Genomic DNA, 121,896 nt, shown 5'->3' with positions numbered 1-121,896 from the left:
GAAATGATGTACAAAACATAGCATCCAAAACTGAGAGAAACTTTCTGAAATGTTCTTTTGTTCAGAATAATCACCTCAAACAGTAGAAAAAAAAAAAAAAAAGTTTTAGTTTTGAACTTTGGAGTAGGAGTTTAAATTTTGGTCTCTGGTACCTAGGATAATATCCTGGTACCGAGCTGTAGGTATGAAGAGTCTTTTCTCATTATGAATATTATTTATATCAAGCAGAGGAGTTTCCATAGGAAAGAAACCCCTCCCATTACCCATATTTTGGTGGAGCAGGGCATTTCATGGATCGCCTCAATGGCTGGAATACTCATTCAAGGCTGCTCCAGGGCATTACTTTTTTGTCGCTGCCTGGAGGAATAGGGCTTTTTAATATAAATATGTGGTGCGCTTTTGCAGCTGGAAAAATGGAGCTTAGCCCTGCACTCAGTAGGTGATCAGTGGTAACTAATTATCTGCTGACCAAATCAGGTGCTTGGTCACCTGTGCCTGCCCTTTCCCCAGTGTCCCACCTGTGCTGCGTTGCACTGAGCGGCCAGTGCCTGGCAGTGGGGCAGCCCTGGGTTCGATATGCCTGCTGTGCTTCTGGATCAAGCTCTTTATTCCCTGGCATCTCTCCATTTGAAAAATCACAGGATCACCATCACCACGTGAGTGTTGTGCAGAAAAGATTAGGAGGTGTTCAGATGCTGGATTGTTTTGGTAGGGACCAAGCAGGCATTTCAGCCAAGTGTGAAATGGATTCCTTAAGCCAGCTGCAGAAGGGCACTAAACTGGTGCATTTCCACAGAAGTTAGTTTTGGTTTTATCTACGGTTTCTGTTTGGATCTTTATTCAAAATCCATTTCTGCTTGCTGAATGCCTAGTTTTCCCAAAAGGCCTGTGTTTCATGTGAAAGACCTCCTCTGTTCAACATACACCATCAGATTATTTCTGTCTCAGTACATAGTTGCTTGGGAAAGATGTTCTTAAATTAATATTTTTTACCCAGGTAATTATCACGTTAATTACACAGATATTTTTCTCTTATTTTTAGAAGATATTCCCCTCATTTTGATATACATTTTATGAAATGACTTATGTAATGTATGTGATCTTACCTTTGTGATTAAGGGTTTCAGCTTTGGAAAAAATCAGGACCTGATTTTTCTAAGTTCTGTGTCCTAATATATATGTGTATACTTCTTACTTTTAAGTGAAATTGACACCAAATTACATTAGTTTGCAAGCATGGAAGAGAGAGTTAGTCTAAATGAGTATTATTTATGCTTTTTGTGGACTGTTTGCTACATTGTTGAAGCTGTGCACTCAGAAAATAAAATACAGTCCCCTGATTCTCAAATCCTATTTCCTCACTTCCAGATGTTAGCACATGCAGTATTTTACAACACAGCTAAGCCTTCTGTTTCATTGCTTGGTACAGTGAAGGGGCCTTCTAGAGAAAGGCATAAAACAAAGATTTCTAGAACAGAAGAAAATTGAAGGACGTGAAGATGGCTAGGCAGTGTCTTCAGAAAACTTATTATCCTGTTTCTGTGAAAATGGGGCAAAAAATGCCCTATGCCTACCTGACCTTTCAGGAAAATTATAGGCAAGATGTACATAGGCTGCTTTTCTGCCTTTATTCCACTGAATATATAACCACTTCTTATTTTTAAGAACCTTCACAGGTTTACTGCTATTTATTAGTAACAGGGTTACAATTGCTCAGAAACTATTGAAATGTGCCATGGCCCATACGCCTATGATTAGATTTACTGTTATCTTTCTAAATCCAAAATTTAGATGCTTGGAAATCGTGCTGGCTGGCTATAAAATTTATAAAAAATTTAGATGCTTGGAAATCAGCTGGCTGGCTATAAGATGTTATGGGAGAGCATAGATACAATTTCTTATGTTGAAACTCTGTCTTTTAACAAGTGGAAGAATTGTTCCTAGGGCCAAAAAGGAAGACTTGATCGTGGCTGTTGGAGCAGCTATCTAGAAGAGGAAGAGCTATGTTCCTGTTCTAATAGTTAATTGAAAGAGATATTTTACATAGAACATTTAATTTTTTTTAATATTAAATTATGTTCCTAATCACGAGCTGTGGATTCCTGCAGGTACCTGCAATTAGATGGCCTGATGGTAGGAACGTGGTGCAGCAGGAGGTGGCTGCCCGCAGAGGAAGGAAGGTGCCACAGCCAGGCACATCCTTCTGAACTGGCAGCTCTGCAGAGCTCTGCCCATGCCACCGCCAGCACTGAAGGTTCAGCAGGCCAAATTGTGATATTGCTTGCTTCTATGAAGAGCCCTTGGGCTTGTGCAGGTGTAATGGGCTGGAAATTAGTGAAATGAGTCAATAATTCTGCTGGTAGCTGAGAAGAAGGAATAAAATCCACAGTTGTGTGTAGCTGGCTGAGGTGATTACCTGCACAGGGGTAACAGGGATAAGGGTAGGAAAAACTTACATCCCAACAGACTCTTTTGAAAATGAAGATGTTGGTTAAAGCTGAGACAACTGAGATATTGGTTAAAACAAGACAATTTATTGTGAAATATTAATCAGGAAAACCAGAAATACTAGGTTTTGTTTTGCTATGTGACTCTTCCTTGTTACCTAATTGTCATGTAATTAGCATGCTGTTTATTGGGAAGGCATACTGTGTGACAGCTGTCTATTTCTTTAAAAAATAAAAACCCACCACATCCTATGTTGAATGCAGGATTTACACTATGATGCTTTAGGGAGGGGCTGTTTGAAGATGCATTGTAGCTTGAAATCAGAAGGGATAAGAAGTGTTTGAAGCCGGGTAGTATGGAAACTTCTATACCACAGAGGAGTTGCAGAGGCTCTTGACTTTGTGGAGAGGGGCTTTGTATTGCTGTCGTTCTGCTTGGTGACTGCAGCATGTTCAGAGAGACCTGGAGCAGTGGGCACTGCTATTTTGGCTGCTGTTGTACAACGGCAGGATAGCTGAGGTGGGCTGGGACCTCTGGAGATGCTCTAGGCCACCCGAGAGGATTCTCAAAGCAGGGTCAGCTGGAACAGTCTGCTCACAGCAGTGCCCAGCTGAGTTTTGAACATCTCCAGGGATGAGATGAGGAACACAAATTTAGTAATGAAACCCAATATCAACAAACATGTACTGAGCAAACCTGCCTCCTGCTGCAGCTCTTTGGAGGAGGTCTCCTGTGCGGCGAGCTTCTGAGGGAATGCAGCTTTCTAGCCAGGCAGAGTTGAAGCTCAAGGCCTCCATTAATTTAACTGCAGAAGGATAAAGTGGCTCTAGTTCCCATTTTGGGATGTGTAATGTGATGGATGTAAATCACTTCAGCACATGAACTCTGTTGAAATGAATGGAGTAGTTGTGATTTGTAATATTGGGTGGTTTCCTCTCCTGTTATTAGCAGCCTTGTTCTCAAATTTCAGATTGCAGTAGAGCTGCTAATGTTGGAAGTTCAAATGCTGTTATTTTCTGAAGGTAACTCTGGATGTCTCCACATATATTTTCCACAATTTCAACTGGCATACAGTTGCAACTGCTCCTTAATGGTTTATTCTAGGGGTCATTGTTGTTTTTTATTTCTGAAGCAGTGCTCTGACTGTGCTCCTTCTCTCACAGTTCACGTGGAGAGAACTTGTTGCAGTATCAGGATCTTATCTGGAACCAGTGGTCTGTGCTTATTAGCAAATTTGCTTAGCAAGTGCAGATAGGTTAATTGAAGTTAGTTGTGTGTGACCAGGTTGGTTTGTCTTTAATCTCTTATGTTTAAATTTTATGTGCGTGAAAACAATTAATCCTCTTAACTGCTGTAGACTTTGAATGCTTAGTAAATAAGTGGCCTCTTTAATTGACGTTATGGTGTTTGCCTGTATAAGCCAAAATAAAAGTAAAGCGCTACACACTGGGCCTTGAGGGAATCTTCATCAGTGCAGTGAGAGGTTCTATTATGTAAAAGGCTTAAGAGTCTTCCCAGCTCATTATTTTTATAGTACTGTCTGCCTTGCTCTTTTAAGACAATGCTCCTTTTTTAGCATCAACAATTTTGAGATCAGAGATCACTTCCTGAGTCAAGGCAAATTGAGCAAGATATTTCAGCACTTGACAATCAAAGATGCACTTCTCCTGCATGCAGGTTAACACTGCTTTCATTTTTATTTTTTTTTTTTTACTGAAACCCAAAAAGGTGTTCCTCTTCAAGTGAAGGGCTTGTTATCTTCACACTGCATGCAGTAAAAGAATAGTCCTGAGCTTATTTCTTCACAGAGAAACATAAGTGCTTTGCACAGTTAATCTAGGGATTACTCACTAGCCAACCATCCAAAATACTCGTATTCCCTACCAGTAAATCTGTATAACAGTTTGCATGAGATGAAATACCTTCTTTGCTTTTAATTAGGAATCAAATTTTATGCTGGCAAAATGCAATTTTTTTTTTTCCCCATTTAAACTCCTAACTCTACTGGGTGCCATGTTAGTGTCAGTTAGTACATCCTTGTGCATACCAGGTTTCAGATCATACCTGTGTTTCTTAAGTCACTGCTCAAGTGATATTTTGGCCTACACAGTGAATTGATTAGGAGTAGTAAGGGGGAGGGGAAAGAATGTGACAGTCTGGTGTAATTTGTCATATGTGAAGTATAATGGAGAAAGGGATTATCGTCTCATTTATACTGAAGTCTACACTGAGACAAGTTTGACAATAAATATTTTGCCAGGCTGCAAATGTCCTCAGTATTATGCCAGACATCAGCCGAGCACAGATTAGAGTTGTTAGTGCCTCAGCCAGGCTTCTTCTGTAGGTGTCACACTTGCTCGCTGCCTCAGCTTGATGCTGCATAGCTCTGCTCTGAAGTTCTCAGATCTTATCGCATTTACTTACACATGTAATTGTGTTCATACATAATTTGTTATTAAATTCAGTCATATGTAATGATTTTGGGAACTAATAACCTATTTTAAGTACAGTCTGTATTTTTGAATAACTTTTCTTTGAGGTTCTTAATTTTTTAACACAACTTTTAAGGTCAGTGGTCCGACTGTGTAAATTATTAAATACTTCTAAATTTTTTATAACTTTCCCCAGCAATGCAGACTGGATTTTCCCTTCTCTTTGCTGTTCCTGGATGTGCAGCATGGAGGGTGCTACTGCACATCTTTTTTTTTTTGTTTGTTTCAGATCATAGTCATTAATGTGAAATCTAAGCTCTCATTTTACTAATTGTAATGGTAACATAGAGAATATTTTGCTCCCTCACAGTGAAAATTGACCTGCTTCTTTAATCTGTATGAGGTTGCACAGTGAGTATCATGTTCATCCCTTGATTTGGATCAGTTCTCAAGACAAGGGCCAACACTACCCCAGCACAGCACTGCAGCAGCAGCAGAATTTGACAGTATGCATTTCTGCCACCTCTGACCCTGAAGATCCTGTCTGTCCTAGGACAGATTTTTGTCCTCTGAAACTGCGGAGTAAATTGATACTGCTCATTTTAGCTGAGTAACAGTACAGACGAAAATTTTGCAAGGCAAGAAGAATTCAAATTGAGATCCATTTGCACTAGCTGGTGAATTACTCCAAAGAATTACCCACATGGAGATTTTTCTGCTAGCAAGTAGAGAAAGAAGCTTCTAGTAAATGTCTGGGACAGTTCAAAAAATTCTCAGTTGGAGACCACTGTTGGAGGATTTGGTGTTTCTTTTCCCACTCAGGGGTTCAATTTTAACGTTGTACCTGCATCACTGTAGACAAAAAGTAAAAATGGAGTTGATTAATTGCAAACACTTACATTGAGTCATGAATTCAAATCTTTGCAACCATCACATCTTTTCGTTTGGATCAGCTGTCTGGTGCTGATAAAAATCAGTGCAACATCTTCCTATCAGTGGCAATCACATCAGCTGCATAACCAGTAGCTATAAAAGAAGCTGCAAAGCAAAAATACCATTTGCTGGACTTTCAAAAGCAAATTAAATAAATAAAAAATCCCTCCCACCAGGAAAAAGTCCCTGCAATGTCCTAAGCACATTGTCCTTTGACTTGTCTAGGTCTAGAAATTTTGGTGACGCAAATATTCTATCTATACTGTAGAACTCTATAAGTAAAGAAAATGTGGCCAGTTATGTCCTCTGATCCATCCGAGTCTTCTTAACACCTTGTTTGCTCTTTTCCTGGTGAAAAAAAGAAAGATAAAACATCTGTTTCTTTTACTTCATAAATTACTTCTACTTCATCCCTGCTTTCAAGTAGTTCCTGAATGTGCTTATGATTGCAAAATGACAATTCTATACATAAGAAATTTTAGGGAAAGAAATAGACATCAAGAACAATTTACAGTGAAGAGAATATACATCTAGATAAATGAGTTTGTGTATGGGGTGGTACTCCCGCTGAACTCTGCAACAAATATGTACCAGTAGATACTGCGATCTTCCAAAAAAGCCATTCAAATACAAAACAGGGATTTTCTTGATGTTTTGCTTGTCTGTAAACAAGCAGCTTAATTTTATGCTGATGGAATCAGGTAATATGTAATGTTTTCTGATGATACTGGGCATGTGTACAAACTGAAGTGACCACCCATTACGTGCCTTGTAGTGCCTGGTCTCGTGAAACATCTCTGGCTTTTCAGGCTGAGCTACCTTCTGCAGTTGCTGGTATCAGTGGGAGCTATGAATGTTCAGCATTTCTGGAAATCAGACACAGATTGTCTCAAGTTGGGTGCCCCAAATCTTCAGAAAATACTGCTAATTAGGCATTTTGCTGGAGGGTGCTCTCTGAAACCACTATGAGATAGGGTTACTGTGATTGAAGTCTCTTCTATTTTGGAATCTAATTTCAAAATGACTGACAATAAACACAGTGCCTGATCAAAAGACATGCAAAGCATGGGGTCCCCTCCTGCTGCATATTTATACGCTGCAATGTGTTATAAATACATTAAACTCAGTAGAAACCATTGTAGTTTATATAAATCAACTGTTATTGAAGAGCTAGCCAGTTCATTAGTGTGTGTGCTCCTGCGTATGTACGTGGTTTGCTGGGCTGCTGGAGGGAGACAGTTCCTGGGGTGTCAGACCTGTGGTGGTCCTCTGGCATCCTTCTCCACTTGAAGGCATCAGCAATTAATTGTGGGGAGTTGTGCAATAGATTTTGCAAATTAAATACCTGAACCTCTGTCTTCTTAAAGTACTTTTAAGTTAGTTACAGTAGCTACAGTTAAGTGATGAAACAGATATTAAACACAAGTGACCTGGGGAAAACAACTCCACATTTCAGAAATAGGTTGTTTTCCCCTTTGATGATGGAACACTTTGTGTCAATGCTGAAGAAGGAAGCTTTGTCTCTGTGGCATTATCTAAATCAACATTCCTATGTCAGGAGAAAATAGAACCCAGTGATTCATATGTATTTTGACCTCGTAGATAAATATTACTGCATTGTGAGAGGAAAGAGAGAAGGACCATGACGTTTATTTGTACTCCTTGGCATTAAGATCATTGTGGAACAGAGGAGGTTTTCTGTGGACCAAGTTAAATCCATATATGCACAGCTTTACTGGAGATGTGTGTAAGAGTCAGAGTGGTACTGTTGGAACTAGGTATGAATTCTACTTCCTTCATGTTCTTGCACGTCTGTGTTTGAGAACAAAAATGGGAAAGTCTGGAATGTACGAGTACCAAATACATATAAAATACAATTTAATCTGTCATCTAATGTACAGTAACGAGTGCATTATAGTCCAGTGCAAACATGGACCAGACGTGTCTCTACCATTAGCAGGCTTCCCAGAGGACAAAAAATACACAAAGCCAGAAGGCAGCAAGGATACATACGTAACTTCCAAATCCAGAATTTTCTCTTTTCTTAAGGTGTTAATTTCTCCTGTGTATACATATTTATTTGTCCAACACACACCAAGACTTATTTTCATTTTATGAAGTTAAATGATAATGGTGGGAAAACATTTGTCAAAGTGGAGAAGCCACTTCTTTGGGAGGGGTGACGGTAAGGGGAAGGAATGTTCTTTCTCACCATCTGTTTTCCCTAGAAGGTGGCCCATGTGGAAAATTGCATGTGTAACTGCAAAGTCAACTGCTAATGAGCCACTGGGGGTGATCTTGGAGTAGGAACAGTAAGTCTTATCAGTCTCTTGCTCATTGTGCTTTATGACATTAACATTTGCAATATTCTGCAAGTTAGTGAATGTTGTGCAAGTATCAGTTTCTTTTATGTACAGGCAATAGAGCCTAGAAACAAAGTGATTTCCTCACAGTCATGGAGAAAATCACTGCTGAGCCTGCAGTAATTCTTAGGGGATCCTGTTTCAGAAATGTATCAGGAGGATCCTTCTGAGTTCTTTGTCGATGTGCAGCACGTGTGTGTAGCAGTGCAGCACAACACCAATGTGCTGTACATGCAGCATTCTGAGCCTCTGCTGTAAGCTGTCTCTGTTCTCAGCCATGCCACCGGTCTGGAGAACTACAAAAAGAAGCAACTATTGAGCAGGGTTCTCAAACACATATTTAGCTTCAAGTCCCCAACCTTTGTTTTTGATGGGGACTGTTGCCCTTTATAAAATAGCTTATGGATCTCAGCACTTTGTTGAAGCAAGGTACGGTCATAGGCAAGAAACTCTAAAGATCCAGCTTTAACAAAGCTGCCACAAAGAGGCTTGCACCTCTGCAGAAGTACAGAGCCAGAGGGCAGCTGCTGCCTCTGTGCCTCATTATCAAGAGTTGTGTGTTGGCTCAGGAGGTAGTACGGATTCGCTAAACCAGAGAATCTGTGGACTTACGTAATTATCAGCTTCCACTGAGCCCTGATTCGGCCACCTGGTTCCCTTTCTAGCTGGAGAGTTAGCATGTCAATAATAGCTGCTAGTGTTACAGAAGAGAGGTGAAGCCTGGAGGAGAAGATAGAGTTCATACTGGCAGTGTTTGTGAAAGCCTGGTGGAATGGGGCTGATAGTTGTCTCAGCCACAGACAACATGGTGGGATGTTATTTGTGGGAAAATGTAAGCAGCTCTTTTTTCCTTTCTCTTTTTTCCTGTTTACTGACTCATATTGGTCTGATGGATTTGATAAACTAGTGCAGCTCAAAGTATTTAAGTTTAGGAAAGTATTTACTCTCTGCTCATTTTGTTTAGTTACGCTCATTAGAAGATAACCAGATTGACCCAAACCGCAGTGTAGTTAGTGACTTTCAACTGTTTTGGTCCTTGGGCCTTGTTTATTTAATGGCCTCACTACACTGTTCTTAATAATTTTAAGTATGTTGTGATCTCAAAAAAAGATTAGTCAACTCTTTGTTGATTATGATAAAGAGAATATTTTTGTCCAGACGTGTGTGACAAGCATTGCGTGGGGAATATTTTCTCATGTCGGGCAGATGTTTAGTGAACTGAATGCTGTTGCAGAGCCTTGATCAGAAGTTTGTGGTGTCGTGCTGAAGGGTTGGTGACATTGCTGCTCAGGAAGTAAGTAAATCCTCACGTGTTAATGCCACCCTAAAATAACAGTTTGGGACAGTGATAGTTTAAGTGTAGGTAGAGCGGGGAAAAAGACCCTGAACAGGAAGGATTTTTGACAGCAAAGACCTTGCCAAGGAGCACCGTGCTTTGTTTATATATTCCCTTTCTGTTGTAGATTTCTCTTCCCCGGCAGATGAAAGGAGGATGTGTTTTCTCTCTGTTTTAAACCTAGTGATACTATATGAAGAAACTTCTTACCCACACACTGATTTAATGAATCTGTAATTTTAGGCTTGTCTTTTTGGAGAGAAGGGATTTTCCAACATTTCCTAAGGAGAGTTTCTGAAAAGCAATAACTATAATATTAAAAACCTCCAAGTCACCTTTTCTCCTCACAGGAAATAACACAGCTTTCCTCGCATCTCTAGCAGTATTTAATTATACCCAAATTCTTACAGAATGACAAATGGCAGGTTGTCTCAGTGGTAGAAGATTTGAATTTTTAGATGTGAAATGCAGATTACGTGGGTCCTGGATTATCTGGGCTTTGCCTATGTATTGGATCTCTGTCAGATTTTTCACTCTCCTTTGTACTTTAGAAGACACTGAAAGAAAAGCTGCAAAGAGATGTGAAGTTAGCAGCATGTCTGTAGCATTTGTTACATGCTCCTGAAACGTCGGCCTGATTTATTGTCTGGTGCTGGGCAATGCGTGTGCCCCACGGGGGGAGCGTGCTGCGTGGAAGGCAGTGGTGGGCACATGTTTATTTGCAGAGAGCCTCCTCATTCCTTCTCTTCTTTTTGCTGCCTTGGTGAATGAATGCAGAACCTTCCTCATGAAGGAGAGATCTGTGCATCTTGTTGGGCTGCCCTTCTTTTGGACGTCCTGCAGCTGAGGGTCCTTTTTCAGATAGCTGCTGAAGGAGGGAGGATTTGCTGCCCAGAGTGTTCTTCAGCAGCTGTGTCAGAGGCAGGTTTTTGCCATGGCAGAAAGTTCCTTGTAACCTGAAGCCCCAGTTCTGACCTTTGCTGATACAGTCTCAGCACGGCACCAAAAAAAAATTGTGAGGTGAATGTTTACATCATCAGTTGGGCGAGTTAATGGTTTGGATCCAACAACCTATTTTTTCCCCCACAACAAGCCATTGTGAGCAGCACTGGAGTTCCAGCTTGGATGTGATGTGCTGCATTCCACAGAGGTTGTGGTGGCTCAAAGCAGATACACACATGGCTCTGCACCCTATGGGCTTTGCCATGTAGGATGTCTCATCATAGTACTGACCTCATCCTATATAGCAAAGCAAAATAAATTTTGGTGGCCGTTCTGCTGTAGAGAATTTTGTTGGCATTAGCTCCCTATTTGAGATATTTCACTAGCTTGTGCTGCACGTGTTGGGACGAAGCCTGTACATGAAACAGGGTCAAAATGTCAGCTTTTTGTTTCTGCCCCTCTTGTTCCAGCTGTGGAAAGAAGGGGCTGTGCAGCCCAAGTCTGCTGTCCAGCCGTGCCTCCCATGCATCCCATCCCTAGAGCAGCAGCCCCTTGCAGTAGTGCTGCTAGCCAGTGGCCACCCCTGAGCCCCAGCCGTGGCTTTTCCAACTGTTCTTGGCAAACACAGATCTCACGACTGCCAGAGCATCCATCATTTCAGGTCCATGCCAATGTTCTTTGCCCCTGGGGGCTGCACCCCCGCCAGCAGGGAGCTGGGGAACCCTAGGGGGGCTGCAAGTCACAGCAGGTGGCGCTCCAAAACTGCCAGAATTTCTCACTTCTCTTCCTGTTTTTTTTTTTTTTTTTTTTTTTTTTTTTTTTTTTTTTTCCGTTTTGATTATCGGTTTCACATAGCGAATTTAGGCACCCTGTTTCGAAACAGAAGAATTTCAAGACTGCCTAACCTCTCCTCAGCTGAAATTCACTGTGCACTTACCACTTGGCAGACGCCAGAAACAGCTCAGTGGGTGCTTTTTATAGTCATCATTGAAAAAAAAAAAAAATCACCACCCCATTAATACACTTCTTTTTGTTGTAACTGCTGGTAAATGCGAGTGTCTGCGCAGATCGGGGCTGGCTGGAACTCCAATCATTATACTGCAAGAATATTTTTGATAGATTTTCAGCAGCTCCAGAGTTTCTGTCAACATCACTTTGGCTTTTTAATAGGTCCCAGGACCCATGAAAACATTCAGGTCAGTTTAGTACCTGAATCTTCCCAAGTAATTAGCAGGTAGAATTACCCGGTAGCAGTCAGTGTTTTTCCCTGTAATCCGTCCACAGAAGCTGCAGCACAGTAATTGCTATCTCTGGCAGCCCTGCAAACATGTCTAATTTAATGTGTCAATAGGGATTTTTCTTTCTGTTTTTTCATTCCTGATGCCAGGCAGTGAATTTTCCTTTCAGAAGGCCAGACTCAAAGTGAGATGGATATATTGAACATGTGAATTTCAAGGAAATGTATTTCCCAGCAACTGTAAATGTGTAAAAGCATTCAGAGCTCATTCTCCTTTCCACATGACTTTTCAACAGGTTAAATAAATGTATGTAACAGAAGGATACTCAGCTGTATGGTCCACATTTCCTGGAGCAGAGAAATGCTAAGCTGCCCGTGGTGTTTCCTAGCTGGCCGCGCAGCATTTCAGCGCTTCTGGCTTCTTTGGGGATGCTCTGGTGTTTTCTGAAGTTGACTTGATGATGTCAACTACTGGTGAGACACATGTAGCTTTTTAGTTTCCCCTCAGTCAACGTTTGCCAGTAGTGAATGAACAGATGGGCTCAGATCTGCTTTGAGACCAGATGTGGAATGTGCATATTTCCAGGATACTGCACAGGCAGGTTTTCTGTCAGCAAGCTCTGCATCGTGGCTGGCTTTGTGGTACTTGTGCGGCTGCGCTGGGACAAGTGGTGGGCCAGAGGGCTGCACTTTCCTTAACTGCTTCATTTGCCTAAATACCCCTTTCTTACGGGTTAGATTGTGGGGCACTGTGAGTTTTTGTTCTGTATTAAAAAACAAGATTCTATTCTGTGTGAGGGAAAGAATATATTATAATGATAAAAGTGGTTATTCCCAAAAGAAAGAGAGATATGCATTATATATTCTCTACAGATCTATAAGCAGTCCTTTGAGTCTGTTCACATCACACTGTGAGTCACTGATATTTCCTGTTTAGTTTTCAGTGAAGTCTCTAGCATCTCTGTTGTGAAGAAAAAGTAAAAATAAAATAATCCATCATGAACAAACCCATTGGGCATGTTTCTGAGCAGTCCTGGATACACAAAAAACAATATTCTTCTTTATTAAAGGAGAGCATCCCAGAGAATCACAGTTGTGTTGTGTCAGGGATTGCGGGCATACAGAATAAAACTGTCCTTCCTGAGAGCATGAGCAAGGCTGGATCCTCAGGTGACCTAATTGGCATTGCTAAACTGGAGGCAGCAGACCCATAGTACGTTAGCCACTTGATAGTGGCTTGATCTTTTAGTCCTTTCAGTTTAAAAAATTCCCTTTTGAAAGAGTAAGCAGGATAGACTTGTAGCAGTAAAGGACTGTGGTGTGCTACTCAAGTTCTTGTTCTGTTCCTTTTCTTAATTTAAATTTCCCAGCTTAAAAATTGAACCTTTGAAATTCGAAATACTGGTTTCGCTGGCTAGCATTCAGGTATGTAAGTACTGCAATTATTGAGCAAATGGATATCAAGATTAAGTAACTGTGGCAAAATCCATAGTGAACGTGAACAGCAAAATTTTATTAATGAATTAAGACCATAATTTCATACAAAACAAAACAAGTTATGTAAATTGAAGGATTCTGCTCCTTTAAATACAGGCAAAATTATATGTCATCACAGAATACATTTTTAGTATAAAAAATTACTTGTATTTTGTATTTTTTTTTGGTCCTGAAATTATGCAATATCTATAGTATAGTTATGCTTCAATGTGGGCCTTTTTAGGAGGAAGCCCTAGAAGTTTCATAGAGAACTCACTCACTCCAAACTGCTTCTCTATTCAGCAGATTAAAAATTGAGGCCCTTCTCTGGTTTAAATGGCAGTCAGTAAATCCACAGGTAATCCCTGTAACTTTTCATATAAATTTGATAACGAAAGAAAGTATGCTACTAGCATCTCTATAACATAACTAAGCTTCATTGCATAACTCAAACCATGATGGAGATTTTGACATGCTCAGTGGCAATCTGACAGATGTGTCATAGTGTCTAATCCCCAAAAGCCCCAAAGCTCTCTGAAAATGGGTGTTTCTGAAAGACCAGATTGGCAAACATGCTGCATTTTTATTAAGCTTTTTCTCTCAGTGCCTGTATTACTTCCAGCGTCGTCTTGTTGCCAGCTTGACTGTACAGCTATGCACTAACTAGTCTGGCAGTTCTGCTTTGTTAGCAAAGAGACTATATATATATATACACACACATACATGCATGTATATATATAATGTATACTTAAATTATGTATGTAAATTTTATGTAATTGTAATTGTCTTTATTTATGGTTTTAAAACACTAGAATAGTGAATTTAGGACTTTTATTCCACATTTTCCTGTTCTGCAAGGTGCAACTGTAGCATATTGGTGTGTGTCCCAGCTTAAATATTTCTGGCATTATAAACAAACAAACAAACAAACAAAAAAAGTAGTAGTAACATAAATATCTGTTTATGATAAGTTCAGAATGTATAGTGAAGCAATATTTGAAATGCCAGTTGTAGGGGGGAAAGTAAACGATGTGCTTGGAAGGGATTTTGATAAAATGACCCCCGAGTTTAAATGCAGACAATGTTCCTAGTCCTGGAATTTGCCAGCAAATCTCTAGGCCAGACTCATGGGAGACTGAAAGGAGTCTCAGTGAAACATCTCTGTGTCCTATACATCATGCTCAGCAGCATCTCTGGTGTTTGGATGACATCCACCTTTGGTAACGAGAAAATTGGGCCAGTTTACGTTCTGTTACAGAGCAGCTTCCTGGATGACAGAATAATTTCCAATCTAAGTGCCCTGGATTACTCCCTGCTGTGAGCTAATAGGGTGCTAATTAGCATATTTCATTTATTTACTTAACTGGGATAAAAACAATTGGGCACAGGTCCCATTTACAATGGTTTCCCAGGGAAGCTGCAAACTACTGTAAGTGTAACGGTGTCACATTAAAAAGGTATAAGCTCACATAAACACAATGTGCAGGCTGAGCACACACCGCCAGGCCGTCCAATCTCCTCGTACAGTGAGAGTGGTTTGGAACATTCAATGAAGCCATATCTCCATTTCCTTTAAGTCTTACATGGGATAAATTAAATTAGAGCAGTATTTTTCTGATCTTTGCAGGTCCACTGGTGACAGTATTGAAGAAGCACTGTGCTGGGGACAGCATCTTGCTTTGCCTTGTGTTCTCTTGTGATGGCTGCTACCTTAATTTCTCATGACCATAACCCGCACTAAAGCTTGTGCAAGCATTTGTTTACCCCTGAAACATGAGTTGGAAATTGCTGTCCTACAACTTTTTCCTCAGTTGCAGTGAAAGCAGTAGCAAAGAGTATTTTGGTTAAAATAAGTAGTTCCAGCAACGGGGCTGCTTTGAGGTTCCTTGAGGCTCCTGTGGTCCCTGAGGTTCTTTAAGGCAGCCTGGAGCTGCTTGGAGCTGGAGCTCATTCCTAGTGTGGGACACACCTGCCCAGTGGTTCGTGCTGTTCTGGAAGATCTAGAGAACAAGTCTTACAAGGAGCGGCTGGGGGGCCCGGGGTTGTTTAGCTTGGAGGAAAGAAGGCTCAGGGAGATCTTATTGTACTTTACTATGATCTCAAAAGAGGTTGTAGTGAGGTGGGGATCAGGTTCTTCTCCCAAGCACCAAGCGATAAGGGAAAATGGTCTGAAGTTGTACCAGGGGAGGTTTAGGTTGGAAATTAGGAGAAATTTATTTACTGAAAGGTTTGTGTGGTATTAGAATAAGCTACTCAGGGAAGTGGTTGAGTCACCATGGAGGTCTTCAATAAATGTGTATGTGTAGAACTTTAAAGCATGGTTTAATGGTGGGCTTGTCAGTACTAGGTTGGGCTGGATGATCTTAGAGGTCTTTTCCAACCTGAATGATGATTTGATGATATTTCTAGTTGAATAAATGTTGAAAATGCCCTTTTATTTATTGGCTTGTTTGTTCCTCATCCTCAGCTTCCCCACGATCCTGGTGTCCTGCATATCGTAAGGGGTATAAAACTGCAAGCACCCTACTTAGTAGCTGATCTGGGGAAATTTCGAATATTTGTTCTGTGAGTTTGTAGAGGGTGAGGCAGGAAGTAAAAACTCATCCTCTGCTTTGTTGAACACAAGTCTCTTTCCAAACTGTTTGACATTTTAAAACACACCTTTGCATTTTTATATCTTAAGCAAGACTTTTACTTAGGATGAAATTCCTTATCCATTTTAATTCACATTCTGCTTAGTTATGAAAATCTGGATTTGCCCTGAGGCACTATAATATCTCTCTGCATCTGTGAGGCAAGTTCATTAAATGGTATGGAGAGATTTTGAGATCAGGAGACCTGGGGTCTGTTCCTGCCCTTCTTCACATCTCATTGCGTGACACTGAGTAATCTGCTTTTCCAATCTTCAGTTCCCTTTTCCATAAACTGGAGAGGATAACACTTAATCTTGCCCTTTTAAGCACCTGTTAATATTGGAAGATGCTTTGTGACAAAGATCCATTAGCCCCCAGACCTCTTCCCTCCTGTCCCAAACCTAGCTCACCATTTCAGTACACAGTGACCTACCTACTTGGGTATTTGTATCATGATCTGCTTTTTACCACTTGTCTTGCTTCCAAAGTGAGCTGTTGCTGCAGTTACCAGTGTCTATTTACAGTTGTCATTCTGGTTTGTAGGATCAGCCATCCCTCCTCTCCAGCTAACCTGGGATGTATCTGTGGGAGAACCATAATTGTATCTGTGGGAGAATCTTGCTCTTGTTTTTCCTGGCCCAGAAAGCTCTTGAGCTGGAAAAGAGCAAACATGGAGTGTATGTTTCCTGTGCTGTACTGAGTAAATACCACTGAAAGAATATTGCTCTTTTGCATTTTCCAAGGTTGTAAAACAGATTTAGAGCATCCAAGTATAAAAATTTATAAACTAATTAGAATAACTAGAGCTCTGAGACTCAGCACCTTATATTCAGACTAGCAAGACTTGTTCCAAGGAGGTGTGTTTACTGTGTTGTTCATGTTGAAGTTGTCATATATCCCAAAAAAGCGTCATCACCATTCAGTACCTTTCCTCTACTTGGTTATAGAAATCTCATTCCTCTTTTCTGCTGCAATGAAATATCTTGCAGAAATGAAGACATTTCTGCTTTGGGGTTTTAAGAGTAAGCCTAATTATTATGAACGATATACCTAATAGAATTTAAATATGAAATATATTATTTGTTTTATTTTTCCCAGACCCACCTGAACATAGTGAAGGAGTGAATGGAGTGAATGGAGTGAATGAATGGAGCCCATAGAGCGTTAGCCCCCAGATTTGACAGCATTGACTAGTCAATCTCATAGCTACAATGCATTGACACAATTTAGAAAAAAAGTAAAAAATAAAAATGCATTTCCTGAAGGCTCATGAATTCATGACTGTGGACCCAGAAATTCTACTGTTGACCTGTGTGCAGAAGAAACTTCTGGTTGTGTTTCCAGGGCCATTTGGATTCCATCAGGGGCCAAAAATCTGGATGATAGTTCTGTACAATTTTAGTGTGTTCCATGTTGGAGACCTCATCATTGGTGAGTGAACCAATTTTTCAGTAATCTTTGTCACAGCAGGCAAGATAGAAATTGGTCTGTAATTTGTAATCATTACTTCTTTTGCCTGAGATTAATCGTGGATCACCCACAGTGAAAAAAGATGCCTCCTAACCTCGGGAAGGACCATTCTCCATTCAGAAGGCCACTGAGGCTTTCTGTTCACAAAGCACACTTTGTCTTGACCATCCTTCTTTTTGTATGTCAGATGAACTTTTATCTATGTTCTGCTTTTCTCTACAAGAATGAATACTCCAGACTTTTTACATAAAGCGATTTTCTCAATTCTTAGTACTGTGAAAGAGATGGGAGAGTAGGGGGGGAGAGCTTTGGAGTTTTCCTATTGATATTTTTTTTCAGAAGGGACAAAAAAGTGTTACAGTGCATGCAAGTAGATGTGGGCAATGAACAGAAATAACCTTTACGTAAAAACATAGAAAGGCTCTAGTTACTACCAGGAAGTTAATATGAGGAATTTGGGCTAAAGGATACTGTGATCCTAAAGATCTGAGTTGGTCTATGAAAGCAAAGCATTCACAAAGCAACCCAGCTAGTCCAGCACTGTGCTATATATAGTGAGGAAGCTTCAGATATTCAAAATGATGCCTTAACTGACCTCTTTAAGGTATTACCAAACTTTCTTATATAATGCCCCCCCCCCCCTCCATTTTATTTATTTATTTATCCCTAGTTAAAAGCCAGCTTGATTTGTCCCTGATTTTACCCCTTCCACTCCTAGTTTTCCTTACATGGTCTAAAGGAAGCCTTGGCCTAGAGTTTGTCATTCTCATATGAAATGCTTTCCAGTTGAAATTGGATTGTTTGCTTTAATATTGATGGGTTTCAAAATAGGAAATATCAGAAAAAAAATCTGAATAAGGTGCGGGGATGACTATAGGATATCAATATTGAGAACAGTAAATGTGGTCATAGTATTCATCAGGCATTATGTTTCCAATAAGGCAGGGAGATGCTAAAACCACTGTACGTTTTTGATCACCCCTGTTCAAGAATCATAATTTCAGGCAAGGATGGGTGAGAAAAGCCTTCTGGAGTGCTTAGGGCAGTGGAGAGCCTATTGTACCACAACCACCACAAATAAAAAAGTTATGGAAGTTGAAGGATGATGTTAGAATATAAATAAATAGATATGAATAGCCTGAAATTAAATTGGAAATGAAAAGGTTTCTAAACATCATATACCATCATTGGTTAATGCATATAGCCATATGGTGGTATAAACCATATGGTGGTGTAACCATCACTGAAGAATCTAGGAGGTCCTTTCAGGAATATTTCCTACAGTGATGTGTTCCTACATATGTATTCATGTAATTTTCTTGGATGGGTATAAAATGTCAGAATAATGTTTTGAGATCTCAGTTTTCAAATAGTGAGCATGTGAATTGAGATACATAACTTAAAACAAGCTGTAGAACTATGATTTTTTTGAATACCTTGTTTTGGTTAGCTTTCCTCTTAATCTGTAAACACCAAAGTTACTGAGTCTACTTTATAGAGAACAGCGTGAAGTACTGGAAAAAATGTCACACAGAAATTACCGGTTGTGTCTTAATGACTACTTGTATTTAATTGAGAAGTCAGATTCATCTGTGTTGTACTTCAGATTCAAGATAATTCCAGGAAAGAAACGTTGGCAAATTATGAATTTTCTAATATATCCAGTGAGCCCATTAATTTTAAATGAAGATTGTTGGAGCTTCCCTGGGGGGCTGTAGCTTGCTTTTAATTTTCATTGGTGTTTGTGTTTCATGTGGGACATGTATATTAAGTGAACTGAGCTCCATGCAGAAGTTGGGGGAAACTTTGCTTGCTTTACGTATTTTAGAGGCATTCTTCTTTGTCTAACTGGGAAGTCTCTGGTTCGGAGACTTTCCAAGGTGACCTTTATTTACCAGTGTGATATGATATTATGTTAGGGGTTTCTCATAGTCCCTCCTGACAGATCTGTTTTATTTGGTTGTGCACCAAGACAATGAAGAAGAAGGAAAGTGCTTCTCCAGCTGGGTGGTTCAGGGTGTTCCTTCTCTGCTGATTGTTATTCTTGGTACAAATCATTTAAGCATGTCAATAAAAAGAGTGAAACTGTGTGCATGTTTGTTTGGGATATCCTATTGCATACTCTATTTGGAATATGTCCTGTGTGGACTCATATTCTCTTGTCCACAGGAGGGAGCTGAAATTGGTGTTTCCTCTGCTGGGTGAGTTCTATAGGCGATGGTCACTGAATGAAAGAAGGATGTTTGTATCTAGAGCGCTTCCCAAATTTTAAGCCAAAATTTTTTAGTAAATCTTAGATTGGGATAAACGTTTGCTCAGGACTGAAATAGGATTTTTCTGTTGGGAGTCTATCTTGCTATCTCATTTCTCCAAATATTTCTGAAGTGCATTGGTTTTGCATGCCACAGGCCTTGCTGCCCATTTTGTCTGCACATTGTTACTCCGGGATGCATAGTTGAGAGAAACTGAACAGCTCCTCCCGGCTCTAGGTGATTTGTAAATTGAACATTTATACACAAAAATGTGGGGTGGGTTTATTGTGCCAGTAGGATAACTGCTCGAAGGAGACAACTGGACATTTGTGAACTAATGAAGTTTGTCTGTTTCTGCTTCTATGCACACAAGGGATGTACTCAGATATATTTACTTAATTAATTTTTTTGCTATTGTCTCATTTTCTGTGCTCCTTTGTTGCCTGATCCATCTTCTTGTTATTTGAAATTGCTCCTTTTCTTCTGCTGAAACTGATACATGCACAAACTGTAGCAAAGCGCTGAATGTTCAAGATTTTGAATCTGTGATTCATTCTACTGTGAACCAAATATATTATTTTCTCAGCATCTTCACCCTTTCAGAAAGTATTGTGATACATATTTACATTCCCTTGAATGAACAAACCCCACCTCTTTTTAAGATATGTTTAAAAATTTTCATGGGTTATTTTTTATATTTCGAAATTTGGTCATTTGAGTGCATTAGTAGTAGGCTTTTTTTTTTTTTTCTCCTGCATACATCCTCTTAAAAATCCAGCTGAGAACCCCAACTGGTCTACTCTGTAGCAACAACAAAAGAAAGAAACTTTAATAAATATAGTATAAATATAGTATAAATAGTATAGTACAAATACTATACTATTAATAATAATAGTATAAATATAAAATAAGCATGCCAAATTTAAGTTTTGGATTTGAAAAAGTATTCTCAATCTGCATAGGTTTGTACTTTGCAGTGCCTGTGGGGCTACATTTTCTTTCTGTCCGTCAGAGATGCCTCATGTTATCTCTGTGGACTCGAGGAGAGGCTGTGTGTCATGCTGGGCTGGGCTCCCCCTTGTCAACCCCAAGCAAATCCCCATGCTCTGCTCATGGGGTGGCGAGGTGCTGGAAGCAGCGACTGGCCCCTGACGGTTCTCTGTAGAGGGCCTCCCTCGGTGGGGGCCTGTTCTCTGTCACAGCTCCAGGTCACCGCTGTCCAGCCTGTAACTGTTGTTCTGCTTATGGATGTTAGTAAGTGGGAGTGCTTCCATAATAACATGTGAGGGGCTGACAATATATATATTGTCGTAGTTACGACTTTAAGTAGTTAATGCAAGAAACTCACTCGGCTTTCTGGAAAGTAAAGGCTGGTGCCTTTACTTTTGCACTGTTTGTTGAAGAGCTAAATGCTTCCTTTCTTAACGCAAAATAAGTTTTGTGTGTTTGCCTTAGTGAAGTAAATGACCCTTGCCTATAAAATGCTAGTAGCTGACATTGTCATGACTTTGATATGTAGAGAGATTTTTGTAATTCATACCTTTTATTTACACTGTTTTCTTCATAAGATGATGATTCACAATTGTATACAAAGATGTATAGTAATTGTCATTTTCTTGATACCATATCAGAAGTCTTCATGCATCTATCCTTTTGTAAATATATGAAGCTGTAGAGAGAAAAGCAAAGCCACAAAGAGAATTGTTAAATCAGACTTGATGTGCTTTGCCAAACAAAGGAAAAGTTCAAACTGCATTGTAGATATAGTGCAAATGAATTTCTTTGCAGCCATAGACACTCATCCGTGGTCTAATAAAGACTATTCTAATTCTTTCCTTTCTTCAAGACTTTACAGCCCTATCTGTCTGTATGGGAATCCTTATCAGAATCGAAGCAGATGGGTGAGAACACAGATCGCCCTGGGAATTTGATCAGGATCTGAACAGAGCCCAGAAAGAGTGCTAATCACAGGCTATTTCAAATAGCCTACCAAAAATGTGCTGGATTAAAGAATAATATTTTAAATAAGGATTCAAATGTTCCTCTTTATGTGAACTCTTCTTTTGAAAATCATCAAACAATTTAGACAGTTACAATATATTTGAAAGTGGTGGGGGAAGAAAAAAAGATAGTGTTCACAAAGACTAATTGAAGCATAGAGATAGGTATCTTTCTTTATGTTCCCTTTATTATTTTTCACCACTTGTTTTATTAACATGCATCTACAGTTACATGTTGCTTTAATCTCCTTGATTAAGACTCGCTGAAAGGTTCTGTCACTATTTATTGTCTGAGTGCCTCAGGTCCCACTTTTTGTTTTACATTAACTGTGCTGCTACCTCTGCTGACTTGAAAACAAAATGTTGTTTTAGTTAAGTTCAGTAGGACTGATGCTCTTTTTGAAAAGTAACAACCACAAAAAAAACAAACAAACAACAACAACAACAAAAAAAAAAACACTGAAAATCAGTTGCATAGGTAAATGCTATGTTCAGAGAGAAAAACACCATTTTACTACAACAGACTGTAAATATTATTTTGAGCAGCTTTTCAGGACCCTTTTCCACCTTCTTTCCTTACCATAGGTTTGCTATGAATATCCTTTTGCTGTGAAATGTCCGGTTTTCTTTCCTCTAATGTGCTGATGCATTGTCTCTTCAGCCAGAAAGAGTTAACTCTGCTTGCCAGCGCTTTGCTGCTGAGCCACATTTAAGTAGTTCATTGGGGCATTGTGACTGTAAATGAGATATAGCGTCCTGACAACTGTTCATGATTTTTTTCATAAATAAATAAAACTGCATCAGAAGACATCCTACTTCTAAGGAATAGATGGTTAAAGATAGTGCCTCTCCCCACTAGTCCCTAGAAGCAAATTCACTAGAGTTTACTATTATTTCAGCCCAAGAGGAGAAAATATGTTTTTAATCTACATTTTTTTTTCCCTGTCAGTGAGTTCAGGAAGATACTTAACAGTAGAATGAAATAAAGGTCCATTGTAAAGGTAACTAGCTCATCATTACCACATGCATGCTGTTCACAAAACACATGCTACTATTTCTGCTGTACTGTTGTCTTTGATATTATAAACTTGATTTTTTTTTTTTTTTTTCCTAAACTGACTTTTAGATTCAAGGGTATATCTGGAACTGTATAATCTAAAAAATATTTCTAACATATGGTAAAAGTATTTGCATGCATGTAGATACCACCCCTCGATCTGAAATCTAGCCATTAGATACTGTATTTTGTTTTTTCTTTGTTTGTATGTGTGTGTGTATAGGAAAGAGAGAGACTCCAGTTATGAAAGAACCCAGTCATAATACTTTCTGGTTAGAGAACATAAGATCTGCTTGGAGAATTGGTAGCTAAAAACACCATTTAAATATTCTGCTCTGTTAATGCTTCAGGTTAATAAAAACTGCTGTAAGAAAATATTTTAGGATATAGATATTTAGAGCAGTTGGATTACTTTTGACAACAGTGCAAGGAATCCATTCAAAGCTGATTTCCCCCTTTTGTTCACTGAGGACCTGCAGAATCTAAGATAAAAATGGCAGTTGTCCTCAGGGCACCCTGAGGCATGTCATTAAAATTGGAATTTGATCCTCTTTTCATGGTTACTTGGGACAATCAACCACAGCAAACCTGAAAACTCATCAGTTTTCAAAAATATGACATGCCCTTGACTTTGTCAGTTTGGATTCAGTGTGCAAGATTTGAGTGTTTCAAAATCCCTTTAGATGTCACTCTGTCTTCAAGAATGCAAACATTGTGTCTTGTGCTATATAAAAGATACGGTGCTTCTAAATATTTCCAAGTGCTTACCCTATGTATTACAAGGGAAAAACTAAATTATAGTCATATAAAAATGCTTTTATTTTTATTAAGAGAAAAATGCTTTATTAATTGAGAATTTTGAACACTGCTAATTGTAATAAATAACGTACAAAGTCCAGTTCTTTTTAACCATTAAAACATTTTTAAACAGAAAAATAGACTGTCGGAAGTAATTTGGAGCTTTCCAAAGCTGTAGGAAACTATCCATTCTATCAGTTTATTTTATTTCTATTTGGTAACTGCAACTTTAAAAACTACCTGGAAAAGAGATGCAGCACCGCGTTTTGCCATTCCTTCCTCTGTACCTGGCCTCTTACTTCTTTGAAGAACACTTCCCGCCACCCTTCCTAGCTCCCAAATTTTAAGAATTTGCACATGCTTTCGTGTGTATTTTTTTTATAAATAGCAGGATTATCACGTTTCTGTTTTCTGCAAGTGGGCTGACAGAAAATTGTATTTTGTCTACATGGCAGAGAAACCACAAGCTGGCCATTTTGCTGTCACCTCAGCTTTCCATCAGGATCTCACTGGTGGTTGATGTGCTCGAAAGCATTTGGCCTCCCTTCTCTGCTCTTCTTTGTCCTGAAAGTGGAGGAGGAGCAGCTGCACCAAAATATTTTCTTCAAGAGAGGAACAGTGACTGCAAGACACCTCTGGGTGTACCTTGACTTCTCCCCAAGGCATTTTCCTCCCAGCTATCTCCTATCCTTAGGCTTTCTGTGATATGCACGTGCTAGTTCCTTCTGTTTTTCACACGTTTCTTTTTACTTAGTCTGTAAACTGAAGTTCCTAGTTAATATGCAGATTAAATGAACTGGTTTGCAGTTACAAATAATAATTGGCATAAAAGCGTTACACATGGAGCAGCACAAAACTTGGCAGCACCAGGCAGGAGGAGGTTTCTGTTCCTAATCCTCACAAGGCACACTGGTTAAGGTGTTTACTTGCACCATTTGTGTGGGAAGGAGAAACCTTGTCTGTTCATGTGGAAATTCCTAATTGCTTTCTTCATTTTGACAGATTTATGGGTTACAGTGAAACGTAATTGCAAGTAACATAACAAAGCAACACTCTCATGAGCACCTGTAGCGTTGCTATTATAAACAGTACAACTAACATCCAGTATTGATTATTGTATGAGTATGTTCTTCTAAAGGTCTCAATTTTTCTTGCTGTGTGGGTTGCTGCTTTTTCTTTCCTGCTTCTGTTTGCAGGAGAGTTCCTTCACTCTTCAGCCCAGAAGGGCAATAGCTGTTACCTCATTTTTCAGATCTGTTGCTCAACACTGAAATAGTTAATAGGATGTGCTAAGGGCACCCAAAAGCTGAGACTTGTCCTGAATTTTCACTTTCACAATTTAAATCCCTGTGTTTTTATAGAATGCTCAGCTTTGTAAAGTCATCATCTATAGAAAAGTGCTGAACTTCCTAAGAAGGAATAAAATATGTAAAATGGAGTTGTGTGTTTGATAGCTGAGGAAGTCACACGCTTACCCACTCTGCAACATGCTGGTAAAAAAAAGAGATCCTCAGAGTACCTTCATGCTCGACTGTGATGTCTGCCTCATTGATGTGACTGTTGAGGGGCTTAAGGTGGATAAATGAGGGAAGGAACCACAGCCTAAGGTTAGAATAGGTCGTGAAGGCTGGTATTTAGGACACCTCTGTCATCTGCCTAATTCCTGTACTGTCTTTTCTTTTGCAACAGCTGACAAACTATCCTATATCTTTGGGCCTTGGTATCTCCTCTCTAAATTAAAAACATTTCTGCATTAAGAAAATAAAAATGACTGGCAAAGTGTAGTAGGAACAGAAAGGTTTTGCAGACACTGAAAATCTCCTCAGATTAGTTATTATGATGACTTTCAATGAATATATATTGCATCTGTAATAAAAGAATATGGCCCATCAAGTAACTGATGAATAGCGTCTTTAATACAGAGAAAGAAAGAGGACCTTCTCATGAAAGCGAAGCAGTTCTCCAATTTAGACCTCTCCTGTTTCCCAGCTCCAGGAAATCACATCACTGTAGGCTGCAGTGGGAAGCATCCCACAGCTGGCTGAGCCCTTCCTTGCTCCAGAGACACTGCGCACTTCGTGGATCGCAGCCAGCTCTCATGCCATCTTAGCTGTTACAGTAGCCTCTGTTTCTTTGTTGTCGGTTCAAAGACCTGTAGAGGGCATGTGAAGTCCTTATTCAAGCTTTGAGACAGAGCAGTATGCTACAGGACTTTTTTTCCAGGGTTTTGAAGTCAAGCCTGTTGTATATACAGGGAAGAAGAGTAAAAGTCTGAGTCTGAGCATATTGGTCTAATACAAGCAAAAGGAAAAGTAACAGTGTGCCTTGTGTTGGCACAAGTCAGAAATTATTTTGTTGGAGCCAGTTCTGGTGAGAGGAATGTCAGAACTTTGAAATTCAGTTTTCCAAATCCTTCCAAAAATTCTGCTAGCAGACTGGCCACTGGCATGTTCATTGTCTGCCTGTGTTGAATTTTAAAATCTGTTGACATGAGGGGTTTGTAAGGAATGTAGCTGCAATGACGCAATTGGATGCAGTAAGATTTTTAGGAATTAGAAAGATACCTACAGGTTCATAACTGGTTTTGTTTCCATTGCAACATGAGTTCATGTTGGATTGAAGAGTTCTGCCGAAATGTAATTTTATGTTGACTTCTTAAAATTCATGATCAAGTACTCCTTATTACATTTGATGGGAAAAAGAATATTCTTAGGGATTGTTTGAGAACTGTTTCCTGATTTTTAAAATTGAGTATTGTGACTGTGGATAAAATTAGAGAGACAGGTCAGAGGAATGGAGATTAATTAAACTTGCATTTTTGCACAAATTCAAGATTTCGATCACCAAAGATTATTTACATGTGTACCTTTTAAATATTCTCTAAATTTACTTACAAAACTACGAGAGAGAGTGTCATAAACTGCCACCAAAAGATCCGACTTAAATAAGAAAAAAACATACAACTTGTAAAGGATTTAAACATTCTGTTTTCTCAGACAGCAGCTGAGTGGCAGCTCTGGAGAATCAAAAAGCAAATTGGCTGTCAAAGACAACTGGGGAAAAATAAGTGAGTGTTGGAAGTTATCGGCAGTGATCACCTTTTTAATTAAAGGCTGACTTTTCAACAGAAAATGCACTTCCACTGCCTGATTGCTTGCCTCATTCTATCTTTTTTGTTTTCTAAAATCTCACCTCTTGAGCTCGTGGTATTATTAGAGAAATTAAAATTGCATTATGTGCAAAGAAAATTTCTCGTTTATGAAGGAAAACTTGAAAAATAATGCTTAAAAGTTAAAAATGAACATGGAAAAAAGTTCAGAACTGGGAGACATTTAAAAGAAGCTATACATAAGTTATGTTTAAGTACAAATTTTTAAAGCCAGCTCATCATTAATTTTTCAACTTTTTAATTTATAAATCTTTTACTGAGTAGCGCTAGTATTAAACATTAATTTTCAAAGGATTTGAATTAATTTGTTGTCAGAATTTGTTAGATTTGTTTTCATTACACTAAAGTAAATCTGCAATAAGTCCATCAACCTGGAATTAAGGGATAGCAAGTAGATTCTACCTCATTCTGTTTTGTTGTGCCTTTTCCCATTTTCCCACTTAAATTCTTTTAAAGGAATGTCTTGGTTTTTTTTTTTTTTTTTTTTTTGAACATGTAGAATTTTTCATTCTAATAGTTTTGTATCATTATCCTAAATTCCTAAATTCCTTATGAGAGTTAGCAAAGGTACAAGCATGATAGTATACTGAGTTTGTATACTTTATACTATATATTGAAAAATGAATCATACTAGTATTGAAAATTGTATGTTGAAAATATAATACAAAATTCTGCTGCTACATATCATGTATTTGGATTGCAGTTGCCGTGAGACTGAGCCCTTACAGATTCTTAAACTTTCCTTGGGATAATTTTAAAGCTTCACTCAGCCTAGGATTTTAGCTTAAATCTGTTAAACAGAAAGGTCTTAAGACTGTCTGTCAGAATTTTCTGTAGATAGTAACATAAGTACTGGGCTTACTCAAATGCTGGCCTCACTGGAATCTGAGTACCTTGAGCAAGGTGCTTCATAGCAAGAGCTGAATCTAATATTAAGCATAAAATATTGATTGTTTAGATTTCTTGCTGAGAAAACTCATTAACATTTTAATATCAGCGCATGTGTATTTTCATATGACATTCTATTAATTTATGTTTGGTCAATATGAAAAACCCCTTCTCCTGAGCCTCAGACATTCCTATCCTTAAAGAGACATAGTTTTAGTTCCGTGACCTTTTTCATAGAAACAGTGAAGAGTAAATCTCATTCAAAACATTTAAATGAGATCAAACATAACCTGCAGAGTGGATAGAATGGAGACTCTGCTCTTTTTGTAATGCTTCTGATAGAAAAAAATTGCCTTTATCCCTTTGTTGTTAAAGTACAACTTAAATGTGATCGCGTACTAGACTAAATCAGGATTAATGCAAGTGGCTGTACTCTGAAATCATTGCAAATGAAATCCAAATCAGACGCATAAAAATTACTGCTCCATTTAAGTTTTAGTGGAAGCATTTTCTTCATATCCTAATGGCGGAAGCATTTTACTGTTGGAGTACCAGTTCTCTGCTGCAAAGAAAGTGTTGGTAATACACGTTAATACTGGTTACATATAGAAGTTTTAAAGTCACGCTGTCTTTCTGTGATACACCTCAGCAAATAGCACCAATTAATCATCACTGCTATGCCTTAGTGTTTTGGTCCATTTAGTTTTCTGATACGAAAAACGTAGACTTAAAGATGTTTAATTATAAATATGTACTTAGGGATATTTTACTAATAATATTGAAAAACTTTTTTTTTTTTTTTTTTTTTTTTTTTTCCAGTAGAACATTTGTGAATTCGGAAGTTTTAGAAAATGTTTGTTTTATCTTCTGTATTGTACTTCTCTCTTAGTTAAGGATTTCAGGATGGAAGGAAATAGCCTGGTATCTCAGCTAAAAATTGTGTTGTAGAGCACATGATGTGAATATGGCAATTGGGTAATGAGGGGTTTGTAAACTTAGTAAAGTATATAATTCTCTTCCTAGGTTCTTATCTATCTGGATTTTTATGTCTTTAAGTACTTCATGATCAGTAAATAATAAATTCAATTTACTGAATAGAAGTTTTGTCACTTAGAAATACTCACTTGGAATATATATTTTTAATTGGCATCAATGGCACATTTCCCAGGGAGCATAACAAAATGGATCATTTAATAGATGCCCAATCTCTCCATCCATCTATCTATCAGCACAGCACATGATGTTTTGACTTTAATATGGTAATTATCTCAGGCTGACTTCAGAGGAGGAAGCTGCCACCCACACAGCAGTGCTTAATTACTTTAGACTTCAGTTTGCCAAGAGAAAAATTGACTTTTTTTTGCACATTGCATGGAATTGAAATGATTTCATTGTCATTTTATTTGAAATGCAGCCTGACATCACCATGGCATCATGGGAAAGAAAATGCAAAATTTCTCTGAAATTCTTAAAATAGGCTGAAAGCTGCCTTATATTTTAATGGTTTTCTATGAAGCCTGTGTTCACATTCCTTGAATGTTAATGATGAGCTGCTTCTGCTTATGGGAGGAATTTTTTTCTGTGAATACATTTCATTTGCAAGCCAATGAATGCAGTTTTTTTTAAAGTTGCCAAAACCTGATACAAACTCTGGCATTTTAAGGGCAGGTGACTGTTCAAATTAATGTTTGCACAGTGTATAGTTTAAGCACATAACTAATAAGATGAAAGAGATAATGAATTAATGGTAGTGTGCAGGCAGCTTAGGAATCAAAGAAGTAATTTTTTGTCATTGACAATCACAGTTATTATCACAAAATGAGATAAAAAAGTTGCGTATGTGTGTTTTCAGCAACTGAAAGCTAAATTTAATATCTATGAAAATTAGCACAAGGTTTTATATGTATGTTGTTAAACATGCTGCTAATTGATTTGCCATACAAATACAGGGTGTAACCTGCTTGAATTAAATGCTGTAGACAGATTTTTGTGCTCAGAAGAGGAAAACTTGATTCCTAGATGTCTTACCCTGAAGTCTGCTGAAGACAAAGGGCCATTTTGGGATTGATTTCAAAGGCTTTATTGGGTCTCTTGCAACTGCTAATGCTGGCAGTGTTAAAATCATCCAAGCCTAGAGGAAAGGAGGAGATTGAGCAGACCAGTAGCAGGAAGGCTCCCATGGGGAAAAAGCTCTTTGCTATCAAGGCGGAAAACGCAGGCCTGAGTCTTAGCTCCGGTGCCTTCCAGTGGGTGGACGGCTGTTGGTGGGAGCGTGAGTAATGCAGATGACTCCTGGAAAGTATTTAGTGCAGTCTCTCTAGCCGCAGCTACGCAGTGCACTGCTGCCTGGGAGCAGTGGTTGGTGTCTGGGCGTTTTCCTCCGGCTCCGTGTGCAAGACTGAGGGAGGGAGAAGCACGTGCGTTTCTCTGTGGCACAGTCTGTAATAAATCTTCACACGGTGAATGCTGCCAGTCTTGCTGTTATAATTTTACCCTCAACAAGAAAATTCAATACACTGTCCTCCCAAATGGCAAATAAATAATATCAATACTTTCCTTTTTAAGGTTAGATATATCTTCTTCTCTTGGTTTAGACAGCTATATAGCAAAGACCCACTAAAATTATTATTTCGTTGTCACATAAACTTTTCACAAAAGAAGAATACAGAGAAGCCTTTTGAAATAAATCTGGTGACACTAGAGAGTTTACAAATACTAGCATATTAATATACAACTAAAATAATAATAAAAAACACCATGCTGCTAAAGATGTTTAGTATTATCTGCTCGCTGCGGGAGTTTATTAGAAACTCCAGCTTTCTTTTATTAAAATTTCAATTGGCTTGGTGAATGAGATCCTATGTTAGTGTCATAAAGTGAGAAGCCAGAAGGAGAGGATATTGGCATTTAAGTTCAGATTTCATTTTGAAATAGTGTATAGTATAGCAGAGTATTACATATCACAAATAATACATATTAGTGGTGTTAGAAATAGTTGCACTGATTCCTATATTCATCAAATTGTCATTGGTTTCTGTGCCATCTGTTAGTTTATATGTGTCATTTTTAAATATATTCTAAGAGTTTTTTAATATAACTGTAAATGAGAAGCAAATCCTGCATAGTTCTGGTAGCCCAGATGATATCCCAGAAGTGGCTTCAGTGTCAGGGAGTGAACTTTGAACCAAAACCCTTTGTGAACCAGTATAGGGAGGTCCATGGATTTAGATTTGAGAACTGTATCTTTTTAGGTTCATGCTTTAATAGCCATTTTGATTTGAGCCTGCTTAGGTTTTTTTCACCTCCATTCACACTTGTGTAAAATGGCAGTGTGAATAGGATTGTTTACCTCAATTGGGAACTGAGTTTTTTTTTTTTTTTTTTTTTTGGCCCTTTTGAAAAATGATCACAGGGTTCTCCACTTAACTATTTCTACTGCACTGAGCTGTGGTGGATAGTTTTGTATAATTATGCTAAAAACATTGGCAAAGATTTTTGCTGCATATCAGTCCCCATATTTCCTGGCGTCTTCAAAAAGGTTGAGCTCGTAAAGAATAGATGACCAGGTGGCATGCAGGAACATGGGGAGGTAGGATGTACTTAACGCTCCTCTTTGGCCTTTCCAGTATTATCCTCCTTGTAGGCTTACAGTGGTAATACTTTCTGCACTGGTCTTTTCAAACATGGTGGGTAGAGCTGAATAGGGGTACAGTGTCTAACACCCAAGAATGTAGGGTTAGAAGGGAGGGACATGACTCTCCCATTTCTCTGCAATGACTTGGCTGAAGTGGTGGTCAAAGCTTTATTCCACCTAAGATTGCACAGGAGGAGTCTAAGGTGTGTGTATGCATACGTGTGTGTGTGTAGATACACATACATGCAGAATATAAATACATGTATTTCAAAACTCAGTTTCATGCATTTGCTTTTCAAGAGCATCTCTGGACTGCTGTTAAATTCTGAATAGATGTTTTTACTTTTTTTTTTTTTTTCTCCTCATAACTTTGGTGGTCTCAGCACAGTGACATCTGGACATGTTGCAAAATGGTCATAAATTAGCTCACAGCCGGTTTGAAAGACTGCTGTAATTAACTTAAGATTTTTTAAATTTCATTTTTGAAGAGATTCCTCTGTTCTGCTGTTTGTGGTTGGATAATCAGTGTTTCATTACTGGGTGAAGTGTTGCTTTAGAAGTTGATGGCACCACCAACTCAGTCCAGCTGGAACCCTCCACGATGGGAAAAAAATCTCACATCCCCCCATCTGGGTTCTTCAAGACGTAGCAAGAAGTTTGCACTTCTGCAGCTGCAGTTCTTTCATGACAGGTTCTGTAAATTTTACACGTGGCTGTCTGCTTGGAAAATATTTTCCAGATTTACATGTTTACAGCATTGACATGTGAAGCTGAAGAGCCTTCCTTCTCGATTATGGCACAAGTATTCACAGATTGCACACTAACTTTATAAAATCTGGAAATGGATCATTTACAACTTTCAAACAAATCAAAGTGCCCTTTGATCTTGACTCCAAGTTTCCTTAAGAGCAACAAATAAAAATAACTCTTTTTTTTTTTTTTTGTGTGTTTTTCCCTAAATATGGTCACTATTAATATAGCTGTTATATCTCTCTGGAAACTTGAGCAACACATTTAATCCATTTTTGTTTCAAAGTGTTTGTCCTCAGTGGAGAAATATTAATTCAGCATAAGTAGGCACCAAAGAGAATGCTGTATGGCTGTGAAGTGTGTCTGTAGAGGCTGTACAAACTCAGCAAGAGATATCCTGGTCATTCCTTTACTCTCTCCTACTTCTGTGGTTTTGTATTCATGAATGTTATCGCAAAATGGGAATAGCTTTGTTGGGGGAGGGGGGGGGGGGGTGTGTGTGCAGCAAATGCCATGGAAATCTGTAGTTACTTTGATGCAAATTAATTTATCCCATAAACTTCCATTACGTTTCTGATTCCTACATAACCACTAAACACTTTTAGTGGTTATAAACATTTTTTCAACGTAGCATTAAAAATGTATGCTGTTGGAAGTGTGAAAAATCTGTAACAATTAAAGAACTCTTGGGTTTTAAAATATTGCATTTGGGCAGTAATCATCCCTGATGAGCTTCAGGTCACCAGATTGTCTATATTTGTTATTTTCCTTTGACCATTATTTATAGTACCTTGAGTTATGTTTTAAGGTATCTTTTGGATGCTATAACACTTTAAGAGGAAACAATACAGCTTGCTGACAGAAGAAATACATGTCATTTATGAATTCTGGTGTCAAAGATCCTTTATATTTGTTAGACCTTGCCATTTTCACAAGCGTGTATTTCTGCTGCTTGAAACTAATCTGACAGCCATCCATGGTCCACTATCCTAAGTATTTTCTTAATGTTAGTCACAGCATTGTCTGAAATATTTTACCTTTATAACAGATAAACTGTGGCACAAAAGACATTAAAAGCCCATTTTCTGTATTAAGGGTAGACTTTAGGAGGAAAAGGCTGGGCATTTCGAAAACAAAAACTGTTCTGGAGAACAGTGAAGTTGCATGGGTTAGCCGAGCAGGTGTTAGGTAGCTCATTTACAAGGGAGGAATGAAACATGTGTGGGCAGTTTGAACATTTATGACCTGCTTTCAAAGACCTGAGCTCAGACACAATTTTAGCAGAGCCCCACGTGGTCTAAGGCAGCTTTTCATTCTGTGATGTGTACTGAGATGGGTAAGGGCTTCGAAAGTCTTTGTTGTGTGTGTGGTGTGGGAAGTCCATGAGGTAAGATTGTGATCCTGGCAGCCCAGGCCTGAGGCAGGCCTGCGTGGCCCAGCCCCAGCCCTGCGGGCCTTGTGGCAATGGGCCACAGAAATGTTTCATAGGTGGAAATCCAACATCTGCTGTTTTAGACTGTCTTCTTTTCATAATTCTGTCATATATGTACACAACTCTTGCAAATGAGCAAAAACCTTAAAATATTTGATGCTTCCCATTCAGGTGAAGGATAACAAAGGATTTGAATAAAAACAGAAGTAAGCCTATGTCCTTCTAGACCCTTAACAGTTAAAAAAAAGTCCTCTCATGCTTTGTGGTGGGAGCTGGGCAAATATGAGAGAGAAGGCAGCAAGTCAGATGAATTTGGGATTCATTTTTGCATGTAATTCCAGGTGGTGAATAGCTAGGATAACCTAAAGGAACAAGATGAGCTAAAGACAAGTTGACGTAAAATGTGAGTCAACCCTTTTTCAGTAAGTTGCACCATCACTGTAAACAAATGAAAACTATTGCTTTGTATCTAGTTATACAGTACCCTCCATAGGCCACAATGCTGCTTAAAAAATGAACAAAGCAACAGGTGCAGAAGGAAAATGAGTGTCTGCTTTTCTTCAAGAAAAAAAATCAACTTTTTAACAGCATTGGAGTGCTCATAAAACACTTAATGATGGTCTGTAAATACAAAAAGCCACACTGTATACATGCACTGTACTAAACTGTACACAAACAAGGCAATGTTTCTGTAACTTGCTTCTACTATGAATTTCTTCCCAATATTTTTTCATCTCTACATAGCTTTCTGATAGTTGGATAATTTTGTTTGAAAATGAGCTTTACTGTCTTCTGTGTATCTGAAACAAACAGCCCTCACTGTAATACTGTAATCCAAAATTCAACAGTATAGAGTTCATAAAGATTTGTGTTACTTTATCAAGCTAAAGCCAAAAATCTGTAGTAGAGTTGCAAATGATTGTTATTTGAAACAGCTGCCATACAGCTTCTAAATCCTTTCCCCTGCTGCTTTAATACAGAATTTCTTTACAATTTTTCCACAAAATAACTTTTTCTTTTTTTTTTTTTTTTTTTTTTTTTTTCCTATGTAGTTCATTACTCCTGTAGCAAAAAATCTATAGTGTTGTACTCTTGCTATGCTAATGCCTGGAAGAGTAGCTGTTAATAAAACTCATAGTTGGTTGGCTAATTGATTTTTGGAAGAAAGAAAATGGACTTTAACAGGCCTTAATAGCTAATAGGCATTAATATGTTAAAGTTGCTTTTTGAGATTATAAGTGCTTGTTTGCTCATAATTAGGATTAAACCTAAATGTAGTGAGTGGTGATTATGTAAATGACAATGCTGAGTGGAGAGAAAAGAACATTTTAAAACTGTTTTATAATCTTTGTATTCCATACCCCAACAATCACGGAGCGGGAATTGGTGAGGTTCACATGCTCATGGTTATTCCCAGTTGGGATACTGTGGGGGTAGTGATGTTTGCAGCACTGCGTCTGCAGACTTCTCCTGCTCCTCCTCTTGGAGTGAGGTCTGAGATCAAAAAAGGAAGCTATTTTCTAAAAGCTGAAAATTAAAATCTATGCTGTACTTCTGCACCATTTAAAAAACACCTACAGTGTTCCTGACCTCTGCAGTTGGGCTCTACTGGAGGCAAGTGAGGAAAAGAGGTATTTCATTATGTATTTCATTACATATTTCATTATGAATAGTTTCCACTGAAAATTATCTTGGTGCCATGGTGGCTGCTGGTGACCTTGCCTTCTCCTCCTTTCCCAGCTGAAGGCCTTGAGAACCAGTCCTCCAGCAATGGCGGGGATGGTGGCAAGCCAACATCGGCTTTAGAATTTGGCATTCCCATGTGGCCATCAGGGCCAACAGCTTCTATTTGGTATTTTGTTCTTCTACTTACTGAAGCAATAGTATTTGGTCTACTAAATGGTTGTTAACAGTACATACATGCTTTTTGAAATTTTCCTGCCCATTGTGAAAACATTTTAGATCTATTTCATTTAATAATTAACCATGTGATGCATTTTATCAGGAAGGGGTCATAATTCTTTGTGTAATATCTCTTTAAAATTTTACATAGGCAGAACTTGTCCAAGGATTTTGTTTGTGCTCCCCGAGAGCTAAATCTTCAGACAGAAGGAACAGTCTCAAAGTTTTTTGGTGGTTAACTATCATAATGGCAAAGTAAGAAAATGTATTTCTTTACGTAGAGCTTACACCGTTGCTTGGTGTTATGCACCTAAGTGGCTTCTTTTGCATAATGGAAGTATCAGTGTGTGCCATTATGCACAGGTGATTGCAAGCCCGCAGGTATAATAGTTTTCTTTGCTAGTACTTTTAAAAGCTTTGCATTTAAGTGTTGTAATTTGGGAAGTGTCTTCCTAGTGGAAAGAATTTCTGGTATAAATGTTTTCATTAAGATATTTAATGCAATTTAATGCAATTAGTTGTTTTTGTTGATTCATCACTCACAAAACTTTTGGGTTTCCTTGCTAAAATGTCTTGCTTCAGAATGGTGAAGAATGTAAGCTGAGTAATTGGACAACAAACTATTTGCATTTTCAGTAAACTGTTTATGAGATATAGACAGTGTCCAAGGTAGTTGGTAGTGAGAAATTAAATGAGAAGATGGTTTAAAATTCCTTCCACATAGCATAGGATGTGGAATGTTATTAATTTAACCGTAATATGAGTTAAAGTGCTTTAGCTTTGTTGTGAGGAACATGTTTACCTCACTCACTGCAAGCCTTTCAACAGTAACTTCTGACTGCCTGCTTGCTCTTTGAGTGGAACTAACTACAGCAAGTGCAGTGCTCTAACTCTGGCCATGTCAGCCATGGAAAGTGAGTGACTGTACTGAGCACCAGGTGATGTTCTCACAGGAAAGTGTTATCACAGACACATGATGTGCTTCCATTTTGCTGCAGCTGTTGTAAGTTTCTGCAGAGGAGCCTTATTTGTCATGTAGATGTTAAAATTTCAACTGGAGCCCTTCCACTTTTAGTTTCTGGTCCTCCGTTTGCATGTCTTCATGGATGGTGGATCCTGGCATCCTGAATTAACTTCCACCAAAGTGTGGGTTAGAGGCAGTGAATCCAGACAAGTTTGATTTTCAGTTCTTCTGGATTTCCACCTTTCACTTGCGTTTTCCAAATATTATGACATAAACATTTTCAAAAATATTGTTATACATGTAAATGAGACTAGAGGAGGAGGAGGAGGATGATTATTATTATTTTCCTGGTGAATAAGGTTCTCCATGTTGTATAACAGCAAGAGATTGTTTCAAAACACATTTTGGGAGAAATTTCAGTTGATTCCATTCTGTTGGGGATGACTTCTTCATGTGCTTTTTAGTGCATGGGGAACAGAGCACAGAAATCCCAGTGAGCAGTCATTTCATAGAAAGGAGTCACGAATCAAGGCTTTTGAAGGTTAAATCTTATGGAGTGTGGTATCTGTTTTTAATACCTTTCTTACCAATTAAGAAAGTAGCTGCTAGGAATTCTCTCTCACTTCTCCAGTTTTTTTCCAAACAGGAAAATCTTGAGCATAGTGTGCCCCAACCAGGAAGTGCTCTGGGAATTTTCACAGATAATACTAAGTAAGGAGTTAACTTGCAGATTCAACTTCTGCTGACTGAAGTAAGAGATGACCCAGCTTGACTCTCAGATTTGAAACTGTACTTGCATGTTGGCTGGCAGAAAAGTAAACAACATTTAACTTGTAAACTTAAAACTTAATTAATGTTATTAAAATAATTGAGATAACATGAATATAAAATGACAAGATGCTGTTTTTATAGTACAAATATACAAAGCAGAACTGTAGTAAAAGTAAGTCATTCCACAGCGTATAAGAGCATGCATTATTAGTACATTAATATTTGTGTTTATGGGAGTTTTTAATAGTTTATAGGGCAATTGAAAAACTAAAATAATAATCCTGGAGGCTGCAAAGAATCACAAAGGACAACAAATATGTTAGTGCATAATCTATAATCTAGAGTATTTGTAGAATATCCCAAAGTACATACAAAGCCATACTGGCATGGATGTGACACTGCCAATTGCCTGTGCAAAGCCCAGGCTTTCTTAAAATAATGGCAAAGCAGACTCAGGCACAACGCTATTTGTGTAAACTTGTACTGGGTAGAGCTGGCAGGAGATCTTAAGAGTGGATGCCGAACACGTTGTCCTCTGGCAGCCATCTAGAGCAGTTCTCAAGGTCACTGCTGCCCGAGGAGCTGCTTTGGTGGAGATGAGGCACTCAGACCTCCATGTAACACATGGTGGTAACACCACTAACTGTATCTGAGCTGGTGTTTCTGGGAGAAATCAGGATTAGTTTGGTTCAAGGAGGTGTAATTTCAATTACACAGCATTGGTGTTAGTAATCAAGAGCCAGGGAAAAGAGAGAATTAAATCTCTTATGTTTATTTCTGTAAGAATGGGGGCATGCAGGAATATAATTTTGATGGGAATTAATGGTTAATACAGTGTAATTAAATAACCTCTAATATTTTCCAATGTAACATTTCTGACAGTAGTAATATAATGGCAGCGCTATTAATTAAGTGCGTCTGTAGAAAAGTATGGATAGATTATCCTGGAGGGTAATTGAGTCAAGTAAAGACGCAATGAGAAATTTGAGTGTAAAAGTGAAGGAGAGGGAGAGGAAGGAGCAAAACAAATCTGCATTAAAGACATAGTCACATAGTTGGAATGATGTTCATTAGAGAGTATTGAATTTGTGTACAACTATTATGTGTTCCAGGTTACGTTATGTTAGCAAACCAACTCTTAAAATGAACAAACAAGAACCCCCTTCATTGATTAATTCATCTATTCACTGGAAAAAAATGCCATGCTTGGTACTGAATTCTATCAGCAGTTTAATAATGATACAGAAAACAGATTTGAATTTACATTATAGACTGTAGAATGTTTTAAAATTCCTATTAATTTTCTTAGGCTTTTTTCCAGGAGATCTATATTTTTCTTAGAAAAGAAAAGACTTTTTTTTTTTTTAGTCGTATACAACACATCTGACCCTGGTTTTAGTATCTGAAAGAGAGAAAATGTATTTGCTAGTTTTGTACCCTATAACTAAATTAATAGACTCAGAGACCGATTCATTAAAATTTTATATCTGATTTGTTTGGGTCATAGCTCTGTTATAACTTATTATAAATATCTTATATTCCTTAATATTGCATACTCTGTGAACTTAACAGACATTAACAACAATAGCCCATTTGGAGTTAGAGGGGAAAAAGCAATCCTTTAACTCACCAGCTGAAAAATGACACAAAACACTTACGTGCTACAAAAGTGATTTGACCCCTCTTGCTTGTAATCAAGGAAATTATAAATAATTGTGACCTTGGGAGGATCAATAGGAACTGTCCACCTTCCTCCCCTAATGATCTGATCCTTTTATTTACCTATTCAGGAATTCACTGAATGGTATGCTGGGCTAAGGCTCTTTTATTTTCATGATCTTTCATATAAGATATTGAACAGTTCTTGCTGCTTTATGACAAGATTAAGGAAACACTGAGTCTCCAGCTTTTCTATTGAAATTATTTCATGTATGGTTCTTTAAAAGTATTGACTGACTCAGAACCTCAGAAAAGGTTTCATTACACAAGTTAAACTGGAGGAGTGTTTTACTCCCTCCATTTCACTGGTCAGGGTGGAGGAGCAGGGAGGGGAACCGAACACCTAACCATCACTTAATTCCTCTGTGGTTGATTACGGTACATCTTGTTCTTTTTGATTTTTTTTTTTTTTTTTTTTCAGTTGTTCCATGGCAATATCTTTGTTAAAGAGAGGAGAAGCAGTCATGCTGGCAATAGAAAGGTAAGGTTTACAGAAAGAAAAAAAAGGAAGTCCTTGTGGAAAAAAGGATCAGAGATGAACTGACATTATTAGAAAAGCTATCAAACACTGATCATGAAGACAAGTCTGTATGGACTCTGATGGACATATTAAGGGAGAACTACAGATGGTTTCCTGAACCAGAGGGGACCATTCATAAGAAAGATTCATGAAAACACAGGAAACCAAGGAGAGAAATCTTGTCCTCATGGTAGAGTAGCTCCTTGTGACAGAGTCTGAAATGCTGCATTTTAAGTATGTGTACTCAGTGACATTAGAGGAGGACACTGGATATCTCTTTCTCTCTACTCAAGTAGAATTCCCCTGTTAGTGCCCAGTGCAGTCTTTCTCTGCATGACTGATGGATCCAGCTACACCTGTCACTATGTGCTTGAGCAGTCCATGGGAACTGTTCTATACCTGGAGTAGTATTTACATAAAGAGCAAAGTAAAGCAAACAAAGAAACAAAAACGACACTTGTTGGCTTCCTTAATTGATCATCTGATGTGAGACTTGGACACTGCTAAGTAAAAGCTGGTGTGAAGTACTACCAGTAGTGCTAGTACTGCCAGTGTGATGCCAGTATCAGCAAAATCTCTGAAAGCTTTACTTGTATGAACTTAGTAATTGACAGCCTTAGTAATTAACAGTCTAATGTAGTCCTAACAGCAAAGAGGTTGCTGTGAGCTTTCTGCTTTTCTGCTGGCATCACAGGTGAGTATTTCTAGATGTGAGTAATGTAGGTTGGGGTTTATGGTTATTCCTTCAGAGTGTTTTTTTTTTTTTTTTGTTTTTTTTTTTGTGGTGTGATTGTTTAGCACTCAGCACTACTCCTTGGGGAAGAGATGTACTGCTGTTACCATGGTCTTGCTTCTTTTTATTGCATCAGGTACAGAGCCCTCCTTCCTGCCTTTCAAGAATGATCCCTTGAAAACTTTTTGGGATGCCCCTGTTCTGACACTCTCCAAATGAGTACCTACACAACATGCTGTTTTTTTTTTTTTTTTTTTTTTTTTTTTTTTTTAATCTGAGCAAGGGTCCTTTCAAAGTTATTGAGGGGTGGGTCATCTCAGCACACCAGAGAGAGAGACTATCTTCTGTCAGCTTTGGAAGGTCTGCTACTTGATTGTAAACCCACAAAGTGGGAAATGGCACTGGACTAATAGAAAGGACCTTTGCAGGTAATTATGGAGGAGCAGTACTGGCTCTTGGGTAGGCACACAAAGCCTTCCTGTTCTGATTTGCAGAACTCTTCTATTTTTACTGTATTCAGAAGGAGTGTCTGATATGCTGTTTAGTATTATGTGTATGACAGTGCTCCTGGAGTCATCATTTTTCAAATCCAAAGGCTTTTGGCAGATTTAACAAGACTTTTTCTCCTTCTTCAAGCAGGGAAAGTAGTTTTATTTTTTATAAATATTCATTTTTATATCCAACCAAAACTACTTTCTCTTTTCTAGGCCTTTAAAATCCAAGGGCTCTAAAAGCTGTGTGGACACATTGTGAAAACTCTCACAGTAAAACAAACACTCTGTGGTGCAATTGCTGATGGATGATATTTCCATGAGATATTACATAAAACAAAAAAGGAAGTGTTAAGCTCTTTGCTTTTCTTCCTGGAAGCCATAAATCTGGATACCCTGTTTATAGTTCTTTCAGCACTGTGTAACTCTGATACTTTGAAATTTCATGGTATAAAAAGTATTGCTCATGCTACAGCTTGTGGCTAATTGCTGGAATAGGTGGAAATGACAGGCCACTGATTTTTTTCTCTCTCCTGTCCTCTGAATCTGCTTTAGATCTCATATTTCTTCTGGCATAAACCAGAGTGGGATGTATGGGGTTGTTGACCAGGATAGTCTGTGTGTGTTCATGTAAAGGAACATGCTTTTGATCTTTGTACTTGCATGCTAAACTAGGCATATTGTAGCCCTCACATTTTGGACTTTGATCAGCAAGCCAAACTTAGGAGAGAAGAGCTGAACAGAATTGAGAACAAAGACTGCCTAAGGTTGCAAAAATGCTACATTTCACTCATCTGCTACTAAATATCTGACTTGGTTTTTGAGTTCTTCCTGATGGTTGTGAGAGAGATAGCTGATAGTGTTCTGCCCATCTCAGGCAGACTCCAGTTAATAGAAGACTGCCAATAATTGTCAAAATGTCAGAAAACCATTTAAAGATTTACAGCTTCACAGGAAAAAAAAAAAAAAGATAACTGCCCTTTTTGCTCCTTTAGTAAATTGAGAAAGTCAGGGTAAAAAACTGTCTGTATTAACTAGAATAAGTGTTAGTTCAGAGTCCAGGAGTCCAAATTTTCTTTGACTGTGTAAGATGACAATCTCTAAAGACTCTAAAGAATGACAGAGTTGCAGATTCCTACTTTCATCAACTGTTTTTCTGTCAGCACTGTGCAAATGCTAAACTTGATTTGTCAAGTTGTTGAACTGCACTGACTAGAGTTTTGTGCGTTAAAGAAAGGATAAATCATTATTAGTAGTAGCATTAGGGAAATGCAGGAACCTTTAAAATGTGTGTTAGCATAATTGTGTCATCAGAAGTTTCTAGATTCTAAGTAGATTAACTCAATGAAATCACAGATGAGTACTGTTTTTACTTCAGGTAAACTGGAGGAAAAAGTCCCATTCAATTTATTTGTTTATAGGTGGATAGTTTGGAGACCCAATGCCTTCCATTCTTCAATCATAAATATTATTTAAATACTCTTTCCTTTAAAACTCAGGTGAAATTAATTAATCAGGGAAGCTGGGGATTAACCTTCATTTTTACTAATGCATCGTAATGTTAAACATGTGAAATGGAAGGCATAGATCTTGCAGGACATTCTAATACGGTAAAAGATTGCAAATACTTCCATGCAATACAATAATTTCAGGGTGGGCTTTGTGACATATTCTTTGAAAACATATTTCAAACCTTTGTGATATGTGTTTAAAGACTGGTGAAATATTTGTGTAGAATAATATGTTTAATTCTAGTTACAAGATTTTGTCATTTTTGTCATTAATCACAATGACAGACTTTTCTCTTTAGGCCAAGGGCAAAAGTTCCTGGTTGTTGATCTAGCCAGAAAGTACTCTAAAGTTTGCAGTGGCATGTCATTAATATTTATGCTGCACAGGTAATAGAGTAAATATTAGACCCATGAATTATTGAAAGTGAAAGAAAAGTGATGAAATACTGTTTGTTAGTTTGGTTGTTGTGTAGTTTTGCATGTTTGTGAGAAATGGCGGACCCCTGAAAGAGAGAATCACTTTGATTACTGCTTATGATTTCTACATTAATGGGAATTTTTGTTGTCAAATCATATGAATATTAAAAATAATTCTAAATGTAATTCTTGTGGTGCATTGTAGTATAAGAAAGAATGGAAGTAGTTTAGTACAGCTAATTTAGAGAGGCTACAGGAGTACCCTTTACAAATGACTATACCCTCAAGAAAGTGTTTGCCGGTCTTTACCATGATTTCCTGAATGACACAGGGCAAGTGCTTTAAACCAGCTTTTCCCTTCTGTTAGAGGATGAACAAAGAGGATGCATCAGGCTTTCTGGATTATTGTCCCACAGCTGCTGTTCAAGGGGCTGGTCAATGGACTTAAGTCTTTGATAGATTTTCATAAATTTCCCTTTTAGCTTTGGGGGTGGATTGTAAGAAAATTATGCACATGTAAACTGTGGGAGTAGTGCCAGTGGTATTCATGTCTGCCAGACTGCGAAACAGGTAAACAGGTAAGGAGTTTCTTTTTGGGGATTCTGTGGTGAGTTTGTAGCAGTTTGCAGCTATTCCTATATTTAGCAGAAGGAGCAATGAAGGTCAGCAAGGTCAATGTATTAAGTAGAAAGCGTATGAGATAAAGGTTTGCACCAGCTATTGGACTTCAGACTTGAATATTACTTTGTTGGTGTATAGTTGTTAGTTAAGTGGTGAGGCATTGTAGAGCAGCCTGATCATAATACTGGAGAGGATCTTGCAATCCTCGGTCACTCAAGGACAGGCAAATCGTCCAGCTGATGGTACTGTACTTTGAGTTGGCTGACAGTGAATTGATTTCCCAGATCACATTCTTGTTTGTAGAATACTTTCTCTGCCTTACTATCATTTTTTTCATGGATGGTTTCAAAGCTTCCTGATGTCGTAGATAGGTTGTATCCTCTCTGCAGAGTCAGCTCCCTTCCCTAGCAGTGTGTATTCACGCCATATGTGGCTGTCATCTTACTCTGTTCTGCCAGTTCCTTCTCCTCCTTAGCCTAGCAGCTCTGTGGGACCGCACGATGGCTGAGGGGTGCTAGCTGATAGCTCTCCTTTCCTCAGAGAGGCATATCCCATTGCTGACAAGCCCATGCCCTGCTCCTGTCATGGAACTGGCTTGGAGGCCTGAGCTCATGTGGCGGCAGGAAAGGGTTTCTCCTTGAGGTTGTGACTGTTTGCTCACACTAACCTGCTGCCCTAGACAGCTATCATGCTTGTGTCATAAGTTTGCGTGTGTACTTGTTATTTCTCACTCTTTTAAGAGAGACTGTATTGCACTTCCTTATGAATACTTAGAAATAGATTAATGTAATCCACTTTGGCATACACTGACATGATTGCAAGATTGGTCAGAGATTACATAATGGTAAGGAGAGGTACTTCTGTAGTGATCCATGCAAAATGTTATCTAACATTGTCCAAATTTTCTTCTAAGGCCATAGCACTTGCCAAGTAATAGCACAGTGTGTTATGAAAGTGATCTGAGCCACTTTCTGTGTCATGTGTATCTTTATCGTGTTTCTTTCTTCTCCTTCTGTGGTACTTACTAGCTAAACCTGACCATGCAGTAGCAAGCATTGTATGGGAGATTGAATCAAGCCTAATATAGCTGTCTTTTGTGCTGATACTCAAAGCTTGTAAGCAGGAGAGATGTGATGAGACCCTCTCTGCTTTAGTATTGACTTCCCATGGAATTCAAAGGAACTCTGGCCTGAGGAACTGAATCCTGCCATGACCTAGATAGGATGATCATGCTTTTGGGTAGGCCAGGTAGATGATACAGCAAATCAATACTGTATTCATAAAGAAGGACCCACAGTAATAAACAAACAAAAACAAAAAACAAAAAACCATCAACTCATTGTTGAGGGAATCACTTAAGTCAGAGAGAGGCTGCCAAGGCCAACAAGCAGTGAGGCAAAAGTCAGCAGGTGGTGCTAGAGCTGGTCAAGCAAGCTGTAATGCAGGGACAGCAGAGGTCAGGATTAAGAAAATGCAAGAGGAATGAGGGCTGAGTAGGTAGGAAGCAGAATCAAGGACCACAGTCAGGAATCAAGGTGTGAAACATGATATTGAGGCAGTGTGCAAATTCCCACAGGGTTGCTTGTACAGGGTGTGGCTTGACGTCTCATGTCATTAAGCACATGTGCTGAGAATGGTCTTTGCTTTCTGTTAACTCAGTCACTATTGACCAGTGACCACAGGAGCCTCACTCCAGCTAGGCAGCAAGTTCATTAGGTACTTGTGTTTTTGACACTGGCTGTAGTATGGCAGGAACTGCAGTCCCCTTGTCCTAGTGTTTTTTTACTGTCTACAGAGTCTGTAGTTCTTTATCAGACTGGTACTGAAGCTGTTTACCAGAAATTTACATTCTGACAAACCAAGCTGCTTGGGCCTGGGAAACTACAGGCATATTCCTTGTTGGCCTATTAGGCTAGTATCTGCCTCACCTTTGCTCCTCACGTTGAGTCTCTCTGATTGCTTGAGGATGGAGAGGCTGTGATTTTGCTGACTGTGCTGCTTTGGTTCAGCTGTGAAGCAGTTACTTATAATTGGTGCCAAGGAGTAGCAATCAACTGGAAAAAAACACACAGGGAAAAGTTTTTTTTTTTTTTTTTTCTTTTTTTTTTTTTTTTTTTTTTTTTTTTTTCTGTGAGCTGAGGCTTGAAATGAAAATGTGGATGGAAGGAAAGAAGACATAGTGGAGTCTGGTTTTCTGTGGTTTACAGTCAAAATCTACTTCTGGAATGGTGAAGGGAAAGGAAAACACAATAATTAGCACATAAGCTGCTTGTGCCCAGCTCTCAATGGTAATTTTTATGATGTCTCAGGAGGGTGTAGGGTACGCATAGTAAGAAAAGACACGTGTTCTGAAGACCATAAGCTCAGGTTATAGGAAGACTTCATTTGGATTAAAAAAAATATAATAAAAATATAAGGACCTTGACAATGACCAAAAATAAAGATTAGTGTTTCAGATACCTGTTGGGAAAATGTAGTTTCCAAATGCTAACAAAAATGAGAATTATATATTCCTTGTTGGTAGATCTCAGAGTCATTTTCACAAAGTGGATTTCACAGTACAGTGTTTGTTTTTTTTTTGATCACAAACTATTCACCAGTATGGTTTTATGTTTTATGCTTTTAAAATGGTGCTGAATGTTCTACCTTAAAAGTATAAAAAATAAATTCTGATGTCACCTGCTTCCAAATATTCAGGAACAAAACAGAATGTCAATTATTTGCATTTTGCCTTTTTTTTTTTTTTTTTTTTTTTTTAAACAAGCCTTACTCTGGTGCATGAATAGTGGAAGTACATGCTCAGTGTTGCAGCACAGTATTTTTGCTTAACTTTATCATGGGTCATATGTTGGTTATGGTCATTCTTAATTATTATTTTTTAATCTTTTAGCTTAATAACAGCTTGTTATCCAATTTCATCTCTTTCTTGCTACTTGAGTTCTTAAGGTCATCTAGTTCTTATTAAATTTTCATCTCTTAATTTTTTCATGTCTTACATCTTTATGCTCTGATTGCCCTCATCAAATTCAACAATATCTTATTTTGTAATCCCTAAAATCAATACTAGCATTTTCATATCCTTGATCCTATTTTGTCCAACAGGCTCAATTATTATCAACACTTCAGCTTACATTTAAATGGAGTAAGTCTCTTGCAATTTGAGTTAAAACTGCTTAAATAAAAATTATAGTGATGAGAATGATGTATCCAGCTCACCCACTGACTTCTACACCTTATCTGGCTAGTGTTTTTGTGAAAAGTCCTCTCTTCCTGAAAGGGCTATTTTATTTTATTTTATTTTATTTTATTTTATTTTATTTTATTTTATTTTATTTTATTTTATTTTATTTTATTTTATTTTATTTTATTTTTTATATATAAAGAATTGCTTTTGTTACTCCTGTTGTTTTATATACTTACTCATGCAAGTGTAATGGAAACCAGATTTACCTAATCTGAAGATTCCTGAAGCTCCTGCTCCCTCAATAAATGGTGTATCCATTTTTATTTTTTTTTTTAGCTGTATGGGTGAATCTGGGACTCATGCATATTTGTAAACATTTTTTGGCTGTTAAATCACTTTTGCTGCATGTGTAATCACGAGAGTGTAGTGTGAATGTTACACTTGTTCAGGTAGAGCTATTAACAAAAGAGCCACTGAAGCAACGAGCATTTCTTAGCTCTGTGCCATTGTATTTGTTGTAGGCTTGGATCCTGAATGAAGCAGTGGGAAGGTGTGCTGACATACCATCTGAGCAATACTTTACATTTTGAATTTGAAAGACTATTCTAGGGTTTTTTAAAGGACCTGTTAAAGAGTTAACACCAATTCACTTTGTTATCTGTGGTAACACAAATAGATAGTGAAACTTTGGGTGGAAACTAGTAGGGATTTCTAACAACATAATTGCTTTGTCAAGCAGACTGAGCCTGAGACCCGTCACCCCAAAGCACAGACCTCTGCTGCTGAGCGGAAGGACTGATCTGCTCGCTGGGAACACTAACAGTTGGCTGTTCTCTTTGGGTCAGCCACAGCAGGAGGCAGGAACACAATGTGTTAGTGTTTAAGAGAGTTTCTTTTTGAATTTTTACTTTTGGAGGTTGGAATTATGTAAGCCAGCTACAGAGAGCCTCTCTGCTTAGCTACAGCCGGTGTCATGCTGGTCACACTGAGCCAATTAGGCTTCCAGAAGTCTACCGTGAAACTTATACCAGTGACTCTGCAACAGCCACAGCATTCATCCTGGAGAGGGGAGAGGGGGGAAGAAAAGTGAAATAATTAGCCTCTAGAAATGTGTACAGTTCCAGATAGTGCTAAAAATTACTTTTCTGATTTTAATGAAAGGTACTCTGGCTCAATAAAATTTAGAGCAAAGCCCTGCTGGTTCAAATTATTAGTGCACACCTTAGACCTGGTGAGTTTTATATAGTTTCATGTGGCTCTTTGAACATTTTGCACAGCTTTAGTTCAACTCTATTGACCTCCATGTAAGAACCCTTTTATAGACTTACATAGAGATGAAATTAATTCCTAAGGAAAAGTATTAATGGGATGGGATTTCTTATAATATTCCGTGGAGATGGGGAAGTTTTCCAAAACAGCAGTATGCTTTTGAGTGGGAGAGAAATTATAGAGCTGGGGTCCTTCTGGCTTAATTTAAGAATAGCAATATTCCTATAAAATGAAACACTACCGGGTCAGAACTATAACTGCTGTGTGTCAGTTACAGCAGAGTGTATTGAGAAAGGGAGTTCTGGCTGTCCAGCTGGCACACACTTTGCCCCTCTGTAATGTGCGTTTTTTTTTTTTTTTTTTTTCTATCAAGTTTCACTTAGTATTGCTATTGGCTCATTATTATTTTCTGTCATTCTGTGTCACACTATTGCATCCTAAATATAGTTGCAGTAATCACGTGAAACAGTTTGACCTGGCAGGTATTGATGCAGCTGACTTTTTTGCTTCTAGGTCATGGAATTCAACAGGTGGGAGGAGGAAGCACAATTGCAGTTCATTTAACCCTCTCATTTTAAAGACTGTTCAGGACTGCCTTCACGACACATTAGAAGGGAGACTTTCAAAGCAGTGCTGAAGTGGGATGAGTTTTTTTCATTCCTACCATTAAAGGAGATGGAAGTCTTATTATCTGCAACCTTAATGGCAATAAGTTACGCAAGCACAAGATGAAGGAAAAAGTCTTCCCTATCTTCTATTAACAACAACAAAAAAAAGTCAACATGTAGTTTTCTGCAGGCAAATGCAGAGGAATACATTAGACACCCTGTATATTTATTTCCTGCAGAAAATTTAGTCATGGATTCAAAGGGAAAATAAATCTTTTTTTTTTTTTGTTATTGTTGTTTGTTTGAACAGTAAAATTATTTTTGCTTTTTATTCTTCTTTCTAATTACTGATTCTAAGTATGAAAGAAAGGAATATACACCATTTAGCTATCACACCTCTGATGAACAAAACAGAGATGTTACAAGAGATCTTCACAGTATGAGTCATTTTACAGGCAAAGCTCCTTTACCTGTCCCATTCGTGGTTTCCAGAAACTGTTTTTGTAATGCTTTTCTCATTGTGAAATGATTGCACGTTACAGTAAATAGTCCTGTCAGTTTGTTCTGTGTAATCTCAACATGCTGCATGGAAACAGGAGAGACACTGGTTCTCCTAGAGACCTTTGTCATGGAGTAGTGTAGTACAAGTGAAGTCCTGGGTGAGTAGGAATGATTTAGGAATTTGTTCATGTAATGCAGGTATTGGGTTACTGACACTTTCTGCCTGCTGTTTATAGTGCATAGGCCAGCAATCCCTTTTAAAGGGAGTATGCAAGAGAAGTTTCTGGAAAGGACGAAGACCTACATCAAAGTAATACACATCAGTCATCCTGTTAAGTCATCTAGTTGCTAATCACCATATATATTAAATCTTGTATTTTACAGAGCATTTCTAACCACTCATATCTTGGTAGCAGTAACTTAAAAAATGTACCCAGTGCATGAATTTATCAAATGACAAGATTCATTCTAGCCAGTATGCGGGAGTAGTGGATGTGACATTTCCTTCTTTTTCATGAACCAGCTGGCTGGACTTGACACCGTAACTTCTAGTGGTTGTGGTGATGACACTACTGAATGATCCTAATTACTACTGCATGCTTTCTTTGCACTTTGCTCATCTTTTACATCTGCTTGAACCATGACACATTGCTTGAAGAAACAAGGAAGCATATTAGAGTGGCCTGAACTGCTGTTCAGTTCTGACAAAATTACCCAAACTGTCAGGTGAAAAGTTAGGTGTCTTCTTACTACTGAAAATGACAAAGATACACTATTCTGCTCAATTTTCCACGTATTGAGCATGATAACGTTCTGTTCATCAGAAGCCTCTTCATTATACAGTACTCAATGGAGTCAGTGTATAACTACATTACAGAAAACAGAAGGATAATTTATATTTCTACATTTTTTCCTGTATGGATGTGATGAATAACTCCTAGCTGACAGTATTCTCGAACCTTTTGAAATACACAATCACTTCAATGTCCATCTGACTGATGGCACTATTAAAATTGTAAGCTCAAGTTGATTGAGAAATGTGACTTCTGCAAAGTTATTCTTTCCTCTTATCTGGTTGTCATGGGGCACTGTATAATGATGTCATTTGAAAAAAAAAAAACAAACACACCACATTTGACAATAATTCTGGAGATATTTCATTATTGAAGCAATGGTGGATAAGGAACAAAAAAATATTTTCTATCTAGAGGTGGACAGATTGGTATATTTTAAGAGTAAATTAGGTATTGTTGAAAATGTAATAATGATTATATGTCTGTGGAACTGAGGTAGGATGACAAAACTAAATTGAAAGTAGTCAGCACATAGATGCAGTTATGAAAAAAAAAAAGTACTACCAAACATTATCAATATTATAGAAGTGTAGATCTTGTGAAAGAGAGGCTTGCATTTACCTTTATGCATATGTTTTTTTCATTTTGAAAACAAAAACAAAAACAACCAATTTATTTCAATATAGAAAGCTCAGCTTGAACTTCCAGTGTGTAGAACTGATGAGTTGGTGAATGTGAGATGATTTGTGAAATTATCCCTGTCTCTGGTGTTATTCTTGCGAATTTTCTGTGTGTATATTTAATTCTGGTTATTATGCTTCCCCTTGAAGAGTGTCTGCAGTGAGTGTCACTGCTTCTTTTTGTTCTATGAAAGAGAGGAGAGAGATGGAAACAGACAACAAGGAAAAGGGCCCTGTGTTTCTAAATGAGGCATGTGAGAGATTAAATGAAATTTCCTGAAATTTGGGTGCATTATAGATACAGATTATAATCAATTTGCTAGAGTGTATCTTAACCATAAAGCTGTTCTTACTTTCTTAATCCATCTGCCTAATATAGATCTTTGACCTCTAAATCTCAGAGTGCTCAAAAAGTGCATATCTTACTGCCTTTCAAATCAAAACACACAGAAGTGAACTCACTTTACTCTTGGGGAACAGAGAGATGAGAATTCAGCACTGGCTGTGGCTGGTGGTCAACATACTAAAGTTAGCTATTATTGGGCTAATATTTGATGTGCTAGCCCAATACAATTCGTATTACATTTGAAAACAAAAAGGTTTCTGTATGCTCATACTTTTATTGAATAGGTTATGTAGAGGCAGTAAATACAGCATCTTGCAGAGAACTATCCAGGTTCTGCTTCAAGAGGTGCAGTAGCACTCACGTGCATCGCTTATTAGTAACTCAGATGAAAAACAGTTGACTTGATATGTGAAGATTAGCATCACTTCTGAGTTATCAATCTGTGATGAAAAATAGCAAGTGTAAATGAAGAACAAAGAGGCAGTAGCAATATTTGGAGGTGAGAGGTTAGCAGCAGGTGCAGTCTCCTTAGTCATGATGCTTCACTGCAAAGAAATTACATGAAAATATAGCCTTCTGAAAATCAGATGTATCACATGTATCAGTTTATATTCTATTTGTAAAAATGAGATGGTATGAATGTTGTTTGAAATTTATGTATGAACTTCAGGAATCTAGAAAATGACATGACAGATTCCTGTCTCATTACAGTTTACTTAATGGAGCAATTTTTTTTTTCATGGGTGTGCACTAGGAACTGTCAAATTAAGTTGTATGTGCATGATTATTTCTCAGTTTCTCATACTAGGAAAGAGTTAAATATTTAAAATATATTTCATTCATCTGAAAAGAACACATACCATTATCAGACCCATGGGGGTTCCACAGGTTACAGGATCCTGAACTTAGGTTCAGGAGAAGAATTCAACATTCGTGTGCTTGTCCTTGCCTCAGCTGAATTTTCTTGTTTGCTTCTCCTCTGTCCTTACCTAGTCTGCATCATTCCCCATGGATTCCTGTCCCCTCTGTTCATAGCTGCCACATGTTGATAGACAGCTACTTCTTTAACTTCTGCAGTCCAGCAGATCCTGAAACTCAGCAGTTTTGATTTTTTTTTTTTTTTTTTTTTCCAATTTAAAAATGTAATCATCCTGTCACTTGTACTGTCCTCGTGTTCTAGTTCAGGTTCAGACACTCTAACAGATTCAGAGATATCAGGTGGAGACATTTCCTATTTCATTCTAAGCTTCTGTATCTGCTTTAATTTGCTTAAGGCAAAATATTTTTACAGTATGATTTGGAAATAGAATTTAATAATTAGACGGTTCTGGTGCATGTTGCAATCATTCATAGAGCTTAGGGGTGTAGCTGGCAATTGGCATCTATACGCGCACATACAAGCATGCACATACACACTTACATGCATTTTAACACCCGCCATCCCTGCAATCTGCTAGAATATACACCCCATTATGCACACACAGGCTGTTCTGTTGCACAGTGAGACAGAGACACTAATGTGTCAGTAAAGAAGCTGAAAAGAAGTCTTGCTTTGTCTTCAGAAAACATCTTGGAGAGAGAGGGTGAGAAAAAATTACTTCATAGAGAAATTCTGCAGCAGGGAGAGATGAAGGAGCAGGAAAGAAAAAACATATTGTGAAAAAGAGATAAGGAGGGGGAAAAAAGGGAACCTCCTAAATGCACTGTTGAATGTGTGTGAATATTGGAGTTGTAAAGACTATCACAGACAAAAAGAGGAAAAGATTCAAGATGGTGGAAGAAGGAGGGGAGGAGAGACTGAATTGTCATGAAATAGATTGGAAAAATGACCTGCAGGGAGGAGAAACAGAGCAGAAGGGGCTTAAAAGCATGAAAATAATTGGGTGGGGAGGGGTTGCAGTGGTATCTGTGCAGAAAATGATGATGTAGGGGTGGAGTAAAAATGAATACAAAATAAAAGGCAATGACTGCAAAGGGAAAAGCAATAGTGCACAGACTACTAAAATTTAGGCACTTTTGGCTTTGTTCTATCACCTGTATTTCATACTCTAAAGCAAGAACCTGGTAAAAGTGAGAAAAGTAAGTTAATGTAAATTAAGGAAGTGGAACATTTAATGAGAGAAGGGTTGTAGAACTGGCTGAAGTCCAGCGGACCACTGTCTCGTCATTCTTTGAAAAGGTGATTAAATACAGAAAACTAAAAGCTGTATTGTTGTCTTCTCCCCCCACCTTTTTTTTAAAAAAAAAAAAAAAAGAGAAGTAAGGAAAGTAATAACTTGTTGGATTTATTTTGTGAAATGTCTTTGTCCTTTTCATGTTTGTTTGAAAATTTTCAGTACAAATTATTTACAAATAATAAAACAATCCTACTTATTTTCATAAGCGTCTGTACTAATAACATTCTTACTTAGTAAAATGAATTAAACATGACCTGCATAATAGCTAAATATTTGTCATGGTAATGTCTTTTTGTGAGAGATGAATTATTCTGAAGCACTCAAATCATCCAAAATAAATCCCAGAATGTGTTATTAGGAGGTAAAATAAAAAAATGGATAGGGCTGTTGCGTTTATGCAGAGGCACCATAAGAAAAGTAGAACATTCCCCCATCCTAATCACATACAGTTGCTTTTCAAAAAGCTTGCACATAATTTTGTGAACAAGAAAGCTTATGCATTGTAGGGGGCTTACATTTTTGAACGCTTACCAGAACTGGCCAGGAAAGTCAGGTATGTTGCTGTATAAACTGTGAGCTAGATATGGTTTGGTTTTTCAGGCATGCTGAATTTTGTGTTCAACTATATTAATACATGTACACAGACTTTGAAAACTAGGTCATCAGTGGGACAGCATCTTTTTATTATGATAGATAGTCTGAATGTATGAACAACCAAAATAATTTCCATGCATACTGTGAATCATATCCCTATTTTATCCTCAGTTTTCACTTTTTCCTTATATAAGCAAACTCCTATTGATTTCAAGCAGATTTTACTTGAATAAGGACTGGGGAGGGACTGTGGTATTTCGCCCTGAGGATTTTATAAGCTAGTATGAATCACAAGAATTTGGAGACAATATATTTTAAAATGATTTCCTCTCAAGTGCATTGCTACATACTGTGTGTTACTAGGAGCCATGTGAATGTTGTTACCATATGGATGGATAAACATCCTCTTTCTCCCATTCCCTGTTCAGTCATTTTTCAGAGCCTCCCTAGTTTTCTTGGCAGGTTGTTGTTGCAGAACTACTATTGATGGGACTCTTCAGCCCATGCACCTTGATTCTCATGCTCCATCTGAAGAGCCTGGTATCCAGCTTTTCATTTATCCACAGCCTTCTTTTGAAGACAGCCCCCCTCGGTATAAATTCTGACAGTCTGCATCAAGGCCTCAATCTTCTTTCTCTTGCCATGGAGCTTGTGATCAACAGCAAGAAGTCAGTTCTGTCTCCCTTATGTCTCTAGAGCTTTTAGAGCTCTGAAAATACAAAGAGCATGACCCTGGGATTTTTATTTATTTATTTATTTATTTTCCAGGAAACGAACAAAGAGGAACTTGTCAGTCAGTCTTTTTGAAAGCAAATTCTGGCAGAGATGCTACAGTCTGCAGCTGTCATTGGGCTAAAGGTATAAATATGGCCCAAACGTGAGGCACAGTGTAAAGCAGGGCTCAAATTAATGCAAGAAGTTGGTCAAAAAGTTTCTGACCTTGAACAGTAGTTTCTGTGAATCAGGACGTATGCGTACTGCCAGTTACACTGTACTGCTCACAAACCTTTCCAACAGAGACCATACGCCTTGGGATTTTGGCAACTATATGCTATAGTGCTGTACGTGGGAAAATAGGTATTTTTGTCTCTCAGCCAGAGCCTAATGTATTTGAGCAGTTTTACACTGATTTCAGGAAAAAGCCAAATGAGATAACAAGCTGCATTTTAAATTACCAGATACATGAAGGTGTTTTTGACACTTACAGGTTTACTTTTTCTTAAATAGATTAAAGTGAAAATTCAGATTTTTTTTTTCCAAAAATGCTGTGATTTTTGTTGATTTTTTTTTTTAACATTTTTGAAACCACATAAATTATAGATGTAGATATGTTTGTCCAAATGGATTCTTTTAATTTCCAATAGAAATTTAATATACCTTACCTGGTAATATATTAAGAAATGATTGAGAAGCAAAGTCAAATAAAGAAATGAATGAAAAAACAACCTGCTTTTTTGGCCTTGTCACTTGGATGTCAGTGTAAAAATAGGGCGAATACCAGAAATTTACAAATACAGGTAGAAAAAACAATGTTACTCACAAGTGTTCTTGAAAAAAGTAATTACTATTCAAGAAGTGAGAAGGGAATATAGTATGCTGCTTACTAATCAAGTATTGCGTATTTGTACACCACTCAAATTATTTTCTTTAATGCCTGTGCAAAATATATCTTCTCAGATGTTATCAAATATGCAAAACAATATATTAAAAAAAATCCTCCAACCTTTTGCATAATTATTTCTGATAGCAGATGTAGATACTGTATCTGCATAAATTACAGCATTGTTCCACAGTGCTTCTGCATTTAAATTATGTCAGTCAAGGGCAATATTAAAGGTTGCTTGGCTCCCAGTCCATTGGGTAGGGTTATTTCTAGAGATACATCCTTTTTGATATAGCTAAATTATTTTCTAAGTGCTTGTTTTTTAGCTATAATTAATCCTTTGCACTTCTATAGCTGTTCCATTAAGAATCTTATAACTAATGAATTAAATCTGACAAAATCCCATTGGAGTTGCGTTTACTTTATTAGCTTTAAAATTCTAATGGAAATAGCTATAGATGGTGCAAAGGATTCAGGATTATTAAACTAGAAGGTCAATAAATATCGCATCCATTTTACAGATGAGTAAACTGAGGCAGTGGGAGGTTAAATGATTAGTGTTGTAAAGGAAAGTATGTTAGGAAGACAAAAATAGAAGCATGAACTTCAATCGTGCAGTTGCACTAGATGGAAATACTATAGATTTTTACTGTTTCGTATACACCAGAATTTATTTCTACTTGATTCATGACCTGTAGTTAATTGGTTTTGTCTATAATTGCAAGAATGGCATTATCGTATTGAAAAGTGCCAACACTACATCTGAACTGTTTTTTTTTACTAAGTTTGTTTCCTTCTTCGTTTTCCCTAGTTTGTGTGACATTTTAGAGCAGATGTGTTCTCTTTCTTTAGAAAAACTGGAAGTATTAATTCAATCTATAGCTTCAGAGATGGAAAAGAGTTAATAGAAACATTAATAAGTACAACCTTAATAGGATTTGAACTCACAACCTTTGAAATATGAATTAGAAATTTATCTGGTAGTCTACACAGTCTTTCATTAGCAACCATGGGAATTTACAGGTGTTAAATTAGTTATGGAATAGTGGAGCATTTCTCTGAATGCAATAAAAACATAATGAGAACTACAAGGAAATAAATTAATTCTAAGAAAGAAATCTAATATAAGGGCAACAAAGTTCAAATAAAGCCTGCTCCCTAGTTTCTAACAAGATCTGTGAAATGTCACCAATATTAGACTTAATATTGCATTTTTATGTTTCACTTGTTGAAATATTTTCATTATATGCAAACTTAACTGAATTTTTAGCCTTCTTTTTATTTTTTTTTTCTTTTTTTGAGTATTTAATATTTCCATTTAGTAGTTTGCCTATTGAAAAAATACTGTACTTTAATAGAGTAGAATTACAGCTTGGTCTGAAGCTGCAGATAATGGGAAACTCACTGTTCACAGGTGTTGATGAGCCAGGAAAGGAGTAGCACAGAGCTGCTGGAAGTAGATGGAGCACAAAGCCCTTTGGTGGGGAGGAAGGGAAAAGGGATCAGCCAAGTATCTTTATGTTTGAGGTATGTGACAGCATTAGAAATCTTGTGTAAAAGCATGTTTTTACTTCAAGGGCATTAAAATATTGTTATCCCAGTTGGCTAATGTAGGAATTGAGAAACATGACCAAAAGTACAAAAGCTTAAACTTTACAGTGGGAATGCATTGGGCTGTGCTATGGGATTTCATTTTATTAGCTTACCTTTAGCTCTTATGCTCCATTTCTTCCTTCTGATTTTAGAAAACAAAAACTCAGGTGTAAAGTATTTTCAGTCAAGAAATACAACATTACAAGCTCAGTGAAGGAAGAACAAAGAAACTTGTTACAGAGACTTATAGATGATAGGTCAGGAAACAGCTCTGTTACATCAGCAGATCTATGCAATACACGTCTATGTAGGACATTTTGCTCCATTATTCCCTGAAGGGTCTTCTCCAGTGTATTACAGTCTGTGTATATTGCTAACACAGTTGTAATGAATGAAACAAATTGTTCTTCTTAGTGGAAAGAAGAGTTCCTAGGCACACAGGAATAGTCAATACTGAGAGATTAGCATAGATTGCCAAAAATCAGATCAATATAGATGCGTTATCAATTACTGGGGTCTCTCTGTATCTTTTGACAAAGCAAAGGCTGAGCAGTGAGGGAGAATGCAGTACAACATGTAGGGTTACCAGAGGGAGAGGCATGGACAAGACATAACTCGTGTAATGGAGCTTAAGCTTCACATTTCTTTATTAAAACTGCCTGTGCCATGTACTAGCTCTAGATGCTAGTATATTGTTTGCAAAAATGGATGTACCCAGTTTTAAGCTCAAGAGCTTATGAATCATAAGCTGCTATGTTATCTCTGTTCCTCATTTTCATACATCCTATACAAACCTAAACAATGTTGGGGAAAAAAAAATATAAATAAATTTAGACATTCTACACAGACTGCTGTCAGGTGAAGAGTGAGAAAATGACCAAACACAAAATAATGCCTGGCTTTCTCTTTCTTCTTGGTTGAGAGAGGTGGAGAAAACTCCTGGATTGTGGTAACCTCTTTTTTTTTTTTTTTTTTCTTCTTTCTTCTCTGAATTACTTCCAAAGTAGCTCTGATCATTAGGGAGTAGATAATAATTTCAAAGCTTTATCCCTTGAATATTCTGGAATACTTAATCAACTAGATGAAAATAAGTTCAGCTTCTCTAAATTTATCCTGCAAGTTTCCTCTCTCCAAGAATTCTTGATCATCATTTACAGTAACTAGGTTGAGCAGAGTGAAGGTCTCCAACCCCTAAAACAAAGCAGGGAGGAATACCCAGCTGTGTTAGGTAACTTTTACCTAGTGAGTTAAGGTAGCCTCTTCTGCCAGGAAGCTCTGCTTGTTGTGAGCAGAGTGTGCTGGTGACAGTACTGTCTCACCTCTCCTCATAGTGCTTACTTAAACCAGTGAATCCTGCTAGATTTGTTCTGGGACGTTTACATTGCGGGAACTGATTGTCAAGTTAAACTCTATGGCTGTGTTGCTTTTCCTTCATTCTGTGGTAGTCATTGTTCTTTTCTAGCCTTTTCTACTTGCTAACATTCATTTTATACCATGCTGTATCTTCAGTGTGGCATCCTGTAGTAAATACAGTGAAACTACAATTGTTGGCAGAGAACACTACTTAGGGTAAAGTAGTTATTAACCTTGAATTCAATTGTATTGAATGACTTCAAATGGATTAGAAGTCTCTTCGGGTCCCTTAGAATTACATTATTTATATAGAAATATATTGTTTTATATATTTATATATATGCATAAATATATGCATTATTTATATGGCACATATGGAGTATATTCAATGTAATACATTTTGGGAAAATACTTGGGAAAAATGACATTTTGTGAGTTCTCAATAATTACGGATGAAATATGCACTGCTGTTTCCTATATTATTTAATAAAATATACTGTTTTCATTTGTTATATCAGTCAGGCAGTGGCGTTCAGATAATTCAGTATTCATAGGCCTTGCATATAAAATATTTTTAATTTGGAGATTTAAGACTGTATAGCTTCATTACTTTAAAAGCAAAGCTATAGGCACACACATCACTGTGTAGCTTTATGTCAAAAACCAAAGGAACAAGTTATATTATTTTAATTATTAGGAAAAAATGGTCATACAAACCACAGTAATTTGAAAAATATCATAGAATCATAGAATCATAGAATATCCTGAGTTGGAAGGGACCCTTAAGGATCATCAAGTCCAACTCTTGACACCGCACAGGTCTACCCAAAAGTTCAGACCATGTGACTAAGTGCACAGTCCAATCTCTTCTTAAATTCAGTCAGGCTCGGTGCAGTGACCACTTCCCTGGGGAGCCTGTTCCAGTGTGCAACCACTCTCTCTGTGAAGAACCCCCTCCTGATGTCAAGCCTAAACTTCCCCTGCCTCAGCTTAACCCCGTTCCTGCGGGTCCTGTCGCTGGTGTTAATGGAGAAAAGGTCTCCTGCCTCTCGACACCCCCTTACGAGGAAGTTGTAGACTGTGATGAGGTCTCCCCTCAGCCTCCTCTTCTCCAGGCTGAACAGGCCCAGTGCCCTCAGCCGTTCCTCGTACGTCTTCCCCTCCAGGCCTTTCACCATCTTCGTAGCCCTCCTCTGGACACTCTCCAACAGTTTCATGTCCTTTTTATACTGTGGTGCCCAGAACTGCACACAGTACTCGAGGTGAGGCCGCACCAGCCTACAAGTCCTGTCTGATAATAGTTAAGACTATTTTCTCTGTAAAAGCCTAGTAGTCACTTTAAACCTATAGGATGGTTCACACTTTGTAGAATTAAAATAAGCAGCTAGAGAAGTCAAGAACAACAACAGAAATTGATTTCAAACACTTCTGATATTTCCCATGTTTCTGGAATGCCTTTTTTACTCCAAACTTTGAGTTAGTCTCTGCTACTCTGCTTCACTGCATTTCATCATTTGGAAAGATATTTTTACATCCTTTAAAATTATTTTTCTAGTTTCTTGCACAGTCTGGATGTAGATCTTTCTGTTAGATAGATGAGGGGCTTTTTTTTTTTTTTTTTTTTTTCTTTTTTTTTGGAGAGGAGTGAGGCAGGAGACTTGAGAAGAAGCAAGTCACTCAGGGGCCTGTGGTACCTCTACAGGAGGGCTTAATTCCCTCCTCAGTGCTGTCTACCAGCAGGCCGCTGGCTTTAAATTTGTCTCTAGCCTTCAAAATTTTGGCTAAATGATTTCTCCTGGGTCTAGATGTATCTGACTCCTTTCTGTTCTTCTAACTGTAACTGTTTGCAAGTCTTGTTTCAAACTGGGGATGTGGGGAAAGCTCTGTCCTGATGTTCTGACTCGTCAGTGTAAAGTATGAGCCCCTGCTTCCTCTTTGTTTTTTCCCCTCAGGCTTTTACCAAATGATAGAAACAGTTCCAAAACAGTTCCAGGTGACCTTGTGTCCACTATGAGGTCATCCCTTTAAAAAGCAGTGTTTTTTCTTTTCTTTTTTTTTTTTTTTTTTTTTTTCTGTAATGTTTTTCTCAGCAATGTGTTTCTAAGCAGTCTGCTAAATAACCTGTAACACTTAAAAACTTATATCTGAATTATCCGCTCAGTTACAGTGGTGCAAACCCAATGATTTCTGTCCTTGTTTCTGTGGTTAAGTGAGTGGGACAAGCAGCTATTCACCGTGCTCTGTTTTTTCCCTGCTGATCTCCTATAATTGAGCTGGTTCCTTCTCCCACGTACTCTGTCATGCAGGTACATTAATTCAATTCATATAGAATGAGCTTTTTTCCCTGATCCTCTAGATGAGCTCAGCTCTGCCTTCTGAACTCAACCTATTATTCAGCGTGTCTTGCAACCTGGCAAATCTCTGATTTTAGTGATTCCTCCTATACCCTGCTTTTTGTCTCATGCATTCATTTTATTCTTTCCTGATTTTTTTTTTAATGTGGCTTTCTTTTATAGATAATGTTCCTGTCCTTCACATACACAAGTTTTGATTGAATTTTTTAAAACATTTTTCCCTTCTCACATTTTTATGCCTCCATCTTCATTTCAAGGTCCCCTAACCTGTTACCTTTATATAAGAGAATGCTAATTCATTTTTTCCTTGCAATATTTTCTGCTCTTTATTTGCTTTGTTCCAGTTTGATATAGCACTGTGTTTTGATCTGTCAGTGATTTTGTATATTTTTATTTATGTTCCTGAGGCGAGCAAAATTTCACTGGGGTAGTAGTATTGTGAATGATCAGTGCAGCCATTAATCACCTGCTTTCTGGAATCACAGGAAAACATGTCTCTCTAAATTTTGGAGCAGCAGCCTTGTAGAACTGAGCTCAGAGGTCGAGGTGCATGCCCCTTATCTAAATGAGTGAATTTGAATAATGCTAGATAGGCTTTTCTCTAGTATTTATTGTGGTGGAGTCAGTCTTGAAATGCGTATGAAATGTGGCAGAAAAGTAATGAAATCGCCTAACTAGAACAAAAAGGGAATGGAAACAACAAGTTTAAACATTTCCTATCTTTCCTTTTTGACTGGAATTTGTATGCATTGAGAACATCTCTCAATATTTTTCCTGAAATCAGGAAAATTTTCGTATAGCCACCTGCTATGCTGTTTTGTTCAGTTCTCTCAGAATGATCACTTAATGGTTTGAACAGCGGTATTGCACACTGTATCTTGGGCTACTGTAAGGATCACTTTTAAATATAGCAGTGCTTTCCGGACTGAAAAGTTAATATTTTAGCATGACATACAGCACTGACGAATGGCAGTCTGTAAGCTCAGTACAGATTTTTTTTTTTTTTTTTTTTTTTTTTTCCTGGCAAATATACTCCTCCTTTTGTAAAGGCCAAGAAATTAATGAATGATTTTATTCTTCCCTCTTGCAGCCTGCACAGGGTAATTATATATTATTAATAATGCAGCAGTACAAATGATATTAAATGAACTACATTTGTTAATGTAGATTTTATCCAACTGCTTTTTTCATTGGTGAACTGTTTCTCATCAGGGGGTACTAATTAGTTGTAATATGTGGAAAGATGGGACAGAAACCCAAACTGATAAATAAGAGATTCAGAAAAATCCATGAAGGAGGAACACCATTTAAGAGTGTGAACAGATTACTAAGAGGAGACATGAGATTTTTTTTTTTCTTTTTCATATACCTCATGATCATTTGAAAGCTGGGAAGTATCAACTCTTGTTCTCCTATTGCTATAAAGGCCCCACAGAATATTTCGTTTGTCAGATTTGTAATGCTGTTTTCCTTTGCAGTAACAAAAGTGAATATAAAAGTCTTTACTATGCTTGCTCTTGCATTTAAAATAATGTATTAATGAAAATTAGCAATTATTTATTGCTGTTAAAAATATATTTAAAAAAATCACTAGCCTCCTGATAAAGTTTACTCTCCATGTGTTTGAATAATAGTCTCTTAATTTTTATTTATGTTGTCATACATTTAATGTTGTTGTGTGATATATATACGTGCACAATGCATAAATGCAAAGGAATTGGTCTGATTTCTACTAAAATCAATTGAAAGTTTTTTGTAGGCTTCTGAGGGTGTATTATGAGCCCAAATAACTGTTCTTACAGCTAACATACAGTTGAGACCCAGACCATATCAAAATGAAACCAACATAATCTCATTTGAAAGCAGTTGTTTTCACCTGTGTTCACAGGATGAAAATTAATTTAATCTCATTCATTAAGAGGCTTACTACACATTTTCATTGTATTTCTTATTACCAGAGTCCAGCGGTTCTTGTATGCCGTGGGACCATTCCCATTGGCTAGGCAGTTTTCTTTTCCTGCCCTTTTTACAGGTATTCTTTTTCTAGAAATCTTCACAAAAATATCCTTCCATCTAGAGCACTGTGAAAATAGAAACTTGCTTGAGAACTCATGGCAGCAAACTTGACCACGTGGCACGCAGAGATGTGTAAACCACCGCAGCAGGCGCTGTTCAAAGTCCTCAAGCAAGTGTGATTGCCTCATACATTTTTAAAAATGATCAATTATAGGACTCTACGTTCCCCTCTGGAGCGATAGAATTTCTCCTTTTCCTTAAATTCCCCACCCTTGTTTCTTACTGGTGGTGCGTATGATCACCGGCCACTCCATAACAGGCGGTAGCATATCACACTGCCGTTGGGTGGTGCTGTGTATGGTGTGCACACGGGCAGTGTGTGCAGTGATGTGCTCATGGAGCCAGGCTGTGTGGTCCTGCCGGGCTGGGTGGCTGGTGGAAGCCATCGGTGCAGGATTCATTATTGCTGCTGGCAGTCTCAGCATCCAGGAAGCTGTGCCTCTTAAAAACCCTTCACAGAAACACATAGATTCAGAACTGTTTACATTTTAATACAACTATTTCATGTAATTAAAGTAAACAGATAAACAGATCAATATGTTGAAACAGATGTATAAATATATAGATAGACATATTGCACAGAAACCTTAATATTTCATCCAAATGAAATACTCTATTCCAAATATGCCCCGTAGGAGTTTTGCTCAAGGCTATGCTTAGGTATACTCAAAAACTCCTGATAGCTAGTCACGAGGGAAAATATGTTCTCTTACAGATAATTGCTACTGGCAGCTAGAGACCTAGAGAATTTGATGTGCAATAATGTGACCTGACTACGTATTAAACTTTTTTGAAGGACATGTGTAAAGAAATTTTATATGCTTCTCACACTCCTTAGTTTTTTTGGATTTCACTTGTGTTAGCACATTTTAACAACTTCCCTATGTTTAATTCTTCTAGGGTTCATCCTAATAGTTCTCAGCCATAAGAGATTCTATTATGTGTTTTTTTTTTCCCCCAGTTTTTGTCTTTTTTTTTTTTTTTTTGCTTCCCTCCTACCTGCCCTCTTCTCCTCCCCCCCAAACAAATAAGGTTTAGAAATGTAGAATGGAGAGGAGAAGGGAAGAAGAATAAAGCCCAAGTGACTTGTAAGGAATATGTAAACAAAGCAGAATTGCATTATTGATGATAGAACTTGAAAAAAAAATATGAAACCAGTAAATAATTTTTCTTTAAAAAATACATGAGATTAACTATTCAACTGCTGCTTGTTTTCCTGCTTTAAATTTCAACGTTGTCTTGTAAGTGTCTACATCGTATCTTGATATGTGTTATTTACTGCTCTGTTATCTCTTAGGAAAGCTTATTGAATGCTTATTTTGAATGCTTATTTTGAATGCCTTTCTGCATTCAAAAGGGTATATGTTTGACACCACTTTTTGTCCCATTGGAAAGCACATAGTAATTACAGAAAAAAAACAAACAACAAAAAAAAAAACTTATAACAAACAGTTCTGACATTGGCTTTTTAGAATTATCTTTTCCTTTAGTGCTGGTTTGTAATATTTGTTTCCCAACATTCAGTATTATCACTAAGCTAAATTTGGTTTTTCATAAACCACCAGAAACGGAAAACGAAATTCCAAAAGATACAAATTGATGCAATGACTCCAATAAATATCTTTACATAGCATATAAAAATACTTGAATCATATTATTTTCTTGTTGGCAGACGTTAACAGGCCATAAATATATATATTGTTGTTCACTGTCCAAACAAAGATAAAAGACAAGTAACTGTTTCCCATCACTATGAAATCTTTCTATTCCTCTTATTTAATAATAAAAACCAAACACAAAAAAATCACAAATTCCATATTTATATCTGTAGTCAATATAACCGACTGAAATATTTTCTTTTTAATTTCTATTATCATTTCTATTTTTACTGTGAAACTTTATATATGAATATAGATAGGAAAGTAGTGTTTGTATATAGGTAGTGATAATGTTTTGACATAACATGGAAGTTTAAGTGCAAAAACATTTCACTTTGTTTCTCTAAAATAAACCTGTCTTATTCTCGTTAAACAGACAACAATGATATAATAAAAAAAAATCACAACGTGGATTTGCTATAATTTAGATTTTACTAAGTGGTAGTTGCGGAAAATAGTAGAGCGTATAATATAATAACTAATTAGAAAAATGAATTACACTCCTGTTCCTTAAAACTCCTTGATTTGGACAGTTTGACACATTTCTCAGCTTCCTTTGGTACCTCACAGCTTTATGGAGATGAGGTCAGTACAGATGTCTTTGCTGGGGTAGTTCAGTAAGTCTTAATTCTTGACCATACTTCCTTCTGAAGATCCCTTTGTACATTGTTGCCAAGCAAAAAATATGGCCTTTGATTATCAGGGTTATAATGAGGAATTACAAAATTGTCACACAGTTTTGTCAGGAAGGAAATCCCATTGCTCAGTTATCAGTGGGGTGCATGTAATTTAGCCTTTGTATCTCTCCTATAATATGCTGCACAACCACCACCTTTCTGAAGATACTGAATTAAAAGCCATTCCAATGGAGCTCTGACAGGTTTGGTACAGTGCTCCTTCAGCGACGAAGCACCTTACTATTGTATCAGTGGACTTATGACCACACTGGGAGGGAAATTTGTTTCCAACTTTCCGTATTGTGGAGATGATCTGGTCCCAATTGCTGTATCATGTGAGGTAGACAGGTGGCATCAGGCAGTTAGCAAATAAAAGATGAAGGCATCAGCAGCAGGTTACGGCCTCGGGCTCAGCAAACACTCAAATCAGCTGCAGCAGGTTGAGGCCTGAGGCAGGACAGCATGGCTGACTCCTGTGGAAACAAAGCCAGACCTGTCACCAGCGCAGCTCGTCCATGAATGCCTGCAACTGAGATGCTACAGAAGCTGTGCAGAGCCTCGCAGTTACAGGTCAGCCATGCCATGTGTGACATCTGGCTCACTCCTGAAACCAAGAAGTCCCCCAAATATCTGAATCAGGTAAAGCCTGCTGCTGCAAGGAAAGTACTTATTGAAAGGTGCATTACAAAATTTATGCATTTCAGTACTTAAAGGATTTTAAAAGTTGTATTAATGTAATGTGAAAAGGGAGATGGGTATAAGCCAAGAAAGTGTAAACACAGATGTACTGGGTGTCCCAGGCCTGTGTACCTGCTGCTGCTGCTGAGTGGTGAATGCCTCCCATTGGATCTGTGGTAAAAACTGAGGAGCATGGGAGATGAGAGTACACAGGTTAAGGAGAATTAGTCACTTTTCAGGGTAAAGCATAAAAGAAAAAATTCTTTGCATATGCCTTTAAGGGTTTATATATTCAAGCAATTGTATATTTATTTCCCATATGCATATGCCTCTGATAAAAAGTTTTTAGCCCAAGACCTTGTTCATTTTTCCAGTATTTGTCTAATAATTATTTTCTTTCTCTCTGTAACCTCTGCCTGTCTTGGACTCTTATGACCAATGTTGGCTGTAATAGCTTTACTACTACTTTTTTTGCAAAAAGAAAAACAAATAAACCCCTTCTTTCTTAAACAACAAACAAAACAAAAAACCATAAAACCTAATGAGACAAGCAGAGTTTTCCATCTTCTAATATTCAATTCACAAGATGTGAATTACAGCAAGTAGAAAAAAGTCCCAGTTTTTTAATTAAAAAAAAACAAAACAAGGCAAGCTCTTAACATCAAAACAAGGAAAATAATATCTGAATAAAATTTCAAGTCCAGGTGAAGCTGTGACGTAAATTACATGAGGAAATAAGCAGTTACCTGTAAGATAACGGTTCACAAAGAGTGTAGATAGCTACAGACCCTTAACAAGTCCCTCAGCTACAGCAGGCTCTCAGTGCGTGCTGCTGGCCCTTCATGAAAGTTAATAGGGTTCTCTTCTGGCTTGGCCTCTCCCAGCAGAGATAACTGTGGTTCACCTGGCAGTCTCCCTCTGGGGAAGGAAGCAAATGAGTAAAGTAAGCAGTAAAACAGTCACTACAACCTCACCAAGCTCAATGGTAAGAGTTGTTGTCCTTCAGAGAAACACAGCGGTGCATACAAGGTACCTGATACAGGTACTAGTAGAGGTGGCTTCTAACTGGACTGTTTGATGCTGTGCTGAGTGCAAGCTAATATCTGAAATATTAGCTTGAGCTCAGTGGTATTTTAACTGTGATAATGGAACTTTTAATCACTTTAGAGTGGAGGCAGAATGAGCTCTTACCTACCTGTGGTTACATTACATAGTCATAACCATTCAGACTTGTTATTTCTGGCACTGATTGTCTGAATTCAATGAGAATATTTCCATTAATATGACGCTACAGATCAATCCTGAGAGCACAAGTTTTGTTCACTGTAAGCTAGACAACAACAACAGTGAAATATAATTCATAGAAATCAGCTGAGGTATTCTTCATTTGCTGATAGCAAAAAAAAAAAAAAAAAAAAAAAGTGTGCTGTTTTTTACGGTATCCTTTTATAAAGTCTTCAAGTGAATCAAGAATCAGAAGAAAGGGTCTGGCATTGTGCCTTCTTTACACATGAAGTTCTTTTGAAATCAGCAGCCTGTAAGGCCTGTAAAACTACTAAACTAAGAACTGCATCCAGAGAATCTCTGGATCAGCATACCAAATTTTCTCTTTTGCCAAGCACACTTGCACTGGCTGGAAATGGGATAAATTTGCATTGGCTGGAAATGTGGTTGTCCTTTTTATAGAGGAGAGAATTGAGGAATTCCTGGTCTCATCAATGACCTCAAAATATTTGGGCAAAGAAAAGGAATAAACTTCTGGTGTAACTGTATAATGTTTTGCATCAGTGACAGAAACTCTGCCTGTCTGAACTGATCAGTGGCTATGCTTTACTGTGATTTCTAAAGCAAATGCTGAGGTCTAAGAATTCAGGGTGGCAGTTATGAAATATTAAGAAATCCACAGGGGACAAAAATCTGTACTACTAAACACCAGTAAAGAACTACATAATTACTGAATAATCATTTTTCTTGCAATGAAAAGTATCTTAACTTTTTGAAATAATGCACATTTAACATAGATTGGTATCTCTGAAGCAGATGTCTCCTTGACATGTGCATTCAAGCTGTTGGTGGTGACCTTGTAGGGTGAAGCGGCTTTGAAAATTTGCTTTTCCTCCCAATCTGTGAAAATAATGCTGTACTGAAGACTTAATAAAAGTCATAGCTTCTCATAGAAGCTTATTTCAGCAAAGTAAACTATTAATTAAAATAACAAATGTCAGCTATTTCTCAGCTTGACAGTTAACACAACACAGCTTTTGCCTAGCATGATGTACAGAATGTATGGGAGGTATACCTATAATTCATTTTATCTATGTATGGTTCACTTCTTATATTTTAATACAGTGATAAATTAACAAAAAATGCTGCACTTTTCTTAGTGGTGTGAGAGCTTGGGGAAAACCCATCTGGCATGTAAACAGCGTATGGCTAAAATGGGGAGAAAAATTATATTAGGGAATTTCTGAAGGACTTAAGCTTTAGAAAACAAAGAACATTTTTAACGCTGTCACTTGCCCTTTATGTTCCATTACCCCCTCAGGTGGAGCAAATGTGGAGGGATGGGAGAGGAAGGTGTGTGCTATTGCTGTAATGTGGTTATTTTTTGTGTGTTAAATGAAAAAAAAAAAAAAAAAGCAAGGGCAGGGCATTATGGCTTTGAGTTACATGGCTTTGAGTTACACTGTGAAGGTAAACACCTCTCAGGAATTGAGGCAGAAGACATCTGCTGTTGCCTTCTTTTGGAAGTTTAGGTCTGGCAAAAGGGCCTGCTGGACCTTACCACAACTTAAAGCAACACTGGGGGTTTGGTGTTGCTGCTCTGTGTGCTGGGGGTATGGCCAGCACAGGAGGAACTGGCGTACAGATGTGTCTGGCCTTGTCTATACGTGGGAATTTTTTAGAGGAACTGATGTGGGCATTTTTGTGGATGCTGTCTTCTTTTGCTGTGCTGATGGTCTGGTCTAAAAACACAGATAATGAACATCCAAGGTTTTGGGTTTTGTTCTTGACTTGCATCTGAGCAACTTTGTTAGGCCTGTGTGTGAGAGAAACAGGTCAAAAGTAACCTTTTACCTTGTGGCTCTGTGTTTCCGTGAGCCCAACTTGAGCTGTCCATGCACTTGTAATTTCAGCTACAGGCACTACTCATTCGTATGCTCCTAACTTCCTGCCCTCTCCTGTTGAATTCCCAGAACTAGAGATGACTCTTTGAAAAGCTTGTCCTTAACTTCTGCCACTGGTTTCCTGTAAACAAGGTATATGGAATATTTTTTTTTCTGTCTGAATGTTTTGAGAAATACAGGTAACTCAGCATCTGATGTTTTTGTAGAGTTAACTGCCCCTCGTGGCTGAGAAAGCAAATCACAAAGACAGGCAGAAAGCCATTAGCCAAAGTAAATAAGGCAAAGGATTCGGAGAATTAAAAGTACAGGTTCAAAAGCAGTCAAAAAACTTATTAACCCTCATTTATAAAGTTAGCATTTCAGAAAATTTGATGGCCAGTGACTAGGAAGTTGAAAAGGCAAAAGCAATGTACACAGTGTGCTTTGTCAGGAGCAAAGGGTGTTACTTGCTAGAAAACTGTAACTTAACGTGTATTTGTTTGAGTGAGGGCTGCTTTCCTTTTGGGATGTGGTTAGGAAAAACTTTTATTTATATAGTTAAGCATTTGAACAATTGAATTCTGCTGTGTCTGACTTTTGTCTGTTTACTTTAATCCTGTATTCTGTGGCACAATGCTTATTGGGCAAGGGAAGGAACATCTTATATGAGCACATCATCAAAATACCGATTTTGTAGTTCTGAAATTTCTCCATAAATAGTTAAGAATGCAGCAGCCACAAAAGAGGAGGAAAACAAACCAAACTATTCCTGCTGCTTTTCTCTCTCTCTCTCTCTCTTTTTTTTTTTTTTTCTTCTTCATGGAGAGAAGCTAAACCTATGCAGAAATTCTGAATAATTTGCTATAGTGTTTAAGCTGTGTTGCACTTAAAACTGACCTGATAAAGCATGAAGATTTTTTTTTTCCAGTTGTGATTCGAAGACCAAATTCTTTCCTGTTTCTAACTCAATGTTTAATAAGAAAACAAATTAGGAGTTAGATGTTATAGGGCTGCCCATGAAAAAACCCTTCATCTGGCCTTCAGAAAGACATTGAATGAATTGCAACTTCTATGATATAATTTTATTCACATAGATGTGGTAGCACTGTTTAGCACTTAAATTTGGGCAGGTTCTGTCCTTGATGCCATGCTGTGCATTGCATTAAGTAGAGTTACTGGCATAGAGTAAGAATACAGCCCTTTCATGTTAGCTTTCATGCATTTCTCTGATTTTCTTGCATTTCTCTTATTAAGCCTGAAATCTTGTGTAAAGTGCTGGATATTGGGCATTGTTAAAGATAAGTAGTGCTTGGAGTAAAAACAATTTTTTTAGTCATTAAAAATGGCTTTCATTGCTCTAAAACCTTACAATCTTGAGTAAACGGATCTTTTTCTCACTCTGATCAATGTAGCTGTAGCTGACATACTTCATACAGCAATGCTGCCTGCAACAAAGCAATGGGAAGGAGTCACTGTGCTAGCTGTTAGAGTCTGTCTGCAGAGCAGTTCTGCAAGAGGAGGCCAGGAGCAGCATATAGCAGTATGTGGTAGATATGAGGCTTGTGTGGCCAAAGTTGTTGACATTCTCACATTCACAGAGGGAATTTTTGCCTTGTGGGTCTACAGTCTGTCAGACTCCAGGAAAGGATGTGCTCAAGGTACTGAAGTTAACAAATAAAGACATTAAAGGCCAGCCTGAGAACTCAGTATCAAGGGATGTGTCTGTGGAGAGAGCTGCATCCTAATACTTGTATTTCTCTGGATATAAATGACTGTTATTGCAGCTCTGTTCTCAAAGGAAGGCCTTCATAAGGTGAATATCTGGTCCTCCACTGCAGACTTTTTGGATTTGATAGGCGAACATTTCTCGAAAGCAAAACAACCCATGAAACTTTCACTTAACTAACAATTCATTATTTAATTATGATAATTGTCATAATTGTTTTAATTATGAAAAATTAAAGCTATGACAAATGAAGATTATGACATTAAAATGACAATTAATTTCAAATTAAATCATGGAGTAAGATTTGTTGAGGTAGAGATCTGAAAATGTTTAGCAAACAAGTGCATTTACAGTAAAGAGGTATATTGTGTGGATGATCCCATCTTTCCAAATTGCTATGTCCCATCTAAGCAGCAGGAATTGTGTGTCCTCCCAAGAAATGTGAGGTAAAACATGTTGGTCTACATTAAGGTAATATTTTTTGTTTTTGAGAAGCTACCTGGAAAATAGCAGAAGACAGTACATGTTTCATTTAATAGCATTGGTGTTTTTTGTATTTATTCAGTTACAGATTTGCAAAGAAAATATGGTTCTCCTTGGAATCAATTAGAAAGTGCTGTCTTTGGCTGATCAGAATGCTGCCTAAGACAGGTCTGTTCTAATTGTGTAATACTTTTCATAAAGAGGAAGCTGGCCATTTCAAAGAGGGTGTTAAGCTGCAAGAAGGGAGCTATAATACAGAAATGTCGAATGCTGCTTTTGCTGTGCCCTGTATCAATATATGCATGTCGGAGTGGGTCAGACAGAATAAGAACTAGCTCAAACATTTTTCTTTGACATAAATAGAATAAGGTTGTCGTGTTATTTCACAGGTTTTAAAATACTGAGTTAATAATGGCTATTGCAGTGCCTGCTTTCACTTGATATGTTCAATTACCTTTGCTGTGAGGGAGTAAGGAGCTTATATTCCATTTTCCTTTCAAGGTGTTTGTCATATGCTTTCAGTGCTGAAATTTTGGGTGCTTCTGAGGAGTAACTTTTTTGCCATGTTTTTCCCCTTTTCATGTGAATAAAAGCTGAATGAATGGGTCTCATCATTTTTTATCTGCCTTCCACCCTAGAAGGCAGACAGTTCTACTGCAGCAGGGTCTCCAAATATTCCTTTTAAATGTTTTGATTTATAAAGTTTTACACTTGTCATAAACAATCCTAATATGTAATTCCTCTGTATGAAAGTAATATAGCCAGAACTGAAGTTGGTGGCAAACTGTTTTTATGCATAAAGCTGTTATTACAGGAAAAATTTACTCCATGTATATCCTGCAGGAGAATTTCCCTATATTTAGTTGATTTTGAGGAGAAGTAGAATGTGTTCGTTAAGTCATAGTTTCTTTGTACTACGTGGTATCAAAAGACTAAAATCTATATGGTATTGGTAAATATTTATCTGAGAAATAGTAATCTCCTGACACCAGATCCATATTATATCATAAATTGACACAAAATATATGAATATTTTGGAAAAAAAAACGTGAATATACCATTTGCTTTAGCTTTTTAACAAGAGTGTAGTCAATTACATGAGAGAGAAAAGTTGTTTTTCCCAAAGGTGGAAAAGGCATTGGTAAAATCAGAACCAACCCATTTTATAAGTAACCTGACTCATTTTCTGTTCAATCAGAAACCCAACATGACAAGCAGTGATCAGCTTTCATCTCTTTTTATCTCTATATACAAATATGTTTATTTCTAACTCTTTTTAATTCTCTTGAAGTAGTGCTTAGATCCACTTGTGAAGAGGAGACTGGCTTTAGAAACTGTCATCAGATGTTATTAGGGGAGGACATTAACCACTTATTTCCTATAACTGTTTCTAGAAATCAGTCGCTGTTTTTAGTGTGATGTAGCAGAGGAGGATTCTGGAGAGAACTGTTTAAAGTTGAAACAAAACGTTCTTTATGGAATGTTGTTATAGCCATGGTGGTTAAGACTCAAACTTTCGAAAGTTTGGCACTTGGAACTCAATATGAACTATCTGTGATCTCTGGAGATTTTAGTTTGGTATTCTAGGCTTGGATTACAAGCATTTCTTAGTATCTCTGAAAACCAGGCTGTTATTGATGTATTAGTGCATAGCACATATTTAGGTGCTTCTAAGGAGGAACAGAATGTGTTCTTCCCCATTTTATTTATTTATTTATTATTTTTACTCATGATATTATGGTTTCTTAAAGGTGCTTCCAGTAAAACCAATAGGATCTGCAGGTACTCCGCACTTGTAAAATCAGTCTAGGTCCTGATTTTCTAGGGTGTTAAACACACTTTGTGCTCAGTGAGTCAGAGGCTGTTGTGCTTGCTCAGCAACTCACAAATTTCAGTCCTTATTGCTGATAGGTGCAATTGGAAACACTGGCGCTTTTCCTAGAATGAATCAGGTTTAACACTATGCAGAAAAGGAGAGCTTGTCCTACCCACCCTTTGTCCTCATGCTCACAGATTTCTTATATTTTGCTGATATTGCTGGTACAGAATAACTCATTTGGATGCAAGAGCCCACTCTTCATGCTTCAATCACTCTAAAGGCTTCCCGAGCAAGCAATGTTGTAGCTCTTCTGTAGTGAAGAGAGCCTTGAAAACTATTTAAAGCATATATGAAGTGTCTTTCTTGAGAAACGCATCTTATAATGCTGAGTAAGTGCTGCTCAGTTGTGTTTGGTGAAGCAGTATCAGTAGTGCTTGACAGATGAGTACTTTTAGAAACTAAAAGAAAAATCTCACTTCTTTCTCTGTCTTTGATGTGGATAAAAAATATTTCTAATGCAACTCCACTAAACTAGAGAAATGGGGAAAGTCCTGCTATAGGTAGGCTTCTATCCTGACTAGTGGATTTAGGACTGTATTTTTGAGAGGGTGAATAATGACAGCCATAGCTCCTGGCTTGTTCTGTCTGTGCTACTGTCACTGATGCTATTAATACCATCTCAACATTTTTGTTACAAAACACCAGAAGAAGCAATACTAATAATCTAAAATTAGAGGACCAATCCATCTCCCAGGAAAATCGAGCACCATACCTTGGCCATGTCACAAATAGGGATTGTTATTTTTTGTAGCCAGTTACTTTATCTCCTATTCTAGAACACACTTTAGGAGCGTCATAAACATCTCATGCTGAAATTACATAATTTATGTTTATAGAGGGAACTGAGATGCTTGTAGGGAGGCCGATCACTTTGTGGAATAGCTGTCTCCCTAAAAGTAATGAATTTCTGCGGTCAGCATATATTGTTGATTTCACAGCTTTTATAGATTTCTCTTGCTCTAAAGATTAAATCTTTCCAGCTACTAGACAAATCATTCATTCAGTTAATGGATTGCTTATCTTGACAATGACTATTCCTATTTCATGAATATATAAAAAAAAAAAAAAATCTGATAATTGGCTCTATTTACTGGCGTTTTTCTAGTGAAGTTTAATATATCTTCTATAGATATTGATTTCAAATGGTGCACACGTATCGATTGAAATTAAAGTTCTATGTACTCTGCAGTCATGGCTCTCTGACTAGGAATGATGATAGTGGATCTAGGCAAAATATACCATTTTAAATGAAACTGACATTACTTAGTTTCAGCCAAATGTATTTGCAACGTCACTTACCACAGGATGGTATTGGTAGACAGACTGTCTGAAAAGAGACATGCATCTTTCTCCTGTGAGGGCAATATCAGGACAATTTTGTTCATCTTCCTGTAAATTCAGGGAAGTCAGCTATTAATGGACTTAATTGTAAAAGACACTGTTGTTTTTTGTTTAGCATTATGCAACAGCAGTAAGAACATTGTATTTTGGTCATCCAGAGGCAATTTAGACTCTGGGTAATACTGTAATAGAACAATAAAACAAAGCTCAGTATTTCTTTCCTGTTAAAATAAAACCATATAGCATAAATGTGTCTTGGAAACCCTGTCAATATTTATCACAATCTCTCAAGAAATGCATAACCAATTTTTGCTAAATGATAAAGCATGAAACATGTAACTTTTACTTTGTTAGTCATAAGAGTCTATCTGGGTCCATTTCCATTGCCTGGCATGGGGGCATAGTAAGTGTGGTGGTAGTTTATGAGTTGGCTAGAATAAATCAGAATTATCTGTAATTTGTCTCTCCTGTTATGTGTGATCTTATACTGTGCTTAAATTTGTATGGAAACAAAATACAATTGCCTCTGTTGAATTGTTCTCAACATGAAGGGTATTTCTCTTCTCCCTTTGGTAATTACTAAATAGGATTTAATGTTTAGCCTGAGCTTTGGGGTATGGCCAGATACCCCATAACCCACTCTGAACCCACTCTACTCCATGCCTCTGTCCTGGCACAGTTCTCTAGAGAAGGCAGCTGCTAGTGGCATTGTTGCCTATCTGAAACTGGGCATTCCTTCCTTCCATTAATGGTGAGATGGGACCTCTGGTCTCGGGTGAAAAAGTCTTCTTTCAAGTCTCCTTTTAGAGCACCAAAGCTAGCTGCTTCAGTGTGCCACCTCCTCTTGCTCCCTGAGGATTGGCAGGTATTCTTACTGGCTACAAATGGCTGTGTTTATTTGCTGCCTTCCAGGAACAGGGAGAAGCATGCCAACAGGTACTTCTGGTCTCAGCGGGGATTCATGTGGCTATTAATACATAAGGGGCACTAGGAAACAGCTCTATAAACTGCTCTGTTTTTATTTGGCTTTCATTGAAACAGTAGTAGACCAGTTGTCTATTTCTTCTTCCTTTCGATAAAGATTGGAAGGTTTAGCATAACATATAGCATTTAATTTTTACCAATAGAGAGCTGAGGACTGTCTCCAGTTTTGCTCAGCATTCTGTTTAGGTGCTGGCTCATTACTGAAAGCCTGTTATTGTTGAAGAACAGACTCCATTTACTACCTGAATATTGACTCTAACTTAAGTTTGATCTAGCATGAAACCTTCATGTAGAAAAGCCTGATAATTCTTATTTTGAATTGGTTAACCAAAAGGGAGTAACACTGCAGCAATAGGTGGCAGAATTTAGCAGCTTGTAAAATATTTTTTTTTTTTTTTTTTTTTGCTGGTACATTAGTTCCTCTAATAATTGAATAATCTGATTCTTCAGCCTTTGATAATAACGTTTATTTTTAATAAGTATTTTAGAAAATTGCCAGTGTTGTGTATCTTGGATAAGAATAATTAATTTAAGAAGAGATGACTCAGATATGGTTAGCTTACTCTGAACACATAACCTGAATTGAAGGAAAGATCTCTGTTATGAATTGAATCACAGTAACACTTCTGCAACTCTTGCATTCTTCTGAAGCTGTTTGATTCAAACACTGACATAAGCTGACCTGGCTTAGTTTGTGTGACCTGATGGGAACATAGTTGGAGGTGGTATGGCTGCAGGCATATTGAACATTATTATTTCACTATCAGAGCACTTCACTTAATATTTCATCCGCCAGTTTATAAATGAAGCATTTATCATGGGGAGGCTGTTGTGCTTCAAAAGATTATGGAGCTCAGTTTTCTTCTACCTCAGGCAAGAATCCTATTTGTTGCAGTGTATTTTTACCAACGGACCATGAGTCTAGAGTTTTATTTCATGTCTACTTAATAACTAACAATTTGAACTGTAGATCACAAAACAGGTGCTGCTGACTTTCCTTTGCTAGATGCCATTACTTCTAAAAAACCTTCAATAGAGAAACTAGTATCTAGGCTTTTAGAAACTTTTTTTTTTTTTTTTTTTTTTTTTTTTTTGGTCATAAGAATAAGACAGTTCCTGCCATTGTGTTTTTGGTATATGCAAGAGGTTCCATTAAAGCATGTCAATATTCACCCTAGTATGGCTGGCAGCATTTTTGGCTTTTAATGGGGAATAGATTGTTTGTAGAATCTAAGGACTGGAGGACTGCATATACCCTTGTCTTCCTTAATTCTTGGAGGTGGATGAGACTTCAGACCAGGAGTCAATAGAGTTTGAACTAATAGAACTTCTAGCCTTGGGATAATGTGTAAAGAAACATTGATTTTTATGCTAGAAAAATGCACATACAAGATAGATTTCTACATTTGTCCTTTACTATTGCATTGACAAAAAAAAAATATATAAAAGAATAAAAAAAAAAATCCACACCTGTTTGTTTTTCATCAGGCAGAATTGTGTAGTACACACAAATATTTGCCACCTTGCCTGACCTTGTCCTGAGGTATTTACATTTTGGAACCCATTTAAATTTTCTTGTTGTGTTGGACTTCGAAGTATTTGACAGTGAAAGAGATTTTGTTGACATACCAAATACTAAATATTACTCTTAGTTTTAACTGCTTATCATACTGTATATGCTGCATGGAAATGAGAAACATTTCAACACCTTGACTTCATCTCCTGCTTGTTTCAAAGTAGGAGTATATTTATTTAAGGAAAAGAATAAACCACCAAGGTTCAAAATATCAAGCTTAGTATACCTGAGCAAAATAACAACAAGCCCCTTCCTAGGCAGATTTCAAAGACCTCTGTGTTTGTCACTTAACACTCCTTGTTAACAGAAAAAAGAAACAAAGAAAAAAATGGCAAAACCCAACTGACTCATGTCAGTTGAGGCATGGACATTTTGCAAGATGAGGGCACATTGGTGCAGTCACTCCTAGCTGGTACTTGCCACGACAAACGTCACAGACACAGGTGTAAAACTTCAGAATGGATCCCTTATCTTAGATTCAGTGAAAGAATAACACTTCCTGTGTTTTCTAGGGTAGCAGGATTGCATCTACTGCCTCTGTTGCACCTCGAAGTTCTCTCTATTTGTCCTGAGATGGAAAATAAATAAGAACCCACTTAAATCTCTGGAGTAGTCATACATATACCTCCCTCACTGTGGCTGCTTGTTTCCTCAAGTGGAGGCAGCTGCCTTTCTGGGTTCTTAAGAGGCCCTCATGCTCCATTTTAATTCCCACAGGATAAGAGATGAATTCATACTGGTTTATTTTAATATGTTGAAACTCCAAAGTAAAAGCGCAACATAAAATAAGACAACTGAAAGGAAAGGTCCCAGATGAAAATCGGGGAGACAAGGGAAGAGATTAAGCTGAAAGACAGTAATAACTGCAATAATAAACATCTTAACGGAAGTGCAACCCAAGTGAGTTTTGCCATAATCCTACTGAACTCATAGCTGACCAGCTACTTACCTAAGTTATAATGTCTGCCAGAGATCCTCAGCAAGGCTGCAGCTCCACTGTGTTGGGCTGTGAACGTGCATACAGTTAAGGGAAGTTTCTGTCTTCAAAAGTTCATTTTCTAAATCAACCTGGAGGGACACATTGGCCCAGATTTACTAAAAGACAATGAATGATGCACTGAATCCTTAAAGGTGTGGGTTTTGTGTTGGTAAAATTTTGCATACTTTACAGTCTCTGTGGTAGCTTTTCCTAATTGATATACATGAAAAGATGATGAAGAAAAGTGCTGAAGATCAACATTTAAATATTGTGGATCCTGCTGCTTCATTCATTACAATAGTGATAACAAAATTATCTTCTGAGGTCATCTGCTTCTCATTTTAAAATATATGCTTGTTTTTGTCTTTTTTTCAGGATATTTTCTGATAAGTCTTAGTAAGTATTTGAAGTCAACTGTCTCTCATTTGGTGTTTCAGTGCATGCTTTCTCAATGCTTTAGTTAATTGCTTGAAGTTTTGCATTTCGACATCTAAAAATTTTTAACAGAAATTAAATTAAAAAGCTCATGTTGAATAACAGCAAAACAAAGTGAAAAATCACACTGGTCTTGTGAGGTTTTTCATAGAAAGAATATTCTACTACAGGCATAAAATATGCTTTTTATTTATTTATTTTTTCCTTAGTTGGTTCAGTGCTTTAGCCTCCTGTCTTTAAAATGAGGATAATTTATTTTGTTTTATTTTGCTACCTATTTCGCATGTTTGGTCCGTGGGACAGGGGTGCTCCTCCATGCTGAGCAGAAATACCAGCAGCAGTGCTGAGTTTTACTGTGCAGAACCTGTTCGAATGTCACAGGACAGGGATTTCTGAGCAGAATCAAGCTGTTTGATGTTTAGAGGTTCTGCTTGATGGTTTGTGTGGGGATAAAGGAAGTATAAATAACATTTGCTTGAGCATCTGTTTTAATTTCCCCTTTTTCTCTGTCTTTGGGTGAGAAATTTCTTAAAATATAGGCTGGAGGCAGTGGGAAAGGGATGTGAAGATGACAGAGGCTGTGAGAAAGGGGAAAGCAATTAAGAGTTCTGTGGGCTAGGGATAAGGCTTACAGCAATTCAGGGACTGGGAAAGGTGAAGGGGTGGGAATAGGTTTAATTTAGATTACAGGACTTCCAGGCAGGATAAAGATTCAAGACAAACCCTTGAGGCTTACTAGCATGTCAGGAAGGGAATGTTAGCATCCCTGAATATAGATGCTCTCTTAAAGAAGAACAGTCCATTAGCAAAGGAGTTGTGGAGTCAGTAATGGAACCACAAAGGTCAGGTGCAGTGCAAACCATCCAGCTACAAAGGATCTCTGTGTGATCAGTGTTGGGGAAAGAGCATGAATAAACCAACAAAAGAGCTGCATACTGTGATGGCCTTGTCCTTTACATGGTTCCCACAGGACACCTTAAAAGCCATGAATCCTTGCTTAGGGGAAGCTGGTAAGGCTATTATAGGAACTGTTTGGAGCTCAGAAGTGATGTGTGAGGACTGGGTACCTGATTAATAGCTTTCTTGCACTGCACTGGCATTGAAAGCCAACACTCTCTGGCCTTCCCTGGGTGTCAGTCCAGGTTTATACAATATGATGCTGACTCCTCTCTTTCCTTCATTCTTCCCTAAATGTCATCAGGAGGGAATTAGTATAAATATTCATGCCTAGGAAATAATAATTGCTCATTTGCCTTTCTGAAATGTAACTTACTGTAAAGCAAACCAGATTACTGCAGATTCAGAATAATAGTGTTTTGTTCTAGGATGTTGAAGAGGAACAACACAAATCCATTTTGAAAGTTAACCAAAGTCATTCAGTGCTTTGGTAGTTACTTTTCATGCATTGTTTTTTACTGAGGTAGGCACATAGTAGTGCTCCCGTCCCAGATACGTAGACATTGGTAACCAAAATATAATGAACGTGCTGTAGCCACCGAAATGGTAATGAGAAGTGTTTTTTTTTCTTTTTTTTTTCTTTTTTTTTTCTTTTTTTTTTTTTTTTTCTTTTTCCATTCTTACTAGTAAGAAGAAAGAGTTTTTCTAACCAAGTAAAAGTGGGCAATGTGGTCGCTGTTTTGTAGTTAGGAAGAAGAACATCTTTTGAGGTTAAGTATAATAACATGTCTAAATTTTAAACTCTTAAACCAACCAATTTTAAACCAACCAAAGCTAACTCAAAAACCCATTACTATTTCTGAAAACTCATGGATGTTACAAATGTTCTCCCTCTCTGGTAATAATTAGTCTGTGTGTGATACCTTCTGCTTCAAAATTCAAGACAAAATGTAACCAACTATTCAAAAAGAAGTTGCCTATTTAGACATACAAAATATGCAAGATATCAGATATGTGAATTATTGTTGAACTGATCTAGGGAAGGCAACTAGCCTGTTAATGAAATTTTCAGATGATACTGAATTAGTGATAGTTGCAAGCAACACTCAGAGTGGAAGAATAATTTAAATCATTCTAAGACAATTAGAATTAAAGGAAAAAAAATAAATTGAGATTTATCTGGGGAGAGGGGGAGGAAAAGCAAATTATAAAAAGAAAGGAGTATGGGAAGATGGGAAGAAAACAATGTGAGAGAAGGGTGGGAATGAAAAATCCTAATATACAAGGGAAAATGGCTTTTTGATTGGATGTAAATCAATAAAATAAATCTATGAGGCAAAGGTGGTAGAAATACAGGTAATAGGTCTTAGTGTCAATAAAATAATTTAGCCTAGTGGTTAAAAATAATGTCATGTAACTTAAATTTCTGTGATACCAGAAGAGCCTACAAAAGTGGCAAAATATCCAGTGCTAGAGATTTTAAAAAGTAAACTGAAGAAAGTACTAGGAGACTGAAGGAAGCAAGCTTGCATTGGCAGAGGAATACTCTGTAGATGACCTAATAGGTCTTTGTCATCTCCAGCCTAGGTTGTATATTACATGATTTGATTCATAACAGTCTAGAAAGCAGACATTTATTTGTCATACAAAAAATAACCTCTAAGCATCAAATTAGAAGTTTATTACTGAAGATTATAACAGCTCCTTTGAGAGTGGACATGGAAGTGCATTCTGCTACGTTGACATCATATTGGCAAAAAAGGTAGATGCCCCTTTCTCTCTGCATCCTGCCATCTCCTCACATATATTAATTTCATCTGTAGAGTTGCAATAAAGGCCTTGTCCCTGTATGTTCAAAAGTGCATGTCAAATTTAAATTGGCCCATATCATTTGGGATTACAGAAAAGTGTAGTTCTTTATCAACACCTGGAGGCTACTGAATTTGAAATCTTGCATACGATTCAGTGCAGTTCTAGTTGAGCGTAGCCAGCCAGACTTCATTACCATGTTGTACCTTGAAGATGGAGTGTGGTCCCAAATGGAGCTACATCTTGGCAGTCTGCTGCTATGGGGGTTCAAATGGGGCGTACAGAAAGATACTTCCACCCCACACCCCTGGCCCTGCGTAGTGTATTTTATCAACAAAGAAATGACTCTTCCCAGAACATGTATGATCATGACCAAATGAAAAATAAAAATCATGCTAAGTGTATTTTAAATATCTGGGGAGTTGTCTGTATAACAGCTTATGCAGTCATACCAAAAAAGAAAATTTAGCAGAAAAAAATATTAGAAATTTGAATTAATTATTTAGATAGCTGTGTAGACATTCATTATGTTTTATTTCAATTTTTAATGATTAGCCTTTGTACTTAATAAAAAAGGTAAAAAATCCATCTGCAGAACTCTTGGACCCATGTTTTAATCAAGTAATAAAAATTATATCAATTAGCTAGAATGTGATGCCCTGTTACAATACTATTAGAGAAATATTTACTCCATGTTTGAAAACTGGCATGCTGAGATTCTGAATGCTTTGGTCCTCTTCTCAATCAAACTTTTTAAAAAATAACAAGTCATTCATATTTACTTTCCTCCAGAGGAATTTAGAAAGTCTGCCTTTATGATGGGTACAGAAAGGAATAATACATTGATGTTCCTCATCTGCAACCGAAAATAAGTGCAGTATGACTGTTAATGTTAGTAAGGTTGAGTAAGAACATTATTCATACTATTCTGAAATTTCCCAATACCATGCATGGATCAATTTGAACCAATTTGGTAAGTTCTGTAGTTTCTTATGGAGCAGGAAGGCAGATTATTCAGCCTTAAAAGCTCCCAACTTTTGACCAACTCAGTCATAAGCAATGGTTAGGAGTAGTCCACACATTCTATTCAGTATAGGAACTTGTTCCATGATTAGCGCTCCAAAGCAGTATATGCTATGCTTAAATTTGCTGCTAATGTTACTTTACATGTCTTTTCACTATAGTTTTAATGGATTCTAGTAAGCTCTGTAACTAGTATGTTTTTCTGACAATAAAATTTTTACACTGCTGGCATTAACATAGCCTTTCTTTTGTGCTAAAAAAAGTTCTTTGTAGGCATATCTTTAATTATGAGACCCTTGACTACTCAGTTTACAGCTCTTTGTTTCTCTGTACTAGCAGTTCTGGTGTAGAGACAGACAAGAATGTTAGCCATGGTTTTAAACCCATGTGTGCTTGTCAGCTTTTGCTGTCTTCAGCCATGTCTCCACGTACTCTTCAGTGCCACTAAAAACTACTGTACAGCAGCTGGATTATGAATTTTCTGGTCTCTTTCAATCATCGAATCATAGAATATCTGAGTTGGAAGGTACTCACAAGGATTGAGTCCAACTCCTGGGTCCCCAAAGAACCACCCAAAAAATCAGACCATGTGTTTGAGAGCATTGTCCAAACACTTCTTGAACTCCAGCTAGGTTGGTGCCATGGCAACTCTCCTGGGGTGTCTGTTCCATGGCTCAATCACCCTTTTGATGAAGAACCTTTTCCTGATGTCTAGCTTGAATCTCCTCTGTCGAAGCCTCAACCCATTCCCTTGGGTCTTATTGATGGTCGCCAGAGAGAAGAGATCAGTGCCTGCCTCTCTGCTCCCCATCGTGAGGAAGTTGTAGACTGCGATGAGGTCTCCTATCAGTCTTTTCTTCTCTAGCCAACAATCCAAGTGACTTTCAGCCTTTCCTCATACATCTTTCCCTCTAAACCCTTTAGTATCTTTGTATCACTCTCTAACAGCTTTATGTCTTTCTTATACTGTGGTGTCAAAAACTGCACACAATACTCAAGGTGAGGCTGCACCTATGCAGAGTAGAGGGAGACAATCACTTCCCTCATCTGGCTGGCAGTGCTGTGTCTGATGCACCCCAGGGTACAGCTGGCCCTCCTGGCTGCCAAGTTACATTGCTGTCTCATGTTCAGCTTGCTGTTGATAAAAACCCCCAGATCCTTTTCTGTGGGGCTGCTCTTCAGCATCTTGTCCCCCAGTCTGTACGTATAACCAAGGTTGCCCCTCCCTAGGTGCAGAACTGACACTTGCTCTTGTTAAACTTCATATTGTTGGTGATTACCAAGCTCTTCAACTTGTCCAAATCTCTTTGCAAAGCCTCACCACACTTGACAGATCAACAGCTCCGCCCAATTTGGTATCATCCACAAACTTGCGCAAAAAAACTTCAAGTCTTTCATTCAAATTGTTTATGAAAACATTGAAGAGGACTGGTCATAAAATGGAGCCCTGGGGACTCCCACTAGTGACAGATTGCCAGTCTGATGTAACTCTGTTTACAAGAATTCTCTGGGCCCTACCCATCAACCAATTGTTCAGCCATCTTATTATACTTCTAACTGTGTTCTGGTCATTTTGTCCAGAAGGATACTGTGAGAGTCAGTATTGAAAGCTTTACTGAAATCGAGAAAGATTACATCGACTGGCTTCCTTTTGTCAACTAGATGGGTGATCTTGTCGTAGAAGGAAATTATTTTTTTTTTAAGATGTGAATGGTGTAGGCCTGGTGACAGTCCTCTGTGTTGGCACTCAGGGAGGGAAAAAGTCGACTTAGGTGACTTCAGGAGGGCCCAGCTGGGCCCAAGGGTGCCTACTGATAGAACTGAGATCAAATCCCAGCCTCTGTGAGGAGAGTCAGCTCTGCTAATGAGGCCCTTCCTTGCACAGGTGCTTTATAAGTACAAGTAATAGCAGACTTCTTAAAAATTATCTCACTTAGTGGAGAGCAAAACAGCTGCTGTCTAAAAATAAGTAAAGAAGGAATGTACTTGAAAAATTTCAAGTGAGGGTCTGTAATGATCAACTGTATTTAATATGTGTGGAATATGCAATATGCCATACTTACCAATGCTCCCCATGTACTATTTTTGTTCTTAGTTTGATAGGGTACTTTAAAAAGTTTGTATATATTTATATAAATATATTTGTTTAGGTATTTAATGTATGTTTATTATTTATTTACCTTTTTTTTTTCTCCCCCCCCCCCCCCCCCCACACACACACAGAATTATGAAAGATTTGTCTTTCTTTCCCCTATGTGGTACTGTGTGTGTGTATTTCACTTATGTAACTATGGTCCATGCTTACTTTTATTTTATATATTTAAATTTTATTTTATTGTTTTACAATAGCTGCTGTTCCTGGTAGGAGCACTAACTGTGGAGTTTTACTTGTAGGTGGCATGAATTGATGCCGCTCTGTCTGTAGAAGGATGAAGAATAATTTGTCCCAGGTTCTGGGCATTTTGGCGCTGTTGTTTTATGTTTCTGTGTATATTTTGTGTATATTTGGAAGCTTCGTGCTTCCAAGATAAAATTTAAATTAAAAGAGAAACCTGGAGCAATTTAATGTTCCCAGTATTTATATATACCTATATGTATATTTATTTATATGTATTATTTTCAGTAAATGAAAAGGTCTGGCAATGCCTCTGCTGGGCTGGCTATTGCTGTTTTGATCCATCGTTTGGCAACCTGTCTCACGTGATGCTCTAGGCATGTGCCATATTAACAGTTGTATAAAATATGTCCTGTAATTTTGCCTGTACTAGACAGATTCCAAACAGCTGTAAGAATTACCCCGTGACCCAGGAATATGTGAATCAGATTCTTCTGATATGAAATTGGAGACCCAAAATTATGCTTTTCCACAATCAGTTGTATTTGTGATACGCAGAATGTTTTAAAATCTGCAATCATATTGTGACATCAAAATGTGAATCTTGTTTTAAGCAAGTGAATAATATTGTATAACAAAATCCGTGATGCATATGGGGGTTATATATTTCATGAGAAATCAATCACTTTAGAAGTCCATGGAAACAGGTCCACCTACCTCACAGAGCTTATCTATACTTTCAATGTCCAACAGTAGTGATAGGAATTTGCACCTTTGCCTGTTGGTGTATATAAGTCCTCAGTTTAGGACACCACAGAAATACCTTCAAAACTAAGTATTACTTAATGGGTGCAAACATACTAGAATGTGATACAGAAGAAGCTGAACACTATTGTCTATTTCTGTAAGAGTTTGAGTGCTCTAAGCTGTCAAAATGGCATTGCAACTGTTTGATTTCTACCAAATCACTCAAAATTAGTGTAACTAGAGTAAGGAAATGGAAACATCCTCTGAAAGTGCATTGTGTGCACCTTTATTATTAAAAAAAAAAATGTTTGCAACTTTTCTTTTTGAATGCCTGTATTTAAATTGTTCTGCGTCAACAGAATTGCTACTCATTCTGTCTTTGAAAGGTATTCAGATAATTTTAGTTGTATTTATTGTTTGAATGATCTGCTTCAATGGTGCTTGCTGCTTGCTTTGTAATTCATTGCTGCAGGTGGCTCAGACTTTAAATTGCATCAGTCTTTATTTGAAGATAATCTTTTTGAGCAATCTGAAACAACATTCAGCCATTCCAACTATGCCCCTCATATTTAAAACAACAGATTCCTGAGCTGCTTTGTCTGTTCTTCAGTGTAAGCCTCATCATATGTGCTTCTTTATATTATGCCTCTTATAGTTGCTTATAGTTGCTGTGTATCAACTACATGTAGCTTGTCCACACAGTTCTAGCTATGGTTTTAAGTTTATAACGCATTTATGTTAAGAAAGCCAGAACCTCAGCTGGTGCAAGTTAGTATAGCTCTTCTGAAATCAATAGTTCTCTGCCAGTTTCCACCATTTGATGATCTGGCCATAATAATGTAATATTACTAAAGAGATAACGCAGTGAAAAGGAAGCATTATACTGATTCAGCTGGGGTGGCGATTAGATTGGAGTACTGCTGAGCACATATTGTCTAATATTCACCTAATGGTTGATATCTATTTCATGGGACCCAATTTTTAAATCTCTACTAAGCAGAATTAATGAAGTTAGCTTTTCAGTGTAGTAGGGGGATTTTTTATTTTTTATTTTTTTTTAAACTCCAAATCTTTACCAAAACACATGGTCTTCTGTTAGAATAAGATTAACACACAAAAGCAAGTTTTGCCCATTTGTCTGCTTAGGATCTGGCACCAAGGCTCTGGGTTTTATTAGTGTGATTGGAATTGAAAAGGTAATTTTATGAATGCTCTTCGAAAAATCCCAAAATGTTTTTCTAGCAAATTTTTTTTGTGTGTGTGTTTGTGAACAGCCATTTTCAGGGTGTGATTCAGTATAAAATGCATCTGGTTTACATTGTGAAGAAAACATATGCAATGTTTCCTGACTGGTCTGTAAAATAACACATACCTTTCATTCCATTTCTAAATGCAAATAAGCTCTCTCACTCAGTGTAAATTGAGATTGCTTTGAAGAAAATGTTATTAGGAATAAAATGTGTATGAAAACAGAATAACAAGTTTCACTTCCGAATGTGCAAAGATTCATAATATATTGGTCTAACTGTATTACGTCCATATTTTTCTCCTGTTCAATAGAGAAGATTAACTAAAGTGGTGCTTTTTCTCAGGTAACTTCTCACAGCACTGTGATATCAAGTGCAGATAGTATTATTGTCTCTTCTTTGGTATGATTTTATATCATTTTTAATCTTTTCCATTTCTACATTCAAATTAAAAAAGTCATAAAGTAAATTATTAATTAAAGTCATTTTTTTTTCTTGCTCAGTTCACTTCTAATTTAACATCAGTCAAAAAGATGATTTAATTTTCTTGCTTTTATCTTTTAGTACATGCTAATACTGAAGCCAGTGCTTTTATTTTAAGATCTAATGTCTTAACATGACTACAATATATGCACAGTGCTATGCATAAGCACTTAAGCAAATTGCTGCCAGCAGGAGCACACATAATGTCCAGGCTTGCGTGTGGGGTGCTGGATAAAAGTCTTAGGAATACCATCTGTGATTGCTTAGATGTATCTTATTTTCAGAATTTGTTCCATAAGTCTTTTCCTGAAGTTATAGTAAAACATGAAGTGTTGAGTCTCTGTGTTTACTGGATGCCACTGCTCTGTGATGTTTTATTTATTTATTTGTTTATTTTATTCTTTTTTCTCCCTTTTTTAAATTGAGCAGCAAAAAAACAATTCATAAAATTAAACCTTTGAAAATAATATGAATTTTCAGATCTCTTTTCCTCAGAGTTGGAAATGACACTATCTCCTGGCCAAGTATCCTTTGTGTTGCTGAAAAAACATTTCACAACTTGATCAGTTTTGCTTGAAATTATTTTTTTCATTTTTGTAACTAATTTCAAAATTAAAGAGGTGTATTTTTTTGACTACAACTTTGTCTTTTTAATATTAGAGATTTACTTTATATTCACTACTTTCAGAAGAGCATACATGGCTGGATGAGCATCTGGCAGTATAGTCAGTTTAGGTGTGGCATGCAGTCTATCAGCTGAAGTTCACCCATACTTCCCCTTACTCTGTGGAGAAATAAACTGGACTATGCTTCTCCTTTCTCAGCTAAATTCATGTTTCTAATTCTGCCTTGCTCAGCTCACATGCAGGGAGAACAGCCACTCATTCACATTTCGTACTGCTTTACTTTCATGTAACAAAGAGAACTTTTTTGTTCTTTATCCTTGATAGTTATTTCTACATATAGCACGTTTCCACATAGTTGCACTAATAATAATGAAGCTTGGATGGACATATGGATGAAATCAGAGTGGAACAGGCAAGAAAACTCAACTGAATGCTTTATTGGCCCTTGACACTCATTTTTACTTCATCTGCATACAGTGTGCTTATGCATATGACTGAAATTTCACCTTCTACTGGCTGCTTTGAACATAGTTGTCTGGTTGCTGGACTTTAATCTGTCAGAAGTTTTCAGATGCATTTTTCCTGGGTCTCAGAAAAAGTTAGTAAAACATAAATTGGTTATCTACACAATCAAAGAACAGAAATGTATGAAGGTATTTGTAGTATAAATACTACCTGTTAACATGTTCTGTCTTGATAAAAAGGGGATGATTTTATTTTCTTGCACCCTAGGTAGTAAAATGGTAACTACAAAAGAGTCTTCACACTTCCTAATACTTCACAACAATTGCATATAACAACTGATGCGATAGCATATCAAACCAAGATGGTGTGATCCCCCATCCCTTGGTTTGATATACTTTCAGCTTCTTTAAAGGCTCTTGAGATCAGGACCCCTACAGAGTCTTTGAAGTTTGTGTTTTTCTTTCACTAGAAAGTGAAGCCTTGGCTTTTAATGGCAGCTCAGCAAATATCTCATCAATATTTAAAGTGTCAAGTGTACTTCTGTTAAAGGTACCAATCACAGATCAAAGATACTAGCACTGAGGTGCAGCATTTCCTTCAAAGGTCTTTGCAGTTTAGCTTTTCCTTTTGTTGGAAAAGAACTTCTCCTTTTAACATTCATTGCTTGCATGAGTCTTAAACACGTTGTTTGACAACAGTAGGGAATTAAATGTTTTGTTACCAAAGCCAGAGAGGATGATGCAGTAGTTTTTGAAGAGTCCATCATGGTTGTTTAAGAAAGGAGAATGCTTGGAAATGCCTTTTGCACACTCTTTCCACCTTTCCTGAGTTGACCAAAATCTATTGCAGTTAAAGGTAGCAATGCCATACTTTTCAATGTGGTCAGGAAGAATCCAAGATGAATGAAAGTTTAGTGACATGAACAAATAAACTGTGAATGGTTCTGTTGGGGACTTTTCTCTTTCAGTGAGGAGTTAGGATGTTTCTTCTCCAATTTTTTATATCCCCTGCTTCCTTCCTTCCGCTCATTATTTAAGGCTTATGACTATGGCTGTGAAATCTAATCCCTTTATTACTCTTCCAGCTCTTACTGTGTTTTTATTTTTTAACATCTGTTAAAACAATTACAACAGTAATTACAGTAACAAGGATTCTGAATATTTTGTACTTGTGGTTTATCTATTCCAAGGTGTCAGAGTCTCACTTCAGTCATGATGAATGACTGAAGTGATGGAGAAAACTTGATTAAAGTTGATCATTTTTAGAAAAAAAAGAGGGAAGTTTAAATTAGGAATGCTTCATAATTATGTGAAGGAGAACAAACAAACAACAAAAAACAGCAACTAGAAGGTTAGAATGAAGAAGCTTATCAGATGACTCTTCTAAAACATACAATATTTTGATTCCATCAGTTGGTACCTCTTCAGAATGCCCTGGGAATAACAGCAAGGTCTACAATGTGTGTCACTAGAGTCTTTTTACTCTGAAGGCTGAATTTCACTGAATTATGCTTGTCTCCCTGTAAAACAAGCAAAAATTTGCTTTCCTCCACCAATTTGTAAACTTCCCAGCTCAGTGCCTCAGAATACAAGTAAACATACAGTGGGATAGATGTCAATTTATACTTTTCAAAGTTAGTTGCAGAGCAGAGTCTAATGCTGGTATTGTGTAGTGGAAGCTTAATACAGTGGAAAAGGTCACTCTACTGTCCTACCATGCGAAAGGCTCTTCGTTCATCACTGTTCAAATGTGACGCGTATTGCATTTCAGATTTTTTACATTGGATATTTGTTTTCTATTCATGTGGATTACAGATTGCAAGAGGTATTACCAGGTGACCAATTGGCTTCAAAAAAATCTGTGAGCATTAAGGTAGTAATGTGTTTTTAAATTCTTGTTCTTCTTGCAAATGAGGCCTGGATCTGCAACAATCCTTATTCACATCTGTGTTTCTGCTATACTCTTGTGACTTGTATCAGTTTGTGTTCTGGGTGACTGAATATAAACTATCAACTCTTGTTTGTCTTTACAGACATTTTTCCCAGGACCCCTGTCTCAATGAGGAACAAGTAGAGATGGCAAGATTTTGCTCTTGCTTGGCAGTACCAGACAAAATATTGCAACCATTTGAATATAAACTTTGAGACTGATAGTGGCTAACATTTAGTTCTTCTGCCCCTTTCCCTTGTGCCGCAGTTGTTCACTGGCTATGTTAAATCAACATGGCAAGGCTGTAAATAAAACTGGCAGTGGAAATGCTGGCCCAGTGCTGTTAGCAGCACACCATTTATATCCTATCAAAACCATTGAATTGGCTGTATGCCCAGGAATAGTAAGGAGTATTCCTGCTCATGGCTTCTCCTTGCAATTGGAGGAAGATTATATGTAAACTGACAGCCCAGTGTAAAAGTTCCCTAATTTCATTTTCATTTAGGCTCTACTTCTAAAAGCAAAGTGTCCAGCTGTGATTGGACTACTTCTAGCCATGGAAAATCCAACATCACTGGTGGAAGGCTGCTACCCCATATTTATTTATTTTTTACCTGGTAGTTGAAATCTGCACTTTATTTTGAATTATTTGTCTTTCCTCGGCTTCCAGTTTTGGAACGCATTATACCTCTGTCTGCTAGACAGAAATAGGCAAAGATATCTTATAATTACTTGTTCATAGATTTGTTGCTTGGTAGGAACACAGATACAATGAAGACTGTCCATCTACAGTTGTGTTTTGAGATCTATCAATTAATAAATCTTGAACCTTCCATTAAACTCTTCTGACAAACAAGCAACTCTACCATTACCTGTAACTATGATTGAGGTCATATCCAGTCATCCATTTAGGTCATGCTGCTGAATTTTTAAAGATATATAAAAACTAATACTGTATTCATATTTTTTTTCCTAGGTAGTTCCCTGAGTTTCATGAGCCATCAACAACAGAAGCTTTTCTCTGTTTCTTAGATTTGAGTTTTCTACCTGTGCTGTTCTGGGGGGGGGGGAAGAGGGGGGAAGATGGAAGAAAAAAAAAAGAAAAAAAAAAAAGTATTAGCATGGTAACTACTTCGTATTATTTCCTTAAATAACTTCTATATCGTAGTGTATTTTCTTGATGGTATCAACTTGGAATTCTCCCAAATTCAGAGTGGAACTAGGGGGCCTTTTTGTGTTGCCTGGATTTTAATGACCATCCTACTATATTAATCTATTACTGTACTAATACTACTGTTGGAATGCATTTTGTTGCTAATGTACTTTGAAAAATCCTTATTGTCCTTAATTGTGCTGGCCATTGATTTCTCACTGATGTTAGCCTCAAGCATTCTAGCAGTCTCCTGGCTCCTAATTTATATTAATTGCTATCAGTGTTCCCTTTTTTTGGTTTCATTATTTATTTTTATACTTGCCTTTACTTCTCCTGTAGGTCTCTTTCCTCTAAGGATGGTTAATTTTTCCTTGATTGTGGATTTTGTGGCATTTCTTTACAATATTCTTAACTCTTAGCAGTTATCATAGATCTTGTTTCATAGATTTGAAGGTAGTTTCAATTGCATTATGTTACACTGTATTTTGAATTTCAGCCTCAAGATAATTTTAACTTAGAGCATTCAACTCTTGGTCAATATTAAAGTATGTATTGTTCTATAAGAAAGAAAAAAAAAAATAGAATCAGTCAGTATATTGTTTCCATAAAGGTCTATAGATGTGTTCAGTATTTTAAAAAGACTGAAGTTTAAATTGGACATAGATGAATAGTTGTCTTCAGAAAAGCATTATTCTTGTCACCTTTTTTACTCAAATATTTAAATGATTCTGTCAGGAAAACACTGAACCAAATTTACATTTTAAGCCCTCTTGAGAGAAGCAAGCTTAAATCCTTTGAATAATCCAGCTGTCACAAAGAGAGACTAACATATTTAGGAAAGGTCAAACAATGGTGTCTAAATATGCAAGATATTTTCTTACTTGAAACATGAAATTTGGAGATAATCTTTATTTTCTTCTCCTCTTCCAAAAACGTAGTCCAGTGGACTTTTTTTTCTGAAACAGTAGAAGCAGGGTTCTCACTCCCTGGCAAGGTACCTCAGACCCTTGAGACTTGAGAGCTATCTCTTAACTCTGATGGATAGTTGGATAAATCCAGCAGTGCCACACACTTTACAGCTGTGCAGCTCCAGTACGTGGCACTACAATAAAAGATAATACAAGATAAGAAAAAAGATCATGAAATTCACTGTAAGCAGCATAACTGTATTGCAGCCTTGAGGAGACACCTGTGTATGTCTCAGGGATATATGAATTCATGCTGAGCTCTGTGGTAACTGCAGCTAAACTAGTTTTGATGAGTGTGTAATTAACAAAAACAAGTAATTTTGTATTGCTACTCAACTGCAGTAAAAGCAACACATGCTACGAACTGGTGCAAATGCACTCAAGTTTTTAATCTTTTAGCTGTAAAAATTGACATATTCTAGTCAGTGACTATGGTGGAAGCAGAGTGAGCATTTGCTTGTCTTTGAACTTCTGAGTGATCTTCCTGTGGTCAAAGATGCTACATAAAGCACATTTATCATAACTGAACAAACATTAAATGCATCACTTAGTATAAAGTAGCATCTGTATGTACGGCTTTCAGAAAAAGGATAGTTTTTAATCAAGAGCCGGTAATAATTCTGCCAGAAGCACTTTACATGTACTTATATACTTTTCTTAGTATTAAAGGTGAACTTGACTAAAGCTAACTTCTACCCTAGGAAGCTTGCAGAAGACAATGACAAAAACAGGTCTGGATTCAGCTTTTTCTCACAGTAACTGTGTCACCAGCACTGAATAAACATGAATAAGCAATTGGATAAGCATGCAATTTTTAAAGATAATCTAATACAGGATCAGATTAGATGTAAGCATGAATGGGTCTATGACTCCTTTTCTGCGTCTCTGTCAAATTGATTGCCACTGTTAGGTTATTGAAAAAGAGTTGAGGATCTAGAATGGAAATTTTAATGTAAAGGACAAATGTTGCGAGCAGAAAGCTCTCAAAAAAAAAAAAAGTCAAATTTCAATATAACGTGGCTGATTCATAGGGCCCAAGAGCATGCCCATATTACCCTTGGCAATGTAAAAATCCTAAGTGATTTTTAAAGTGAGATAAGCAAGGAATGACATTCTTATACTGGGGCAGTATTTTAGACAAGGTGTTGAAATGACAAGCAACATGCAATAAAAACCCTGATTAATGTGCGCAGACTATTTCATTTCCTTTAGACCTTTCTTATTTTTGTGTATTAAAAATTTCTGAATATAATTAATTTTTATTTTAAAAATATTTATTTCTAAACATGATGTATTCTGAATTGAAAAGTAAACCAAATTTTCATTCTGAAAATGTCGGAATAGGACAGCCTATCTGAAACATGTTTAAAGTAACAAACTTCTTAAAGCTAACTGTATATGCTTTTGGTTTTGACTTACTGATATTCTTTGACGTAGAAAAAAACAACCCTCGCATTTCATTGGAAAGTTCCTAGCCAACTCTCAGTTGTAAATGTTGTTGAATAACAGAGTTCTGTATTACCAAATGCTTATTTGCCAGCAATTTATTCACCAAAATCAATTTCCTGTATACCATTTTTATGCATTTACCTTATAGGGCTTTTATAGGGTAAGTCAGGAAATGCTACTGTAGTACTATGAGCTGTTTTTTTCTGAGTAATAAAGTGTTAGCTTCTGGTTCCTTTTGTTCTTCTCCCTGCCTATCAAATATACATAAGCAGAACATTTTGTTAACACCAAAGTCACTGGCTACTTTAGCTAATAAGAGGACAAAATAGAACTATCGAGAAATCTTTGCACTGATGGCTTCTTAGTACCTATTAGTCTGTAGAAACATATCTTTTTCTCAGAAGATTGAAAAAATGTTTCTGCATCTACCACTGTGCTTCAATATTTATTAAAAAAGAATTTTTGTTCACAATGAAGTGCTACAGATTTCTTTAAGTAACAGAAAGTAAAGAACATTCAGATTGGAGAACTGTTATTAAAGGAGATGCATTTGAGCGAGGGAAGTCTTTTCCTCTCCTTGAAAGCTATTCATTATTTTATTTCTATGTTATTTTTATACTGGAGTAAAGTTGCATTACCTTAATAACCAATAACTCAGCAGGACGTCCAAATAGGTAGAGATCACCTGAAGTTGAACTCCAGCTGAAGTAGTAGAAGACCACTGAATGCCTGTGGACTGTAATTAGAATACCATAAAACTGGAAGGTAAATGGTGGTAGAACATATTAGCAGTAAAATGCTAGCTTGCAAGTTGGAAGTCTGAATTCTTTCATTTCTATGGGAGTGTTACTCATTCAGGAGCAAATGAAATGTTATGCTAAAGAATAAATTTGCATTTAGAATCCCTAAAGCTTAAGGAGTGGTGAAGGTTAGTATGATGATGGAAAAACAAGTGCATACAAATCTGCAGAGCTTTTGATACCTTTCTTTCCTGCTCCTGTCCCATCTTTTTTTTTGGTGTTTGTTTCCATTCATTTTTTCCCTAGTCTGCCTTTAGAGAAAAACATTACAGAATTTATACACAAGAAACTAATATTAAAAATCTTTCATGCAAAGAAACACTGCATCTGTTCTTACATTGTTTCTGTTCATGGCTGGCTAGTTTTACATTTTCTGATCAGTGACTGGCACTGCGACCAGTAAACCAGTTACTTCTAAGATCAGCGGTGGACTGTCTGGAGGTCCTGCATTATTGATTTTCTGCTTGTACATTCTAGTTGCTCTGTCAATCAGTGGGCTGAAATGCAAGATGACAGTCAATAAGCAAAAGGACTGAGCTCCCACAGATAGAACAAAATAGTTCAGAAGCTTCAGATGCACGCAGAAAACACCAAAATCCTTAGGAAGAAGCAAATCTGATAACCATTCTAAAAGAACAACACAAAGTATGTTCTTCTTAACGCATCTTTTGTTAACATTCATTGAGTCTGTTGGCTACAAAACCAGTGTGAAAATCTGGCAAGTCCTAAACGGAAAGCATATGGAATTGAGTAAAAAAAATCAAAAAGTATTTAGAAAAAAATTATCCTGTCAGGCCACATTGTTAAAAACAGGTTCTGTACAAGGCAGTTATGTGGCTGATTTTTCCCTAGCATCTTCCTTTACCACTTGCATTTGTTCAAGTGAATCATTACCCAGGTTAGGCTACTGCAAGGAATTTCTTCTGTTGTATCATCTCCTTCCACAAGTAACAAGATATGCTAGTAAGGATATCTGCTTTCTATAGATTGCATTAATACAGACCAAAATTAATTCCTAGTATTACAAAATGAAAAAAAAGAAAAAGTGACCATTATTTAAAAAGTTACTGAAATCTTGTGATCTAAAATTGAATCTCTCATTACATCGACAGCAATTGAACTATGAGATTATCTGTTCATCTTGCTCCACAGCACAATTTAGTACCCAAGTTTATTTTAAACAAGCCAAACTGCATACCAGAAGCAGTCTATCTGTGACAGCACTGAGTTTAGCATAGTCTAATCAATTTTTCTAAGAAATGGAATACATTAGCCTGTATGGAACTTACACTGTCATGTTTAGACTACTTTTGATGCCCAAGCTAATTCCCACAGATATCTGATAGCAGGTCAGGTGTCCTTCTATTACACTGAAGTGTATTGTGCATGTAGCCCTGTTGGTTAATCTCACTCCTGCAGGGTTAGAATATAGATGAGGATTACTCACAGAAAATTGAGATGAAATAGTAGTAATGTTAAGAGTTCGGTAGCTTCTACTCTTTTCTCTGAGTCAGTAACTAATACTGTGCTTGGTTAAAAGATGTTTGCAGAGGGTATGGAGTTCCCCTTTGATATTTGCTAATGAGAATACCCACTTGATGTGCTTAGGGGCATTCTTCAACAAACTCCCAATTCATTTAAAAAAATTTGTGAAAAACAGCAGGGAATCTTTGCTAGGCGAGACTTGAGCTGACTAGGCGAGAGGAGCTGCCCTAAGGATAGAAATGACAGTTGCTATCACATAACTTCATGACCATTAGTAATGTTTATACTTTGCATGATAAATGCAGGGGCAATCAAATAACTTTCTTTAGAATATAGGCTGTTCACTCCAGCAACTAAAAAAATTTCCCCCAGTATAAACACTGCCTCTTTGGGATCTCTTTATCCTTTCATGCAGTTCCCTTTTTCTCAGAGTAGTGTGGGTCTTGGATATACTGGATAATGGAAGAATTCAGAGAGTACCAGTGCTGGAAAATAGATCCTGAGAAGCTTTGTATGAACCAAGTTTCCTTCTGGCATGCCTGTCACTGATTTGGCCTGCTATCCAGAGAGCCATTCAGAAACTTCTTCAGAGAGGTTTATTAACCGGACCTCAGCCAAACCGGAGCTAAATTAGTGCATTTGGGCTTGTAAAAAAATACACCAGAGTTCTGAACAGCTCTACTTCTGTCAAAATGGGTTGGGGCTATTTCACTGCAGCTCAGTTCTGGTTCTGGTTCCCAGTTCTGGTTCTTACTCACACCATTGCTGACTCGGTTCAGTCTACACTAAGACACTAATTTCTGAACAAATTGGTGACAGGAAGACAACTGTTGAGCTCTATATAAGAAACAATGTTTGCAGGCTGACATAGGCATATATTTAGTGTTTGTTTAAATCTCTAAACAGAGATTTAAAGATTTTTACAGACAGATTTCCCAAATCTGTGACACAAGAATCTCTTAATTAGCAAGGATTTTCAGCAATGGATTGTAACTCCTCTATGAAACAGTGAGGCTTTAAAAGAGAGAAACAGAATTCTAGTATCAACCTCACATCACTTTTATTTGCAACTATTTTTTCACTACTTATTTAAAATTTGTAGAGAGAATTAAACTGTATCCAGAGTTTTTGAAGTTGAGGAGGCTAGGACTTAGTGTTTCTATTCACTGCTGGAGAGATATTGTAAATTACAGGTTTCCAATCTCAATTTAGATTATTATTATTATTATTATTATTATTTTTTTTCAATTCAGTCCTCTTCTAGTGACAGTAGAGTTTTCCATTATATTGTTGAAGTGGAACTCAGTATGGAAATTGGAGCAGAGTTTACCAAGACCATGATAAATATATTCTTTGGATTAGAATAATTTTCATGTTAAAATCATAGAAATCAAGTCTCAGTTGGTTCATTGCCTTCGCTTTGAGTCTCCACATGAGTAAGATGAGCACATTTGGAGCTGGAGAATAACAGCTAAATCCGGTATGCAATAAATCTTGTTTTTCAGCAACTTCTCTGTGGTCACAGAAGGTGCAGCGTGGTTTGTAGACTTACATAGTTACATACACCATTGATTCTAGATTTCTTACAGTAAAGCTTAGCATCTGTTTTGTGATTTGATGAATGGGTTTGATCTGTGAATTTAATTGCTTCCTGGTAAGACACTAATGACCTTTTTTGTTCCAATAAACACTGTTTTGCTTAGTTGTAAATTAAATTTAACTAAACACTTGGAGCTTTATTACTTGTTTCTGTTGATGGCTAGTCAGGCAATGTGCTAACTCCATATGCAAATACTTCTCGAATTATCATATCTTTTGTTGCATTAGGGGAAAAATCCATATAATATCCTAAATAAATAATACAAAATATGGATAGATTTTACTTTCATGTAATTAATAGGTACAAAACTGGGTTCTAGTTACTGAATAAAACAATATATATTCTATGATTTATTAATTTCCTTAAAAATAGGTGTTATGGATGAGCAATTAAAAATAGGTGATATAGGTGAACAATTTTTATAAACTTAAGAGTTTATGGGAAAAGCTAATGCAAAACTTTCATGTTATCTTTGTGATAAGTCCCTAGTATTCTAAATCCCAAGTAGCAAATGGAGTGAAGCTTTTTTACTTCATCGACTTCATTTTATGGTAAAATAAGAAAAAAATGATGTGAGGCAAAAAGAAGAGAGCATGTCCATATGAATAAAGAAACCAACAAAACAGATTTTAAACAGCTGACCTTTTGAATACCCTTTGTTGTGATTTGTGGCATGATTATGTATTGTGGGCAGAGACTCTAGGGCTGTCATGGAAGACAGATTCTTAAAACATTTTGTATAGTGACCTAAGAAGTGTATAACGAAAGCCAGTTCTGCATTGTCCGTTCATAATACTACCGTTTTGCTCAAAGCTGCTATGAAATTATTAAGGATCCCTTGGGAATGAAGGCACACAGACTTCACTGTTTATAATATGTTTTGTTCCATCTCATATTAATAATCCACCCAGATGTCCAGTGTAGGGTGCTGTTTGATGGTAAGTTCAAGCAGATCCCAGTCTGGGCTGCATGTGCTGACCGTATTGCCAGCTGTCTGTTTCTGCCTCTTCTCTAGTGCCATTCTGTTTGTTGTCATGCCGTGACTTGGTCTGGTAAATGATCTGACTAAAAACTATCCCAGCGAACAAGAGATACTCAGTTACACTAACTCATTGCATAGCCTGCTAGGCACAGAAGTAGGATTGTCTGTTTGGCAGTGGTCCACAGTTAGATCAATTTAAATTGATCATCAAACCACACCCTTAGAGTCTGAAAGGCCAAAAGTAATGTGAGCTACTCAGGGAGAGGGTCTGCCATTTGAGATTTCAAGTTGATAATAGGTCTCTTGAAAGAGTGCATTAACAGAGATTGCTGCCCTTGAGGTACAAGTGCTGACTGCAGTTTTGCTTAAAGAAGATTAATCAGAGGCTCAGAAAACATTAGCAGCAGCTAAGAAACGTAGTTCATCCAAGAACAATTTAGAAGCTTTGTCTTTGGCCTACCAGGTTCTTGCAGAGTCCCTACCAATGTGTCTGGGATTATAAAAGCCTGCTCTGTTTACAGAGAAAAATGGAGCGAACTGCAAGACTATAAAAGGTGCTGTGTTAGCAGGCATAGGGATAGCAGACAGAGGTTTCCTTAGCGATGATGGGTGAAAAGAGATCTTGAAGAATAACTTTAGCATTCACCTGCCATGGCTGCTTTTCATAGTAAATCTTGTGTGAAATGACCCAGCTTTGTAATTTTCATTAGTCTCAAGGGGAGGAGACTTTTTCAGTAGATTAACTGCCATTGCAATATTTCTCTGTCAGAACTGGTGGTATTGTAGCTTGCTTACTTTAAAATTTTCTTCTTATTTATTATAACCTTTGGTGCCATTTTGTTACTGTTCTTGAATCTTTGACTTTTCATATACCTTCTTGCTTCCCCAGAATTACAGCTCTTTTCATTGAAGAAAAAATGGTTGGCATTTCTTCTACTTGCAAAATGAGTCATGTTTCTGTTGTTTTTTATTTGATGTGAAATATATACTAACATTCCCAGTGTCTGACTGTGATAAATTTAAAATACTCATGGAGGATTATGAAAATTGCCAGTCTCAGTTTAGCTGAATTTTCATATCTTATTCTTCAGGAGTATTAAACAAACAAGCTAAACAATGTATTTCAGTCATAACTCAAAAAATGCCTTTTTACTCTGGGCTGTTTATTTTGAACTTCACAAGAGAAGTTTTCCAGTGGACTGAAAGGGGAGTGGCCTGTTTTTCTCTGGGACTTACAGGTCCACACTTTGAGTGACTTCTCCAGCACAGATAATTAGGAATCTCAGGAAGATGCTCACAGAGCAAATTTCTGAATCAGCATTCTGCAGAAAAACAGGTTAATGCAGAGCTGTTGCAAAAGGCATGGTGTGAGCTGTTGCCTGAGATGGAGATACTGAGAATTCAGGAGTTGGCTGGCTGGTTGGTAAATGCAGACAAAGCTAATGTCACTTCAGGGAGAAAATAAGAGCTAAGTACAAATCTGTACAAGCTGAAAGTGAGAAAACATTCAGCTCCTTTCAGCAGCAAGAAGAATACATGCATGTTGCAGACGTTTTGACTATGTTACAATCTAGAGGAAAAATATTTTTTAAAGTGAAAAAGGGAGGGCTAAAAGAATAACATGGTGAAATGTTTCAGCTATAATGATCTGTTTCAAGATTTCTTCCAGCTTGCAATGATGAGCAGGAAGAGTGAAGGCTGGAAGCACAGTAGAGATCTATTGATACTCTTGTAGTTTATTATTACACTGCTGGTAAAGATTAAGGAGAAGGTTGCATAGTGGTGACACTAGGAATCCACTGTAATTAAAAAGAAATTTTATCTTTTCTTTTTTTTTTTTTTTTAATTATTTTTGCTCCTCCCCCCCCACCCCCTTTTTTTTAAGGTTTACTATCTCTTTGGTTATCGTTACCTTCACTGCCACTCAATTAGAGTTGACACAATGCAAAGTTTTTAAAAATATTCTGTCTGTAACGAGTCTGTATAGTTTTATGTTGAAGACAGATGTGAAATATTTCTGCAGTGTTTTTTCTTCCACCTTACCGCTAATTCTGAGATTTCTCTGTTTTTAATTTATTCATTCATTCATCTGTAGTTCCTCTTTCAAAGACAGATTCCATTCATTCTTACCTTCTAATCTCTCTTGCCTCAGTGTTGGTCAGCCTTCTTCCTCCAGAGCCCTTGCTTTATTTTGGATTGTTCCCTGTCATAAAGTAGGCACAGTCTGCTCTCCTGCATTCTTAAAATAAATATAAAGTCCCTCTTCTATCTTCCTAATTATCACTGTTGCTTCTCTTTTATGATGCAATTCCAAACTCACTGGGCATGAAGTTCACAGCTCAAACTCCTCTCTGGTAATTGAACCTGGATCCATTCTGGCTCACCTTCAGACTGTGGTGTCCAGCCCTTTTGCCTGACTGAAATTGCTTCTTCTAAGATCTGAAATGTCTTTTCCTAGTGGGACTTCAGGGCTTTTGCTCTCATCTTGGTCTTATAGCTACTTATGACATTTAGAATTGTCCAATTGTCCATGGGAACAGTCATAGGATCTGCCGTGACAAGCAACATGGAGTTACTCACTAAATTCTGCCCTGGTACACCTCTCTTTCCTTTTCTTCCAGACCTTGTTGATCTGATCTAGCATTTGGACATTAGTGACTCTTAGATTTATTACCCTGCTCCTGAGCCCTGCCTTGTCATGCTCTGTAAGCTCTGTTTTTCAGCTTGTTTTGCTGATAACCCTCTCTCCAGTTGTTATGTGTTGCTGATTTTCTGAAACATTTTGTGTGATGGTCAAAGTAGGAGTTAGGTTGTTGGTATGGGAGAAGTAGAAGGGGAGCCTGTTCAGAGCAGATGAGGACTCCAGTAATGTAAAAGTGAAATAATTATCTCAAAAAGGGAGTGGTGGGTCTAACATGCCACTAGTTACGGTGCTTCATTTTTTCATAGAATCATAGTTGGAATCATATCCCTAGTTGGAAGGGTATGGGTTATTGAGTCCAACTCCTGTGTCCACACAGGTCTAACCCAAAAATTCAGACCATATGACAAAGAGCACAGTCCAAACATTTCTTAAACTCCGACAGGCTTGGTACCATGACTACATCCCTGGGGAGCCTGCTCCAGTGCGCAACAACCCTCTCAGTGAAGAACCTCTTCCTGATGTCCAGCCTGACCCTCCCCTGTCGCAGCTTGACTCCATTCCCTCAGTACCTACCACTGGTCTCTAAATAGAATAGATTGATGCCTGCCCCTCCACTCCCCCTCCTGAGGAAGCTGCAGGCCATGATGAGGTCTCACCTCAGCCTCGTCTTTTCCAGGCTGAACAGGCCCAGTGACCTAAGCTGCTCCTCATACGTTTTCCCCTCTAGCCCTTCACCATCTTTGTAACCCTTTTCTGGACACTGTCCAATAATTTCACATCTTTTTTGGACTGTGGTGCCTAGAACTGTACACGGTACTCAGGTGAGGCCACACCAGGGCAGAGTAGAGTGGGATAATGACCTTCCCTTGACTGACTAGCAATGCTGTGCTTGATACTTGATTCCAAACAGGTGTTGTCTTGCCTCTGTTCTGGTGTTTGGAGAGACATCTGTGCAGTTGGACGTGGACCACATGCCAGCTGAGGTAAATCCCATTTGTCTTCCCACAGAGAAATTCATCCAACCGAGCAGAACTCCCTGAGGCTTCTAGTGCTGCTCCAAGGACGGTTTCCTCAGCTTTCCTTAACTTTCTATTTTCTGGTCAAGGAAAACCCCAAATAAATGCTACTTGTTCTCTCAGGTTTGTGTGGAAGGGGGGATTCATGACTGCTAATTCCTACTGACTCCTGCTCAGGCCAAATGCTGCTGCGGGGCCAACTGCTCTGTTGATGTCAGGAAGCAAACTATCTGTCTCTGCACTGGCAGGATCTGTCCTGTGCTGTGTAGTTACTGGGTGCCATTGGGGCTGGGGAACCAGAAGCTGTGGGGGCTGCCTGGGGGTGGCAAGACAGGGTCTAGCAGCCAGGGCCTGTCCCACCATCCCAGCCATGGAGCAGGACAGGCTGGGGCAGCCAGGAATCTCTCAGGTAGGTTCATAGGTCAGAGTCAGTGGGGTCTGTTGTCAGGCAGTGGCACTGCTGAGGTGTTGTGGGGGCAGGGATGTAAGACCCAGGGCTGGGCCAAAATGGGGCCAGGATCCATGGGCAGGGCAGGGCACTGATCGGGGCCCTTAAGGCTTATGAATGCCTTCACGGCCTGGGTGCTAAGCGTGGCTGAATGGAGAAGCACAGCGGTGGGTTGTGTGTGTGAACTCTCCTTGGTCCCTGCTGAACACTGGACTGTTGTGGTGGCACAGCTCAGGTGGGCTTCAGGCAGAACAGCACCCGAGTAGAGCAAATGGATTAATTTGTTCCCCTCTGCTCATTCTTAAGCAGATGGGAGACATGCTGGCTAATAAAATTAATGAATGTGATGAGAAGTTGGCACATATGGATGCACAGAGAGGAATGGTTTGGGGATTGTTTTCAAGTCTTTGGAAAAAAGTAATCATTTCTTTGTTTAGAAAATGGGACTCTGTACCCCTCAATACCACCTCTAATACTTCAGTCTTAATTATATGATGTAGCAAGTAGAACTTTCTTTTCTGCTATGAATTATATGTATTTCTCTTTTAAGCCCACATATTTACTTAAAGTTTGAGGAATGGGGAAGAGAAAAGTCTTTGATCACATATTGCACAAATGACAAAAGGATTACAAGAAAAAAATCCAGCTTAAAACTTCTTAATCAACATTCATTTCTGAACATTTTAGTTTTAATTTGTCAGCTTTTCTTATGAATATATTTAACGATTTTGTAAATAAAGGAAATATAAGATGAAGCTTTTCCTAAGCACTGGGCTACAAGGGTATTTTTTTCATGTGTTTCACTTTCCTTTATGTTATAGAGGATTAAACTCCATGTCAGCCCTCCTTTTTTTTTTTTTTTTTTTTTTTTTTCCTCAAATGGACGAGTGATGGATGTAGAACCCAAAGTCACTAATACTTTGACTTCTGAGATGCTGTATTTTGTTATTTATTAAATATTTATTAAAGTAGATGTGATTTCTTTGATTCCTTTATTAAAATCTCTTTACTTATTTTGCTTTTGTGTTGGAGGAAAATTACTTTTTCCTCACTTTGAATAGCTTTACTTCTAATATACGTGTTATGTTACGTCGAAGAACAGTTAGTTCTTTGCCAAACCAAATTGATCTAGTATAGAACTGCATTAAATAAATATTTAAAGCAAGATTAGTGGAAATTTATAGCTACTGAAAAGTTTCCATTGGAAAAGTCTGCTTTTCATAGGGTACCATGGAATACATGCCTTTCTGATCATTGGGCCTTTTGAAGAGGTCATGGAGCATATTCACTGTGGTCAGTTGAATGCCAGTATGTTTCTCAGATGAATTAATTCTATTCTCAATAGTCTCAGAAGAGGGTCTTTAAATGGGTGGGAATGTAGGCACATACCTCCCAAATTATTCTATAGACATGGAATGGGTATTGGTAAAAAAGGGTGAAAGTGAACATTTAGTTACCTATATTTTTCATGTCCTACTCTTGTCTTGAGTTCCAGCAAATGGTTTCCGGAATCATACAAAATATTTTTAATCTTAATACCAGTCCTGTTGACATCAGTGTAGTTACCTATGTGAATTTTCCTTACAGGATAAGGGGAAGGGTCTCAAGAACAGAGCTGATTGTATAGTATAAGAAAAAATCCTGGCATTGTTCTTCTGGATTTTGCAGTATGTTGAATATCACTCTTTTAAAAATCATCCTCAAGTTAATTGGTCAGTTATGGAATCCTGTACTGTAGTGACCCAGTGTTAAAAAATTCTGTGATTTTAAAGGAAAACTTGACTGAGTTTTTGTGCCTTCTAGCATCTGCAGTACTAAGTAATGACCAGTGAGAACAGCAAGGCCATGAGTGTCTTAAAATGGTCAAGAAAACTGAAAATCTAAGTTCCAGAATGATAGATTTTGATTGTTTTTGTTGTTAAATGCAAATAATCACAGACAGGGGTCTGGATTACAGGGTTACAGAGGAATAATCTTAACTATGTTTAAAGGCATTGTTGATCAGTTGTCAAATGAAATCCTCATTTCTTGGTATGGATCTTATTACAATATAGTTATTACATTGACATGATACTGATTCCTTGAGAAGAACAAAAGAACTACAGAAACCACCAAAAATCTGGTTTTGTTTGTCTTCTTAGCCAAACCTTCTGACTCTCCAAGAAGACAGCTGAACTGATTTTTCTCTAATTAAAATATAAATCCCTTTTGGAATGAGCTTGTTTGCTACATATTTATTATTATTATTTTTTTTTTTGCCATGAAGACATTTTTGTAATGGAGTTTTAATTGTAAACTTCTGAAAACAGGACTGTAGTATAAGAGTGCTATCAGTACCGTCGCAACAGAGTAGCCAGTATAGTACTGTGATAGAAGCTGCATATTCAGTCTGCTCTCCTCACTTCCTGTTTCTTCCCAAGTCTGGCAGGCTGAAACAGAAATGGCCCTTCATTGCATTTTGCTGTAGGGCTCACTATATTAAGAAAACTGTCTCACTGTTTCATACAAAGCGTTGAGACATAGCAGACCTACTAGACTGTAGCATGGAATATTGTTTGAAAAAAAAAAAAAAGGGTTTACTGTGTCTGGATACTAAGCTAATCAATCCAGTATGGCTGTTTCATATGTTTAAGCCCATTACAACTTTGTTTGACCTCTTTCATCTTTGTTGAGGATATAGAGTATCATTAATGTTACCAGCTGCATTGTTTTCTCCTAATATCAACAACAGAGGGAAAAAAATGGTTCTCTTGTTTTCCACTTATATAGCCCTAGTATTGCCAAACAAATGTGAAACAGGCTTTTACAATAATAGTATTTTCCCAAATGCCCTGTTAATTTTCAGTAAACCAAAATAAAATGTGTTGTTGTTTATTAAGACAGTGTGACCCATATGGATTCCAGATGATAAAAGTTTCAATAAAATACTGCAATTAGATGCAAGTAACTTGAGTTTTCTTTTAGTTCACGTGTTTATACGTTGCTCAGGTCAAGAATGGTCATTTAAGTTGTGTCAGTGATTAGATTTTACTTAGAATGATGATAGTTCTTTTCACTTGTATGACACTTTTCACTTGAAACTTTCCAAGGAGTCTTGAGCTGTCTAGGAGTAACTTTAATGAGAGAACGTTGTAGGCACATTGATCTAAGTGTATGTTGAAACCTACATCTTCTGGCTTCAGAGGGGGATTTAGAGGCTTTATAGGCTATAACTTTTGGGAAAGATGCATGTGTAAGAAGGCTCATAAAGGCCACTTTGTGTTGGCTATACCATCACATATTGATGAGTTGAATCTCAATAACTGGATATTTTGGTAAACTTAGTATAATAAATCAGCATGACTTTCTGCTCATTAACATCAAAATAATACTTTCCTCTTACTGTATATGCTATGACAAATTTGTCTTTTTGTGAATAACTGTCATTTTCAAAAATTTTGAAAGTGATTCAGATATTTTGTGTAGAGAAATAGGATATCTCAGAGTCATAATCAAATCCTACATATGTGTTTTCATACAACAGTGTACTATAATCATAATGTGATTTGTGTTCTGTCTTCATATTAATCATCTGAAAAAGCTGTGGATTCTTAACAGTGTATAAAAAGTTGTCTTATGCACAAAACAGGAGCTGAAGAAATATCTTCTTCCCTGAAAATATTAAGTTATTAACATTTTTATAATATCTATAAGATTTTTTTCAATTTGCACATATAACTGGAAGGTTATTTCTCAGTGTTTATACATCTGCATGGTATTTGCAAGCAAATAATTGACCTACAGGGCCATGAAAAAATATGCATTTGAACTGAACTACATGGTTTCTGTAATGCAAATCTTATAGAATGTATGTCATCTCATGGCCTCTTAGTCTAAGCGATGAATAATAATGCTTTTCTGGATAGTATCTATCTGAAGATGTTTTTCAAAGGAAAAAAATCTTTCTGTTTTTCTGATAACAGCTTGGGCAAATTTTACACTAGATCTTGTTACATACCATACAAACTTGCGAATGCCACCTACTGCTGTTGAAGAAAGTACTTGAATGCAAGTATCACAGAACCATATCTGCACTATCTGTTGAGCTCTGTAAAAACCTTTTCTAACATTTTTTGTTATATCTTTGCTTTCTCCTTTTTGCTTTTCTTTTAGTACAGCAAAGATTTGAGTAATTTTGATATTTATAATTCAGTTGTAAATTGCCACACTGCGCTCATTCTTAGCTGTTTTCAATTTCCATGTCAGCAAGGCCAGTAAGCCATTGTAATATCATCAAGTTCTTTGCAGTCTTATCTGCATAGTCAAAGAAGAATTGTATGGTCAATATCTAGCTTCCTGGGTATTATTTCATGCTATCTAATATTCATAAATTATAATTTTCACATTCAGTGACTTCCAGAAATTAACTACATTATCCTCAGAACATTTCTTTAGCAGTGCTTTCCTGTAGTCCTTTAAAACATCTGAGGGAGATATTTGATGAAACATAACTAAATTTAATGAAGACAACTATCTAAAACATCAAGAGCCAAAAGTCTGACAGAAGTTCATTCATGGATAAAGGTGAACATTGTAATGAGGAAAATCATGTTTTACTGAATTCACTACTTCAAAAAAAGGATCTGGCATGATTAGGATTTGATATCTAAGAGGAGGTTAATCAACCTGTTAGCTATGTTGATTTATTGTAATGCTGACCCATCCCACTGTGGTTAATAAAGCTGACAGTTAAAAATATGTAGGTATTTCTTACATTTCTACCATCCTACCACTGTTTGTCTTAGCAATGACACAACTTGTGCTGTGATCTTTATGTTGCTTACTCTGTATGTGGCATTTTAGACTAATACTGTACAAGAACAGTAGTCTTTTATGTGTGTACAAAAAACATTAATGAAATTAGCCACATAAACTTAAGCAAGATATGGTTTGCACATGTCGACAGTGTGACAAGATTGTCTGAAATGTTTTGATTGCATCAGAGACAGTTTCATGCTGGATTTTCAAGTTAGGAATTTTACAGCAAAATCTGGAATGCTTAAGCTGGTTTGTCTTGGCACCAGTGTGTTTACAATTTGTTAAGGTAATTCTCACTTTCGTTATTAGCATTAAATATGACAATAAATTATTTTTTGCTCAAAATGCTAGACCAGTTAAGGTTCACAGGTACCAATACACTGTGCTCAAATTTACTTGCATGTTTATGCTTCCTCACTGGCTTGCAAAGATCCCAATATTTCACAACACACATTTATTAATTCTCTGCTTTTGTTCCCAAATCTGTTCATTCATTTCTGATGCTGAGTTTGGCAAGTTACTGTTTAGAGGGTGGTAGAGTTTGAGGGAAACTGTTTTCAGAGTGTGATCTTTATGTAGTGTTAGCTTATTTCATGATTTTCTGTCTAAATTTTGGGATATTTTGTGACAACCAGGTGTTTTGGTCAGTCAAGAATAGTTTTAGTGTAGAAAGGTCATATGTCATCTTTTGGTTGGCGAAGGTGATGTGACTGGTATTTTCTTCAGAGAAAATGCGTTTTCTGAGTACTTGCTTATGTATCATGGATTTCTTTACACCCTTCATGTTTAAAAAGATGAATAAATTAGGCTATGATTTTCTATATACTGAGTAGGCATTATATCCTTTTGTTGTGGTTTAACCCCAGTAGGCAGCTAAGCACCACACAGCTGCTCACTTCTCCCACTCCCATCGGGGTGGGTTGGAAGAGAATTGGAAGTGCGAAAGTTAGGAAACTCATTGGTTGAGATGAGGATGTTTTAATAAAAAAGAAAAACGAGCAAACAAACAAACCATAACCAAAGGAAAACAAAACAAGTGATGCAAAACACAATTACTGACTGACGCCTAGCCAATCCCTGAGTGATGGCAGGCCCCTGGCCATTTCCCCCTGGTTTTATTGTTGAGCATACGCCACATGCTATGGGACATCCTTTTGGTCCGCTTGGGTCAGCTGTCCTGCCTCCCAGCTCCTTGTGCACCTGCAGCCTCTTTGCTGGCATGGCAGCACCAGAAGCAGACAAGTCCTTTATCTGTGTAACAACTCCTTAGCAACAATTAAAATCTTGGTGGGTTATCAGCACTATTTTGTTCCAAAACCAAAATCATAGACTCACAGAATCATTAATGTTGGAAGAAAACTTTGAGATCATTAAGACCATTCATTAACCTGACCTCATCACTAAACTATTTCCCTTAGTGCCTTGTCCATGCATCTCTGAAATACCTCTAGGAATAGGGATTCCACCTCTTCCCTGGGAAGTCCATTCCAATGCTCAACCAACCTTTCTGTGAAGAAATTCTTCCTAATGTCCAACCTTGAGGCTGTTTCCTTGTGCCTTATCACTTCTCACCTGAGAAAAGTGACCAACTCCTTCCTTGCTGCAACCTTTCAGGTAGTGGTAGACTGCAATGATGTCTCCCCTTAGCCTCTTCTCCAGACTAAACAACCCCAATTCCCTCAGTTGCTTTTAATGAGTCTAGTTTTCTAGTCCCTTTACATGGTACCATGAGCTACTATGAATGAAATTAGCTCTATCCCAATTAAATCAGCATATATATATATATTATTTTTTTTTGTTAGATGCTGTTGATATTAAAGTAGCTGTGATTTTGATGAAGGGTACTGGACACCAGTTATGAATTTATGGTACAAATGAGTAAAGCCTTCATTTTTTGTCCCAATGTTAGTGGTATTATCATATGTCTTTGGTACACAAGAGGTTATATGGTGCAAGCAAGTAGATATTTTTCTTGCCAGAGTCATGAGTAGAATGCAGTTTTGATGCATAAATTTGTTTACGAGATTTAGAGGAAACACAGGCAGCTGAAGGTGATGCCTTGGATGAAAGTAGGGTATATGGTTTTGATAATGCATTGAGGTTAGAAGTTGCTCTTGCCTTTGTTCTTGTACGTACTTCAGGCTGGCCATCGTGTGGGATGGCACTGTGCAGAGTGGTGTCCATGGAGACAGGGACAGTGTTGTTCGAAGGTGGATTATGTTGTTTAGTTTGTAAAGTGAGTACATCTTTCTTCATATTGTACTTCTAGAGTGCACTGCTTGGAAGAAATTCTTTGTGGTGGAACATATGAGTTTTTATAGCCTCTTTCATTGGGAGTCTACAAGCAGGTTTAAATAAAATTAATCTTTCTTCTTTTAACTCACCTGCATTTTTGTTATGCAGGAGATAGCTTTGCTATTCCCTTTAAAAAATGGATCATTTTTTACTTCCTTACAAATGTAATGTCACAGTAAGCCGTAGCTTATGGATTGACTCGACATTGCACTGCCAAAAGGTGATCCTTCATTTCCTGAGCTAGGTGCTGCTACTGCTCCCCTGCATTTGCTGTACTGGTCGTGTTATTGCTGAGCGGACTAGATCACAACCCATGGATCCATCAGAGAAATAATTGTGCCAAAAATAAGGAAAAAACTTTTTCAGCAAATTTCACTGACATCGTGGCTATGTGCAGTGGCACTTATAGAAGAAAAGGGGCAGGGAAAGGTAGGGATGGTGACTGGCCTATTGGGAACCCATACACAGATTGACTTTTGTGAAACAGCAGAGTTGGTGTGTGTTATTTCTAGCCATTGAGCAATATAGGAATTTTTATGTTAACATACGTTAAGCATAAATCTAAATGGTGCAGATTTCTGTACTGCATTATTTACTCTTTATTTAAATGAGACATGAGAGTGGCCCTAGAGGAGATTGACACCCCCTATTTTTTTCTTTTAATTCTACCCTAATTACTCCAGAAAGGAATTTCACAATTACGTTATTGTTACAGGTTTATTACTTGCATGTTGTCTTTCAAATGTTACATTTAAATAAGCAAATTATCTGCTTGTAACAGAAACTCAGGGCATATAGAGAAACGTTGCTATTTTTCTCCTGAGTACTGAAAGAACTTTACTGAAGAAAAATTCTGCTTCAATCAAGCAAAACTTCTTTTTCTGCTTATTTATAAAAGCGGAACTTAGAGAAGGAAGTGATTATTATGTACTCAGATGCAAATGTGAAACTAATACATGTCAAAATGAGCAAAGTATAGCAGATACTGAAAGAAGGGCCTTGCAGACCCTCAAATTAAACAATTTTATTAATATGACAATGCACAGAACCAGAAAAACAATAGTTGGTTGTGTTCCTCACCTGTTAATTGAATCAAGAGAGCTCACAGCCTCCTAGTACTTTATCTCCAATCTTTCTAATTCCATATGACTTTACTATGTTAAAACTAACAAAAACATGTTAGTATATATATCATTATTTAGACATTCTGACAGTGATGGAATAACTGACAAAATCACAAGTCAAACCTGCATCTCAGAACTGTAACTGCTAATGAAATACATGATGGTAAAAAGACCAACATACAGGGAAATATGTATGACAACAGGGCAATCCTTTGGAGTCATCTATATCACTTGCTGATGTAGTCTTCTAAAACAAAATGTGCAAGAATTCTTCAGCCAAGTGATGCATTTTCTAGTTAGGAACAAGGTGAGGGAATGGAGAACTCTGGTTTAAAAACTGGGGCTTCTGGTGAAGGAGGTTGTTGCTGTGAAGGAGCATCTGATTGTGAGTTCCTAGATCAGTACTGAGGCAAAGAGCCTAGTGTTGTCCATGAAACTACAAGCTAGATATAGAGAGGTTTGTATATTATCTGCAAGATGGCATTAGTAGAATCCTGGATACAGTTTTAATATTACTTAGTTACAAAATATTGAGAGGCAGAAGACGAGAACAGAACTACCAAGATTATACTAGCAGTGAAGAAAATGCCCAGGGTAAGAACTGTAGAAAGCCTAATTTGGATAATTTTAAGAAAAAGGAGGGACTTAGAAGAAGCCGACACTGCAGAAGAAAGTATAATATTATAAAGCTATAGTGAGAATGAAGGACTGCAGGCTGAAGTGAGACAAATGTTAAATGGTGCTTACTATACAAAGGAACATGATAGACCACAAAAAAGCTAAGTGGAGTGGTATCTCAGTATTTAAATCATGATCAAATGATTTTTTGCAAAAATGTGCTCTAGCAAACTATAAATTATTCTGCTAAATATAAAAGTGACTGGACAAAATTGAATAGCCTATTATAATAATACAGCTCAAACTGATGTAATAGAAACTAGATAACTAGGTGTCCCTCCTGGTAGTTTATTCTATGGCTTTCAGGTCCTGGGTCACATTCTCCTTTGCTGTGCGTCATGTGCACTTACTTAACACTGTGGAGTGAATTCACTATTATCATTTCTTTTCTGATTAACCTTTGGAGCCTTCCTGCTAGTGCCAGCTGATGCATTAACGGAGTGGCAGCGATGACATCCTGCTGATGGATCACAGTCTCAAATATACATGAAGATTAAATTTAGTTTAACTTCACCAGTTGTCTTACAGTGTATCTGGCAATAGCAAGACTGTTTGGAGATAGTAACCTGTCTTGGGAGGGAAGACAGTTATCTCCAAAGAGACCTCATGGTGACCTCACAGTATGTTCTGACCTGCTTCCTGGCTGTCAGGATAGATGGACAGTATTTCCAGGGGAGGGCACAAGACCAGACGTTTTTTTTTGCCCTTGTGTTTATTTGGTCAACTGTATATGGATCTACTTCTTTGGATGAAGGGAAATTTCTATCTGCATGCCACTTCTATTCATTATAGTTCATCTCATATTCCTAGAGTGAGAGGCATTGGATTTCCAAAGAATATACTAAGACATTTCGCAAGTAGATTTTTATAACACCATTAATAATACATACTTTACTGTTCATTGTACTATATCTGTTTATTGTAAAGTAATACTGGTAGAAAACAAATATATTGGAGAAAATACTTTGCTTTGTAATTTCAACACTGGGCTTGTTATTGCAGATGTAGTAACATCAACATTTGAGGATCTGGTAGCATTTCCATTGGAAATCACTTGAGTATTTTCAGGAATTTTACCAGTGGCTGGAGAAAATATTTGTAAACTTAACAAAAGGAACCTTAACAAAAGGATATGAATTTCTTCTGAATTTAGATTTTGACTTTCTCATTACTTGTGAATTTTCAGAATGAAATGAAGAGAAAACAAATCCCTTTAATAGTTCACACTTCCAATAGTTTTGGTGATTTTTTGTTTGTTTGTTTGTTTTTGAGGGATTTCTTTTTTAAAAGTATATTTTTATTTTTTAAGCTCTTAAATTTGTGACTACCCAATATTGTTTAACCAGTGGCCTGCCAATGTGAAATGGATATTTTTCATTATAAGACGATTTTTCTACTGTTATTGAAATCAAGCCTGAATTCATTTTTAAAATATAGATCAAAGATAGAAAATCATAGTAATATAAAAAAGAATTCAAACTTGATAAATAATGCTAAATTTTTAGTACACAAATCTTGTGAAATTCAGTGGATGTCTTTACAATTTAAAAGTTCTTCTATTTAAAAAAGCGTCTAGCTAGATTTGACAAAACAGATGGGGTTTGAAAAGCCAATTGTATGCTTTTAGATTAATAAGATGTGGAGTTGTCTGTTCAAGTGTCAAGTTTTAGAGTGAAGGAGCTATTAGACTGTGTTGTGTTATTGACCTGTAAAGCGTAAGAGGTTGTGTAGTAGAGCATATTCCTTGCTGTGCTAACTCCTTGTGTAAATCTATAACAACTGCTTTAGTTACAGTTTCCTAATTGCGTGCCCTATTATGCACTTTTCTAGTATTTGGAATGGCTTTGGGAAGTATGTGCCTGATGTGAAACCTCTTTAAAGTGTCCATAGTCTTTTAGTGGGTTTTAGAATTTAAGTGCCACCCAATCTTCACCCTCACCCCCTCTGCCAACATTTTTTTGCATGCCTTAATTTTTATTTTATTTTATTTTATTTTATTTTATTTTATTTTATTTTATTTTATTTTATTTTATTTTATTTTATTTTATTTTATTTTATTTTATTTTATTTTATTTTATTATTTTATTTTTTCCAGATACAGAAAAAAGACTTAAAATAAATCAAGAGGGGCTGATTTTAAACTAAAGTTTAAAAGACAGAAAAGATTGTTGTAACAAATATTCTTTTTCTTTTTTAACATTCTCTCTCTCTCTCTCTCTCTCTTTCTCTCTCTCTTTTTTTATCAATAAAATGTTCTGAGTTGTAATGAAAAGAAATCTAGAATTCCATGAATTGGAAAAAAAAAAAGGTAAGAAAGAGGTTGCAAAATATTTTAAAACCTATTTTTTCCCTCCCAGATTGATTCCATGTTTGAAAAGTAGTTTTAACATTTGCCTTCCTTACATACTTTAAATGCAAGTTTCTCCCACAAGAAAATAACAGTTACTGATCCTATTTACAAATATTAGAGGCAGAAAAACTGATATATGTTTCTACTATTTTGCCCACCTCTAAAACTAGTGTTTAATTATGTGCTGCTTCTGAAATTAGTTAAATATTGTTTAAAGGCACAGGAAATAGTCTTGCATTGACCCATACTTTCTGATGCTCTTAGTAGAGCATAGACCCTCATTTGCATGTTTAGATTTAGCAAAACTATTAAATATGAAAAGTCTTATAGTATTTCCCTCTAGTGCCAAGGGGATGTAGTCCCCTTGTTTTTTCTTAAATGCTTTGCTGGTATAAAGTTATGCATTTCATACAGTTCATTTCAAACACCTATTTTTAGTTTGTTTGTTTGCTTTTAAACCAAAAATTGTTTTCGAGGTCATCTTCTTTTATGAAATATTCTGTCCACTGAATGAGTTCCCTTGCACAGTCTGCAGAGAGATATTCTGGTCTGCTCTTTGTATCCAGACGTAGTTAATTGTTTTAACATAAAGGCATATACTGAGATTTATAAAGGACTCCCTTCAGAACTCAATAGTATCATTATGTGCCAGTTAAAGAGTATCAATGATAAACTAGAGATCTTTGTTGCCCTTCACTTAAAACATGCTAGGTGTGTGGGATACAGTAAACCAGATGTAATAATTAGGCGAATAGTTCAATAGTTCATTCTGCATGCTGTTTGCTATCACATGACCATTGAACAAGAAGTAAAGCCAACTCATAAAAATTATATTTGGCTTGAAAGTACAGTAACACTTAATTAATGTTAAACACATAAAAAAGTACATAGGCATGGGTAAACTGTGTTGACAGTTTAGCAGAGGAAACAGATTCAAACAACTTAATAGAGGAAATGGAACACTGTCAAAGAAAAGAAAAGATTTTTCAACCTAATGACAAAGTAACAGGAAAGCACACACTCCACCCTGAGTAGTTTTGTTTGGAATCTCTAATTAATATGCATTATAGCAAAGATGAGAAGAAAACAGGTATTTGATAGTTTTAATATACAATAGCAAGAAAAAATCTTTGAAAGGTAAATATTTGATGTAAAGATTTGTTAAATGGTATTGTTAGAGTCAGCTGAAATATCATATTCTCAGATACTACATCACAGCCTTTCTTTTCCTCTTCTTAGGAAAACAATTGCAAATATTTTCCCTGAAAAAATGAAAATGATCTTTCTCTACATTCAAGCGAATCCTTTGTAAGCATTTGTAAGAATAAAGGCACAGTTTCTCCAGGAAACAATTCTCTGATCACTTCTGTAGTGAAACAGAGCACGAAAACAATTACTGGAGTTGTTAGTGACTCTCACACTATGTTTGTTGGTGGTCTCTCAGAAGCTTTATGTTGATAGGATGTTGCTATATTCTAAATGCTAATTCAAAGGAAAAAAAATGCTTTTAATACTGCTTCTCTTTATATATATTTCATTTAAAGGTATTGTGGAAGAAGAGCAGAAAGTTTTTGTAAATGGAGGAGGAAGGAGGGGAGAAAAAAAAAATTTTTTTTGGAAACAGTAAACAGTAAGTAAAAGTTTGAGAATACTTGCAAGGTATAGAAAAGACAGATGGTTGACCAAAAAGCTGTGGCTTGCATTAAAGGTTGGAAAAGTTGGTGATTTAGAGCTCTTCTAATTGTAGATGTAGTCAGCTGCTGAGTAGATGATGTCTAGGAGGCCTTTCTTCTCTAGGTTATCTGATTTTGTAAAGTCTTTGCGTCTTTGTAAAGTATTCCTTCAAGACAGGTGGCCTGTATTTGTAAAGTCTTTGTATCTTTGTAAGGCATCCCTTCAAGACAGATGATCTCTATTCCCTTATCTAATACACTAAGAGAACCTTTAAAATAGGCCTGTCTGGTCTTTTGAAAAGTGATTATGGCAAAAAAAGGAAGTATTACAGTTTGTTAGTAAAGTCTTTTTTAGAAACTCTAGATAGGGGAACTTTGGCTGGGCTCAGTTGTTTATTAATTGTCTTTGTTAGTGATACAGATGACTTTTTTTCATTCAGTTTTCTGATAGTGAGTTCTCATTATCAAAAGTAATGTAAATATCAATGATTAATAAAAAAACATCTGTTCTAACAGAGTAAATTGTGTATACTCATGCACATACATGTGTGTGCATGCTCATCTCATGTCTTTTGTAGGTAGAGGGCAGGTGATGGGCAGAGGCTCTGTCCTCAAGCAGTGTACTGTATCTGTGGAAGCAGACAAATACCTACAAAACAAACTTTGTGTCAAAGTAGAATTTGCAGTGGGTCTCCTGTATATTTTGTTGTTTCTTTTCATTCCGGTCTAAAGCTGCAGATATATTGTTTCCTGACTTTCTGCCAGAGCCCAGCATAGAGTCTCTGGCTACAAAGTGTAAGAGATTAAAAGAGAATGACTTTTGAATGAGGAGGCTGCTTTAAATTATTCAGAGATCCTCCCTCTTCCTCTGTTCCTTTTCTTGATGTTTTGGATCAGCAGCACATTTCTAGCTGTAAATGTCTTTAGAAAATATGTTTTAAAGGAACAACTTCAGTTTATAAGAGACTTTGAAACTAAAGCATAAAGACGTCATTTTTGCTTCATTGCATGTAATATAATAGACAACTGTCTTCGTCTCATTTGGCAATATGAAGAGTCACTAAATGCACAAGTTCCACATAATCTCTTAAAATCCTTTCTAAGGAAAAAAAATCCTTTTTAAGGAACAAATAAGCAAGTGAGACTTCCACAGTAACTGGTTTAACTTCAAACTTTTGGCATCAGGGTCCATTTGCTGATCCTTTTGTCAGTGAAAAAATATGCTTTTCTAAGAGCTCTCTAGGAAGAGAATACTCCCTGAGGGTGCTGAGGCATTTTGAAGAAAATAAAAAATGAGTTAAGTCTTCACCCAAAACTTGAACTGGACCCAAACTTAACATTTCTTTAGGCTTGACAAGTTTGGAATGTCTCCTTCCTCTCCACCCTCATTACTTTTCATTTTCATGCTCTTCTGCATTTCCAGTTTCTGGCCAAGAAGTGAGCTATGTGATGCTGGAATTCTGCACCAAAAAGGGGCAATATTTCTGTGGTATATTTTGGCCTGCTTATAAGAAAAAGAATTTCCCACAGAACTGAAGCGGAACTTGTCCTTGTTGGAATGCTGGATTTTTTTTTTTTTTCAAAAATCAAAAGGCTTAGGTAACAACTTAGTAATAATGGTAATAGTTGATAATTTAAGAAAATAGTTTACAACAATTTCCCCTTCTTTCCCTTGCCAGCTCTAATGCTGTTAACATAATTACCTAAATATAATATTATTTTATATATTTAGAATTTATGTAAATAACTGAAATGAACTCTAACTAGAAATGAAGATTTAAAACAAAACAGGATGAAAAAAATCCATATTTAAAAAGAAAAAAAAAATTGAACCTTTTATATTTATCACTACCCTGAATATCACTAACACTAGATTGAACTGAAAGTTAAGAATTCTGCATAATTGACAGAGATGTGCAAGTACTATTCTTGTAACCTTAAATGAACTAAGAATCTGACAACACACTTTCTACTTGCCTCTTACACATTTTTCTCAGTATGTGTTCTGCCAGTTTCTGAATGCAATAAAATCTTCAACATGTCAGACACTGAGTGTAAACCTCAATAGCTCTGGCTTGCAGATACCAAACCAGTGAACTAAACCCTTGAGAAATCCACCCTATAAAGCTTGCCTTGATACCTGGAGCTTTTTGCTTCTGAGATTCAGTAAAGTGAGTTATTACCACTAAGGACTTACACAGTTATGTTGTGATGATACATTGCTGTTCTAATGAAAGATAAAAAACAAAACCAAGCAAACATATAAAAAAAACACCTACAAAAAAAAAAAAAAGACTTCTGTCTCAGATTTAAATAATTTTTGAAACATGGCTTCCTTAGGGACAAGCATTCTTCACAGCCAGAAGGTACATTTACTTTCTGACAGCCTGTCTGATTCTTTTTGACAGCAGCTACCCGGAAATTGCTGTGGGCCTTTGGAAAAATTAACCGGTTTTGTTTTATTTGTTTTTAAATAGTTTTTCAAACAACCTTTATTATTATTATTACTTTCCTTCTGATTAGAGATGATTGCCCATGTTTCGGTTGCTCCAGAAATTGTGTTATGTTAGGAATGGAAATACACTTCCAAAAGGCAAGAATTTAACTTTAAAAGAAAAGAAAAAAAAAGAGGATAAAAAGGAAAAAAAAAAAAAAAGAAGATTTTTGGAGGTGGAAAATAGCTTTCTGGGTTACTTAGTTTGATCCTGTGCCATTGCATTATTGTGCAGGATGGGTGAAGTTTTGGGGAGAGGGTGAGCAATTCCATTGTGCTAACTAATAATATCTGGATAAGACATTTTACTTGCTGGGATTTTCCTGCTCTTATGAAGTTTGCTTTGGCATCATGTACAGGAATGTTTTGTCTTTGCACTGTTAGGTATACTACTTAAATAAGGTATTCAAAAATAAAGGTATGGATATATACCTAAATGAGCATAGTTTGCCCATTTTCTGTTTCTGATGCTTTAGTGTGGGTAGGATTGAGCCCACACGAAATTTTTCCTTTGAGCCTTTTCAGTTTAGGAATAGATGCAGGATGGCAGTGTATGAGGTCCAGCAGCCAAATGCCCTTCTTTTGGCTGGAGATGCACATTGAACATATGTAGAAAAGTCACATGCGATGGCACTCCCAAAACCACTGTCTGGTTCTCACTGCTAAAAGTGTTGAACTAATTTAATCTTAAACATGAACAATTTAAAATTTACCTTCAGTGTGTCTGCCTTCTTTATGGGTGCTTCCTCTTTCAGATAACTACTTTCCTAGAGTAACTGTTAACCATAGTTTTTCCTAACAGTGTATATAGCCAGAATCCTAGGTTTCATACATTTGCAGAGCTTCTGTGAAGGAGTAAGTGGTATGTTAATTCAGGCGAGTTGACAGTTTTGCCTGCAGTGTCAAAATTGCTCTTCCCAGGCCATTGCCATTAAACATTTTTTCTTGCCTTCCTCCTGATCTCTTAAACAAACAAATAAACAAAACAAAACAAAGGAAGTTTTCTTTTAATCAAATTCTAAACAAATATGTTTAGAATTTGTTTAGAAGAGAAATTCACACAACCCAATGTGAGCCATCTAATTAACCTGTGCAGGTATGTGTCCTGGGGGCCCATTACCATCAGCTGAGAGCCATGGGTTGTCTCCAGGGTGCACACCAGTGTCTTCACATTCACTGCACAGATGCCAAGGAGTCTTGCTGGCTAAAGCAGGTGCCTAATCATTAGCAGCGTGCTGTAACTCTCCCTGTCATCATTCTGGTTTATGGTATGATGCTTCTGTCACGGCCATTTAAGAAATTCCACTTGATGTAAGGATTTATACTGAATCATCTCAGAGCCCTTAAATGAAGCCCCAAACCTCTGTGGAATTCTTTAGGTTTGACTATAGAACACTAGAAGGAAAGTCCTGGTCCAATTTTTAATGAAAAACAACTTGGACTTGCTGCTTTCTTACTAGATGACCAGAGGGTTTTTTTTTGTTTGTTTGTTTGTAATTGTTGCAGTGTATTGTAGGCTTTGGCATGTTGATTTGGTACCCTTGGGCTACTTAGATGTTTGCCACACCAAAGCTCATTATTCCTGGGCTAGGTTCTGTACTGTGAGTAGTGCTGAGCTCTGAAAGAGAAAAGCAGCACAGAGCATAGCTCATGGAGAGTTCTTGTGAGTATCGTGCACTGAAGATAGAGTTTACTTTATGTTGGGATATTTTTGAACTGGAAATCAAAATTACTGTATTGTCAGTTATAATATTTAATAAGGAATTGAGATTGTATAATGCAATTGATTTTTAACAATTGACAGGTGTAGTTACTGCTAGTTACTATAATGACTGTTATACCTGCACATGTTTTCTGAAGTGGGGTATATAGAATGCCTGCTATATTTACGAACCAGGCCGAATATATCTTCTATACCATTTATTAAATAATAATAAAGTTTTTATAAATAGGAGAACAATATAAAACGTTACCATATGCTCAAAGTAATGATGAGGCATTTTACCCTCACTCATGAGAAAATGTTTTGGATCCAAGCTTGTTGTACCGTATGGACATGGATGAGAAAAGAAAACAATTGTGTGTTGCATAGGAGTGTAGATTTTTTCACTTCATTGTGGACAAAAAGAAAGGAAAAATTAATCATATAATCAGGTTTCTCAAAAATATTTCTCAAACTGAAAAGCCTCATTGCATTTATTACAATGCAAATTTTTCACCTCTGACACAGATACCTTGCCAATAATGTACTTCAGGTGCAGTTACTGTTAAATAAGTACACTATGTCACATGGTTTTAAATTTATTTGGATAGAAGACTTTTGTTTCTTTGAGGCTGCATTATTCCGGGAGAGAGAATTTGCAATTTATTCCTTTCTTATTTTATAATAAAGGTTTAAGGTCCAAAGTCTCAGCCAATGTGGAAATTGGCAGAACTCCACTGGAGTCAGAAGAGCTTTGCCAGTTCACACCATCTGAGATGTCACAATTTATTTTATTTTTTGCTAATGATATTGAATAAAAATGTCATGATTGAATGCAGATAAATTATTTGTAATATAATCCCAAAGTTTGGTGCAGAAAATGTTTCTTTTATATCACACAAAGTCTGTCTTAAATTGCTCAAGTTAAGCTGAGAATGAAAAAACATGAAATGGAAAACCCTAGAAATAGAATTATTCTGTTTTATTATCTGAGTGCTTAGCACTTTGCCTGAATGATAATGTTTTTCTTAATATATAAGGCATAGTTTCTGCATGATTTCAGTTTTCTTTTTCTTCTTAAAAGAGAAATGAATATTTGGATAAGTTAGTGAAGCGGTAAGGGGAACAAAAGAGGTATTTTTTTTCTTCAGAGATAATGAGGGAAAGCAAGTGCCCAGAACCAAGTGTTTCTGCCAAGCAGTCAGTCTTTTTGGGTCCCAGGAAATAATAAAGAGGAAAAACAAACAAAACAACTTAATGAAACAAAACCATCCCCCAAACCTTGCCTGCCTATAATAATAAATAAATTTAAATCCCAGGTAGTATTATAATGTTCCCAACTTTCCTATCTGAATGAGATGTGAAGTTTCATATTTCTATAAGGCAGTGATAAAAATTCAAATACATGATTTTGGGAAGATATACGGAAGTAGCATAGGAGAATTAGGAAGTTCCATTTGATATTTATGCAACAACATCCTTTTTCCAAAGATGAGTTAGTGGAAATCACTGATAAGGACTGAGTTGAAGTCCTAAGTAAGACCTTTAAAATGGTCTACTAGGAAAGCAGAAAGTACTTCTAGCACTAACATTGCTCCCACAGAACATAATGATGAGGCTGTAAGCTCTCATCTTTACCATAAATAAGTAGGTAGAGTAGGAGCATCTTTACAGATTCATTTGTAGTTTAAATTTAACCAAACTTTACAGCAGAGATTTCCTTATGAATTCAACAGATACTATGATAGCCACTCCCTAAACTGCAAATCACTTAGCACTGTAAATATATATATTATTTTATACATACAGGCATGCATTCTTCACACTCTACCATGTGTTAACACATCATATATATTTTCTCTGCACTGAATAATGCAGCTACCACTCATTTCCCCTCACACCTGCCTGTAAATTCCATGCTTTTTCCATATGTATTTTGTTATGGCAACAAAAGAATAGCCTTACCTTTATACTTCAAGGTTTCATCTTCCTTGGGAAGTGTGTTGTATTCTTGGTTTAGCCTTCCTGAGTTAATTAGCAAGAGATACAGTTCCAGTCAAGATGAAGCAGTTTTTTTTTTTTTTATTATTATTATTATTATTATTTTTTTTCCAGTTTGCTAGTCAAATCCGTGTTAATATTTCATAGTTTTGTGGCAGGCTGTAAATCTCATCAAGGAAGATGTTAGTTACTGGAGGGTCAGCCAGTGGTTTTGTAGCTGTACTCTTAGCAATTCCTGAGCTAGGTAGTTTATACCTAGCTCTAGTATACTTAGACTATCCTACAGACACATGACATATAGACATGACTTACGTTTTTAAACATAGCTCAAACAAGTTATTCCAGTCAAGAAGAATTTTTCCAATGAATTTCAGTTTCTGTGAAGCCTGAAAACACCCCCAGACAGCCAGAGCTGCCAGCTTTGGAGCATGAAATCTGAAAGCTCTGACAGCACGGTTAGATGAGGTTCTCAGGGCTGTGTTGTGCATTGCTGAGGTACAAGTGCTGTGCTAGTTTTGAGGCTGGTGTTGTCCTGCTTTCCAGGCTCCTGGCTCCACAGCATTTAGCCTGGAGTCTCTGAGAGCTTCAGTATAGCTGTAGTTCAAGGGTTTGGCACTTTTCTGTGGGAAGAACTCTTGTGACACAGGGTTCCTAGTGTTTTCAGCCTCCTGACTCTTAGAAAATCCCACGTAGAATGGCTGGCCAGAGCTGCAGGGCCTGGGTCCTAGCCAGGAACCAGGTGAGCCCTGGTGGGTGCTCTGCCAGCACACTGATGAAAGTTTGTTGAATCACTGACATTTCTGCAAAACACTTCAACTTTGACAAATTGTCATTCTCAATTTAGTCATAAAATTACTCAACAGCTCTATTTATGAATTTCTTGTGAGTATATTTAGGTTTCTTTTGGACTATAATTCAAATGAAGGTTTTGATGAATAATTTTACTTATTAAAAGAAAAGATGAGTTAAGTACTTTCAACTTTAGCTTCATTACGATAGTTCTGAATGTGCACATCTGCTGGAGGAATGCCTAACAGAATGTTTTCAGCTACTCATTAACAGCAACTTAGATCAATTGCTGTCTTAACAGGAATGTTTACCTAAAACATTGGAAAAAATCAA

At 37.1% G+C, this 121,896-nt stretch overlaps 1 long non-coding RNA gene across 2 annotated transcripts; it reads left to right on the top strand.

The window, feature by feature from the left end:
* The first annotated feature begins 321 nt into the window (after positions 1-321).
* LOC137860564 (uncharacterized) lies at positions 322-93,141 on the top strand. 2 transcript variants are annotated; one of them, XR_011099012.1, is made up of 4 exons: positions 322-656; positions 39,028-39,087; positions 56,070-56,182; positions 90,092-93,141. It is a non-coding gene; the product is annotated as an uncharacterized lncRNA (long non-coding RNA). The 2 variants fall into 2 exon arrangements; XR_011099013.1 differs by lacking the exon at positions 56,070-56,182.
* Positions 93,142-121,896: the final 28,755 nt, after the last annotated feature.

The sequence above is a fragment of the Anas acuta genome, chromosome 8 (assembly GCF_963932015.1).
Source record: "Anas acuta chromosome 8, bAnaAcu1.1, whole genome shotgun sequence".
Taxonomy (NCBI): domain Eukaryota; kingdom Metazoa; phylum Chordata; class Aves; order Anseriformes; family Anatidae; genus Anas; species Anas acuta.
Note: the sequence above shows the minus strand (reverse complement) of the source record. Positions and strands in the feature narration are given on the sequence as shown.